The sequence below is a fragment of the Prionailurus viverrinus genome, chromosome F2, assembly GCF_022837055.1.
Source record: "Prionailurus viverrinus isolate Anna chromosome F2, UM_Priviv_1.0, whole genome shotgun sequence".
NCBI classification, from domain to species: Eukaryota; Metazoa; Chordata; class Mammalia; order Carnivora; family Felidae; genus Prionailurus; species Prionailurus viverrinus.
The window spans coordinates 37,352,231-37,468,780 of NC_062578.1; the positions used below are offsets into that span (position 1 = coordinate 37,352,231).

Genomic DNA, 116,550 nt, shown 5'->3' on the forward strand with positions numbered 1-116,550 from the left:
AATGATTTAACCTCCCCATGTTGTCCGCGGGGATTTTCACAGGGCTGTGTTCTGGAATAGCTGTCAGGCTCTGTAGGTGTTCACTCTTATTCACCTCCCATGTAATAGCATTTTCTAATCTCTTGGTACGTTTTTAAGTAAAAGGAAAAGTCACATTTTTGCTTCTGGTTGATATTGCTTATCTGAACTTTGAACCAATAGCCAGTGACATTCTAAACTAGGGGAATAACCTGGGAGAAACAGCTGTCCTAGAAAGGCATTACATGTAGAGGGTTAAAAAGTAATGACTCACCAGTGATAACCTGTCAGAAGCCCAAACCCACCTTCTCTCAGAATGTAGATGAGCAGCCTGGTAACTTGGAGCTGTTCAGGCCTTGCTTCCCTCTAAGCAGTTATCGACCTGCCCTTCTTTAACTACCTTTTACACTCTTCCCCATTGCCTAGATGTAACTCAAGAATTAGGTCTTCCTCTGCTTCATTTATGTGTAATGACTAACAGGCAAACATTACTCGTTATAATGTAACCAGAAATAAAATATATTTTATAGTGAAAAAATGTCCTTGGTATTTTTATGAGGTTTAAATGGATTGATATATAAAATGTTCTTAAAAGTGTCTGACAAATACTCTGTATTAGTTATGATGTTTCCCTCTTCCTTATTCTCGCCCTTGGGATCATGTCAGTCACACATTCTGCATTTGCTTTCACCAAATTAACACAATATCTAAAGGGCCACAGTCCAAAGATGTGGCTCCATTGGTCTCACTTCCACATTATCCCAAACCTCATTAAATTCATTTGAGGGGGGTGCCTGGGTGGCTCAGTTGGTTAAGTGACTGACTCCTCATTTCCACCCAGGTCACAATCTCTGAGTTCATAGGTTCGAGCCCCACGTGCTGCATTGGCAATGCGGAGCCTGCTTGGAATTCTCTTTCACTCCCTCTCTGTCTGCCCCTCCCCTGCTCTTTCATGCTCTCTCTCTCTCAATAAATACATAAATAAACAAACAAACGTTCTTAAAAAGTTCACCTGAGGAAGAAGTCTTGGAGAGAATCTTAGCTCTGCACTCTCTGGGCCTTGGGTGTGGGACATTTGAATTATTTGGAAGTGGCTATAGGTTCGTGGTATGAACCCAGAGTTTGTCCTAATGGTAGAGAGCTTGTCCAATTTCTGTGAGGAATGAAGGGGACAGCTGTGGGCTGTGGGAACGAGGGTTGTGAGCCTCTTCCTCACCCTCAGTTCCCAGCCCACCAAGCGCTCTGCGCCCCTATGACCAGCTACATCTCTAACTTTTCATTAAGATTGTAATGTTGCTGACCTAGCCTAGCTAGCCAGTAAGCTCTGTCTTATTTACATAGTTATGAGGTTGGTTTTTCCTAAAATATAAGGGACATATGATTCTTAAGTTATTTTCCTTTACAATTTTATCCAGCTGGTGTTTCTGAGTCTACATTTTCAGATCAAATTAGTTTTTCTTAAAATATCCTCTGTAGAAAGTACAACATTGCATCCTCAGCTTCTTTCATTCAAGATTGTTTGATTCCAGATAAAGACCTTGTTTTTCTGGTAAAGAATTACTTACCTTGAAAGAACTTCCCTCTTAAAGCAGTGACCAGTCTGATGCCTAATACAATCTGTGAGCATGTGGCATCCATTGGACTACAGCATGGTTTGCTTTCCACTCTTTCTTTGGAAGAACTCCCTGTCAGCCCATGGTCATATTTGGCAAGGAGGAAGAGAACTGTGATAGCTGGGGCCACAGTGACCTAGCTGTCTGCAGACAACTGGATTTGATATAAAAAGACATCAACAATCTGAGCCAACCCAAACTTACACTGCATTGGGGGATAAACACACACACGTACATACACACACAAGGGTTCAGAATGGAATTTGCCTGGTTTAGATGATTAAGTAAGTCCCATGTTTTATGCCCAAATGTTCAACAAGAGGGAATACTGTTAAATATGTTAGATATAAAATATAGGGTATACTATTAGGAAACTATTAAAATATTATTTTCAAAAACTATTTAATGAAAGCAGGATTTTAAAAGTATATATATAAGGGGCGCCTGGGTGGCGCAGTCGGTTAAGCGTCCGACTTCAGCCAGGTCACGATCTCGCGGTCCGTGAGTTCAAGCTCCGCGTCAGGCTCTGGGCTGATGGCTCAGAGCCTGGAGCCTGTTTCCGATTCTGTGTCTCCCTCTCTCTCTGCCCCTCCCCCGTTCATGCTCTGTCTCTCTCTGTCCCAAAAATAAATAAACGTTGAAAGAAAAATTAAAAAAATTAAAGTATATATATACATATATATATATATATCATGAATTTATATGAGTATATGTATGTATATTACAGAATGGAATGTGCAAATATATTAACAGTGGTTACATTTAGTGGTATGATTCTTATAATTCTCATTCTTCTCTTTATAGAAATGTATACACTTTTCTTAACTTTATGTAATAATCAGGTATTATTTCTAAAGTAGAAATTCAAATATATATTCTTAAAGGAAGGAGGTTTTTAATTTTAACATGCTTGAAAAGTATTTGGATATAAGTGCTTTTAAAGCATCCAGATATTTGATAAACCCCAAAACGCCTATTCCTAATAACATTAGTTTTTTAAAAATTACTAAATTGCATGTATCTGAAATATCCCATTTTCCCTTTAATATCTTTCCAGTCTTTGGGTATAATAAAAATTTATACTTTTATAAATTTATTCATTTTATAAATATATCATTCATTTAGCTTAAACATGTATTTGTTGCTTGATTACTGATTTACTCAGATATAGCTATCAGCCTAAGTAAGTACCTTAAGTAACATACCAGTGACCTTGGAAATCTTCGCTCCCAAGAATCTCAAAACGTGAGCTCTGTGTTTACAACTTAAAGCCATGCCTTATCTTTAACAAGGATCAACTTTAGCTCAGCATTCCTAAAAGTGACTAATGTTGAATCCTACTTGCTTTTCACTAATAATGTTTTGAAGGAGGTGGTAGAAATTAAATGAACAGCTTTCACAATTAGAGTACTTAAAATATCTCACTACCTCTTATTTTATACTGTGCCCCTGCTTCCCCGGGTACTGACTGTGGCACTTTGCCAAACGACCAGAAAAAGCATAGAGTGATTGACAGTAACGAAGATACAGAGGCTTAGAATTGGAAAGAACCTTAGAGACCAGATGGTTGAAGTTCTGTCCAACAGATTCCTTTGCACAACATGCTGAAGGCTGGTTGTCCAGCCTCTGCCTGAATAACACCTCAGGAAGCAGGAGGCTTCGTTCTTCCTGAGGCAGCACATTGAATGCTGACCAGCGCTAATTTCTACACCTATGTTTATTTTTATCACTACTGCTTCTGCTACTGCTCTTGCTACTGCTAATTCTATCGCATTTGCACGGACCTTTCACATGTATTATCTCATGTCACCTTTACAAAACTCCTTTGAAGTAGAGATATGAAAAATTATTATCCCCATGTTATACATTGGGAGAAAGAATTTTGAGAGTTTAGGTAACTTGTCTAGATCACATCGTTAGCAAATGCCAGCCCACAGCTGAATTAAAAACCCATCTTTTCCTTCTACATGAATCATTTTGCTCTTTGTTGGAAAGTTTTCCTGTTCTGAGCCAAAATTTTCTTCCTTGTAATTCTCCCCTACATTAATGCAAATCACCCTCCCCACCACTAAGAACTCCATTAATGTTTCAAATCCAACTCCTTCAACTTTGATATAGACTATTAGAAGGAAATTAATGAACCAAATTCCCCAGAGGTTAAGAAGAGACAGGCAACATACTACGATGTGTCTGTTTGGATTGGTATCTAGTTCAGCTACTAGAGAGAGAAATTCAAAATAACTGGCTTAACTTCTCTTCCATGAAATGTGGAGCAAAGTCATCAAGGGTTGATAGTATGACTTCACAAACTATTGCACATCCTTATTGCCCCAGGGAAAACTAAGAGGAATGAATTGAGTAGAACCTTATATAGAGAAACTCTATATAAAGAACCTGTACTCAGAATCTAAATAAGCAGATAAAAAGATGCTCAACAGTATTAATCATTCATGAAAAGCCGATTACAACCAAAATGAGATGCTACTTTCCATACTACCAGAATATCTAAAATTAAAATGACTGACAACACCAAGTGTTGTTGAGGGTATTAAGCAACTGAAACTGTCATGCATTGCTGATGAGGTTGGAAAGTAATACAGCCGCTTTGGAAAACAGTTCTGCATTTTTTTCTAAAGGTAAGGATATGCTACCATTTGACTCAGCTATCCCACTCCTGGGTATTCCCCAGAATGAAACGAAAACACATCTACAAGGATGTTTACAGCAGTTTTATTTTGAAAGTCTTGTCCATGATAACCCCAAGTGGGAAATAACTCCAATATCCATCAACTGATAAATAGTTGTGTAGTTTGTATAATGGAATACCATACATGGAATACCACTCAGTAATTTTTTTTTGAAAAAAGGACATTCCAGGGAAAGAATAAAGCTGACACAAAGGCTCAAGACAAGAACTATCTTGGAGTATTGCCATAACTGCTAGGATTTGGATGTCACTGGAAAGTTAAGTGGAAGGGGTTAACCAGCAGTTAAAATAGACCTCATACCCTGCATTCTCTGCAAAGGCTTAAGGTTGATATTTTTGGTGAAGGGATAATTTCTGCAATTTGTTTTGGTCAGGATATGGAAAACAGGCAGGTATTGAGATCAAATAAATAGAAACGAAAATGTTTATCCAACAGAACATGAACTGACTTATTGTCAAGGAATCCTAACCTGTGTAGGTAGGCTAGGGAGTCAAAGACAGGGAAGAGAGCAGTGGCACCCAGTGGAATTTTCTGGAGTGTGTGATTTAAATATGGAGGATAGGTGAGATCCACAAGTATATTTCTATGTCATTTCTGTGTGGTTGCATTAAATGTATAGTTTCTCTTTCAAAAAAAATTTTTTTTAATGTTTTATTTATTTTTAAGACAGAGAGAGACAGAGCATCAGTGGGGATGGGGCAGAGAGAGAGGGAGACACAGAATCGGAAGCAGGCTCCAGGCTCTGAGCCATCAGCCCAGAGCCCGACTCGGGGCTCGAACTCACGGACCGCGAGATCGTGACCTGGCTGAAGTCGGACCCTTAACCGACTGCGCCACCCAGGCACCCCTAGTTTCTCTTTCAATGTCCAGGTTAACATGGTTAACACATTATGAAAATCGGAGAAGTGGTAACTATATCAACACTATCAGAAATACGGTACTTTTTCAAGTAACCAGAAGTAGCCAAAAGTAACTTTTTCAAGTAACCTCTATCTATAGAGGAAAAAAAGAACATAATATATTCTTCTGTCAAGAGAGTAAATAAAGCTTTAACTCTATTTTATTTCAGGTTTTGGCTCTAAAATATATCTTTAGAAGATGAAGCCAAGAAGTGTAACACATCGGTGAATTACATAGGGTTTGGGGCATTCCTCAACATAAGAAAGTAAAAAGCTTTGTTGAACAAAACCCACCAGGATGGGTTGATGGTAGGAGAGCCCCAGATAGAAGTACAAAGCGGGAAGAAAACCTGGGTTATGGTCACTAGGGAAAAGTTGGAACTGAACTAGTGGAGGAGGTAGAAAAGGCAGTTGCCAGAGTTGCAATAAAGCCAAGTTGTCGTAATGGAGGCTTGTTGCCAACTGCTTTCTTTGCACCAGGTTTCTCCTTGCCTGAGTGCTCTGCCTGGGCAAGTCTTCAGAGGGTAACCAATGATCATGTTGGAAGGAAGGGATGGATGTCTGTTCATGTCTGAAGGCGTGAATAACAAAGAAGGGACTGAAGAAGAGTGTAATGAATCCGCTCCAGTAGCCTCTTCTCTGGGAGCTCGTGGCCCACTTGGCCTCATTTGATTTGTAGCTGTGCCATGAATATCGAAACTCAGTACATGCGTGGACTCTGCCTGATGGGTTCAGCTCATCTACCTTGTGACTCAGTTCTGGTAACTAGATTTTTGTTGTAGGCCAAAAACCTACTGCCCATTTTGACTTAATTCAGATTGAAAAACAGGCCTGCTTTGTTCACATGTGTCAGTGTTGTTTTCTGTTAGTTTTCTCGGTCTTCGGTCTATTCAGAACTTTCTTGGCTTTTGCTAGTCCCGCTCTCATAGAATGGTGTCCTGACTCTAAGCAATGAGCAATTAGGTGTGAATTCTACTGCCAAAGAAGTTTTTCTGGCTGTAATTACATGTCAAATAGCAATAAAGTATTATTAAGCATTGGGCACATCAGTAGTAAATTCAAGTTTAAAGTACTAGTTTGATCCTCTGAAAGAAATAAAAGAACTATTTTACGTTACCCTAGGAATGGTGAACATCCAGAAACCATATAGTACTAGACAAAATTCAGTCAACTATTTCAAGGGGAAAGTTATTTACTACCTTTGTACCTAGGATACAAGTAAATGTGAGTATAATAATAGGGAAATCATTAATAAACTCAATTGGAACTCACAAGGAGCAGGAAGACTTGCATATATTAAAGATATTCATAAATATAGGTCAGCAGATTCAGAACGAGTTGATATTGTAAGGACCTCTTCCTCCTAACACAAACACATGGATCACCCCAAACCATGGAAATTGTGTATGTACTATCAAGCTAGAAATTGACAGGAAATTCTCCAGATTGTAGAAATAAAGAAATGGAAAACATGGGGCAGTGATTAGAGAGTAGGAGCAGAAGCCAAAATAGCTTACACTGTAGAGTGACAATGTACTGGTTTGATAAGGATAGGCTTGCTTTGCACCTGCTGCTTCAGAGTAGTTAGAACAATGTCCCCTTCCAATTTTCTAAGTGCCCTGATCTGGATGCTAAGTTATAAGGTCCTCCCAGCTAATGGACATGTTGAAACCAGATATGATGCTTGAGAGCAGGGTGCTGGGATTCTGAGAAACATGAATGAAGTATGTCCTAGCCAAAAGACCTACCTATAAACTTCCTGCCTATGAGCAGGAGTCATAAGGAGCTGACCTTTTTATGAAATGGAAAAACTTCAGCCACTGATCCTGCTTAGGAAATTGCAAGGAAATGCGGCGCCTGGGCAGCTTGGTCATTTAAGTGTCTGACTTCGGCTCAGGTCATGATCTCGCACTTTGTGAGTTTGAGCCCTGCATCGGCTTCTGGGCTGACACGTCAGAGCCTGGAGCCTGCTTTAGATTCTGTGTCTCCCTCTCTGCTCCTCCCCCACTCGCACTCTATCTCCCTCTCTCAAAAATAAATAAACATTAAAAACATTTTTTTAAAAAAAGAAACTGCAAGGAAGCTGGGTGGAAAAGAAGTCACCCACAGGAACCTACTATCTCAGCCTGTGGGCAGCTCGAGTCAAACTTCATTCTCTCTGCTTGGCTCAAATGATCCTCAGCTGAGATAATGTCATTAAAACTGGTCTAGGTTTGGCCCAGTCTAAGCAGAAGCAAATGTGCGACTAGGCTGTGGTATCTACATCCTGAGACCCCAGCATAAACTCCCAAGTTGGCTCCTGCTGGAGATGAATTTATAGCTGGAGATCATATTCTTCTTGAGGAAATCAATCACTGGAGAAGGTGCTAACAGACACAACAAATAGAAGAATTTGCACACCAAGGACTAGAAAAAAGGTCACAATCTAGTCTGAAAGATACTTTGACATGTTTATAAAGAAGGAAAGAATATAAATCACAATGAAAGAACAAGACAGTACGTTAAATAAGAGCAGACAGATTTGTAAATAAGCGAAACAGAATCTTTCTGCAAATAAAATATATATTCATAAGAAAAACAGTACTGAGTAGATAGATTTCAAATTTCTTTATTTAATTAACTTCTGTAATGCTCCGGTATCTTTTGTTAACTCTGGAGATCAAACCTTGCAAATGCAGTATTTTTAAACAGGAAAGAAAATTGATCCTCCCACCCTCCCTGGAACTGCATGTGGAAGCTAGATTTGTTTTACATGCTTCTACAGAAATTGATTCCAAATTCTGATTCTGGGCTCCGGGTGCCGCATTAAATTTCTAGCATACTTTGCTTGAGTTTTTATTGACTTCTATTATTGTTCCTAAAAATAAAACACAAATAGGCACAGTCCTTGGCCACCTTCCAAAAGTACAACCCTATCAAACATTCTAGTTATAGAAATGGAACAGGCAATTAGACAGTCGATAAAAGATTAATTTAACTATGTTACGACTGGTACATATTCTAAAACACAACTTAAGAAGTAACTATTTGTTCCCATTTATGGGTAAAGCGATTATTTCTGGGATTTATAATAACCTGTTTTAAGATTGAGAGCAAGGACAAATACATAGTTATTTTAGTAATGCTATCTATCTGATGATATCCCTGTTACATAAATACAGGGTATTTGTCTTATTTTAAAATAATTTTTAAATCGTAAGTGCTTTAAAATGCCAGGCTTGCAATTCCTCCTCTTTTATCACTGAAACATATCAAGAAGAGATTATATAATGTTGGCTATTCAACTTTTCTTTCCAAGTGATCTGATCTTGATGTATTTCACTTTACAGCTCCTTCTTTCTTTTTTTTTTTTTAATTTTTTTTTCAACGTTTATTTATTTTTGGGACAGAGAGAGACAGAGCATGAATGGGGGAGGGGCAGAGAGAGAGGGAGACACAGAACCGGAAACAGGCTCCAGGCTCTGAGCCATCAGCCCAGAGCCCGACGCGCGGCTCGAACTCATGGACCGCGAGATCGTGACCTGGCTGAAGTCGGACGCTTAACCGACTGCGCCACCCAGGCGCCCCTACAGCTCCTTCTTTCAAATCTATAGGGCATAAATGCAAAATAGCGGTGGATGTTCAAAAGGAGTGAGAATCTTCAACCAAGTCACTGTTAATTGTTAAGTAACTCGAAAGAGTCTCAGATCCACACATGCAAAAGAACTGCTATATCATATAACTACACATACAAGAGTCATACATACATAAGACTCTTTTATTAACCGAGAAGGCCAAATAGTCTCAGAAAATGAGAGAATAAAGTTAGGAGCAAAATAACAAAAATCCATTTTAAAGTAAGAAAGCAATGTCAGTGCCCTTATGAAATTATCCTATTGGGGGCATAAATTGAAATGCTAAAGCCTCTGGAGAGAAATGTCAGAAATGGGTCCCTTTCCAAAAATAACTTTGCCAAGCTCTTAGAATTTCCTCTAACTTAATGAGCAAACAATCATTGAAGAGGATGAGTAGGTAGAGAGGATATCTATAATTATATTTGTTCTAATCCTTTTTTATGGATAAAACTGATTAAGGGGAGGTAAATATACTTTGCAAGATGTTGATTGGATAAGTTTATATCAACAAAATATCAATATTTAAATCAAGTAAATAACTGATCTATTAAAAAAACTAAAACAATCTATTTTCCTGCAGTCAATATTCTTCATAACCTTACTAATAAGTCTCAGCTACTGTCATCATCCAGATCGAATCTCCTTCTGGCACTAAAATGACTCTTAGTGGAAACAAAGTCTGAAACTACTATATCGATGTAAATTAATGAATTGAGTTAATTAAATTGCCCAGATTTAATATTATTCTGAGATATTAAAAAGCCTCATTCAATGAAGGAAATTAAGTTTTTACTGTATTCTTATAAATCTGAGAGACTGAATATGCAAACAAACGATGATCAAACCATATATAAAAATAGAACTTTGGGGGTGCCTGGGTGGCTCAGTCAAGTAAGCTTCTGACTTCGCTCAGGTCATGATCTCACAGTTTGTGAGTTTGAGTCTGGAGCCTGCTTCAGATTCTGTGTCTCCCTCTCTCTCTGCCCCTTTCCCGCTTGTTCTCTCTCGCTCTCACTCTCTCTCTCCCTCTCCCAAAAATAAACATTTCAAAAAAATAGAACTTTGACCCACAACCTGCAGCAACTTGCTCCGGGAATCCAGCCCCCTATCGATAATTAATAGCCCAGGAAGCCAGCCTGTTTGGTCATACTTACAGGGAGCTAGATTGCTATCTTTCGTGACAATCCAGGAAGTTATGGAAAGTTACAAAATAACTTCTGTAATAATTGGCTCCAAATGTCCGGGACTTGCTAAATAACTGCGAGCTCCCCTATTTTTTGTTCCTGCTTCTGACTTAGTAGCAAGCATAGAAAGCCAAATATGTACCCCTAACCAGTCACATGGATGTCTGGCTTCTAGGTAGCCTGCCTAGAAGTTCCCCTCGCCATCGGTCTCCGACCAGAGGGGACTACCTGAAAACTCCCCTCTTTTCCACTGAAAGCCTTCCCACTCATCCGCCTGCCTTTGAGTTTCTTCCAAAATACAAATGACGGTGGCCAACTCTGCTCTACAGAAAGCTCAGAATAAATAGCCTTCGCTTTTCTCATCTGATTAGTCTTCATTTATTTCCACAAACCCATGCAACAGAAAGTATTGCTAAGATTAATATTTCATAAAAAGTTAATAACTAACAATTATTGAGGACTTCTCAAGAACCATGCACCATATTAAATGTTTTGCATGGGTTATCTATTTTCACAGTAAATATAATGACTTCTGAAATTGGCACCATTACTATATTCATTTTACAGAAGAAGGGACCTGAGGCTGAAAGGTGTTTAATAACTTGTTTGATACATAGCTAATGAGTAGCTAAGCAAGGATTAAAATAAGGACAATCCAATTCCACGGAAGATAACTGTTAACCACTCTACAGTTATATATAAATTTTATATAAATTCATCTTGCAATATGGCAATAGGTGCATATTTTAACTGCTTTTATAAGAAAATGGAAGACAACACAAACTTTACATTGTGTTTCAGTCTCACAAGTGGTAATAAAATATTTTATGATGGAAGAGGAAGAAAACTTGGAATTTCATTTATACCAATCTCCTTTTATAGATTATGTAAGTGAAGCTAAGAGAGGTGAAGGTAACTTGCCCAATAGAATATCCCTAGTTAACGGCCAAGACTAAAGCCCAGGTTTTCTGACTCCCAGCCCAGATATCCAGCATGCTCCGCTGGGAGACAGAACATTTGTGGATAGATTTACAACTCCACAAAGACTTTATGTAACAGCGTAGGGCTAGCACGTTCCAAACACATCTTATTATAACATGGCTGAACACATATCTTTTATAGAGATAATGAGCTAAATGATATTTAAGAGCCCACTGAAGCCCAGCAAATATTTATTGAGTGCTAACTATGCGATAGGTACTATTCTAGACACTCAAGTTTCATTCGTGAAAATGGAAAAGACCCTATCTTATTGGTTCACATTTGAAGGGGAGGGAACAAACATCACACAGTCGATCCATTTAGCAGAAGTATTATATATTAGAAGGTAATAAGTGCTATGATAAAAAGAAAAGTAGAGTAAGGTGAGATTGAGAGTACTGACTTGGGACAAGAAGAGCAGGTTATAATTTTAAACCAGGTGTTCAGAGTCAGCCTTATTGAGAAGGCGATATTTGACTAGACTTCGAGGAGGTAAGGGAGTTACATGTGTGATATGGTAGGAAGAGTGTTCTAGAAAGAGGGAAGGAACAGTCAATGCAAAATCCTAAGGAGAGATTGCTTTGGTATGTTTGGAAAGAACAGTATGGCGGCGGGGGGGGCGGGCAGCGAGGGGGGGGCGGGGAGACACTGAGAATAAAAGGACAGATTAGAACTGTAAGCTGCTATGTGTGTGTAGGGGGCTTTTGACCAATCAGTTAACTTTATTAATGAAATATAAGCTATTCATTTTCTATTTACACTATAACTATGTATTATGGGATCAAAGAAGTGAGTGTAGTTCTCCCTCAGACTCACTATGGTATGAATATCAGGATGAAAAGTGGTTTAAGCTCTAATTTGTTTTGTCAGTTCAACCAGTTATGCAAACACTGTTGTGAATTGCATGTTAATGACTTGAATCAGGTGCCTGGAGTCCCTTCGCCAAGGACTTTTCATTTCATCAGTAGTACTTCATACTACCTGGGCATTGTTTTTTAAACACTTCCAGGTGATTCTTTTTATTTTTTATTTTTCTGCTTCCAGGTGATTCTAACATGCAGCCATGCTTGAGAAGTGCTACTCTGGTATATGTGAAAAAGAGAAGGCTTTTCTTACTCTTGCTCCCAGGTAGTCTGCCCAATACTCATCATGTTTGTTCCGTGCTCATGTCAGTTTGGGACTCCAAAACCACAGATCGCCTCCACAGAAATCGTGGGACCTCCCCCAGTCCCCAAACTGGTAGAGAAAGGTAAGACAGGCTTATTTGTCCTCTGCTTTCCCATCCCCAGGTTCCCCACAGCACCAACAAATAAGACTGGATGTGGGGGTCAGATGACTGAAAAGTTTATGGTAGAACATGACAAGGTAAGAGGAAGGGTTTTAAAGAGAGGGGAGGAACAACATGGTTGGAATCAATTGCCTAATAATTTTTTTAAGAACAAGGCTAGTGTTCTATTTTAAACTTTGGCCTTGTTGTGATAGAAAATATTCGGTGTCTCCAAATCTTCTGTTTCATTTGTGTGCCTGGCACATTTTTGGTACACAATACATATTTGTTATATGAATGAATGGATCAGGTCAGGTGGGTTGAACACAAAGCAATGAGCCCAAAACCCATCCTTGCCCAATTCCCCCAATCTTGTTCCCCAGAGGCAATCACATTTACCTCATTGGTACCCTCTTCTCTCTAAATATTATTACCTATAATAATTATTTATTAAAATAATATTTATTAATAATATTATTATTATTAATTAGCAGCTTATGCTGCTCATTCTGAATTTACCAGTTTAGATCTTGCATGCTCACTTCCTGCCCAGAGAGGTAAGAATTTAGTAAATTAACCACCTCAGATTTTCCCTACCTGCAACTCCTAATGAATTATATGGCTACCATTAGCTTTCCCATTAATTACATTTATGATGTTAAATAATTATTGTATTTTATTTTCAAGTTTATTCATTTATTTTGAGACAGAGAGAAAGAGCGAGTCAGGGAGGGGGAGAGAGGGAGAGAAGAGAATCCCAGGCAGGCTCTGTGCTGTCAGCACAGAGCCCATGAACCATGGGATCATGACCTGAGTCGAAGTCTGACGCTTAACTGACTGAGCCGCCCAGGTGCCCCAATAATAATTTTAAAAAGATATTTCTTGTTTCAATTATAAGCAGTATCTCTTTACTTTGTCAAATAAGAATATTGTATTCCATACTTTTCTTTTCACCTCTCTTGGTCTCTTTACATTGTCATGATTAACATTTAAAATACATTTTATAACCATTGTTATGAGATTCTTGCTTCGTCTACAGGTGAAGTGTAAATCTGAATATCCGTAAACAATGTTTACATCTACATTAGCATTGTCCACTTATCCACTGCCCTCGTGAGTTGCATTCCATGACTAGACTGTACTTGTTTTTTGTATACTTTTGGTCATACACCCGCTTGACTTCTAATTGCCTTTTTACTTTTATCTCAAATTGTCTGCTTTCATGGCATCATTAGAACAGGTTCTTCCAGGGGCGCCTGGGTGGCACAGTCGGTTAAGCGTCCGACTTCAGCCAGGTCACGATCTCGAGGTCCGTGAGTTCGAGCCCCGCGTCGGGCTCTGGGCTGATGGCTCAGAGCCTGGAGCCTGTTTCCGATTCTGTGACTCCCTCTCTCTCTGCCCCTCCCCCGTTCATGCTCTGTCTCTCTCTGTCCCAAAAATAAATAAACGTTGAAAAAAAAAATAAAAAAAAAAAAAGAACAGGTTCTTCCAACATTTCCAGGATACTGTCACATTTAAGGACTCTTTTCTTTCTGTAGGCAGTTCTCTTGCAGCCCTGAGGTCTTCCTTCAATTTAGATGGGGGGCTCTCAGGCCTGCTGCACAATTGTCATCGTGGGACTTGCCTTCATTGCTTTTGTGAATTAGTTCTATTGTTCATACATCCAACCTGCTCCAATTTCTTGGATAATTCCCTTGTTTTGCCAGCCCACATTCTCAAGAAGCATCCTAAAAAAAAGAGTATTTGGGAGAGAAAGCTTTCTTGGTTTATGTTTACCGTTCTTTTTCATTCTGCCCCCATATTGTATTGATAGTTTGGCTTGGTTTGGAATTCCAAATTCAAAATCATTTTCCTATGGAACTTTCAGGCTTGTTCATCCCAACATCCAGTTCTGTTGATGGAAAGCTAGCCTATTGCTAGCCTGATTCTCATTCCTTTATGGAGGATCTGTATTTGCGCTCTGGAAGCTTTTAAGATCTTTTTATTCTTGCTATCCTTAAATTTTAAGATATGCCTCCATACAGACTTTTTTCCTTTTCAGGACTTAATAGGTCTTACACATTGCAGATTCATGTCTCCCTTTTGTTCTGAACATTTTTTTGTTGTAAGTTTCATCTAACCATCCTCTCTGCTCTCACTCTCTGGATCTTCTGATGTGAAACCTTGATTAATTCTGTATGACTTACCTTTTAGGACATGCTTTCTGTCTCTGGCTACCGCTCTCTGTTCTCTACTTTTCTCCTTTTCTTTAATCTTGGAGAAATGCAAATAGAGTCTATTCAGTTGATCTAACAGGCAATGACCAACAAATGAGTTGTAACGCATGTTAACGCCTTCCATTTAAAGGCTTATCCAACATCAGCCCTGCTGGTTTACTGGGTGAGTGTTACTTATGATGCTGTGTGTTTATCCCTACTACAAACCAATATCTGTCCTCAGTGCTGTGGTACATAACCGCGAACAGAAAAACTAAGTTCCTTTGTGGTAGAGGGAGACAGACAACAGGTAAAGTGTTGCAATGTCAGGTATAGTTCTGGAATCAGCAGCTGTAGGCAAAGCAGTCAATTTGGCAGACAGCATCTTGGTCACAGACAGGAGGCAGCTCCCTTGATGGCTTACCTTTCATTGTGACTTCAGGTATTTTTCTCAGAGTTGTACCTATGTTTCTTTAGTCTACTTATGATTCTGTAACATGTTAATATCCTGTAAGAAATTTTTTTTTCTTAGAGTGAATTCTAGGAGTTCTGTTCCCTGCAACAGAACCTGACTGCTACAATATTTACAAAAATAAATTGCATTTTTAGCAAGCTGCCTTTTTGGTATTTTTCCCTCTGTCCTAAGTTCAAACAGCAGGAACAAACTTCAACTTAAGAATCCAGCACCAGCTTCTGTCTCCAGTTTTCTGTGTAGTCAGGAAAACCCTCTTACGATTTGCCATCAAAATAGAGAAGTGAATTAATAAGAATTGCAAACTAACAGCTAAGCAGAGGTGTTCACTGTACCAAAAAGTACTGAAGGCTTGAGGATAAGAAATCTGAAAAGCGTCTGAGCTTCCCAGAGCTTCAATAAATGAAGAAGTGTTTTTTTTCTAGAATGTTTTCTAAAATGCATTAAAACTGAGTATCGGGGCACCAGGGTGGCTCAGTCAGTTGAGTGGCCGATTGTGGCTCAGGTCATGATGTCATAGTCCCTGAGTTGGAGCCCTGCATCGGGCTCTCTGTCAGCGTAGAGCCCACTTTGGATTCTCTGTCTCCCTCTCTCTCTGCCCCTCCCCTGCTCACGCTTTCTCTCTTAAAAATAAATAAAATGTTAAAAAAAAAAAAAACCCGAGTATTACACTGCCAAACTACTGCATGAGATGGTCCATTGACAGATATACCTAATTTATGAAATGCAATGGTTTATTTTGAATAGTTTACATTAATTTTGTTTGTTTGCTTCTAGAAAATGCAAAAGCATACTGTCTTAGTGAGCCTGGGCTACCTTAACAAAATGCCAGAGACTGAGTGACTTAAACAACAGACATTTATTTTCTCACAGTTCTGGAAACTGGGGAGTCTGGAATCAAGGTGCCTGCCAGTGTGGTTCCTAATGAGAACTCTTCCCGGCTTACCACCCTCTGCTGTCAGAAAAAGGGAGCTCCTCTTTTTATAAGGTACCAGCCTTTCTGGATTAGAGTCCCACACTTATGACTTCATATGGCCTTAATCAACTCTTCACAGGCCCTAATATCACAAATAGTCACACTGGGGGGTTAGGGCTTCAACATATGAGTTTGGCAAGGGGCACAATTCAATCCATACTTTCTGGATTTCTGCTTTAGAAAATGTAAAAATAATTTACATTATTATTATGGGTAACAAGGAAAACTAACATTTATTCAGCGACTAACATGAGCCAGGCACTGTGGTGAGTGCTTTATAAGTATTTTCTTATTTCATCCTTATAACCAATGAAGTTAAGTTCATAACAGATTAAGAATCAAAGCCCAGAGATGCTAAGTAACTTGTCTACGATCAACAACAGAAGACTCCAACAGACAGTCCTTTTAGCCACTATTTTATAATTAAATGTATGAAATACTGGTACACTATATACCAGTTAAGAAGAGTCGCTCAGGAAGGATTCTACAACCACATAACACTAGGAACCCACTGGGTACCATGGAGTGACAAGGTTACTGGTGTGGTCTGGACCCCACCCTCAACCTGCTAGTGTGGACACTGAAAGGTTGGCTGAGGTGCGGCTCTGCAGGTGAGGGAGCGTTGGATTACATACTAATTTACATTCTCCCCAGCTGTATCTGAGTCTGTTGCCCCACAACGTCACCTGCAATTTATATCTATTTTTTAATACAAAACCTGGGCTTTCCATTTAAATAAGACCTCACCTACAGTTCAGAATAAAAATACAAACACTCTGACATGCCCCATTTCCTGTAAGAAAAATCCTCTATGTAGTCATTGTGACAGGATTTCATCACAAGCCGTTATCAAATGTAAACCACGATAGCAAGTTCACAAGGTTTAAATACAAACCAGAGTCAGCCTAAAATCTGAGATGCCCGCTCGGCTCTTTGATCTGAAATACTACAAGAAAACTCCTAAAAACAAAGCCATAAGGGAAAAATTACGGAAAATAATTACAAACATTCTTGTAGTTTTAAATATCTCAATTCTCTGGGTTGGCATAAATTTTAGGCATCTAGGCCCTTTAAAAGGATAATGTTATGAATATTAACAGAAAAGTAACTTCATGCTTCACTCTTCGAAACATTAAAATGAACTGAACGTGTCAAATTCCCAGTAATTGAAAAAAAAAACAAAATTTTTATAGTTCTGGAGGCAGGCTGAGTCCTACAACTTTCTTTTAAGCTTCACAAAATCTAAAATACCTAAGTGTAAGTTCGTTCAATGACAACATTCAGCAACATTTGTGAACTTAAAAAAAACACAACTATTTAAAAACAGAAATGATGTATCCCACATTTTAATTGCAGAAATACTTGGGCTTTTTTTTTTTTTTTTTTGAAGTAGAGCTAGAGACACGTGTGTATAACAGTACATGCAATTAACCACTTCTAGGAGTTTTTCCCGCCTATATTTTTTGACAACATCGAATAGGGACAGGCGGTACTTTTCTAACTCTTCTTGCATCACCTTCACCTGGAGGGACTCACGATACACCTTCCTGCCATTTCCCCCTCCCGGAAACGGGCTCAGTGAGTCTTGGGCGGGGCTAAGCACTGGTATTTTTAACCAGCGATGCAGGTGATTCTCACACTCTTGCAGACGGGTGAGCCGGTCGAGGCTCTCCCGTTCCAGAAGCTAGACTTGCACAGTCAGAACAGTGGGGGTTGGAACCCGGGCACCTGTGGTTCGGGGTATTTTCAGCCCCACTCTCCACCCCCGGCGATGGTGATGGAGGAACGGGAGCCAGAAGCGCGCAGAAGCTCCCAGCCTTAGTGAGGAAAGGCGCTAAGGTGGGTGTCCTGGGTGGGAAGGTCGGCCTTTCCGGGCCTCCTGGGTGGGAGTCCCGCGCGGACCTCCTGGGGGCGAGCCCGCGTGGCTCGGGCCGCGGAAGCCGCGCTGTACGGCGGCTGTCTGTCCCCCGAGCCATTCCGCTGCCCGGGTTAGCAGCTCTGTCGTCCCCTCACCACCAGCCCCCCTCCCCGCCTCCCCGCCTCCCACCCCCCGCCTCCCCACGCGCATCCGCCCAGCCCTGCCAATCCCTCCCGGCGCGGAGAGGGCGCACGCGGAGGGCCGCGAGGCGCAGGCCGAGGCCCGGCCCCCGCCCGCCGCCGCAGCCGTCCCGCTTGGCGCGCGGCCCTCGGTCCCCGGCCCGCGCAGCCGCCGCTCGCTCAGGCCCGGCCCCTCGCCCCGGCCGCGGCTCCGCCAATCGCCGGCCTCGCCCGCCTCCGCCGCACCTGCGAGGAGGAGCCCGCGCGCCTCCGCCGCAGCCGTCGCTGCGTCCCCGCCCCGCCCCCACCGCGGCGCCCCCAGATCATCCGCCGCCGGCGTCTGGCTCCCCCCGGGCGAGGAGCGGAAGCCGCTATCCCGAGGCGGAGTTCGGGGCGCCGGAGCCCGGCCGGCTGCTCAGCCGCAGCTTCCGGGCAGCGCCGGCGACGCGCGGGGCGCTGGCGCCCCGCGGACCCCGCGACCCCGGGCGAGTGGGCGGGCGCCCCGGACGGGCAGCCCGGCCGGCGCAGGCGGCGGTGGCGGCGGCCGCGGTGGTCGCGCTCAGACGCCCCTTGCGCCGCGCTCCATGCCGGTGTGGTGCTGCCGCTGCTCCCTGGCCGGTCATTTCAGGTGACTTCTCTGCCGGGGAGGGGAGGGGACGGGAGCGGGCGGAGCGCTTCCCGGCCTGGATGCTGCGACCGAGATGGGCTGAGGCCGGGCGGGGTCGGGACGGGTCCGGGATGGGGGGCGAGCGCCTGGTCTGCAGCGGCCTCCAGCCTCGGCCGCAGCTGCCTCCTGGTTCCTGCCTGGTCGGGGTTCCCGCCTCGGCCGCCTGTGCTTGGGGGCTCCTCGCTCCGGGGGACTGCCCTCTGTTGTCCCCTTTTCCTTTCCCTGGACTGTGCCAGTCATGGGACTTCGAAACCGGCTAGGCCCGGAGTGAGTCGGTTACGGCGTCCTGAGACTTCTAAGTGGTGCGAAGTTTTAGGGAAGTATTGGCGAAGCTTCCTCCCTACCCCACCTTTACTATATATGTATACGTATGTACCTATACCTATATCTATGTGTTTATTTTAAACGCGATAAGTTACTGTGTTGAAGGGAGGTAGGGAACTCTTTCAATTGGAATGATCTAGTAGATGCTAACTTTGTTCTAAGATGTTTGTCATTGTGAGCCATATATTGTGGAAATTTGAAATAGGTGGCCATTCCGGACTCACATTATGGCAAAGTTTGTAGGGATGATCAGGTTAATGCATTTTAAAATAAAAGTGAGTATATAATGTGTTCTAGATCTAGCACACTTGGCCAATGCTTAAGTCAGGTGTGGAAAGACCAAAGACACTTGGAACTGGTTTTAACCCTGTGAAGAAATGTTAGACTTAGCAAAGAATAGTAAAGCACCTTACTTTGGCGTCTATGAATGTGCTAGGATAATGCTGTATAAATTTTTTCTAATAAAATATGAAACTCAGATCAAGGGTTTTTTTGGGTTTTTTTTTACGTTTATTTTGGGGGGAGGGGGAGAACAGAGAGCAGGGGAGGGGCAGAAAGGGAGAGGGAGACACAGAATCTGAAGCAGGCTCCCAGCTCAGCCCTGTTGGCACAGGGCCTGATGTGGGGCTGGAACTCACAAGCTGTGACATCATGACCTGAGCCGAAGTTGGACATTTAACTGACTGAGCCACCCAGGCATCTCTCAGATCAAGAGTTTTAAAATTGGAGTTCATGGGTAGAACTCACATGGTCATGAACTTGTATGTAAAGAAAGGTACAACTGATACATTGGCTAAAAACTTCAATCAAAATTTCATGTCCTTCAACTATGAATATAAGCAACAAGCAGCATAGTATTTGTGACCTTGTCACCAATAGAATGCACATTTTCACTTCATAGTGGTAGATTTCTAGGAACACTGTATACTTATTTCCTCAAAATTACAGTGCTTACACATCACTAAATTTGTTTTTTAATACAATAGAGAAGTGCAAATAAATGTCACAAACTTTTTGTAACTGTATTTTAATGTAATTGGTTTCCTTGTAAATTCTATGTATCTTTTATGTGTTTAATATATTATTCAAAGAAGAGGTTCAGAGGCTTCACCAAATTGCAAATGAGTGTAAGGCACAGGGAAGGTTCAGGACTCCTTTAATAGAGAGCAACAGTCCAGGCTTGCCCAGCCTCTCAGTCAATGAGTTCTGTAGGGATTTCTAAGTTCTGGCTATTTAAAAAACATTGTTTTATTTAATAAACTGCTGAATTTTGGGTTCTAGGCAAATTAGTTTGTTGACTGCTTGACAGACGTTGTTTTGAGAGTATCAGATCCACTTTGGAGAGTTTCGAAAACACATTCCTCTAGTGAAAACTTGTTAAACTGAAGCCCCTGAGAAATTAAACATGCCTTTCAGAAAAGTGCTGTCCAAAAGTCTTTTGACCGCTTTTGGTACAGTTGAACTCTAAAGACACAGGTTGGGATTTGTATCCATTTAACTAACCCTAGGTTGTGGATACCATACGCTTACCTCTTTGTATAGAAATTTGGAGGATTTGTCTTTCCCAAAAACAAAGTACTTTATGTTTTGATCTTGAGGGTTAAAGGAAAGCAAGACTTGCTAGCCAAAAGGTAAAAATTATGATTAATAAATAATATACCCATTGTAAAAAAAAAAAACTGTATTGTATCTCATTTAAAAAAATAAAACATCTAAGATGGCTTCTTTAGGAAGGTGTTTATAATTTACTCATGTTATTTTTTTTGAGCGATTTTATTAGGAATAATACGTTTTAAACAGGTTGTGATAACCTCTGTATTTTGGATCTTACACAATATCTGAAAGGAACAGGTATTCTGAGAACTGTCCACTGACTTCTCAACCATCTAACTGTTCCATGCTTACTATTTTGGAAGATGAACAGTGTGGTGAACATTTGTAACTTTAGAGCCTTTTTTTTTCCCATATAGTAGTATAAATTTGGTAACAGTTTAGGACAATGTTTCCAAAGACTGTAAAAACTCTGGTAATATTGCTAGATGTGACAAAAGTCTTTTTGCTACCCAAATTTTATGCCTGTGCCATCCTCTTAAATTTGTTTTGAGACTGGACTATAATATTTCAAAAATAAAAGATGGAAGGTCTCCAAGATCATATTTATCAAATAGTCTTTTTTTATTTGTATTGAGGAGTAAGAGCATGGAGGTGGGGGACAGAGAGAAAGCAGGGGAGGGGCAGAGAGAGAAGGAAAGAGAGAATTCCAAGCAGGCTTTGTACTGCCAGCACAGAGCCAGATGCGGGGCTTAAACTTAATCGTGAGATCATGACCTGATTCTTAACCAACTGAGCCACCCTGGGGCCCCTCAAATAATTTTTTAACTTGATACCTAATAGTAGGACAACTATTTTTGCATGTGTGTAAAATGTTTTTACACTATATTCTATATTGTCGTTTTGTATTTTCTAATTTAGTGTTCCAAATGAAGGAAAAGGAGATTTTTTTTATTAGAATAAATACTTGTTTTAAATACAACATTCATCAAATTGGATATCTCAAGTAGAAACTGAAAATGTTGATAGACCTGTGATACAGTATGCATATATTATAAAACTAAATTGTAGCTGAATTTTTTAGCAAGAATACTTGCCAGTAGGCCTTTGTTTTATCATTGCTTTATCTAAAACCAGTGAACCATACTTTTGGTTTTCTCTTGATTCAGTTTTTTTCTCTGTTAATCTGTATTAATCAAATACCATGCAAGTTTATTGCAAATAGTTTATGCCAGTATTATAGATAATACACATATTACATACATACAGTTTATACTAATGACCAGTAGGAAATCAGAACAAATTACTTACACTGTACACAGGATTTAGATAAGCTAGAATGCTGGCTTTAGATAAGCTAGTTCATGTACTAGAGTATTGGAACAGACCAGTTAAATTGTTTGAGGTCCACACACAAAACCTATTAGATCTAATAAATGAATTAAGCAACATTGGAGAATACAAGATCAACATACAAAAATCAGCCATTTTTCTATACTCCCTAGTGATGAACAGTCTGACAATGAAATTAAGAAAAAATTCCATTTACACTAGCATCAAAAAGAATGAATAGGAATAAGTTGTAAGACTTGAATAGTGAAAACTACATAACATTATTGAGAAGAACTATAAAGGAATCCCATATTCATGGATTGAAAAGCTTAGTATTTTTTAATTAAGATGGCAGTATTCCTCAAACTGGTCTATAAATTTAGTGCAACCCTATCAAAATCCTGGCTGCCTTTTTTTTTTTCCAGAAAGATAAGCAGATACTAAAATTCATAGGGAATTACAAGAAACTCAGAAGAGCCAAGACAACTTGAAGAAAGTTGGAGAATTACTGCTTCCTAATTTCAGAACTTAATATAGAGAAACAGTAAGCAAGACAGTATGGTGTTTGCATAAAGATATAGATCAGTGGAATAGAATTAAGAGTTCAGAAATCCATACATTTGTGGTTGGTTGGTTTTCCATGGGATCACAAGATGAAGGGGAAATTCCAGTCTCCTCAACAGATGGTTTCAGGACAAATGGATATCCACAAGCAAAAGATGTCTTACCTGACACCTCATGTGTATAAAAATTTAATTCAGAATGGATGAAAGACCTAAACATAACTAGAAATCTAAAACTTACAGAAAATGGTAGTCCGTCTTGGTGATCTTGAATTAGGCACACAGTGGTTCCTTGGACACCAAAAGCACAGCAACAAAAGAAGAAGTAAATTGGACTTGATCAGAAATTGAAACTTCTGTGATTCATAAGAAAACAAAGAAAGTGAAAGACAATCCACAGAATGGGAGAATATACTTGCAAATCATCTATTTGAAAAGAGACATGTGCTCTACACGTGTAAAGGATTTTTAAAGTTGAACTATAGGGGTGCCTGGGTGCTCAGTCGGTTAAGCGTCTGCCTTCGGCTCAGGTCTTGATCTTCTGGTCCATGAGTTCAAGCCCTGCATCGGGCTCTGTGCTGACAGCGTGGAGCCTACTTGGGATTGTCTCTCTCCTTTCTCTGCCCCTACCCTGCTTGTGCTGTCTCTCAAATAAGCTTTAAAGCAATTAAAAAAAAGAAAAACCTCAATAATAAAAAGCCCAGTTTGAAAGTGGGCAAAAAATGGAAGATTTCTACAAAGAAGGTGATACAAATGGCCAATAAGTAAATTGAAAAGATGCTTAACATTATTAGTCACTAGGGAATGTGTTAAGGAAATGCAAGTCAAACTGCAACGAGATGTCTCTTCACACCAATGAGGATAGCTAAAAAAAAAAAAAAAAAAAAAAAAAAGTGTCGGTGAGTGTGTGGAAAAGCTGGAACCCTCTTACATTGCTGGAGTGTCGGTGAGTGTGTGGAAAAGCTGGAACCCTCTTACATTGCTGGTGTGGTTGTAAAATGATACAGCCACTTTAGGAAACAGTTTGGCAATTCCTTAAAATGTTAAACAGAGTTTATGATCTAGCCATTGCATGTACTCCTAAGAGAAATGAAAACATTTGTCCACACAAAAATTTATATGTGAATGTTCACAGCATTATTTGTATAGCCAAAAAGTGGAAACAACTCAAATGTTTATTGACTAGTGAATGGACAAAATGTATTCTATCCATACAGTGGAATGTTACTTAGATGTGAAAAGGGGTGGAGTACCAACACATCCTGCACCGTGGGTGAACCTTGAAAACATGCTAAGTGGAAGAAGCCAGACACAAAAGGCTACATAATGTATGAGAGGTTCCATTTGTATGAAATTTCCACAATAGGCAAATCCAACAAGACAGAAAGTAGATTAATGGTTGCCAGTAGCTAGGGGGAGGGAAGAATGGGGACTGAGTTTTAATGGGTGCAGCAGTACTAACTAGTTTACTATTATTAACTCGGTTTATCACTTTTACGGTGATAAAATTCTAGAATTAGTGGTGGTGATTACAAAAATTTGTGATTATACTAATAACCCTGAATTGTACACTTTAAAGTTTATTTAGAGAGAGAGCAATAGAGGGGCAGAGGGAGAGAGAATTCCAAGGAGGCTCTTTGCTATCAGCACAGAGCCCAACATGGGGCTTGATCTCCTGAACTGGGAGATCATGACCTGAGCAGAAATCAAGAGTTGGACGCTGACATGACTGGGCCACCAGGCGCCCTTGAATTGTACTCTTTAAAAGGAGGAAATGTTTAAGGTTTGAAGGACACCTCTCCTTAACAAAAAGAGTGATTATCATTTTTTTTAATTTCCCAGATTATATATATGGGAACAACGTTTGAGATAGGGAAATCTGGAAGAGACTGAAGGTGAGGTGTTCATCTTCAGACAAAGAATTGTGGCCTTTACAGCCTCCACAATGATATTAATCAGGCCCGGGTATCCAAAAGGACTTTGGTCAGAAGCATCCGAAGTGAGCTAGGGAACCTGCCCTTGGCACGCTTTTTGGAGAAATATCATAAACAGGCATGAATATAATGCACTGATGTTGAGTTCTGTTAACAAGAAGTGGAAGCAGGCCAGACAGCTAGTATACCTGGATCTGATCAGAGAAGTAGTTGGAATGATCTGAAAGGGATAATTTGAGTATAAGACACTTCTTCCAGGAGCAGTCTTCACTTTGAGGAGGGGCTATCCCTAGTAACCATGTCCAGAGGGTATCTATTTTGGCCCAAAGAGCCATGTATCCTTAGGGGAGTCCAGATATTTGGGGTGGAGGTTATACCTTCAGGAAGGCTGTCGGTGTATTCTGGAGAAGCCCACTCTATCCTGGTGCAGACTGGGACCTTGGGAGGCTATAGGGAAGCAGGAATTTGGGTTTTTGCCTCATCCTCTCCATTTATCATTGTCCTCCAGGATCTGTGAGGCCTATGAAATAACTGACCCATCTCATGTTTATCATTTTGGAAATGGTAATAAGCATACTCACCCATAGTTGGTGCTCAGTTTAACATTTCCAGATAGTGGCCTTTTACTGACTATATGAAGATGAAAAATAATTTGGGGATTCTATTCTGAAATAATCACTAGTATAATGCAAAACATTTACTGTGTTTGGAGGATATTCCATTTATTGCAAGAGTGTGTCAGAATGTTAAAATTAGTTTTGGGATGCCTGGGTGGCTCCATCAGTTGAGTGTCCAACTTCAGCTCAGGTCATCATCTCATGATTCAGAAGTTCAAGCCCCACGTCGGGCTCTGTGCTGACAGCTCAGAGCCTGGAGCCTGCTTCGGATTCTGTCTCCCTCTCTCTCTGCCCCTCCTCCCACTCATGCTCTGTCTCTCTCTCTCAAAAATAAATATTAAAAAAAATTTTTTTAAATTAGTTTCTAGGGAGGTAACTGGGGAAGAAGGTAGATTAGAAATGAGCATTAATACTTTTCCGTATTTCAGAGTGCCTGGGTGGCTCAGTTGGTTGAATGTCCAACCTCGGCTCAGGTCATGATCTCACGGTTCCATGTTAAGTTCTGAGAGCTCAGAGCCAGGACCCTGCTTCAGATTGTCTCCCTCTCTCTGCCCCTCCTCTACTTGCACACATGTTCTCTCTTTCTCTCTCTCTCTGCTTTCTTTCTCTGTCTCTCAGAAATAAACATTAAAAAAAAATGTGAGATCTTTCTATATTTTTAAAAAAAATTTTTTTAACGTTTTATTTATTTTTGAGACAGGGAGAGACAGAGCATGAACAGGGGAGGGTCAGAGAGAGGGAGACACAGAATCCTTAACAGGCTCCAGGCTCTGAGCTGTCAGCACAGAGCCCGATGCGGGGCTCGAACTCACAGACCGTGAGATCATGACCTGAGCCGAAGTCGGCCGCTTAACCGACTGAGTCACCCAGGCGCCCCTCTATATTTCAATATTTAAGAATTAATAAGATGTATAAACCTTTCTTTTATCAAAATGCATAGTTTATAATGTATAAAAACAGTAACTTTTCCTTAAAATACTTTATGTGACTTCCAAATATACCACCTCTAGTGCACTTGTCTTTTTATTAACTAGAAAAAAGTAAAAGAGAAGCTGGCCATTCCTAGGAAATCCCAGAGAATTATAAAAATCCCCAATACAGTGCTGTCTCTTCTGTCTTTGAAGATGGCGTCTTATTTAGAACTTGTCTAGGACTTGGCCTGCTGGTAACGAAGACCTTAGTGGCCATTTAAGATTTCTGACTTTAACAATGGTACAGGTTGACATGCAAGCTAATCTAATTTGAAAGCATTCCCTTCAGAAAGGACTTCCTTTTCTCCTTTTATGGGACTTGAATATTTTATGGCTAAATCTGAAGAAAGACTTTTATAAAGGCTATATTGACTATATCTCTTGTTTTGTTTTTGTTCCGTGTTTGTGTTTGTTTTTAAAGAAACTATAGTGACACTGAAACCGAAGGAGAGATTTTTAATTCCTTAGTGCAATATTTTGGTGATAATTTGGGGCAAAAAGTTAAAGCTATGCCATTAGTTGAAGAAACTTCTTTACTGGAAGATTCATCAGTGACTTTGCCTGTGGTAGTAATAGGTAAGTTACTAAATTTTGTCTCTTAAAATTATGGTCCTTACTGCTACTGTCTACTCATAGTTACATGGCACAAGTTCTTTGGATTGTCCTGAAAAATACTCTTAGGTTTTTTGATATGTTTAACCAATAACCAAATCTTTGGAGAGAGTAATGGGTTTATCTGATACTAGATTCTGTGTTAGAATGTAACACTCTTTTGTTGAAAGCCTGATATTACTCTATTATGTTATACTATCAATTGAGTTAATTATGATAGCATCATGGCAATGATGATAACCAGTATTATTAGAGCTCTATACAGAGCATTCTGTGTGCATTGTTGAATTATGCCTTACAACCTTAGAGCCCTCTTTTGTAGGGTAGATACAGTCAGGGCAACTCAGAAGTTGAGTAACTTATGCAAGTAGTAACCAGTTCTCAGTAATGAACGTTACGGTATTCTGCAGTAATGTTTATAATGACCTTAACCAATAGCTAGTGTTCTATATCCTTTGTACCACCTCAACAGATAGTCCTATAAGATACTAAAAATTAAGCAATTAATAAGATGTAATTACTTCAAAACTACAGAAGTTTTTATGATAAAGTTTAACTGCATGTGTTTAACTACCTGTCACGTATATCTTGCATCTAATATTCAGACTTACCTGGTCAGACAAGTACTACAGGTACTGCTGCAGGAAAGCATTATGGGGCATAATGTACCTTGATGTCCTATAGTTTCCTTAGTTTCTTTGATAGCCCCTTTCCAAAGTTAACAGGAAGGGGAGAAAAGTCCTGTCCTCTGACTGGCATATGGGGGATGCGGGGAAGGAAGGAAGGAAGGAAAGGAAAGGAAAGGAAAGGAGGAAAGCAAGATTGTTCTATCCTAGATTTCTCTCTCAGGGAGATGGGAGAGATGACGGTGTCTTTAGTGGCTTGCATCCAGGGTATCTTAGAGACCATACCTCATGTTCCATTTTCTCACTTTCATCCAATCCTGAGCCCAGGATTTTCCTTCCCAAATGTATCGGCATGAGTAAAGAAACCCTATTTTTGTTTCAGCTGGGCTGTGGGAGCATCAGAAAAGGAAAAAGTACCGTGATTTGTACCTGTCCACCTCACTCCCCCCAATACCATCTACTCATGTTTTGCCTCAGCTAGCCAATGGGTAGATTAACCTAACACTCTAGGACTGTTCCTGCTGGCAATAGCCCTCCGCAGGAGCACAGAGCAAGAGCTCGTTTCCTTAACATATGGGTTTTCTGTTGCTGTCCAATTCCCACAAACGCTAGTGTCTTTAAATGATGTAAATTTATTATCTTACCATTCTGTAGGTCAGAAGTCCAACACTGGTTTCACTGGGCTAAAATCAGGATATCTGCAGAACCGCATTCCTTTCTGGAGTCTCTAGGGTAGAATGTTTCTTTGCCTTTTGCAGTCTCTAGAGGTTACTCTAATTTCTTGGCTCCTGGACCTCTTCTCCATCATCTAAGCCAGCAGTGTTGGTTCTCTCTCCATCTTCCATCATCACCTTTCCCCCCCTCACCAGAGCTGGGAGAGAGTCTCTGTTTTTAAGGACCTGTATAATTAGATGGGGTCCACCTTTGTGAACCAGGATATTCTCCCCATCTCAAGATCCTTCATTTAGTCACATCTGCAGAGTTACCTTTTGCTGTATAAGGTAACAATCTCAGGTTCTTGGGGTTAGGATGGAGACATCTTTGGGAGTGAGGGAAGCATTCTGCCTACATTTTTATTTCTCTCTGAACTACCTGTGTGCATTTATTGCCAATGTCTGTTGAGTGTTTTTTCTTTTTGATAAGACTTCGCTCTTTGCCTCAGATCCTAATTCCCGCTATTTTGCGTTTATTTAATATTTATTTTAATTAATAGATTTTATTTTTTAGAGCAGTTTAGGTCTACACGAAAATTGAGTACAAAGTACAGAGAGTTCTTATATATTCCCCTTCTGCTACCTCCAGTTTCTCCTATTATCAGTATCTTTTTATTGGTGTGGTGTATTTGTTATCACTGGTGAAACTCTGTTTATAGGTTACTATTAACTAAAATCTGTAGTTTACATTAGGGCTCCCTCTTTATGTTGTACAGTTCTGTAGATTTGCTGAATGTATAATGTCACGTATCCTCATGTATCCACAGTTACAGTATCTTACAGAATAGTTTCACTGCCCTAAAAGTCTTCTGTGGTCCACCTGTTTGTCCTTTTCCTCAACCCCCGACCCCTGGCAACCACTGATCTTTTACTCTGTGTGTTGTTTTGATTTATCTAGAATATCATATCCATGGAATTACACAGTATGGAGCCTTTTCAGACTGGCATCTCTCACTTAACAGTATACATGAAAGTTTCCTCCAGGTCTTTTTTGTGGCCGGATAGCTCATTTCTTTTTTGTCACTGAATACAATTCCATTGTATGGATGCTTCAGTTTATGCACTTATTGAAGGACATCTTGGTTGCTGCCCGTTTTTTACAATTATGAGTAAAGCTGCTATAAACATGGATATGCAGGTTTTTGCATAGCCATTAGGTTTTCAGCTCGCTTGGGTAAATACCTAAGTGCTCATTGGATCATATCATAAGACTATGTTTAGCTTTTTAAGAAACTGTCAAACTGTCTTCCCAAGTGGCTGTATCATTTCGCATTCCTAACAACTGTGAATGAGAGTTCCCATTTCTTTAAGTCCTTGTCAGCATTTGGTATGGTCTATGTTTGGGATTTTAGCCATTCTGATAGGTGGGTAGTGGTACCTCATTGTTTTAATTTGCAGGGCTGTGATCATACATGATGAGTGTTTTTTCATATGCTTATTTGTCATCTGTTTATCTTTGATGTCAAAGATAATTTGTTCAGATCTTTTGTGTACTTTTTAATGGATTGGGTTATTTACTTTCTTATGGTTGAGACTCAGTAGTTCTTGGTACAAGTTAGAAACAAGTACATTATCAAACAAGTTTTGCAAATATATGCTCCCAGTCTGTGACTTATCTTTTCATTCCCTTAAGAATGTCTTTTCCAGAGTTGAAATTTTAAATTTTAGTGAAGTCCTGTTTATCAGTTTTTTCTTTCATGGATCCTGCTTTTGATGTTATATTTTAAAACTTACTACCAAACCCAGGGTCACCTAGATTTTTCCTGTTTTGTCTTCTAATTTTATGCTTTATTTATATTTAGGCCTCTCATCTATTTTGAGTTAATTTTGGTAAATGATGATATAAGGTTACTATCTAGATTCAGATTTTTGCATGTGGATGCCCAGTTGTTATGGTACCATTTGTTGAAAAGACTATCCTTTCTCCATTGGGTTGCCTTTGTTCCTTTGTCAAAAATTAGTTGACTATATTTGCGAGGATCTAACTCTGCTCTGTCCTTTTCCATTGATTTGCTCCTCTTTCATAATTTCCACACTGTTTTGTTGACCATAGTTTTATGATAAGACTTGAGTTTGGATGGTGTTGGTCTTGACTTTCTTCTTCAATATTGTGTTTGCTATTCTGGGTCTTTGACCTTTCCATTTAAACTTTAAAGTTTTTTATTATTATTTTTAATGTCTAATTTTGAAAGAGACACAGAGTGCGAGCAGGGGAGGGGCAGAGAGAGGGAGACACAGAATCCAAAGGAGGCTCTAGGCTTTGAGCTGTCAGCACAGATCCTGAAGTGGGGCTTGAACTCATGAACTGTGAAATCATGAGCTGAGCCGAAGTCAGATGCTCAACCGACTGAGCCACCCAGGCGCTCCTCCATGTAAACTTTAGAATTAGTTTGTCAATATTCACAAAGTAACTTTCTGGGATTTTTATTTGGATTGCATTGAATCTGTAGATCAAGCTGAGAAGAGCTAACATCTTAACTATTGAATCTTCTTATTCGTGAACATCTATTTAGATCATCTTCAGGCTCTTTCATCAGAGTTCTGTGGTTTTCCTTGTACGCATCTTCTATATATATACTTACGTTAAATATATAGAGATTTATACCCAAGTATTTGTGTGTGTGCGTGCATGCACACACACGCGCACAAATTAAACGCTGTTGTGTACTTATTCTAAAATGCCACTTGTTTATTGCTGGTATATAAGAAAGAAATGACTTTTGTGTATTAACCTTGTATCTTGCAATCTCGATGTTCTAGGAGTTTTTTGGTCAGGTCTTTGGGATTTTCTACATAGATAATCAAGGCATTTGTGAACAAAGACAATTTTATGTCTTTCCAGTCTGTCTTTCCTTTTCTTATTACATTAACTAAGACCTCTGTCATGGTGTGTGTTGAGTAGGAATGATGAGAAGAAATATCCTTGTCTTGTTGTTGATCTTAGAGGGAAAGCATCTAGTTTTTCACCATTGAGTATGCTGTTAGCTGTAGATTTACTGTACTCCTTATGAAGTTGGAGAAGTATCCTCCTTGTGAGTTTGCTCAGTTTTTTTTATTTTTATTATGAATAGGTGTTGGATATTATTAAATGCTTTTTCTGTATCTTTTATTTGTATTGATATTATATGATACTGCTTCCTTAGTTTTGTCTCTTTGGTTTGATTAAAGGAAATTAACTCTGCCTCAGGTCTTAACTTCTAGTATTTCTTGTTTGATTTTCATTTTTAGAAGTCACATGGTTTCATTTCCTTTCTGTCTTTTGAGTTTTGTGTCATACTTAAAGGCTTCAGCATTATAAGTAGAAGAATTAGCCTATATTGTCTAATATTCTTATGAGTTTACTTTTCATATTTACATCTTGGAGTTTATTTTATTTGGGGCAAAACATTAGAGATGGAAGAGGATTTCCTTCCTGATAGCTGGCAGTTAGCATAGCTGGATTAAATTTTTGGTAGTTGGAGATAATAGAGAAGTGGAAACCCGGACTAAAGGAACTACAGAAATGGATGCAGTTCACCAGGGTTCAGCAAAAAATTCAGTTTAGTTTTAGTTTAAGCAAATAAAAATATAGGAAGATGGTATCAGGAGATCAGTCTGGTCTGATTGAGACCAGAATATGGTGAGCACTGGATAGCTAAAAGCAAGCAGTTAAGGCCTTCCAAATGGAGGGGGGTAGCATGATGAGGATTGTGTGTTATCAGAATTCATCTGAATGTAGAATGTGAAAGGATTTTGGAATAGAAGTGTGTTCAAGTCTCTTAAGGAGAATCAAGAGACTTTTATCTTCTGAGATCATAAGAATTGACACAAAGACAGCTGAATGGATATAGTGACTGAATAGATTTAGAATCAGAACCTGATTAATTTAGGAGTTTGTTAGCACCAGACTTTGAGAGGGGTTGATATTTAAAGGAAAGGGCACCTGAATGAAGGAACTCATGAATATGCTTTTGAACACATGATGCACCTGTCTCCACCTTTTTTGTTTGTTTTTTGGTAATAGGAAATGGACCCTCAGGAATCTGCCTTTCTTACATGTTATCGGGCTACAGACCATATTTATCATCAGAAGCAATACATCCAAATGCAATCTTACATAGTAAATTAGAAGAAGGAAGACATCTTTCCATTGTTGATCAGGTATTTATTTCTTACATGTTAGTGCTTTTGCCTTTTTTTTTAATACTCAAGGTTAGTTTTGTACTTTTATAAGCATTGTATTTTTTTTTTATTAAAAAAGTTCTTTTTTAATGTTTATCTTTGAGAGAGACAGAGACAGAGTATGAGGAGGGAAGGGGCAGAGAGAGAGGGAGACATAGAATCTGAAGCAGGCTCCAGGCTCTGAGCCCGACACAGGGCTCAAACTCCCAAACTGTGAGATCATGACCTGAGCCAAAATCGGATGCTTAGCCAACTGAGCCACCCGGGTGCCCATAAGTATTGTATTAACTTAATTGAAAATTCTTTCTTCTAGACAACATTTTCTAACATTTTTATTTTTGATTTGTAAATATAGTCTGCCAAGTTACTTCTGTTTATTTTCCTTTGATTAAAGCAGAATTTCCCAAATTATTTCCTGGTGGGAGTTTTAGTAGGTGCTGTATGTTCAAATAAGTTTGGGAAGTGCTGCTTTTTGTTACTGGAATGTCATAGTAAATATTAAGGCATATTAATGTATTCAGTGGATCTTCAAGATTTGCAGTAAAAGGATCTGATTAGCTTTGTTTGAAATCCTGTCTTATATTCATTTGACCAAAGGATCTATGAAGATCTCAAGGTGTGTTTTGTAGCAACACTCTCTAGGAAGTGCTGGATTTGAGTAATGGCTTTCATTCACTATTAAAATAGCTGGGGTGTTTTAGTTTTAGTTTTGTTTGTTTTTTCCTTCAAACTCTACCTGCCTTTTTTCTTTTTTAAAAAATTCATTCAGGACTTAGAATACCTGTCTGAGGGCCTTGAGGGCCGATCATCCAATCCAGTGGCAGTACTTTTTGACACACTTCTTCATCCAGATGCTGACTTTGGGTACGATTATCCATCCGTTTTGCATTGGAAATTAGAACAACATCATTACATCCCTCACCTAGTTCTCGGTAAAGGTCCACCTGGTGGAGCTTGGCATGTGAGTATATTTTTCTTAGCATTTTAGTCCATGTGAGTTATTATATGTCGTCTTGAGAAGGCTGTTTGAATTCTGAAACATTACAACATGAAGTACAGTGTTTACCACATTTGTATCTGAGAATTTTAATGCTGTTCAATACAATATGGGTTACAAGAAGGTAAGCCACATTTGATTACTGATAGTCTTAGCATAAGCTTCTCTATACTGTTTTACAAGAATTAAGTAGAAAATACTACAAGAGTGGTTTGCACAGTAAAAAGTTTTAAATTCATTTTAGACTTTACAAAATCTCACACAGCGTCTCATCCCAATGAAGTTGTATTATTGGGCTGCTATAATGATATAACATAGACTGAGCGGCTTAAGCAACAGATAGGGTTTTCCATTACCTCTCAAGTTTTACTGTCACCTTCAGTAACTACATATGTGACACAGAAGCAACACCTTAACCTCTTAGTCTCTTACCTCTTTATTTTTTTTTTTTCAACGTTTTTTATTTATTTTTGGGACAGAGAGAGACAGAGCATGAACGGGGGAGGGGCAGAGAGAGAGGGAGACACAGAATCGGAAACAGGCTCCAGGCTCCAAGCCATCAGCCCAGAGCCTGACGCGGGGCTCGAACTCACGGACCGCGAGATCGTGACCTGGCTGAAGTCGGACGCTTAACCGACTGCGCCACCCAGGCGCCCCAACTTATCTCTTCATTCTTAACGATCTCTTCCATTCCTCCTTAGACGCAAACTCCTGGGGTTCCACTGTAACTACTCAGTGAAAATCTAAATTCTCAAATATCTTCGTGACCACACCTCTTGATGCTTCCAGCTCCATTACCCAGTTCATACTGTACCCAGTTTTCAAACAGAGCATTTGAAACTCTGGTCTTAACCTCCTTACCTACCCCAGCTTAGGTTCTATAGTCCCTTGATTTTAGCCATTCTCCTTAATTCCCTTGCCTCATTGTCCTTCTGCTACACAGGCTTGGCAGTAAAAGCAATTCACGTAACTGTCAATTTTGTCTTTTCCTATACTTGTGCTATTAAATATTGCCAGAAAAAAAGTTGTACAACTGTGAAAAGTATTCTCCAACCTCATTTGGGTCCTGAACACTGTTTGGTAATCCTTTGATATTTACTTATTAAATGTTCTTGTCAAACTTCTATTGCTTTTTTAACTTTCCTATTTAGAAATATTCTTAATTCCTATGTGATGGATTCTGTTTTCTAATTTTGTACTCAAACCTACAAACTTATCTTCATTCATACTGCTTCCTTGTTTCTTATCCCCTGTTAGAGTGGAAATGGTATCATTTCTATCTGAGGCTTACCTTCCGACTGTATCCTGTATCCCTGTCTTCTCCAGAGACATTGTATCTTGAGTTTCTCTGCTGGCTTCTGTTCATCAGTATATGAATATACTAAAATTATTATCCTTTATTGAAAAGTTTTTAGGGGCGTCTGAGTGGCTTAGTTAAGGATCCGACTTTGGCTCAGGTCATGATCTCACAGTTCATGAGTTCAAGTCCTGCTTCAGGCTCTGTGCTGACAGCTCAGAGCCTGGAGCCTGCTTTGGATTCTGTGTCTCCCCCTGCCTGCCTGCCTGTCTCTCTCTCTCTCTCTCTCTCTCTCTCTCTCTCTCTCTCTGCCCTCCCCCCACTCATGTGCTGATTCTCTCTCTCAAAAATAAACAAACATAAAAAAAAAAATAAAGTTTTTATGTGGAGCGCCTGGGTGGCTCAGTTGGTTGAGTGTCTGATTCTTGATTTCTGCTCAGGTCATGATCCCAGGGTCATGGGATTGAGCCCCACGTCAGACTCTGTGCTGAGTGTGTAGCCTGCTTGAGATTCTCTCTCTGCCCCCCTCTGCTTCTCTTGCCTGCTTATGGCCCCCACCTCTCTCTCTCTCTCTCTGTCTCAAAAATAATAATAACGATAATAAAGTTTTTATGTGCCAGCTTATCTGTATCCTTTGCTTTAGAGCCAACTTCTTGAAATAGTTACCTATCCTTTATTTCTCTGCCTTTGCCTCCTATTCCTTAGCTCACTTGACTGTAGCTTCTGTCAGTGCCTTTTCTCCTGGAGCTTCTTTTTGAAGGTCAGTAACTTCTTTTTGCTCAGTCTGAGTCTCAATGTATCCCTCCTGACCTCTGCAACATTTGGTAGTGTTGATATCCCTCTTAGATTCTCTGAACCTTTCATCTCCTCATTTTTCTTCCTGTTTCGTCACTCTTTTTTTCAGTTACCTTATGTACTCTTCTGTAAACTCTGTCCCAGGCCAAGGTCATCTCTTTATATTCTTCATTCTCCCTGGCTTTCCTCATATAACTCCACTGTCTTGCACTGAGTGATTCCTGAATCAAGAACCGTAGCCCAGATTGTTTTCTTGTGTATATTCACCTCGTTACCTTCCCCTGATTATTCCTTGGTGTTCTCAAACTCAACATGCCTAAATAGTCATTTTTATTATCAGATTTCTTAAATTCCTTATGGAATAGCACTGTAATGTAGTTACTCAAGCAAGAAACCTTTCTTGATTATTCTTTCCTCAACTCCCACTCCAAACCAATTATCCTATCTTTTCCATATTTTTCATAAACATATGGTAAGTCCGTCTACCCTACTTTTCCCCATTGTAATTGTAATTTTGCTATATTGGCCATCGTCATCCTTGACCCATATTATTGGAAAGGCTTCCTACTTTTGCTGGGGGGTCCAGGTTCACCATCAGACTCTAGATTCACTAGGATTGACAGGATTCCTTAAAGGTCTTGTGCTCATGGTTATAGTTTATTATAGTGAAAGGATACAGATTAGAATCCTTAAAGGGGAAAAGTTCATAGGATGAAGTCCAGGAGAAAACAAGCTCCAGTTTCTAAATGTTCATTTTTACTGGAGTTTTACTGGGGATGCACTTAATTCTCCCAACAATGATTTGTGACAACGTGTGCAAAGAGTTGCCAATCAGGGATGCAGGGATGTTCACCCACACCTTGGTGTCCACGATTTTCTGGGAGCCAGTCATGTAGAACAGCAGTGGCCACATGACTGATCTCAGTAACTGATTGCCTTGCCTCTCAGAGCAAACATTGGTGTTTACCATAAATCTTGTTGTTAGGATAAACTACAGTTATACTGGTACAGCGTGGCCCAAGGCCTCTGGCCTACAAAAAAAAATCACTCATTACATAGAATATTCAAAGCACTCAGTGTTGCTCTCATAGGAGGCAGCCAAAAGCCAGTCCTTAAAGACAGACCTTTCTGAGTAACGTGTACAATTCAAGCAGCCCAAACCTGTTAATACTTTCCTGCATAAGGCTGACCTTCTTTTAATTCCTTGAAGGCACTCCTGTTCTTTCTCTTTATAAACTGTCACATGATGTCTTTATCCAATCTAGAATATTCTCCCTTCCTTTTTAAAAGATATTTTTTTAATTTTTTTTTTTTTTTTTAATGTTTATTATTTGAGAAAGAGACCGAGTGTGAGCAGGGGAGGGGCAGAGAGAGAGAGACACAGAACCTGAAGCAGGCTCCAGGCTCTGAGCTGCCAGCACAGAGCTTATCCGGGGCTCAAACCCACAGACCGCAAGATCATGACTTGAGCTGAAGTTGGCTGCCTAACTGACTGAGCCACCCAGGCGTGCCCCTAAAAGATATTTATTTTTGAGAGAGAGAGAGAGAGAGTGGGCAAGAGTGGGGGAGGGGCAGAGAGAGAGGGACAGGAAGAATTCCAAGCAGGCTCCGTGTACTCTCAGTGTAGAGCCTAATGTGGGGCTCAGTCCAGGAACTGTGAGATCATGACTGAGCCGAAATCAAATGGGATGCTCAGCGGACTGAGCCACCCAGGAACATCCTCCTCCCTTTTTAATATTACACTCCTTACAGCCCATTTGTGTCCTTTAAGAAACATGCTTCTGTTTCTTCTCTTTCTATATGCTCCTGTCAGGTTTGCATCTCTTAATATACCAAGTGTCCCTGACAGCAGGCATTCATGGCATTTAGATCACATAAGGGAAAACAAGGCAGATAATGAGAAAAGAGATCAGGGACTAGGGCTCTCAACTAACCGGAAGAACTGGTGCAGGGGGAATAAAGTTGAGATTATTGACAGAAAGTGGACTCTTAGTGCCCTAAGGGTTTTGAGTTCCAGATAAGACAATTATGGCTCCAGATAATTTCTGTATACAATAAATTCTTAAGTTTCCCTTCTGATGTTTTCCGTCTTCTTGGTTGTGATCATAGTATCAGGCCCAGCCTGCCTCAGAGCAGTGACTGCTTGCTGCCTTCTCTCCCAGTGGTGACCTACACACTGTCATAGATAATGGGCTTCACATGGCCCAGCATATAGTAAGTGCCTGGAAATGTTAGTAATAATAAGTACCATTCCCAGTACCGGATTGTTCAGAAAACAGGACAAGAAAAGTTAAGAAAAAGCCATAGCCTAAAAGAAATGGTTGAGAGAGATCATTGGGGTCATTGGGACAGGTGCTGTTGGCCCTTGGGCTTGTTGCTTTGAAGTGAGCAAAGCAGAAGTAAGTGGGACAAGGGAGCTTGAAGGGCTCACTTCCTTAAAGGCAGCATTAGCCTCAGCTGTGAGTCTGTTCTTAATCAGGTAACCACTACTTATTTCCTTAGTTTTAGAAAGAGATGCTGCTGTATCCAAGCCACCTTGGACTTCACAATTATAATTGATGGAGGGGGAAAGGCTGTTTCACTGCCCAGTTTTTAGAAATCTGTTAGGGGTGCCTGGGTGCTAGGTCAGATAGGCATCTGACTCTTGGTTTTGGCTGAGGTCATAATCTCGTGGTTTGTGGGTGTGAGCCCCACATCGGGCTTTGTGCTGACAGAATGGAGCCTGCTTGGGATTCTGCCTCTCTTCCACTCGTTCTCTGCCTGTCTCTCAATACATAAATAATTAAATAAATAAAATGAAGAAAAATCTGTTAAAATGGGTAGACATCTAAAGTGTTAGAAATTAACTTTTTTCCTCTTGTTTAAAAAGTGAAATTACAGATTTCCTATAACATATTCTGTATCTGAATTACTTTATAGGCCAAAGCTATCAACATTGTATAGGCATCTGGCAATATGATAAACTTGTTTTATAAATGTATACTTTATGAAAGGAATATAAATACTACAGAATGATAAAAGTATTTTTAATTTACACAACTTCTTCTTTCAGCTCTCCTTATCCACATTCTTAATGATAGTGAATGAAGATGGGTTTGGTTTTTTTTACAAATCCATGTTACTGCTTAAATGTGTTTGTGCATTTTTTATTCAAATAGAATATGGAAGGTTCCATGTTGACAATCAGCTTTGGAAATTGGATGGAGCTACCTGGACTTAAATTTAAAGACTGGGTATCCAGCAAACGAAGGTAAATATCAAACTGTTAGAATCCTTTGATGTACAGTGGGAAAGTCCATTGGCAGTTTCCAAAATATTTGTGATACTGTCTTGGAATAGTATAAATTCATGTGTCTTTCAAATAAAACCTCTTTATAGCCAGTCATCATGAGCTAGTTTCCATTTAGAGACTAAGCACACACAGGTAAAGGTTTGTCTACAGATTGGGTTTCTTTGACTTTTGTTAGTTATGGATTTATCCCACTCTCCTGTTAAACCACTCTGTTTAGTTTCTCATCCACCCACAAATCCTTTCTACGCTTATTGTTATCAGTGGATATACACGTTTGTGTATGGATATCTCACGTATACGTACTTACAGTGTTTGGCTTTCAGAGTAGATGAGTGTATGTGCTTAATAATTTAGAATGATGGAATAAGCCAGAATCTGTGATGTGATTGGCTACGCTGTTGGCTACTATAGAGGTAAATATTTAATAAGAAATACGAAAATAGAAGGAACTGAGAAGAAATCTCTCCTTGGAATAATATAATTTTATTTGGGAGGAAAAAACCCAAAATTTAAGAAGAGAAATAATATGAAAAACCTTATATTCAAGGATAGTAGTATTAAATTAGATAATATAGAGAAACCTAATTTGCTCACAGAAACAAAGTAAAGCAGGAAGTTACTTAATCTTTGCAGGGTTGTAAACATTGAGTGCTTGACTTTCTGCTAGATAGAAACCATATTAATCCATGGAAATTATCCTTGAGAAGATTTAAGGAGAACAAATTCAGACCAGCATGGGCCATAGAGATTAAACCTTTCAAATATTCCTGTTGGGATTTTTTTTTAAGTTTTATTTGTTTAATCTCAGCATTCAACATGGGGCTCAAACTCACGACCCCAAGATCGAGAGTCACACGTTCTGACTGAACCAGCCCTGCTTTTGGGTTTTGTTTTTTTTTTTAAAGGAGTTTTATATTGGTTTGAAACAAAAAGTAGCAAAATCAAGCAAGTTGTACAATTTGATTTTCATAAGCAAGCAAGTGAAATTGCTCAACATTCTTCCTTTTGTGATAGGGGTAAAAAAGGGAAGCCTTGGGGCACCTGGGTGACTCAGTTAAGCGTCCAACTTCTGCTCAGGTCAAGATCTCAAGGTTTGTGAGTTTGTCCACCGTCAGCGCAGAGCCTGCTTTGGATGCTCTGCCTCCCTCTCTCTGCCCCTCCCCCACTTGCACACACTTTCTCTCTTCATCTCTCAGCAATAAATAAAAACATTAAAACACCGGGGGGGGGGGGGAAGCTTTATGATTATGTGCCAAAAGTATTCATTCTTTTTCATTGGGCACATTGTATTTCGAAGCAATATGTGAAGAATCTTGTAATTAAATACTGGCTTTGAGTCTGCTGTCCCGCACCTTTTCCTGCCCCTCCCCCACGCACGTGCCTGCACACCCACTTACATGTGCTAGCTCTCAAAAAAAAAAAAAAAAAAACCTTTTATGAACTTCTAGTTACAATTTGTAATGAATTATGTGAAATGATTTGGTATGTTTTTACTGCTACTTATTCTCTGGGGCCCAGTGAGGGTTACTAATGCCTATTGCTTTAAAGTTCAAGTGGAAAATGAATATGCTGTTTTTGAATAAAAGTACATAAGTGTATTTATAGACCTCTGTTAATAGGAAAACACAGAATTGTTTTATCTACTTAGATATAAGATGATTTTATTCAGAAGACCGATATGAATTATTTTCAGTCATTAGGAGAAAATAGCAACTTAGAAAAAATCATGTCAGAATCCTATTATCTTTAAGAATCATGTATTGTAGTTAGACCTGCAGTGTAATATCAGTGTTATAATCTGTCATTCTATTATAGTGTGTAGACTGAATAGTATATAGACTGGATTATTTATAGTTGTGAGATAGAGTGTAGTCTGAATTTCCACATTTTAATTCATTTAAAAAATTCATTGGTAAAGGTAGCTAATCTGAACAGATTCTATGCAAAGCCCTGGGGAAACAGATGCATTAAAATACAGTCTCTACCCTCGGGGGACTGACTGATAAAACTAATTCTTTACTTAAAAATGTTGAACTTTGTTAAAGAAGGCTTTCTCTGTTAAAGGATAATTTATAGTTAAGACAGGCAAAATTAAAAAGATCTATATCATAGCTTACTAGATGGAAAAGGAATAATCATGGAAACTATCAAAGTACTATCTTCATAGCATATTTTTCCTTTTTTAGGAACCTAAAAGGGGATCGTGTTATGCCAGAGGAAATAGCTCGTTACTATAAACATTATGTAAAAGTCATGGGTCTGCAGAAGAATTTCAGAGAGAATACTTATATCACCTCTGTATCAAGACTCTACAGAGATCAAGGTGATGGTGATGGACAAGACAGAAATATTTCAACGCAGCATTTACAGATAGAGAAGTCAAAACTTATCAAGAGAAATTGGGAGATCAGAGGTTATCAGCGAGTAGCGGATGGTTCCCACGTTCCCTTCTGTCTCTTTGCTGAGAACGTAGCTCTGGCAACTGGAACGCTGGATTCTCCTGCCCATCTGGAAATTGAAGGGGAAGATCTTCCTTTTGTGTTCCATTCAATGCCTGAATTTGGAGCTGCTATAGGCAAAGGAAAGTTGCGTGGCAAAGCGGACCCAGTGTTAATTGTGGGTTCCGGGCTTACTGCAGCTGACGCAGTACTGTGTGCGTACAACAATAATATTCCTGTGATTCATGTATTTCGCAGACGAGTAACTGATCCAAGCTTAATTTTCAAACAGCTTCCCAAAAAGCTTTATCCAGAATACCATAAAGTCTATCATATGATGTGTACTCAGTCATATTCTGTAGACTCCACTCTTCTTTCTGATTATACCAGTTTTCCTGAGCACCATGTGCTTTCCTTTAAGTCGGACATGAAATGCATTCTTCAAAGCATCTCTGGATTGAAGAAAATATTTAAGCTCTCTGCAGCAGTAGTACTGATAGGTTCTCATCCCAATCTGTCTTTTCTGAAGGAGCAAGGGTGTTACCTGGGCCACAACTCAAGCCAGCCCATCACATGTAAGACTAATCCTGTGGAAATAGATGCATATACCTACGAATGTGTTAAAGAAGCCAACCTTTTTGCATTGGGTCCTTTGGTTGGAGACAATTTTGTTCGATTTTTAAAGGGAGGGGCATTGGGTGTTACACGCTGTTTAGCTACAAGGCAGAAGAAAAAACATTTGTGGAAAGAGGAGGAGGAGACGGGATAGCTTAAAGTGAGTTTACAAGTAATTTATATGGACAGTTTACAATTAAAGATTTTTTAATAGTGGTTTTGCAGTGTACTGGCTTGAAGTTTCTGGACTTGAATGAACTGAAGAGAGCCTCAAGCTATCTATAGTAACTATTTTTTACAGTTACAAGAACTTGGCATCCTGATCTATATAGTATCAAAGGCATCACTGTCAGACCAATAGAAACACTGCCAATTTGGTATACTTTAAGCGCTTAACAAAAACGTTCTTTTCTTCCAAGACTTATTTTTGGTGATTGTTTGTGGTTATGTTTGATTCCAAAATCTGACAGCCTTGAATAATGGATAAAACCATACAGTCCCATTAAACCAGAAATTGTCTTCACTGTATATTCGAGCAGCAAGGTGACCTAAGGGTGGTCTAAAGACCAACATTAGCTTCACTTGTAGCTTGGTAGAAGTGTGGACTTTCAGGCCCCACAACAGATTACTGAAATCAGAAACTGCATCTAATGAGATCCTCAAGGAATCTGTATGCTCATTTAAGTTTGAGGCATACTGGTGTAAAAGAACTATAACTTAGGTATCTGGGGGTGGGCAGAGTAGGAAGCATTTATAACTCAGGTTTAATTTATTTTGAATGATCAATTCTATAAATCTAATTTATTACCAAATATGGTATTTTAAAAAAATATTTTTATTGTAAACTTGGTAAGTACTTCATATTCTTAGCTTCTAATAATTTAAAGAGTCCAATAATGTTGGCATACACTTAAACATTCAGAAACCTGCCAAAATATTTTTGGAGATTTATTCTCTCTTTAACATAACAATCTAACTTGCAATTCAATAAATTGTGAAAACTATCCCTGTGTCAATTTTGAGTTACTTTGTCATTAAAACTAACATATTTGGGCAAAAATACTTATAATATTGTAATATTATTTGGGTATTCCTAGAATTATTTAAGGTTAAAACCTTTCTTTTCCATTCTCATGATTACTTTGAAATCTGTTGGACATGACCTAGCAGCTTATCCTGTGGCTGTTTATTGAATTATATACCCTATCTTGATTTACATTTATTTAGATGTGCTTAATGTCTGTGTTTTCACACAAGTCCCCAGAATTTGTGTTAGGCATAAACAGTCTGTCTTCTGAATTTCTTAACCTTTTTGTAATGGGTTTATTGAATACCTATTCCTTTTTCCTTAGTATATTTTTCTGTTCAGTTGCAATGTTATGTGCTTACAGGATCATAATTCACCTTAAAATATAATTCAAAATCTACTTCTCCAAGGAGCTGTTTCAGATGAATTCTTACACGTCCCATAATTCTAAATCTTTTCCTTATCACTGTCAACCAGCTATTTGGGATAGAGGAAAACACTCAATTTTAATTGATAGTTATAATGATATCTTCTTCACCCCTTAAAACTCTAGCTCTGGAAAGAATGTTTAAAAGGCAGAATCACTTGGGCACCTGGGTGGCTTGGTTAAGTGTCTGACTTCAGCTCAGGTCACAATCTCATGGTTTGTGAGTTTGAGCCCGTGTTGGGCTCTGTGTTGACGGCTCAGAGCCTGCTTTGGATTCTGTGTTATCCTTTCTGCACCTCCCCTGCTTGTGTGCTCTCTCAAAAACATTAAAAAAAAAATCACTTCGGGGTTTGAAAACAAGATTTAGGCATGGCTCTTAGTGGTTTTAGGCAGTCTTAAGTATGTGAACTTAGTTCAGAACCTTTTAATTTTGAAAATCCAAGTATTTAAAAACAAGTGGTCAACAGAAGTAGTAAAAACTCTTCCAAATTAAACCTATTAAATGAGAGCAAGTCCCAGCCTGACAATCACTGAGGCACCCAGAATGAAAATTAGACTGAAAGGTCATTTAAAAATTTAACTTGGTTACAAGCTTTATTGCATAAAGCCATTTTGATCAGATCATACAGACTTTTAAACTACATTGTATATATTCCTGGGAGAAAAAAGGGGCCGTGATCCCTAAGCCTAACCTGAAAAGAGTACATGGAATAAGGACTGACCAGACATTCTGTTGCTTGTGAATGTCCCTGCCTTCACCCCAGGGCACTCAAGAAAAATGGTGTATGTGGGGAAGTAGCAGGGCAAATTAAAAATAGCCATCAAATTTAAATTTAAAAATAAAAGGACAGCTTCCTGTTTCAACAATGATGGAGTAATGGAGTATGGAGGAATGATTACCCTTCACTGTAATCAACTATTATACCAAAAACACAAACTGATGTTTTCACACAATGGACAACAGCCCAGGACTGATTTTTAGGAGAACAGAAGAGGTGAGTTATACAATTACCCAGACTGCCCGAGGGCATTTTCCAAATGGACGCTGGAAGTGGTGTCTCTAGATGGAAGAAAACATCACAGTTTAGGGTTCCTTGCTGCAATCTGATGAGGTTACTGGAGAGGAGGGAGGTACACTGAGAAGCAACTCCAGAAATCGGATTATTCTCTTAAATGTGTCTCAATGATAAACAGTTCAAGGTGATGGCCCAAAAGGCCTGGCAGAGAAGAGCAACATCAGCTGAAACTGAAAAGACCTTCTGGATGCATGCAGTTCTGTGAGACACTGGAGTTTGGTACAAACAGAGTAACAAGACCTTGCTGATCACCCAGGCATTCAACAGAGGCCTCAAAAAAAGGCCAGGCTTTGGGAATAATTACTCAAGTCCAAGTCAGCCTAAAACTAAAGACAACAGGATCAACTCGACCTGCCAATAAGTTAACTGCCTGCCAGCACAAAACTGACACTCTTTAAAGGAAGACAACAAAATGCAGATTCTCAGCAACATCAAACACACAACAAAAAAATATTGGTTATGAGGACAAACAAGAAAATATGACTAAGGAGAAAAATACAAAAACACCGAGACTTGATACTGATGTTAGAAATAGCAGACAAGCACTTTGATTTACTCTATGATTATATTCAGAATTGTAAAGGAAAAGGTTAACAATGAACAGGCAGTGAATCTCAGAAAAAAAAATGTACACTGTACAGCTGAAAGATACATTCTAAAATGAAAAACTGATTAGATGACCATAAAAATATACAAGAAGAAAAGATGAACTTGAGGGCAGATTAGAAACTCCAAACTGAAAGCACAGAAGTAAAAGGATTTAAGAAACCAACAGACCTAATAACATATAGGATAAATAACAAGGGGCCTAACATGTACAGCTGGAATCCAGAAGGAGAAGAGAGACTAGGGCAGAAAAATACATGTGGAGTAATGAAAAATGCCCAAATTTGACTTCAAAAAAAAAAAACAAAAAAAACCCCACAGATCCAAGAAACGCAAACTGCAAACAAGATAAAGGAAATCTCACCTACGCATATCACTATCAAACTGCTGGAAAATAGAGGGGAAATTTTAAAAGCAGACAGGAAAAAAGACTCATTAACAAAACAACAAACAACTGACCAGAAAAAAACATACTGAAGACAGTGGAGCAGTGTCTTTATAGTGCTTAAGTAAAAACCTGTCGAGCTTTATCTACATAAAATTCTATATCCTTTAAATTTTATGAAAGCTAAGAAAATTTGACTTCAGAAGACCGGCACTACACAAAATATTAAGTGAAGTTCTTCACATTGGAGGCACATGAGATCTGATGAAACATGTATCTTCATGAAGGATAAAAGAGTGCCAGAAATAATTTAGGCCCCAGAAAAATAATTTTTATTTATTTAAAATCCAATTAACTGTTTGTTGAATGTCATAGTGTATAACCAGAAACAATATAAAGCAAATTTAAGATTTAGGACATGGAGAAGTAAAATATAATTATACCATAAATAATGGGATAGGTGGAAGTACACATTTACAACATACACATTATACAGGCATAAATGGTATGTTAAATTAAAAAAAATTTTTTTAAGGTTTATTTTTCAGAGACAGAGCGTGAGTGGGGGACGGTCAGAGAGACAGGGAGACAGAATCTGAAATAGGCTCCAGGCTCTGAGCGGTCAGCACAGAGACCAACGTGGGGCGTGAACTCAGGGACCGTGAGATCATGACCTGAGCTGATGTCAGACGCTTAACCGACTGAGCCACCCAGGCACCCCATAAATGGTATGTTATTTAAGGTAGGCAGAAATAAGTGTATAACCTTACAACTACTAAATAAATGTAAAAGGTGTAGTTATAAAGCCAATAGAAGCAATAAATGGAATACTAAAAAATATTTAATCCAAAGGTGGAAATAAGTAGGCCAAGGAGAAAAATATGATGACAGACTTCAACCCAACCACAAATTATGTAAGATTAAGCACCACCACTTTAAATACAATTATCATCATCATGGATGAAAAGCAAGCTTCAATGGTGTTTATAAGAGACTTATGGAAATAAAAAAGACACGGATAGGTTATAAAAGGATTAAAAAAGAAAGACATAGGATAAGAGGCAACTTCAAGACAAGTATTACTAGAGATGGATATTTCATAGCAAAAGATAATAATAAGTCCAGAAGACATATCAATCTTAAATGCATATACACCTAATTACTGAGTTTTAAGAAAAATAAAGTTCTGGTTCAAGACAGTGACACAGGAGGCTCCTGAATAACTTCCTCCCATGCACACACCAAATCTATAGCTACCCATGGAACAATCCCTTTTGCAAGAAATCTGGAAACTAGCTGAGAAACTCCTACATGGGCAAATGAGGAGAGGAAGAGGAAAAAACAAACAAAAAAAACCCCAAAAAAAACCCTCCACCTTAGTAAAAGGGGTAAGGAGGAGCTTAGACACACCCTTGCCATAAACCCCACTTATGGCACAGCAGCAAATAATCAGGAAGAAACTTATATATCCCACCCCCCTGCCAGATTGAAGGGTGTGGATTCAACATCTAATGTCCCCAATTTTAAGACTTCCTCTGAGGGATGAGCCTCCAAAACACCTAGCTTTGAAAGTCAAAGGGGCTTGTGTGTACAAGACCCACAAGACTATAGCAAACAAAGAAATGTTTCCTAACTGGCTTGGACTTATTCTGGATATTTCACCAGAGGCAGCAGAGAAAAATGCTCATTTCCCTCCCAGTCTTTCTCTAGAAGAGGCTTATTTGCCGGTCTTAAAAGCTGCAGCCTTCAAGTCTGGTTGCTAATTTAGCACACATCTAGGACCAGACTGCTATCCTCTCCAGAGACCAGTAGATGTCTTCTTTGCATTCTCCCTTTGCCCTGCTCTAGGTCACTAGTGTTTTCCTAAAAGGGGCTGGTGCACATGTTTGGTGCACTAGCTTTTGTGGCTGCCCCCTAGAGGGCACATTCCTCGATAGCCTGGCACTGGTGGCCAGCAGTATTGTTTGTGGGTTCAATAGAACTATGACTAACCAAGAAAACAGTTCTTAACCAGCTATATGTCCAGGGGTCAGTGCAGAATCAGTACAGAATTAGACACACCCTAATGCTCTTGTCACAAGTCTCTCCCTGAAAGAAGCCTATTTGCATATTATAAAAAGCTGTAGCCTAAGGGTCAGGCTTCTAATTTACCTTGCACCTAGGGAGAGACTGCCATCCTGCTCAGAGACTAGAGAAGCCAGCAGACACCATGCCTGCATTCTCCCTGTAGCCCAACCCAAATCACTAACCTCACTAGAAGGAGCTTGTGTTCAGGGGTCACACAGGATTGTAGCTAAGAAGAAACAATTCTTTTTTTTTTTTTTTTTTTTTTTTAAATTTTTTTTTTTTTTCAACATTTTTAATTTATTTTTGGGACAGAGAGAGACAGAGCATGAACGGGGGAGGGGCAGAGAGAGAGGGAGACACAGAATCGGAAACAGGCTCCAGGCTCTGAGCCATCAGCCCAGAGCCCGACGCGGGGCTCGAACTCACGGACCGTGAGATCGTGACCTGGCTGAAGTCGGACGCTCAACCGACTACGCCACCCAGGCGCCCCGAAACAATTCTTAACTAGCTACTCCTCTCTACGTTCAGCACAAAAAAAGACAAACATCCAGCTCACAGGTCCATGGAAGCCAGCCACTTGAATACTTTAAAATACTTCTGAGGGTCCAGCTTCTAAACAGCCTGCATCCAGATACTAAGATTCTCCTCTTTAGGACACTTACAGAACTTGGCACACCCCCAACCATGTTATCTAATACACAGAGATCAACACAGAGAGTCAAGGAAAATGAAATATAGAAATATGTTCCACATAGAATAACAAAATAAAAATTCAGAAGCAGACCTTGGAGATTAGTAATTTATCTGATAAAAAGTTAAGATAACGGTCACAGAGATGCTGACCAAGTCAGAACAATTATGTGCAAAAAATGATTATTTCAACAAAGAAAAAAACATCACAGGGCTGAAGAATACAAAACTGAACTGAAAAATTCAACAGAGGGGTTCAAAAGAGACTAGCATAAACAGAAGAAAAAGTGAACTTAAAGACAGGACAGGGAATTAATCTAGAGGGGGAAAAAAAAAGAACGAAAAAGAATGTAGACAGTTTATGGGACTCATGGGACCAAGATCTGCATTAAAGAGATCTCACAAGAAGAGCTAAGGAGACAGAAAGCTTATTCAAAGAAAAAAATATCTGAAAATATCCCTAACCTGAGGAAAGAAATTGGCATCCATATCTAGAAAACCGAAAAGTTCTTTAAAAAAAAAAAAAAAGCTATTTAGAGAAAGAGACAGCATGAGCAGGGGAGGGACAGAGAGTGGGGGAGACAGAAAATCCCAAGCAGGTTCTGTGCTGTCAATGCAGAGCCTGTTATGGGGTTCGATCTCACAATTGTGAGATCATGACCTGAGCTGAAACCAAGACTTGGATGCTTAACTGACTGAGCCACCCAGGCACCCCAAAAAGTTCTAATTAGAAGAAGCTCAAAACACCCACAAGAACACATTAAATAATTGAATAGTCAAAAGTTGAAGACAAAGTAAGAATCATAGGGTGCCAGGATGGCTCAGTTGGTTGAGTGTCTGACTTTTGACTTCAGCTCAGATCATGATCCCAGGGTTGTGGGACTGAGCCCCTGTGTCGGGCTCTGCACTGAACATGGGGCCTAAGACTCTCTCTCAAAAAAAAAAAAAAAAAAAAAAAGACAATCTTAAAAGCAGAATGACAAAAGTCATTTGTTACTTACAAGGCAACCCCCTACAAGATTATGAGAATTATTCATCAGAAATATGACAGGCCAGGATGGAGTAGAAAGACAGATTTAAACTGCTAAAAGGAAAAAAAAAAGTGCCAATCACAAATAGCCTACCCAGCAAAGTTGTCCTTCATAATTGATGGAGAGATGGAGTTTTCCAGATACAAAAACTGAAGTTTATGGTCACTCAACTAGCTTTACAAGAAATGTTATAGGGACTTCTTCAATCTGAAAAGAAAGAATGGTAATTAGTAACAGGAAAATAAAAATCTCACTGGTAAAGGTAAATACATAAATTGAAAATAATGTTGTAATGGTGATAGGTAAATCACTTATAAATCTAGTACGAATGTTTAAAGACAAAAGCAGGGATGCCTGGGTGGCTCAGTTGGTTAAACATCTGAAACTTGATTTCAGCTCAGGTCAGGATCTCACCGTTCTTGAGTTCAAGCCCCATGTTGGGCTCTGCCCTGAAATCATGGAGCCTGCTTGGAATTCTCTCTCTCCCCTCCCTCTCTCTCTGCCCCTCCCCTGCTCTCTAAATAAACATTTAAAAAAAGATGAAGGATTTTGTAAAAAAAAAAAAAAAAAAAGTAAAAAAAAGTACATACAATTTGTTAATAGTTACACAAGGTAAAAATATGTAAATTGTGACATCAAAAACAGCATAGAGGAAGAGTAAAAATGCAGAGTTTTAGTATGCATTCAACTTTAAGTTTTTTATCAGATTTAAATATACTGTGTGTCTATAAGGTATTTTAAGCCTCATGGTTAACACAAAGCCAAGAATCTACATTAGATGTGAAAAAGATAAAAGGAATCTAAATATACCACTACAGAAAATTATCAAATCACAAAGGAAGAGAGCAAGAAGAAAGGAATAAAGGAAAATATAAAACAATTTAAAGAAATTAGCCAGGTAACAATTAGACAAATGACAATAAGTTCACACATATCCATAATTACTTTAAATGTACATGGTATAAATCCTTCAATGAAAAGACATAGAGTGGCTCAATGGATTAAAACAAAAAAAAACAAACAAGACCCAACTACATGCTGCTTATAAGAGACTCATGTCAACTTTAGGGACATACACAGACTGAACATGAAGGGATAGGAAAAGCTATTCCATGCAGATGGAAACAAACAAAAAAAGCAGTAGCTATACTTAGATAAAATAGACTTATATCCCGAGTGTAAAAAAGCAAAAGATCATTATATAGTATTAACGATCAATCCAATAACAACACATAACAGATGTAAATACTTATGCACCCAACACAGAAGTAGGATATATATAGGCTATAAATATATCCTATAATATATGGGATAAATTTAATAGACTTGAAGGAAGAAATGGAAAGCAATACAGTAACACTAGGGGACTTCAATGTCCCCATTTTATGTAATGGATAGATTTGACAGAAAATCAATCACAGAATATGGAGCTGAGGTGATGCATGAGACTAGATGAATTTAAACAGACATTTACAGAACATTCCATCCAACAGCAGCAGAATATATATTCTTCTCAAGCACACATGAATATTCTACAGGGTAGGTCATATATGTTAGACCAAAAAGTCTTAAAATTTTTAAGATTGAAATTCTTGTATCAAGCATCTTTTCTTATCACAATGTGAAACTAACATTCAATTACAAGAAGAAAATTGGATGGAACTGGAGAGTGTGATGCTAAGTGAAATAAGCCATACAGAGAAAGACAGATACCATGTTTTCACTCTTATGTGGATCCTGAGAAACTTAACAGAAACCCATGGGGGAGGGGAAGGAAAAAAAAAAAAAAGAGGTTAGAGTGGGAGAGAGCCAAAGCATAAGAGACTGTTAAAAACTGAGAACAAACTGAGGGTTGATGGGGGGTGGGAGGGAGGGGGGGGGTGATGGGTATTGAGGAGGGCACTGGGATGAGCACTGGGTGTTATATGGAAACCAATTTGATAATAAATTTCATATATTTAAAAAAAAAAGAAAATTGGAAAACAAATAGATGGAAATAAGGCAGCACACTACTGAACAACCAATGGATCAAAGAAGATATCAAGAGAAATGAAAGTACCTTGAGACAAATTAAAGCATAAAGAAAGCATACCAAAACTTATGGGATGCATTCTAAGAAGAAAGTTCATTATCAGTAACTGCCTGCACCAAGAAACAATAAAGATCTCAAACAACCTAAATTTATACCTCAAGGAACCAAAAAAAATAAGCCTAAAGTTAGTAGAAGGAAGGAAACAAAGATCGGAGCAGAAATAAATGAGACAAAAATACAAAAGATCAATGAAACTAAGGTTTTTTTTTTTTTTTTAAGGATTAACAAAACTTTAGCTAGACTTAAAAAAGACACAAAAAAGTTACATTAGAAATCAAAGAGAAGACATTCCAACTGATACCATGTAAATATAAAGGATCATAACAGAATATAATAATGATAGGCCAAAAAAACTGTAGAATTTAGCAAGAGTGGGTAAATTGCCAGGACTATACAATCTAAATATGCAATCATAAAGATACAAAATATCTGAATAGATTAAGCATTACTAAGGAGATTGAATCAGTAATCAAACATCTTCCCAAAAAGAAAAGCCCAGGACTAGGTGGTTTTACTGGTGAATTCTACAGAACATTTAAAGAGGAATTAAAACTAATCCTTCTCAAACTCTTCCAAAACACAGTAGCGGAAAAAACACTCATTTTGTGAGGCTAGCATTATTCTGATGGCAAAAGCAGAAAATTACACTACAGGAAAATACAATTACAGGCCAGTATCTCTGATGAACATAGATGCAAAAGTCTTCGATAAAATATTAGCAAACCAAATTCAACAATACATTAAAAAGATCATATACCATGACCAGGGATACAAGGATGGTTCAACATTGGCAAATAATTCAATGTGATACTTACCTTTAAGAAAATGAAGAATACGAAAAAAATTAAATAAGAAAATGAAGAATACAAACCAGTCATCTGAATAGATGCAGAAAAACTATTTGACAAAATTCAATATTCATTCATAATAAAAACTCAACAAAGTAGGTATAGAGGGAACATACCTCCACATAATAAAGCCATTCATGACAAGCCCACAGCTAACATCACACTCACTGGTGAAAAGCTGAAAGTTTTCCCTCTAAGATCAGGAGCAAGACAAGGGTGTTCACTCTCACTATCCTATTCAACATACTATTATTAGAAGTGCTAGCTAGAGCAATCAGGCAAGAAAAAGAAATGAAAGGTTTCAGAATTGGGAAGAAGTAAAATGGTCTCTATTTACAGAAACATGATTTTATTTAAAAATACTAAAGACTCAACAAAAAAATTGTTGTATCAGTGAATTCAGTAAAATTACAGGATACAAAACAAAATTAACTTACAAAATCAGTAGCATTTCTATACAGTTAACACCAAATTTTCTGAAAAAATAAGTAGATCCCATTTGAAATGGCACCAAAAACAAAACACTTAGGAACATTAACTAAGGAACATTAACTAACTTAGGAACAGTAACTAACATTATCTACTCTTAAAACTACAAAATACTGATGACAGAAACTGAAGATACAAATAGAAAGGTATCCTTTGTGGACTGAAGAATTAGTATTGTTAAAAGTGTCAATACTACTAAAAGGCATCTAAAGATTCAGTGCAATTCCTATTAAAATTCCAATGGTATCTTTAGGATACCATTGTAGGAGTATTGTAGTAGAAAAAGCACTCCTACAATTTATATGGAACCACAAAAGACCCCAAATAGCCTCCCCCCCAAAAAATCCTAAGAACAAAACATTAGGCAACACATTGCCTTATTTCAAGCTAGATTATAAAACTATAATCAGCACAACAGTATGGTACTGATATAAAAACAAATACATCAAGACAAATATAGAATCAAGATCCCCAAAATAAACCTAAGTATATATGGCCCACTAGTATTTGCCAAGGGAGCCAAAAACACTCAATGGAGAGGGGTCTCTTCAATAAAGAGACTGTTAGAATTGTTATATCATGACAAGTGCAATTACATCAACCTAAAAAGCTTCATCAAAAGCAGCCATCAACCAAACAAAAAGGCAACTTATGGAATGGGAGAAAATATATGCAAATCATATATCTGATAAGGGGGTAATATCCAAATATATATATATACTCAACAGCAAAAAACAATCCAATCTAAAAAACAAGCAGAGGAGCTGAATAGACCTTTTTTCAAAGAATATATACAAATGGCCAACAAGTACATGAAAAGGTGGTCAACATCAATAATCTTCCATGAGGATCTAGCAATAGTACATTTATTCCTTTTATTTTGATGGGGGAGGGGGGCAGCAGGAAACAGGCAGAGAGGGAGAAAGAATTCTAAGCAGGCTCTGCACCAGCAGTACTGAGCCCAATACAGAGCTTGAACCCACGAACCATGAGATGATGACCTGAACCAAAACCAAGAGTTGGACACTTAACCGACTGAGCCACCCAGGCACCCCAAGACTATTACAATTCTAATGTACAAGGTTGTCTTCATACAAAATTTGAAAAAAAGACTTTTTTCTTACCATCTCCCTTTAACATGGAAGACAATCTTATCACTTACACTTCGCAGGTAGGAAAACTAGGACTCTAAGAAGCTCAAAACAGAGGTACACCCAGCTCAGTAAGATCACCAAGTAAGTCTTCCCATTATACGAGCTTGAAGAAGTCTTTCATATTGTCTTTTCTAGTACTAGAATGATATGTGGTGACATCTTCATCACGGAAATCCATTTCATTTGGGTCAGTTCAGCTCAAGGAAGGCTATGGTATAGTGGGGGGGGGGGGGGGGAGTATGCTCTGATACGTGTATGATCTTCCAATCTATTCAGCAAGGTGCAGAACAGTGTATATATTATGCTATCATTTTTGTAGGAAATTACTGAAAATATGCATAAGAATTTTAATAGGAAATCTCCAGAAAGACTCATAAGAAAGAAGGATCATAGTTGTTTTTTTTTTTTTTTTTTTTTTGAGGGGAACCAAGTAGCTAGACCAGTCGTAGAAGGGAGACTTTAATTTCTTATTCTTTTATTGTTTTAGCATTTTGAATTGTGACTATGTTAAGTATTCAACAACCACATTTAAAAATGAAAAAATTACCATAAGACATGAGATGACAAAGACTGGAAACTGAATAATACTGTCACACACAAAAGAAATGGGAATTCTGTGCATTTTATTCAACAAATCTAGGGCCTAAAACATTTGTAATTTAAATCTCTTCTATGTACTTTATGTATATATTCTAGAGGAAAAGGACATAAATGCTTGATGGAAATGTTTTCTGTGACTTCTTCATAAAATCCTCAGTTATCTTCTCCTCCTTACATTAGGATTGTATCTGCAAAGAAAAAAATAAAGTTAAAGCATTAGATAAATGATGGCATTTCTTTCACTTTTAAAGTTAAAGAGCTTTCAAAATATAGTTACACTCTGGCAAACAATGAGCATGCCAATTTTATCCTTAGGATCATACATTGAGCACTGATATTTTTACTTTCTTTTGTCCTTTTGATGTTGGTTAGATGAATATTTGGTAAAAATAAAACAACATCAACAATAACAAAAAGTCCTGTAAAAGCATTAAAATAATTAATGAAAACAGTTCAAAACTAAATCTGTTTCCACCTTTCCCAGTATGGCTTCAGACTCCTCCAACTCCCAACTAAAGTATAACATCTGCCTAAGAGAGTATAATGAGCCAAAAGTAAGACTTATTTATAAAATTTTCTCCTACAGTATTTCAACAAATTTAGCTGGCAACCATATATTCTCCTTTAACTACTTAAAAATCAGCACCATATGTCACCATTTTCACCAATGATATATACTGTTAATAATAAAATTAAAGAATCAAATTGGCTGCAAAACAAACTCTGAGACACAGTACTTCTCGGTTCTGTCTTTAAGTAAATTTGGGAAAATGTTATTCTCCCCTAGCCAGTATCTACCTACCAGTAGGAAAAGTAATTTTATTTTATACTATTTGTGAGTATTTGAGAGCTAATTATTATAAGGTTTCTGGCCTGCAGGAATGCTGAAAATGTGTTAGGTCAGAATTAAATTATAATCACCCATTATAAAGCCTCTCAACCTCCCACAAAAACCTGATTTGAAACTCTAATCCAGCCTCTTGTTTTTATGCTTGTGCCAACTAAAACTAAACAAATGCTCTGGTATTTTGTCTTAACTCGAAACCCATTCATTCATAATTCTACTCAGAGCTGAAAATCTCACAAATGTATCCAGCCAAATTCACCCAGTGCGGGACCCTTCTTTTGCATGAATGCCCCCATACAAATTTTAAATATCATGTGATACAGGTTCAACTGAATCAACCCCAAACCTCAAAGACATATCTAGCAAACCTAATTAAGAGGTGCTCAAAGTAAAAATACATACATTAAAAACAAAACATTATTTAGGTGAAGGGACTAAACGTCTATTTCTAAAGTCAGAAGAAATGAATATTTAATCTCTATGAGTAAAATGGCATTTTATATACATCTCAAAGATTCAAGAGAAAACAAATTAAACTTTACCTAAAGAGATCATCAGCAAGTGACTCTTCTTTTGCATGTTGATTTTGAACCTGTCAAAATTGACACAATATCAAACATTTGTTTAACAACGAATGTATGGTTCATCAACTGCTATATACTGGGTAGTCACAGTTATCTTTGAGATTTCAACATCCATAAGGTCACCAGGTTTACGAGTTCTTGCCTCTATCAGTATCTCCCCCATTCACCAGATCCTCTCCATTTTCACTTTCTGCCAAAAATTCTGCAAATGTTCTCTAATTAAACAGCATTCTCCAGTTAATCCCTTCCCAAAGGCAACCGATATAAGTATATATTGCTAGCTTATTGAGTTTTTAAATATTTTTTTCCAACAAAACGCTTTAAAAAAATTAAGTGTTTTGAGGTCACAGGACTACTGAAGGGGCTGAGATGGCAAAATCTACCCCCATCTTCAACCAGAGCAGCCTCCAGCTGCAATGGTTTTCTTCCCCAAGGTCCCAAGTCAGGCTCTGAGGCTGATGCTTAGTTACTTCACTGACAAAAGTATTTTCAACATAAACTTGCCAAACTCCTAATGCACTGCTGAGAGGTAGGAACAGAAAAACTCTGTGCTGGGTCCCTCTTTCTAAAGTGTAGCTATGATCCTACCATGTGCCATTCAAAACCCTTCAGTGACTTCTTCCACCTACCAAAGGAAACACAAATTCTTGAGTTTGACCCTTAAAATGGGAAAAGACCTTCATAATCTGGCTCCATTCTACATTCTCAGTCATTTCTCACCTCCCTCTTCACAAACCCTGTATGTCTGTTAAAACTCAATCACAAAACAACCAACCAACCAGACTCACCTCCCAACAAATATCTCATCCCTCTCTGCTTTTGTTCATATTTTTCTCTCTGCCCAGAAGATTACCTCTTTTCTTTCCTCTTCCCATATCTGACGATATTTCAGTGTGCATTCATTCAATAATAATTTAGGGCCTACTATGTGCCCAGGAACATGTTCACCTCTTTACCAATGATTATCCAATCCTCTTCATTTAAAAATAACATCTGCTATGAAGAACCCCCATAAAACTTCAGCTCTACAACTCAGATTTGTCGTATCAATTTCCACCCTGTATCATATCTTCCCTAAAAGACCAGAAGTTCCTTGAATGTACATACTGTTTATTTTTATGTTAATAACTTACATTTGTGTATTTCCAGACACTATCTTAAAAGTCTTTATTAAAAAAATCTCATTTAATCTTCATATAACTTCATTACTACTATTAGACTATTATCCTAGTTTTAACCAATAAGGGAACAAAGAGTTAGGTTAAGTAACTTAAGGTTGTCGTATGAAGAACAGGATTTGACCAGGTCTTCGTAAGTAAGAAGAGCACCACCAGGTCTTAACAGGCTATTACAGAGCTTCTGAATCTGTGGAAAGGGCCTAGATGAAGGACTTGCAGGGATTCTTCCAGAATGGTTTTCTATTCATACAGGGAAATATCAAAATGAAATTACATCTTTCCACATTTTCTAATAGGTATAGCAGCACATAAATGGGAAGATAATGATTTTTATCAAGGAGCTGTCAAAAAAAGTGGCTGGTATCATTATCATAATTATCCTTAAAGGCTTCCCGGCAGGGGATGCTAATTTTAAACTTATAATAAAGAACAACTGTAAAGAAAAATCAGCTTTATTTTATGTGCCTTAGTAGAAACATTAAGTAAAATAGTATTAAGAAATAGAAATCCTCATATTACTGACATCTTTTTAAAGGTTTGGGAGAATTACATCTCCAGTCTTTCAAAATTCCAATCAGGTTGGATAATGTCTCAAAGAATTATTATGTTTAATGCACAGAATGAAAATATCCTAAACTGAAGGAAACTCCAGGAACAGATTCAGTGATTATGAAAACAAAGACTGGTCTACAGCAGAAGCACCAAAGGAAGAACTGACAAAGAATGAAAGAAAGGCAAAAGATACTTAAGAACAGCGGCTGGGACCAGCCTGGGGAAGTATGATGTCAAAGCAGTAACATACTTCTATACAGACAGCGTAGTTGCACAACAAAGTCAACTCTTATTATCTTAAAGAGTGAAAACAACCTAGTTCACCTAAAATTGTTCTAGCAAAGAGAGATTTGGTGGAATAAATCTGGAACACAGACTCTACTAATTCTAATCAAATAAACAAAAGACCGAAAAAAGTCAGCAGCTACACTGTCATTCTCTCAACCCTCCCTGTCCAAGAACAAGTAAAACCTTACAGCCATAATAATCAAGGAGCCACAGCCTTGAAAAAAGTGGCCTGCAAAGAACCAAAAGATTGATGCAGATGTTTCTAACACTGCCCCAGCACATGAAACAATGCCACAGAACTAAAACCAACCTGAGAATGCTTACCAATACTCCAATTTTGGGAAAAAGCAGCCTGAGCAGGCAAAAGAAAACACCGCTGGTGGGCTGCTGGGAAGGGACAAATGGCACAGGGAAGTGAGTGGGACTAACACTGACCAGGCACAGGCGCCACACATCCCTGACAAATTAGGTAAACAACCTAAAATGGCAGGTGATTGTCTTCTGGGAGAAGATACGCTCCCTGGTACACATTTAATTCCAACCCCAGGAAAGCGATGCACAGGTCCAGCTGAGCCTTTCCTTTCCTGGATTCAAAGTCTCCAGGCAACAGAAACCAGATGCGACATGCACTGCAGCCCCGAGCACACTGCCACACTGACGGTACAGAGGCACAAGGGTCATTCCGTTCTCCACCAGAAAGCTAAGAGCTCGGGTAGGAGTAATTTCAACTACATTCACTTTTTGCCTCACAAACTGTCTTTAGATAGTAATCCCTGCATAACGTAGCACAGGATGCTTCGCAAAGCAAACAGTATCTGGACAGGGTATTGTACTCCAAACAGCTGCCAAGATCATAGAAAACCAAAAACTACTCCACATACTAAAGGGGAAACAAAGGACAGCAACTGGAACAGAACGTGCAAAATAAATGAAGAACTTAGTCTGCAAGAAATAACAATCCAAGGATCAAAAAAAAAAGTTACTAAGAACATGAAAGCAATAAAAGGAGAACCAAAAAGTTAGATGACAAAACACAATGACAATGAGAAGGGAACAAATGTTAAAACACTGAGACCTATTAATAACACCATTTCAGAATCAAATAAATTAGAAATAGCTAACACTGACTCTTTCCATGGTTATAAATGCTTTATAAATAGCATCTTACTTAATTCTCACAAAAATTCTGTGAAACGGAGGTACTATTATTATTCCCATTCTACACAGGAAGAAACACAAGCATAAAGTAATCAAGTAATCCACCCAGGGTCATATAGCTGACGAAGAATAACACAGACACAACTGAAATGTGAATTTTTGACACAGTGAAAGAGCTTAAGAAAACCACAGGGAGTGCAGAAGAAATTGGTATAGAGAGTAAAGGTGATGTAATAAAAGCATGGTTACATCTTAAATATACAGAACCCAGCAAATAGAAAAATGCTTTCAAAGATGTAACAGAAGAGTTCCTTGAAATAAAAAGAAATGCATCTGCAGATCAAAATAACATACTGTATTTCAGGGAAAACAAATGGAGAACTGGGAAACACTGAGACACATTCTCACTGCTTCTGACTTGCAAGTGCAAATCACCTTTAAAAGGGAGGTAAGAAAGGACTGTCAGAAGATGGGCGGGGGCAGGGAGAATGGAGGAAGTACAATCTCCTCACTGTTGACAGCAGGGAGCCAAAAACCATCGAAAATCAAATAGGCAGTTTGAAACAAATACTGATTCTAATCTGATAGTGGTTTTTTTTTTTTTTGTATCTATCACCCCTTGGTCTTAGATGCATCTCAGAAAACAAAATATCTTGAGAAGAAACATTTGCACAAATTCAGCAATGCTTTCAGCTTTACTTTCTTCTATCGATCCTCCCCTTCTCTTGCACTCTGTCCTAGCTATTACTCCTCCTCAATAAAGAGACGTCTGGAATAGTTTACTGAATTTACATGGGTTATTTCTGGACTTCAGGATTGTAACCTCATCATTATTTTGGGCAGTACCATAATTCTTTGAAATGCACATTTTAAATAGTAAGGCCATTTATTCTTTCAAAAAAGAAAGGAGGAAAGATGTCATTTTCATTCTTCCATTTTTTGACACTACATATCCTAAGTGACCTTGAACAACCTCCATTTTTTAGTGACCTTTGTAACAACTTTTTAATTAAAAAGCATTTTTAAAAACAAATTGCTAGAGACTACATTAAACCCACGATGAAGAAGAATAAAAACCCTGAGAAGTTAACAACACAACCAGCTTTTGCCCTCCTCTGTGGGTATCCACAAACCATAAAAAAACTGGGCTCTGCCTTTGATGTCTGCAATGGGTGATGAGTGATATGAGAGAAAATCAAAGATGAGGGATCTAAGAAAAGACTCCAGCATTTAAGGGAGAAAAAGGAATAAAGTCTACAACACAAAAGAAGATAAGAAAGAAACTTGTCTGCCTTGACCCTAGCACAGGGTGAAGGAAAGAAAAAAACTATCAAGTTTATAATGACAAGCTGGCCTTCACTCAGGTTTCTGAGTACTTTAGGTGATCCTAGGAATTAACTACCTAGGTAATCCAAGAAAATCGCCAGCTGAGGCTAAAGTGGTTTCCTAGTAGTAGAACAAGACTGGCAGACACAACATATCTTTTCTGGAGGATCAGAACTCAAGGAATTCCCACAGATCAAACTACAAGGAAAATGAGTGGTTCACATAAAAAGATCACAAAATATGTACTTGGAAACAAGGCTCCATAGGAGATGATTAGCACAAACATAAATAGCAACAAGCATTTTAGGCACAGAAAACAAAAGAAGAGCTTACAAATATCAGCAGGGAACAAGATTTAGAAATGAATGAAACAGACATCCAAAATTGAAAAAATACAATAGGCTAAGTGAAAACTTAATGAATGGGTGGGAATACCAACTAGACAGAGTGGAAGGGAAAAGTACCAAACTGGAAGACAATGTGGAGAAGTTACCAAGAAATAAATTTCAGAGGAAAAAAAAAAAAAGATAAAATATATATAAAATAAGATAAAGAAAGGGATATAAAATTGTAGAGTTCAGGGAAGAGTTATTATCCTCACCCCTCAATTGCCAAGTGGCCCTACTTCAAATAGCCTGCTGAGACAACCTATCTGGAGCCCACCTTTGGGTTCCAGGAGGACTGGACAATCAGGCAATACAAAGACTAAGAAGAAAACATTCTAACCCTAGAGGAGGCCTTTGATTATCTCTCAATTCAATAGTCCTATGTTTCTGAAATCTTAACTTCCATGCAGTAACTTCCTCTATGGCAGAAGTTGTCCACTTTACTTAATTTTATTAAATTCTCCAGTTAAAAAAAAAGTCAGGGGTTGAAAGAATTATGAATCAGGTAGATGGTCTTTTTACATAATATCCATTAGGACTCAAAACACCTAGGAAGAAAGTAAAAAAAAGAGAAGCATAGGGGACCCTGGGGGGGCTCAGTTGGTTGAGCGTCTGTCTGACTCTTTATTTCAGCTCAGGTCATGATCTCACAGTTCGTGAGATCGAGCCCCATGGGACTCTGCAATGACAGCATAGAGCCTGCTTGGCATTCTTTCTCTCCCTCTCTCTCTGCCCCTCTCCCACCCCCATGCACATGTGCTCTCTTAAAAAATTTGAAAGAAAAGAGAAGCTTATTTTTATAATCTTTCCTGTGAGTTCTCATTATAGCAGTATATAAATATATACAGCTGTTATGTGTAAACAGTGAGTTCTTGAAAATCACATTCTAACATGGAGAGCTGTAAAGCAGTTTATAGTTTCCCAAAAGAGCAATGTCATAACTGAGATTTGGTTTCCTGAGACTTAGGCAACATATTAGTTGTAGATATGATCGAAGACATGCCATAAGGCAAGTATGCGAAATTATAAAACTTTAAAGCAATTTCAAGTATCAAAATTATGCTGCTGATCCTAGTTTAGGGTTTTGAACATGAATTGATTGTATTAAGTACCCTACTGTAAAGTGATAGGAAGACACACTCTGACATAATATGTACTTGATCAGAAATCTGTATGTTTGAACATATAAATAAAAATGAAATGAAAAATGATTGGGATTTGCTTTAAAATATTCCAGAAAGAAAAATATTCCAGAAAGAAAAAAAAGTTGAGAAAGGCAACAGATGAAGCAAGATGTGCAAATCCTGATATTTGTTGAATCTGTGTTTGAGGTTTGTTTCATTCCTCTCTTTGTGTATGTTTGAAAACTTTTCATAATTAAAAGTTTAAGAATATGAACTAAATGTAAATAATTACTACTTAATAATCAACCAACATTATTTAATGATTTCTCTTACCTTCTTAAAACTTAGACTCTGGGGAAAAATGAGATGGATCAGTAACAACTGCCCATGGGGAGGAGGCATTAAGGCAAGGTTCTCACAGCAAACAGTTGTCAATAGTATAACTGGCTTGTCACCATCGAGATGGTATGTTCATGTATCATTGAACCAAAGTGTGAAAGTGTAACTAGAGAGAATGAAGTTGGACTCTAACCTTACACCCTTTATGAAAATTAACTCAAAATCAAAGATCTAAATATAAGGGCTAAACTATAATACTCTTGGAAGAAAAAAGGGAAAAAATCCTGACATTTGATTTGGGAACGATTTCTTGGATATAATACCAAAAGCACAGGTAAGCAACAACAAAACGGATAAACTGAACTACATCAAAATTTAAAATTTCTGTGCATCAAAATACAAAATCAACAGAGTGAAAAGGCAACCTAGAGAAAGGGAAAATACCTGCAAATCATATATGTGATAATAGGGACTAATATCCAAAATATACAAAGAACACCCATAATTCAAAAACAACAAAAGATAAACAATCTGATAATCAGAAGAGATTTTTGAATACATATTTCTCCAAACAAGATACACAAATGGCCAATAAGCATATGAGAAGACGCTCAACATCATTAATCATTAGGAAAGTGCAAATCAAAACCACATTGAGATTCACACCAGTTAAATGTACATCAAAAAAAAAAAAAAAAAAAAAACTAAATGAAGTGCTAGAGAGGATGTGGAGAAACTGGACCCTTGCACATATCAGTGGGAATGCAAAATGGTGAAGTTGCTATGGAAAAATTATGGCAATTCCTTAAAAAATTAATATACAAGAAAAAAGAGATACAATAGAAAAACAGGAACAAGGTAATACTAAAATAAGGACTGAGAAATTCTCAGAACTGCTGAAAGATAATTCCAGATTTGGAAAGCCCAGTTCATTCACATACTATATATAACTGATATTACTTGTAATATCCCCCGTATGACTGTACAACCATCTTTTAACAGTTATCTTTTAGTATTCTTTTATTTTTTGCTGGTTAAGTCTCTGTTCTCTCCTTTACATTAGGATGTAAACTTAACTCATTTGTCTGGGTCCCATCTTTTTTAACTAATAAATCTAAAAGTCTCTAAAGAAGCATTATGCAAAGATACAAATTAACCTTAATGCTCTGTAACTCAGGAATTTTCCTTAATGAATGACCTTAGGCCAATTATCTTAAGTTTGGTTTTACGAAGGATGTGCTCTAAAGAAACCACAAGGGACCAGAATGTAAACCAAGCAAGTTACTAGGCCTCACTTCCTACTAACCTCCATTTCCTGCTTTAACCACTCGTCTAATTCTGTATTCTTCCGAGCATGATGAGCTATTAGATCTGATCCTCCAATGATGTGTGGAAGTTTTCCTGCTCCAGGAAATATGACCTGTTAAAAAAAGTAAAAGTAGTAAGATTAGGGGCAACTGGGTGGCTCAGTCAGTTAAGCGTCCAACTCTTGATTTTGGCTTGGATCATGATCTCACAGCTATGAGACTGAGCTCTGTGTCGAGCTCAGTGTGAAGCTTCGAGCCTCTTGGGATTCTCTATCTCTCCCTTGCTCTTTGCCTCTCCCCCATTGACCCCCCTTCAAAATAAACTTCAAAAAAAATTTTTAAAAAAATAAAATTTTTCCAAACTGCTTTCCAGAAGTTTGTACTACTTTATAGCTCTTGGCCATCCCTGGGCCAACACGGATTGCTTTATCTTTGGTAACTTCATTAATAAAAAATATGTATCAGGGGTGCCTGGGTGGCTCAGTCGGTTAAGTGTTTGACTCTGTCATTTCAGCTCAGGTCATGATCTCACAGTTTGTGGCTCTGCATTAATGGCTCTGCATTAATGGCACAGAGCCTGCTTGGGATTCTTTCTCTCTCTCTCTACCTCTTCCACGTTTGCATGTTCTCTCTTAAAATAAATAAATAAACTTAAAAAAAAAAGTATGTCTTTTGAATTTTGATTCAACAATGAGACTTGGTAACATGACACTGAACATGAAATAACCATTCGGTTAAGAATAACCCTGTGACGGGGTGCCTGGGTGGCTCAGTCGGTTAAGTGTCCGACTTCGGCTCAGGTCATGATCTCACGGTCCGTGAGTTCAAGCCCTGTGTCAGGCTCTGTGCTGACCGCTCAGAGCCTGGAGCCTGTTTCAGATTCTGTGTCTCCCTCTCTCTCTGATCCTCCCCTGTTCATGCTCTGTCTCTCTCTGTCTCAAAAATAAATAAACGTTAAAAAAAAAAAAAATTTTTTTTAAAAAAAGAATAACCCTGTGGTATTCATGCGCTACACCTGAGGGATGGAAAAGAATTAAGTGGGTGCCATCTAATGGGAAGTATTTCCATCTTCCACTCTAAGTAGAAGAAAGGGGAGTTCAGAACCTTTTACACATTGTCATAGTAAGCAAAAAATTAACAAATGTTAATAGTAGCTCACATTAGAGAGGAAAAGCTACAATACCTCATAGTCACAGCAAGAATCAAACAGATCATATTCTAGTGAAAGGCAGTCTTCCACAGAAACCACTTTTGAAAAAATTAACTGTATTCTAATTAACTGCTTAAGCAAAAGGTAGTAGTAAGTAGTAGGTATGGAACAAGAAGCAAATATCCCAGCAATAGACAACAAAATACAGACTGGATCGGAAATATCCTTTTAGTCATATTGACAAACTAAATACCTTATCAGTTCCTAAAAAAGAAGAAACTCTGGCTGATGGTAACACTCAGGTACATATTTATATTTTTTATATATACACATAACAGTAAAATGCCTACTTTTCATTATTTAATGTGCTCAGTTATTTTAAACAGATCTATTATCTTCATAAAGTCCTGAGTTAAGGACTTTCAGGTCCTTTCAGGTAGCCAGAGATCCTTATTATAAGTAGAAGAACCCTTTCAATATAGCCTAAAGCCTGCCCCTTAAGGTGGAGAAGACCAGGTAAACAGCACCCTTTAAAGAATTCAGTCTCAATGAAATTTGTTTCCATGTATTCTTTATATACTCAACATATATTTATTCACATATTCATTAACTGTCAGTTTATGTTCTTACTAGAATAATTTTAACTGTTTTAAGCAGAAGAAATAGTATCAGTTTTCAACATGAACCGCTTTTACTATTTAGCATCAACAGTATTTCTAAAAACATTTCAAACGCTGCCCTCTGGTGATACTGTAGTTAAAGGAATACCATACCTTTTTGAATTTCTTGAAATTCTTTAATTGACCATAATCACTATTTACACAGGATGTATTTCTGGAGGTAAAGTTACTAACCACCAGTGATCTAAATTCAGTCAGTAACACCTTCCTTGGAAACATATCACCATCACCCTGAAGCTCATCTTTGATCTTAAACGGGGTTACGACGGATACATAAGCAGAAAAGATAAGGAAAAGAAAATTACTTATTTGGGCATCTACAGAAAAAGTTCAAATACCTGAGGAAAAAAAAAACAGTAAAAAAAGGTTTATTTCTGGCACCCAAACTCTGTATTTGGAAATCAAATCATAACTACTTCAAAACCAGAATATTACTTACTCAAATACTCTATACACTCATCTATGACAGAAGACTAAAACTATTTAGCATTTTTAATTTAGTAGCTTATTCCAATGAATATCATCTCAATACTTCATCTTCTATATATTTTCTCAGCAAGGAATCTGTTTTGTCTACTTATCATAAAAACCATGAACTAACATTAGTGTAACAATCTGTTCTACAAGTTCTCATCTACTATATTTAAGCTTCCTTGGATTTTCAGTAACATTATTTTTCACATCTCCAAAAATTATTAGTTCTGGACACACTCATTACTCATTAACTGAAAGCCATTTTTTAATTGCAGATTGACAGTATTAAATCAGCCTGAAGATTCCTTCCTGTTACTGGATGAGATTCTTTAGGTAATTTTCTATTAACCAACTAGTTACATATCAACATTGTCAGAGCAACTCAAGGCTGACCATCTAAGTTTTTTACTCTTTTACTGCCTATTCAAATGGAAGTTGCTAACAGGGAGAGAAAGAAAAAAAGTGGAAAGTCAAAAGACAAGGTTCATCTATTAGTGACAGAATGTAATTAGGAACTCTAATAAATTAACAATGACTTAATACTTTTGTAAATGTGTTTTAGCATTTAGAAATAATTCACATCCATTCCTCTATCTGATATAAATGATCACCCTGTTGGAAAAGTGCTGACCTGATTTTATAAAGACCTGAGGTCCATAAATGTGGAAGTGACTTGTTCAGGATCAAACATTTATGCAGAAGGCAGGGAATTATACTCAGGCTTTTCTCTATCCTCTTTTTGGTATATCATGATTATAATATGATCAAATTATTCCCAGAGTAAGCGTAACTATGAAATAGACCAAAATTACACAAAGGGAAATAATGAATCCTAAGAACGTAAACTAATAGTAATTGATCAGATGTTGCTCATTAAGTCAAATCTTTATAAAAATTAAAGAAAAATTTCCTTACAGATAGTTCTTCTTTAGTTGACCACAGTGTATCTTTCTTGAACTCACATTTCTTCCCAATTTCATTTTCTTGCTAAAGAAATAAAAATACTGTTCATAGAAATTATAAAATGGCAACTTTAAAAATATTCATGTTCTTGACCCAGTTATTTGATTTTCAAGTATCTTTCCTAGAAAAGCTGAGAACAGAAATCTACGTAAAAAAAGACACTGCAGTATGAATTACAAGAGCAAAGAGGACACAATCTAAGTTCATACCAGTTATTTTACAATATGAGACGTGACCATAGTATAAATGAGTAAAAATGGCTATGAAATTACATTAACAGTTGATTCTAAGTTTGCAGAATAAAAATTAATAAATAAAATACAATATTATCTATGGTTATCTACAGATGGTAGGTAGGATTATCAACAAATCGTTATGTTTTGATTTTCTATATTTCTACATAGCTATGTACTACTTTTATACTCTAAAATAGAAACATTTTTAAAGGATTCTATCTAAATTTACACTTAGTATTTAATTTTAAATTGCCCTTAATCCAGGAAAAAGGAAATAGGGTTACTTTAATTACTCAAGATATATGTCTGCAATAAAATGCAAACTGCCTTGTAGTTTCCTTCACATCCAATATCCAGACCAGGTTCCAGACAAGAGGATATTACATAGATGGCTTTCTGACAATTTCAGTAAAAACTATAATCCCTTGAGTACACTAGGGGAGCATACGATTTTACATCAAATTTTCAATGATTCAATATTAAATTCAGAAAAACTGTAATAAAAAGTTGGAAAGGACAGAAAAACAAATGTACATACTTTGTTTTTGCTTAGGGACTAAACAGAGTTAATACTTTTATCAATAGTAAGGTTAAAAATTTATACTAAGCCTTTTATTAGTATATTATATATTAGTATATTAGTATATTAGTATACTAAGCCTTATACTAAGGGCACTATACATGTGCCCTTTCACTACTTTCATATACATCACCCACTGCAAGTTAATCACAATCAGAACATTTTACACCCCTGCCCTTTCTCCCTTATACTGCCCCACTCCTTCAAACTTGCTCATCCTCTTGAGCAGTTATTTCCCATCCCAGAGAATCATGTTACAACCCACCCAAGCACTCAAACTCTAAACTTGGGAATTATCCTATACTCTTTTCTTCTCTCTCCATTTCTCATGCTGAGTCAATCACCAAGTCTTGGAGATTCTTTTTTTTTTTTTTTTAATTTATTTATTTTGAAAAGGAAACAGAGTACAAGTTGGGGAGGGGCAGACAGAGAGAGAGAGGAGAGAGAGAATCCCAAGTAGGCACTGCACCATCAGTGCAGAGCCCAACACGGGTCTCACACCCACAAACATGAGATCATGACCTGAGCCAAAATCAAGAGTTAGATGCGTAACCGACTGAGCCACCCAGGCGTCCCTGGAGATTCTACCTTTTAAAGGCCTAGCAAACTTATCCTCTCAGACAGCCTTTCATGTTAGCATGCCCGATGCCTGGAGTAACTGGATAAATGAATGTCATTCTAAGAAAGCTGATAAAAGGAATTGCCAAAAGAGCAGAGTAGCCCTACATTTTCGTCCCAGTTCAAAACCTAGCTAAGCAACCTTGCCAAGTTACTTAATACCTTACTGTCAATTTCCTAATCAGTTCAATGTGTATAGTACTGCTTCACTGCAGAATTGCTATAAACAGAATGATGATATCCAGTAAGTGGTAGGTATTACTACTAGGTTTTGGAAGATACTGTAGTTAAAAGAAGTGGAAACCTTAATTTAGAACAGGAGGGTAGAATGAGGTGAAGAAAAGATGCTCTGCACTCAGTGGGTGCTATTAAGAAGAGGAAATGTTAAGGATGAGTCATGTTTGTATTTTGTGAGACTACGAAACTGTAAGGCCGCGACACAGGCACAGCTGTCATATATATAAGGATAAACTTCTAGCAGGAATATCTAGTCACAAGCTTTCTATTTCAGCTTATAAAAAGTATTATAAATGTGCTAGAACCTATATTTAAATCCCAAAATAGAAAAAGAGTGGTTCTATCATCAACAGATTTTAGAAATCTATCTAAGGAATCCAATGTCAAAGAGAAGTTTCACATTTTTGCCTTAAAATTGCATTAATTTTTTTTTTTTAATTTTTTTTTTAACATTTATTTATTTTTGAGACAGAGAGAGACAGAGCATGAACGGGGGAGGGGCAGAGAGAGAGGGAGACACAGAACCGGAAGCAGGCTCCAGGCTCCGAGCCATCAGCCCAGAGCCCGACGCGGGGCTCGAACTCACAGACCGTGAGATTGTGACCTGAGCTGAAGTTGGACGCTCAACTGACTGAGCCACCCAGGCGCCCCACATTAAGTTTTTTAAATGAAAGGATTAAGAATTTTTTTCCTGATAATCACTTCCACAGCTAAAAAAAGTAAGTGCAATTCCTTTATTCCATGAACATCTCATCTACAAGGACTTTCCAACAACAAATTCTTAAAACGATAAAAGTGAAAAAATTAAAAATAATCTCCCATTGTTTAAGGTTGATGAACTGCATCAATGTCAACTTCCTGGTTGTGATACTGTACTGTAATTATACAAGATGTTACAATTAGGGGAAACAGGATGAAAGGTATACTGGATCTCTCTATATAATTTCTTACAACTGCATGTGAATCAACAATTATCTCAAAATAAAAAGTTGTCAAAAATTATCTTACACTGAAAGCAAAATAACAGGCTCTTACTAAATATGTAGAGTGTTAGAATACAGTGACTGAACTTTTAATATACCCAAAAGTATATCACAATCAAATCACTATTCACCCTCCAGAAGATTTCTGTAATTTTATTTAGGATGTTATAAATTCTAAAGTAGTAAAGTAAGGACAGAGGAAATTATGCTACAGAACCACAGAACAAAATAAAGTAACTGTATGCCCTAGTATCAATATACAGCACGTAAAGCTCAGCTATTAAATGAAAGGTCTTTTCAGATACACAAAAGACTGTTTACTAAATCCCGTATCACTGGTGTATAATGATCACTTCCTGTCTCTCCCACTCTAGGATCAAATGCCCAACCCTGAGTGACCATGAACCCTGGGAGAATGTGCAGTCAATGCAGAGTATTTCAGAATATTAACAGCCATACAGGAGGGGCCAAAGAGTTCTGCTATTAAAACCATAACCATTTTCAGACAGAGCTGTAGCCACTGTGAACAGTGGACCAATCTGGGATAGAAGAAAAAAAAAAGGCTATTAAAAAAATGAAAGCATGTAATAGCACAAGACTAGAGAAAGAAAATAAGAACATACCAGAGAAAACTAAAAATGAGTACAGAAGGAAAGATACACTGCAAGGGAAATGCATTTCCATGGTGTAATGAAAATAATATAGAGTCTAACTTTCCAAAGATTAAATGCTTATAGTATTAAGTAGTCTGAACACAAATTTTGGAATAGTCTGGAGCTAAAATAACATTGTAAATTCATAATACAAATAAACATACCTTTATAAAGAGATACAAATTTATTAAATGTAGTTAGGAAATCATCCCTTGGACTTCACCAATACCACATGAAACCAACGTGAAGTTCCACTCTAGTGGAAATTGCTAAGCAAGTAACTTACAGGATATATAAACCACTTGGTTCAAGTAACCTCTTCTGTAAAGTGACAGCTAATCTTTGATAATAAAGAACCTCCCTTTCTCTGAAGTTCTCAATTTGGCTAAACAGGATCTCACTGTCTATTCTTTCTTCCTTATCTAATGCTAAATTTGTTAGGGACAGCAATGTGTCAAGCTTAAAACATTTCCCATACTCTCTTGTAGACTAAAGGTGAGGGATAGGGAGTCATGCAGACCATTACTAAATTCTGGCTAATAACCAAAGTTATAAAGTGAGGTTTCTGAAAGAGCTCCTTAGAATGTGAGGGGGAACTTAAGTGGAGAGGCCTTTTTACCCTGTCCCCTTCTCCACCTTGTTCTTCCTCCCTGGAAAGTTGACATGATGGCTAGAGGTGCCACCTAGTAGAGAGAAAAAGAGACACCTAAGAAATTAATACCATGGAACTTCCAAGCAGCTTTGGTTACCTACTTCTGGGCTTATTTTATTATTTTTAAAAATTTACATCAAAGTTAGTTAGCATATAGTGCAACAATGATTTCAGGAGTAGATTCCTTAATGTCCCTTACCCATTTAGCCCATCCCCCTTGCCACAACCTCTCCAGTAACCCTCGGTTTGTTCTTCATATTTAAGAATCTCTTATGTATTGGGGCGCCTGGGTGGCTCAGTCGGTTGAGCATCCGACTTCAGCTCAGGTCACGATCTCACAGTCCGGGAGTTCGAGCCCCGCGTCGGGCTCTGGGCTGATGGCTCGGAGCCTGGAGCCTGCTTCCGTTTCTGTGTCTCCCTCTCTCTCTGACCCTCCCCCGTTCATGCTCTGTCTCTGTCTCAAAAATAAATAAACGTTAAAAAAACAAAAAAAGAATCTCTTATGTTTTGTCCCCCTGGGCTTCTTTTATAGGAACAAAAGAACCCTACTTTATTTAAGCCACTGATTTTAGAATTTTTAAAGACAGCAAAAGGAATTCTGAACTAAAAATGAGGGAGCATTTTCTGGGAAGAAAACTGGATGTATCAGAATCTTTGGGGATTTTGGTCTGGGTATCCATATTTTTAAAAAAGCTTACCAACTGGGGTGCCTAAGTGGCTCAGTTGGTTAAGCGTCCGACTCTTGATTTTGGCTCACGTCATGATCTCGTGGTTTGTGAGTTCCAGCCCTGGGTTGGGCTCTACTCTGCACTGATGGCATGGAGCCTGCTTGGGATTCTCTCTCTTTCTCTCTCTCTCTCCCCCTGCCCCTCACCACTCTCTCTGCCCCTCCCCTGCTCACATGCACCCTATTTCTCTAAAAATAAAGTTCAAAAAAAAAAAAAAAAGCTCACCAGCTGATTCTGATGCATCTGATCCACAGAAAGGCATTTAAGATTCACTCAAAATAAACTAACAAATAATAAGGATTTTCTCTCATAGGAAGATGCCAATATATAGGCTAAACAGGACACCTACTTTGTTTTCTCAACAGTAGTTACAGATTTACAGTGCTTGATACACACTAGGTTAACAAATACTTATTAAATCATTATACCTTCCAACCACTTAATCTTTATCCTTTTACTCAGTCCTGTTCTTATGCAGTAGCCATTTATAGGAGGGGAGTGACCACAACCATGAACAAGAGTAGAGCTAATCAACCTAAATGAAAGATCAGAATATTATATTTTTACTTCATCAGGTCCATGCTCTCACCTAATGACCTAACTATTCTACAGAAGCGGGCAACTTAGGCATAAAATACAAAATAATCTGAAGACTTTTCTTAGATCAAAGTGGTAAGACAAGTTATTGACATTCATGAAAATAGGATATTAAAGACCAAAATGAAAATAAAAATTCCTACTGATGTTATACCTGATTTATCTAACAATTTATTTCATAGTTTGTTTTACTAACTTTCTTCATTTTTGTATGTCTGCTTGCTCTATTAAGGCATCTCCTATACTTACCATCAGTGCCAAAGGTCTCATATAATAGTATAGTAATAATACAGCCTGGAACTATATTAATCATGAACAACAGTTTGTTGTCATTTATTATATACTGTCAAAGAAACACTATTTTTAATATTTACCTTATCCACCAACAAATCCTTACACTTAATACTGGGTGCTGAACACATGAACTTTTTCAAGGAAACAGTGGATGCTTCTACTGTCTTAAATTTCTTTTTAATCTTCTAAGTTTCTGTCTGTGATACTTCTCATTAAAAAAGGTTACTTACAGATATTCTGTTACTTTCTGGTATTGCTTCATCATAATTAAAAGTGCCATTTGTTTCTATATCCAATCTTGGCCTTTTCCTAATATTGACATCTTCCTCTTGTTTTTGAACTTTCACTCCAATTTCTAACTCTGGTTTTGTGTTGAGTAACTCTTCCAATATTTCATCTTCAATGGCTAAATCATCAATTTCTTTTCTTTTTTCTGATCTTAGTTTGTCTGTAGAAAGAGATTCATTGGCAGAACTTTTCACAGTGGATTTTAAATCTGTATCTGTAAGTAAGTTATCTGGTTTCTTTTCCAGAACCTCACTCTGAAGTAGAGACTGTTCCTTATTTTTCCATACTGAGGGTGGAGCAGGTTGTGTCTGTTCTAACAGAGAACAAGACATTTCTATTCTTGCTGATTTGGGTGAAAAAATTTCTTGATTTTCTTCATCTCTTTCCCTTAGATTTAAAAAAGGAGAGAAGAAAACAAAACAGAAAATGAACGCAGCGGATATCTGGCAATATTCACTTCCTCCCATTTAATGCACAATATTCTTGTTTTTATTAATATTACTGGGAATAAAAAAAAGGACATCTGAAAAAAGTACATAATTCATATAGACTACTGCTTTCATAGGACTGCCAACCCAACGGCTAAAACAATAAGGAGAAGTCTATCTTCTCTGCTAAGGCAGCAGTAGCTAATAAATCAATGGAGAGGAAAAGGTAGGAAGACATAAAAATACAGAGGATTTGTTGCTGGGAAACAACAGCTTACTTTATAATGTAGGGAACTTGCAGGCAGGGAAAAATTACCTTGGAAATAAAACCTGATGGGTTAATGAGAGCTAATTGAAGGTAATAAGTCAGAGTAGCTCTATCCACAATACAGCACAGACTATACACTGCAAGTAATACGTGAATACATGGGGCGCCTGGGTGGCTCAGTTGGTCAAGCGTCCGACTTCAGCTCAGGTCATGATCTCACAGTTCATGGGTCGAGCCCTGCATTGAACTCTGTGCTGACAGCTTGGATCCTGAAGCCTGCTTTGAATTCTGTGTCTCCCTCTCTCTGCCCCTCCCCAACTTAGTGCTCTCTGTCTCTTTCTCTCTCTCTCAAACATTAAAATTTTTTTTAAAAAGTGACTATAAGAGTTTTCTATACAATACTGTTTAAGTACTGAATAGTTTATTCATTTATATACTGTACTTCTAACATCCACAGGGAACATAAAAATGTGGATCTCTGCTTCCCAAAAGTTTACTGAATTCATGCTAATTTGGAATAATCAAGGTGATATTTTAATAACACAAATATAGTATCAGGGTACTGGACAGATTTATCAAGAGGTTTCTGCAATAATTTAGGTAGAGTTTAAATCAGAGAGCTGGCAATACAAACAGATGAAAAGGGAGGAATTTAGGAAACAATGAAAATAAGAATTACAATACTGTTTTGGGGGGGTAGAATAGAGAGTCAAAGATTTTGACAAAGTGAACTACTAATAGAAAAAATACATAATCGATGACAGAGGAGAAAAGATTTAGGTGAATTATTTGGGAAAACAGCAGAAAATTCCTGTGGGAAAGCAGAAGTGAGGTTTAAAGGTTAAGTTAAGGCCAAATATATTGATCATCTGTAATAAAGTCATGAAACTCTAAAGGTACCACATACAACACATAAAAAGCAGTAGTACGAAAAAAGAAAGAAGTCCTCAAAGGGGGCAGAGAAGCAAAACAACCAGAAGCTACTACTACTTCCGAGAAGACACTGTAAGGAGAATAAAGATTCAAGAGTTGAGTATACCAAAGGCCACTAGAGCTAGCAACTGTGTCAATGGTTACTTTTCAAGGACATCATGTCAAGATGAAATATTGCTGGTTAAGAATTATTTCATACAGCAATGGGAGCAGTAACAGTAATATCTTTTTTTGAGAAGTTTAATAGTGATCGTGAAAGACAAAAGGCATTTGCTAGAGGAAAGAAACAAGTCAAGAGAAGGTTTCAAAAAATAAAAGGGACAGACAGCTTTTGAAAAGAGAAGGACCTAGAATAATTAAAGGCACTGGAAACTGAGAAACTAACTGAGAGCATGGTCTTAGAGGAGGTAAGAGAAGTTGAAAGAATGAGGTGTGGGAAAGCTCTTCTTCAAAAGAAGCATGGTAAAATGAAATAACAGGTAAGCTAAGCTATCTAGGAAAAAATAATCTATCTACAACGACCTTAGTGAAGGAGGAGATTTGGACATTTCTGAAAGGGCGTGAGGTCAAAGAGTCAGTTTTCCACAGAAGCATTTTCAAGCAGAACACAGACTAAATGCATTCTATAATCATATAACAGATATTAATATTTTTCAGAGACACAGAGGCATTATTTTAAAATATACCGTTTTTTGGTAGACGGCTGAAAGTAGTTTTTGATGGAGTTGGTCTGCTGCTGAGAAGCCCGATCTCTACTTTTATTTACACCTGAGAATTTATTTGGTGAAAGCTGATAGGTTGGGATTTTCCTCCTAACCAGAGTATTTGATACTGTATTATTATCATTAGAGCTTATTTTGTGGGGTTCCTTCGCAGCGGATATTTCTTGTGAAGACGTTCTGAATTTCTGTTCCACTCTGGAGATTTTGATTTCTTTAGGTCTTTCACTCAAATCCATGCTGTAGCAAAAGAAAAGAATGCAAGGTAAACAAGTGGATTTACAGCAATTTTTATCTAGAAACAAAGTCTTCTAAATAGTACTAATGTGATACAGCTTTAGAACATAATTATCTTTAGACAATAACTAAATGAATATATTTCACTACCTCAAGAAAGTCACTCCTTTTTCATCAAAGCTCCCTAAAGACAAATGATAACTTTCTCTTCTTCATTCCTTACAGCACACAATGACCGGCATACTCTATTATAAAAAACTACCATACACACATGAGTATCACCCTAGTATTCTATTAAAAATTAAACTAGGTGATAACCTAGGTAAATATTACTTTAAAATTTCAGAATTATTTTCATGCAAAAAAATTAATTAAAAAAAGGAAAATCAGAAAAAGAACAATCTTCTACAATTCCAGCATCATCTATAAGGAGATATTTAGATCCCCTTTAGAACTAAATTAGATAAATTTAGATTCACATGGACTGATATGGCTATTTTCTACCCAGATGGCAAGAATACAGATGAACTAATAATGGTTATATTCCAGCCAGATGGTAGTCCCTAGAATAGAACTCTATTCTCTACCAGAAAAATATTGAAAACACACACATGGTTCTACAATGTATGGTTAAACATATACTGCCTTTAATACTCTTATTTCACACACACACACAAATATTCTTATTTCACAAAAAAACTAAAGTGGTCATACAGATGACTTTCAAAACATTAATAGTTTCTCTTTAAAAAGTTACATCTAGGCTGGGGCACCTGGGTGGCTCAGTCGGTTAAGTGTCCGACTTCGGCTCAGGTCATGATCTCACGGTTCATGGGTTCAAGCCCTGCGTTGGGCTCTGTCCTGACAGCCTGGAGTCTACTTCGGATTCTGTCCCTCTCTCTCTCTGCTCCTCCCCTGCTCATGCTCTGTCTCTGTCTCTCAAGAATGAATAAACGTTTAAAAAAAAAAAAGCAAGTTACATATGGGGCGCCTGGGTGGCTCAGTCAGTTAAGCATCCAACTTCGGCCCAGGTCATGACCTCATGGTTCGTGGGTTCGAGCCCCATGTGGGGCTCTGTGCTGACAGCTCAGAGCCTGGAGCCAATTTCAGATTCTGTGTCTCCATCTCTGCCCCTCCCAGGCTTGCGCTCTCTCTCTCAAAACTAAACAAACATTAAAAAAAATTTCTAAAGTTATATCTGACCTCAATATAACAAAAGGATATATTAAAATTTTAAATATGATCCAATATAGTGATATCACAAATATCTTTCAATATGAATAGTTTATTATGGATTATTTAAAATATACTATCTTAAATGAAAAATACCAAAGAATATATATAAGTTGCCCTTGCTCAAAAAAACCCCCAAAGAACAAAAAAGGCCTCTTCAAATAGAGAACTACTAGAAAACTATCTTCACAAACAAATATTAATTGTTTAGATAGCCAGGTAGAAACACAGAAAGGATCTCCAAGGGGCGGCTGGGTGGCTCAGTCGGTTAAGTGTTCGACTTCAGCCTAGGTCATGATTTTGCTGTTCCCGAGTTCGAGCCCCACATCGGGCTCTGTGCTGACAGCTCAGAACCTGGAGCCTGTTTCAGATTCTGCATCTCCTTCTCTTTCTCTGCCCCTTCCCCACTCACACTCTCTCTCAAAAACAAACATAAAAAAAAAAACCAAGTATCTCCAAAGTTGTAATATTCAGATAAAGGCAACATTATACAGCACACATTTATTTCAAAGTTATTTCACCAGTCACAAAAAAAGTACATAATTCTTTTTGGTCTTCCATGTGCATTTCTAAGAAACAACAACAAAAAAACTTTGTAAGACAGTGGTTAGCAATCTATGGCTTACGGACCAAATCTGGCCTCCCACTTATTTTTGTAAATTAAATTTTATTGGAACACAACCACACACATTCATTTACATGTTGTCCAAGGCTGTTTTCATGCTACAATGGCAAAGCTAAAAAGATGTGACAGATATCAATGACCCACAAAGCCAAAAATATTTACTCTCTGGTCCTTTAGAGAAAGTTCACCAATCTTGCCCTAAAACATGACATCCCATTCTCCCATACTTTATCTCCTAAGAACTAATCTGAAAATGGCACTGACTTTACTTCTTAAATATACTATTAACTCACTGATAGAATTAAGTGTCTGTTAACAATGAAACTTTACCATGTATCTGCTTGCTCTGATTCCGTATCAGCTACATATGTTGTAGTGTTCACTGGGGCACTTAGCATTAGTTTTTCATTGACAGACAAGCCTTGGGAAAAGCTTGGCCCTGGAGTCATCTTCAATGCTGTAAATCACACAAGCAAAAGGAAGAATCATAACTGCTAGACACAAGATGAACATTGTGTCACTTAAAATGGTTAGACTGTTCCATGCCAAGGGAAGTAAGTTGGTAACATAGAACACAGTTATCTTCAGTCAGTGGAGCCAACAAATACTTAACGAAATAGCCTAAGAGCAGCCTGTTGGCATTTGTAATGGGCTTATCTGCATCAAATCATTTTAAAGCTACATCAAATCTTTCATGAAGTATTATAATCTTAAATAAAAATAAAACCAACAAATTATAATTCAAATTACGCTTTAAGTCAGTAGGCCAAAAAATTGCATTTCTTCCCCACAGAAAGAATATCGACCCTACTTGGTCTACACAAATCAAAATTAAAGTGAGTTTCACTTTCTGAAGGAATACTGTCTGAAAAAAAAGACATAAATAGTTTTAGGCACAAATTTTGTGGTCACTCCAGAAAACCATAATGATTACTTCATCTTTTCATTAATTAGAACAACAACTTAATTCAAGTGCCACTCTTCCAGCATACTTTTCTGAACCTCCCACACTGAACTAGGTATCCTTCATTTCAGCTCCCATACCACCCTTTACATCACACTGTTAACTTTTTGCACACTTACCATCAGCTACACGACCTGCATTAAATTATTTAACCTCTCTATGCCTCAGTTTCCTCATTCATTAAATCTGGATCATTTTGTTTTGAGGCACAATGAATTGATACATGGAGAGCACTTTAAAAAATGCGTGGAAACAGTAAGTACTATGCAAGTACTGTATTAGCTGTTATCATCACTTTATATTACGCTTGTTTACTTGTTACTTTCCTTTATTAGACTTGGAATCTCGAGAGTAGGAACTGGCTGTTGTTCGTATCTAAATCTTTGGTACCTGAGCAACGTTTCAGACAGTACATATAAATAAGTTAATGGAATTAAATTATTAAAAGAAAATTTTAAAAAGTTGACATCTACTAAGTTAAATTATCACTTGTTAGGTCCTCATGACATAGGATGTGCTAAATAAATGTTTATTGCTGATTCCAAATTCAGGTATATAAATGACTTGTCACTTTCCTTATATGACCTCCTTAGAAGCTCATTCGCATCTCCTTAAACACACATATCCTTAGAATTCATGTCAGCGTGCACTTAAGTTTGTAAAAAATAATAATTACAAATACTTACATTATTACTAAAAGAAACTGTAAGTAGAATGTAAAGATCCCAAATAAGTGATGTTTGTCAACAAAAGATTTATAATGTTCTCCTTGCTAAAAATACTATATAGGAAGGAATCTGATTGGCTCACCTCTTTATTCCAAGTGATTAGATTATAGGTATATTACAAATATTCAATAAATATCTGAATTAATAAATGAAAAAATATGGAAGGAAGAAAGTAAGGAGGGGAGAAAGGGAAAGATACATGATTTTGTCTATTCCCCCACAACGGGTTATGGTGTAAAATTGTTTATAAGTCAGATGTCTAGGACTTGGAAACTATATAGACCCACCTATGTGTATTTGCAACAAGTTAATACTACTGATTGTAATGTTGATTTTTACTCCTTATGACCCTGTTTCTATATGAAATGATACAATAGAAAAGGTACTAGTCTAAGTGTTCAAAACACCCAAACTTTAGGATTGGGCTGAACATGAAGTATTTACGGAACCTTATCTTTTCTCAGCCTTGAGAGCTCTCTTACCTTTTGAAAGAAAGACAGATTAGATGATCTCTAAGGCCCTTTTGGCCATAACACATTTCCAACAGTGGATGATAAAACTTTGTTGCTCCACACTGGCAAAGATAATCCTGTGTACCAACAATTTAGTTCAATTAAGGAAACATTCATACCTAGTACAAACAAGTACTATGCGCGGTGCTGTCAGGGAATCCAAAATTAGTAACATAATTAATCTAGTGGCTGAAAGAGGCATGGAAACTGGTTACATTTCAAAGTAAGAAGAAACGCTAACTGGAATAAAAAAGTTACTGGGGTACAGAAGACACAATAATTCTGATTTGGAGAGTTATGGGAGACAAAACAACTTAGAAAAACTTCATGAAGTAGGTAAGCATTTGCAGAATGAATCAAATTTTGAAGAGCAGTATTGACATTCTAGAACAGGGACCATGATGAGCAAGATCAAGGAGTGTGGAAACTATAAATAATATGACACATATATACTGTAGGCAGATGTATTTTTAAAAAGATGAAGATGGGAGAAAGGCTGTTTATCAGCTAAACTGCTGAGGGCTCAGAACTCTTGATGAAGGGCTCAGGGTTTTACTTCATAAATAATGAGCTAGTAAAAGGTTTTAAGAAAAGGTAAGCTGATTCTATTGGCAAAGTGAAATGTTAACTGTAGAGGGGACTATGGAGACAGGACCATCATTGGTGCAATTACAACAGCCCTCAGGACAATCAGACAACAGAAGGTTCAAATGGGGCACTGGCTGTTGAGAAGGAATGGCAGCAGACCTCGTGAGTAGAAGTTGCAGAGAGAAAATTTCAGGTCTTGTTTTAGCTTTCTCTTTATGCTTGGCCTTACATGAACTTGTCCAATGTGTTTGTTTATTAACTGAATCTTGACCTTTAGAATATAAAGTTCACAAGAACAGGTATCTTGTTTTACTTTATTCACCACTGTATCCTCAGCACTTAGCAACAGTGCCCAGTACACGGCAGCTACAAATATTTATCAAATAAATAAACGGATAGAGGAGTGTTAAAAGATGGTGAAAATGGTCATCCCTGACAAGTACAGAGTAATATGCATACAGTCTATCATCAAGTTATGAATAAAGATGTTATAGAATCAAGAAAATAATGCTTTAATTACCTGTACTTGACTGGCCGTGAGGATCACAGTAATTCTCTGTAGTCATGAAAATGACTGCCAATCCAATTTCTGCTTCAGGAATAGGTCTAAGACCCTGCCTGTGAAAATAAAACAGATTAAGTATGATAGTATACTGAAACTAACAACTCTTATTAAAGTGGTATCAAGTTGAATCTTTTTATTCCTTCCTTAAAGAGGTATCACAATTTTACGGTATGGAGAGAATTTCAAATACACTGAGTACTGGCCTACTAAATTGGGGCAATGTTACACTGGGCAAGCCCATCACCTTTTAGTAACTTGGTTATTTCATCTGGAAATAAAGACCTGGAATAAAGGATATAGAGACTTCCAGTTCTGAAATTCTGTAATTTTTAGAAATAAAAACAAAACAAAAACAAATAAAAAACAGTAATGCCCCGATGAAGCAATAAATTATTCTTTAACTTTTAACATTTATTTATTTTTGAGACAGAGAGACAGAGAGAGAGACAGAGCACAAAGAGGAGAGGGAGACAAGAATCCGAAGCAGGCTCCAGGCTCTGTCAGCATAGAGCCCGACGCGGGGCTTGAACTCACAAACTGCAAGATCATGACCTGAGCCGAAGTTGGTCACTCAACTGACTGAGTCACCCGGGAGCCCCTAAAAGAAATTTTTATAAGCAAACCTAATACTAGGATCCAAAGATAAAACTTGAGAGACAGAAGACGGTAGACAGGGAAGGAGAGAGAAAACTACAAAGAACTATCATAAGCTGTATCTATACATGTTTTATAATTTAAAGTTTAGTAAATAAAATCATTTTACCAAATTTACATGTATTAAGCAAACTTATTAAAGAATCATACAGTGAACGGTACGTACCTTCTGTTTTCTGTGAATGAAACAATAACTACCATATAGAAACTCTACCTCAGACTTTAAGAACTATAAAACTCCTTTAAATGCTTATTGTAAAGATGTTTTAAGTGGTTGTAGTTTAAAAAGTCTTTTTCAAATGCTAAACATTTTGTTTACATCCTAGGTTTATGTAAATAAAATTCAACCGTATGTGCAATTATGACAATACCATATTAAAATATATTTTTAAAGCAGAATAGGGGCGTCTGGGTGGCTCAGTCAGTTAAGCATTTGACTCTTGATTTCGGCTCAGGTCATGATGCCATGGTTCGTGAGACTGTTTGAAAACAAAAAAATTTTATGGGACTCCTGGGTGGCTCAGTTAGTTGAGTGCCCAACTTCGGCTCAGGTCTGATCTCACCGTTTGTGAGTTCGAGCCCCGCATCGGGCTCTGTGCTGACCGCTCAGAGCCTGGAGCCTGCTTCGGATTCTGTGTCTCCCGCTCTCTCTGACCCTTCCCAGCTCATACTCTGAGTCTCTCACCCTCAAAAATAAAAAAAAATTCAAAAAATATTTTTAAAATATTAAAAAAATAAAGTATTATAATCAAGTGATCACATATCTATTTATAATTCAGGTAAATCAAAATTGATATTTTATTACCCTTTTTTGAAACTGTAAATTATGTAAATTAGTTATAAAATTCAGCTCCATAAAATAAAAACATTTTTAACATATAATTAAAAATGCTACACAGATACTATGTCATCCTAAATGGGGAAACACAATCCTTTTAAAGTCAATAGTGATATAAATGTGGCTACTAACCCTAATTCAACACTACTCTAGAGGTTCCAGTAGGTATGAACAGAGAAAGATAGAAAAGGAGAGAAGTATCAGAGGTATAAGGATCTAAAAAAAAAGGACAAAAACTTTACTTACAGATGAGGATTTTTACAAAAAAAAAAAAAAAAAAAGACCACAGATACATTAGAAATAAAGGGGAGGCTAACAAAAGTAACAGGATATAAGAGTAATATCTAAATGACTACTGAATTTATATTAGAAAATGTAATTAGAAATAACATATTTATGTTCTACTTACCAGACATATAATATCTACCAAAAAATATGTAGTACCGAGGAATAAATCTAATAAAAGGTACTCATGATGTCTATAGGGAAATTATAAAAATTGTTAATTCTCCCCAAATTGATTTGTAAATTCAATGGCATTCCTAATCAAAATCCCAGCAAGGTTTCTGAAGATGACTCAAAATGTATATGGAAAAATACAGAGCAAAGAATGGACAGGACGATTCTAAAGAAGAGCAGAAAGATTTACCATAGTAGATTATGAGGATTTGATGTTATAGTAATTAAAACAATGTAGTAAATGTGGTGTTGGTACAAGAACAGACATAGTGACCAATGGAATAAAGCCAAAAACATCCCTATGCATGTATGGAACTTTGGTATAAAACAGAATCAATTCCAGATAGATTAAAAATAAATTTGAAAAACAAAATATCAAAACACTAGCAACAAATTAGTAAAAAGCATAGGTGAATATCTTTTTAATCTAAGAACAGAAAGATTTCTTAAATTTTTTTTTTTACATTTATTTATTTTTGAGAGACAGAGCGAGACAGAGCACAAGTGGGGAAGGGACAGAGAGAGAGGAAGACACAGAATCCGAAGCAGGCTCCAGGCTGTCAGCACAGAACCCTATGCGGGGCTTGAACTCACAAACTGTGAGATCATGACCTGAGGTGAAGTCAGACGTTTAACTGACTGAGCCACCCAGGCACCCCTAGAAAGATTTCTTAAAATACAAAAAGCACTAAGAAAGAAAAGGTTATTTAATGTTAATTTTTAGTATATTAAAATTAAGGGCTTTCATGTATCACCAGTAAAACACTAATGACAAAGTGGTAAAAGATTTTGCAATACATACAAGTGAAAAAAGGAATAATATTGAGAAATATATAGAACTTATACAAATAAAAAAGAAGAGCATACAAATATGCAATTACCACCTGATCCAGGAATTGTACTCTTGGGCATTTATCCCAAAGAAATAAAAACTTATATTCAAAAGAAACTTACTTGTACATGTATGGTTATACAGGTTTCATTTTTGACAAAGACTGGAAAAATGCAGATGTCCTTCAATAGAATGACTCAACAAACCGTAGTATATACATATATTTATACATAACACTAATGAGCAATAAGAAAGGATGAATGACTGATACGCACAACTTAGGTGAATCTCCAAGGAATTATGCTAAATAAGCAGCCCAGTCCTAAGGATTATATGCTATATGATTTCATTTATACAACATTCTTTTAAAAGACAAAATTTTAGAAGTGGAGAATAAGTTAGTGGTTTGCCAGGATTTGGGAACATGGAGTGGGAAGTGAGGACGGAGAGAGGAAAGGAGGGAGGGAAGTGGGTGTGGCTATAAAAGAACAACAGGAGGGATCCCTGTGGTGATGGAACTGTTCTGTGTCTTGACTAAGGTGGTGAATATATGAACCTACAAATGTGATAAAATTGTATAGAACTAAAACACATTCATACACACACACAACTGAAAAATCCATATTAAAAAAAATAAAACAATTACACCAATAGAAAATGAGGTCAAACACATGAACAGCTATTTCAGAACAGGAAAGACAGATGTCCAATAAACATTAGAAAGAAATGTTTCTCGGGGCGCCTGGGTGGCGCAGTCGGTTAAGCGTCCGACTTCAGCCAGGTCACGATCTCGCGGTCCGGGAGTTCGAGCCCCGCGTCAGGCTCTGGGCTGATGGCTCGGAGCCTGGAGCCTGTTTCCGATTCTGTGTCTCCCTCTCTCTGCCCCTCCCCCGTTCATGCTCTGTCTCTCTCTGTCCCAAAAATAAATAAACGTTGAAAAAAAAAAATTAAAAAAAAAAAAATGTTTCTCACTGGTGATGAGAAAAATAGAAATCAAAATCTTAAGACATGAATATACATCCATTCAATTAACAAAAATGGTAAGTCTAAAAATATCAAGTGTTGAAAACAATGTGCATCTACTTGATCTTTTATATACCGTGGGTGGAAGTATAAAGTGGAAAAGAATTTGATACCACCTCCAGAGGTTGAGTGTTCACATAACCCATAACCCAGCAGTCCTAACCCTAAGAATATTCTCCAAAGAAAATCTTGCATTAAGTACAACCAGGAAATATAAAAAATGATCTTAATAGCAATGTTTACAATAATAAAAACCAGAAATAAGGTATTTTTCAATGTGGAAAAAATGAATGAACTCTGGTCTATTCGCACAATGAAACATATTTTACCATCAAAACAAATTACAGCAACATGCAACAAAATGGATGAATTCTTATTAGCAATGTATCAAGTGAAAAAAATCCCCAAAGATTACATGCAGTATGAGGACCAGGTTATCAAGTTAAATCAACTAAAACATACATACACATATTTTAGGAATATATTAAAAAACAATAAAACTGTATATAAAATGATAAGCAAAGGATTCAGGAAGATAGTTATCCCACGTAGGGGGGACAGTGGGCTAGGAGTATCCTATTTTAGAGGTAGGTTATTTTCAAGTACCTAGCTTGTATTCTGCAGAGCAGATTCTCAGATATTTATTATGTAATTTAAAATACTACTGGGGTGCCTGGGTGGTTCAGTCGGTTAAATTTCTTGACTTCAGCTCAGGTCATAATCTCGCGGTTTGTGAGTTTGAGCCCTGTGTCGGGCTCTGTACTGACCACTCAGAGCCTGGAGCCTGCTTTGGATTCTGTGTCTTCTACTCTCTCTCAAAAATAAACATTAAAAAATAAAAAAATAAATAACTACTTAACTAGTGAACAAAATTAAGTTGTATTAGTTATGATTCCATGATGACAGTGTATCATGAACCAAGGATTAAGACTCATCCAATTTTGTGCAAAACTGTGCAACAGGTGAAGAGAGGAAAAGTCAAAGAGGAGGAAAGGATAAAGAGAAGATAACTAAATTAGTAACAGGAAGAGTTCTCAAATTTGAGCTAAGATACTGGGAATATACCTTAGCAAGGACAAAAATCATTTCCCTTAGACTTTGAAATTTTCTTCACAAGGTATTTCATTTTAACCACTCATGTCCAATACCCACTTTTTACCACTAATCAATATAACTATGGCAGTAGCCAATCCCAGTATTGCCTTGTCTGAAATTCAGTTAATAGCTGGCTTTACTGGCCACCTGCCTGATCTAACTGCATGTTCAATGACTATCAGTGGCTTGGACTAAGTGGACACATGTTACCCTAAGTGTCGGTCTTTCTCAAATTATAAAACTGCCTTCCCTCCAAAACCAAATTGTAATGGGGCCAAATGTCACCATATGATGAAGGCACCAACCTCTGATCAACTTTGTACTCTAGCTACTTTCTTACCTCGGGGTCACAGTACATGCTGAGAAGCAGTGAGATGTAATGGTGAAGAGCATGCACTCTGTATCCAGGCTGCCTGGGTTCACATCCTGGCTCTTGCTCACTCCCTGTGTTCTACCCCTTTTGTCTTATCTATACAATGGGTACCATAACAGTAGATAATACACAGAGTTGTGTGAGGATTAAATGTCTTTATATACGTTAAAACTCTTAGGACAGGATCTGCTATACAGTATTCTGTAAGCATAGCTTTCACTACTGCTGTTTTGCCTGGCTTTCAAAGACTGGTCATAGGTAAAGTATTGTCTAAAAGAGGCCTTCTCTTCTTTATGCTATTTAAAATAAACTTCTTGGGGCGCCTGGGTGGCGCAGTCGGTTAAGCGTCCGACTTCAGCCAGGTCACGATCTCTCGGTCCGGGAGTTCGAGCCCCGCGTCGGGCTCTGGGCTGATGGCTCGGAGCCTGGAGCCTGTTTCCGGTTCTGTGTCTCCCTCTCTCTCTGCCCCTCCCCCGTTCATGCTCTGTCTCTCTCTGTCCCCAAAATAAATAAACGTTGAAAAAAAAAATTAAAAAAAAAAAAATAATAAATAAATAAAATAAACTTCTTCCCCTTGCCTTATTATTCCACTTCCTTTATACACATTTGTAATTATCTGGTTACTTGTCTTAATCTGTCTTTCCCTCTAGACAGTAAGCTCCAATGGTGGCAGGGACCACAGCCACCTTGTTTACCACTATATTCCCAGTGCCTAAAACATATGAAAACAATAGTAAATTCTGGATGTAGTAGCAAGATATCACCGTTTTTATACAAGTATTTTCTTTTTGTAGCAGTTACTACATCTCCATTAAATAAAATATTTATAGGGGCGCCTGGGTGGCGCAGTCAGTTAAGCGTCCGACTTCAGCCAGGTCACAATCTCGCGGTCCGTGGGTTCGAGCCCCGCGTCGGGCTCTGGGCTGATGGCTCAGAGCCTGGAGCCTGTTTCCGATTCTGTGTCTCCCTCTCTCTCTGCCCCTCCCCCATTCATGCTCTGTCTCTCTCTGTCCCAAAAATAAATAAAAAATGTTGAAAAAAAAATAAAAAATAAATAAAATATTTATGGGACAGATGACTGAAATATTAACTTTTGTTTCAGCAAACATATAAATAAAATCAATCTCCATGGGTAGAAGGACTATTGGGACAGGAAAAATGAGTATTGTAGGGAATAGCTATGGACTTTTTAGATATATTAAATACCCTACGCCATAACTACTTTTTGGTAGGTGAATAGAAATTTGGTCAGCAGATTGCCAAGCCTGACATTTTTACAATACTTTTAAGCTTCAACAATGCTAAGATCATTAATATCAATAAAAAGTTTAAGAAAAAAACCCTTTGTTTATCTCTTTCGCACCCTCTCTCCCCACTACAAATCCTATTATTGAATATATAGCATTTTTTCTTGCTTTTGCATGGTAGCCTATATGACAGGACTTAAGATTTTTATATGCACTGACCAAAGAACAAATACATTTCAGTTCTAGGCAATTTCAGAAAAAAAACTTACATTTGTGTTTGTTATAAAGATACTCTATTTCTAGCATACTAAGTTACAATAAATTTGCAGTTATAGATAAAATTGCTTTTTTTTTTTAAATAAAGAATCATTCTGTACCTTTGGAGCATATCCATAATTGAGTGAATCCATGTTTTCTGAGAGGCAGGAATTAGAGTTTGTGAATTTGTTACTCCTACATCAACAACACAAATTCCAGGAGCTGAAAAGAAACTATCTTCTTCTTCATTTTCTTCTGATATCAACCTAGCATCTCCTCCTCCAAAAATAACTGCTGAACTTAACTTTTTATGCTAAAAATGGAAACAAAAAGTAATGAAATAGCCCCAATTTTTGAGTACATTCTTTTTTTAAATTTATTTTAATTCTAGTATAGTGAACAGTGTTATATCAGTTTCAGGTGTACAACACAGCGATCCACAATCGCCCAGTGCTCATCATGACAAGTGTACTGCTTAGTCCTCTATCACCTATTTCACCCCCATCTCCTTCCCTCTAGTGACCATCAGTTTGTGCTCTACAGTTAAGAATCTGTTCCTTGGTTTGTCTTTTTCATTTGCTCATCTGTTTTGTTTCTTAAACTTCACATATGAATGAAATGATATTGTATTTGTCTTTCTCTGACTTATTTTGCTTAGCATTATACTCTAGACCCATCCATGTTGTTGCAAATGGCAAGATTTCATTCTTTGTTTTACGGCTCAGTAATGTGTATACACACACACACACACACACACGTAGGTATGTGTACATGTATGTACACACATCTTCTTTATCCATTCATCTCTATTAGGAAAGTAACATAAAAGTACAATTGATTCTATTTTTTGAGAAGACAATCTGAGCTTCCTCTCAGAAAATCCCTGGTTCACCAGGTATCTCTTCAGCTGTGGAATTGTTACGCTGTTTGCACTTCTTTATCATAATTCACAGTGCTCTGTGGGTTTGCCTGCATTTTTGCACCTACAACTTAAACTCCTTGAATGCCCATTTTGGCACATATAAGACATTCAACACCCGTTTACTAACTGACCAAGTAAGGACTTAAATCAGTTTTCTGTCCCCACTCCCCCACTTATATATTAACATAGCCTTAATTATCCAATTAATATATGTCAAGAAATACCATAATCATATACATCAACAATGGGAAAGTTCTGGTGCCTGGGCAGTTTATTTCACTTCGCGCTTCTATACAAAATCTCAAAAAAAAGCATTTACTACTGTTAACGTTATTAATTTATCCTAGTTTATAACATCTTCTTTAGGAAAATTTAGCCCATTACCTGTTTGGCATTTAGAAATACAAATGTTTTCCCTTTGAAGATTTGCTTTCTCTCCTGTCGTCCTGACAGATCAATGTTTTTATTTCCAATAACTGGTTCATCAATAGGTGGGTAAAAGCTGTAAAAAAAAAAAATTTTAAAGAATATTCTAATTATATACTATTCTGTATGTGTACTGTTAAATTTGTAAGCAGAGTAGCTATCTAGACACTAGAAAGGTTTAATTTCCATAACACCATGAAAAAACATTTTTTTTTAAAGTTTTATCTGGGACAAAAAGGCAAAAAGCATCTAGAAAAATTGTGACACATGCCACATAAAATAGCAGAACTGTTCTCTATTTTCTGAAAAAATATAATCCAAGGGTAGACAATCATAAAATACAATTTAATAAACATGAATCAAATAAGTTATGTGAATTACAAAAGGCTGAAAAAGACAATGTCCATAAAGATCAAATTCTATTGGCATCTCGGGTTTCCTGGGAACCAATGTGTGTTAATGTTCACATCTAATTCTGTGAACTACTATTGTGTTTTATTATAAGTCCATTGGAGAAGCTCAGGAAATTTTAAAACTTATTTTTGTCAGTTTAAATAAAACTTCCAAAGTGAGATTAAAAAACACAATCTTTTAGCTCTTTAACATAATGCTGTAAGAACACCTTAATCATCCATGAAAATGAGGGAAAAGAAGAAAATACAGAAGCAAAATCAACAGATAATTCTTAAGCCTTCCACAGTTCCAACTTTCTACATAATCAAATCTTTTGCTACAATAATTCATAATGGACCAGCCTTTCAGCTTATCCACTTTCAAGTAAAAATTACTAATTACTAATATTCATGAATAAGAAGACTCAATATTGTCAAGATATTAGTTCTTCCCGACTTGATCTATAGATTAAACATAATCCCAATAAAATTTCCAGCAAGTTACTTTGTGGATACTGACAAACTGATTCTAAAATTTACATGGAGAGGCAAAAGATCCAGAAGGCCCAACACAATATTAAGGAAGAACAAAGTACTAATACTACCCAAATTCATGATTTATTATAAAATTACAGTAATCAAGACAGTCTGGTATAATGAAAAAATAGACAAGAGACTAGAGAGCCCAGAAACAAACTCACATAAATATACTCAACCGATCTTTGACAAAGGAACAAAGACAATACAGGAGTTCAGTCTTTCCTTTTTTTTTTAAAGGGTTTGTTTTGTTTTGTTTTGTTTTGTTTTTTGAGAGAGAGAGGGAGAGAGAATGAGCATGGGAGGGGCAGAGAGAAAGGGAGACACGGAATCTGAAGCTGGCTCCAGGCTCTGAGCTGTCAGCACAGAGCCCAATGCAGGGCTTGAACTCATGAACCCCCAAGATCATGACCTGAGCTGAAGTTGGATGCTTAACTGACCGAGCCACTTAGGAGTCCCGAGATCAGTGTTTTCAACAATGATGATACTGGACATTCACCTGCAAAAAAAAAAAAAAAAAAAAAAAAAACCCAAAAAAACAGAAAAACAAAAAAACAAATCTAGACTCAGGCCCTACAGTCTTCACATTAACTCAAAATGAATCATAGACCTAAATATAAAAATAAAACTCCTAGAAGATAACATAGGAGAAAATACAGATGGCCTTGGTTATGGCAATGACTTTTTAGATACAACATCAAACATGATCTATGAATGAAATATCTGGTAAGCTAGACTTCATTAAAATTTAAATTTTCTGCTCTGTGAAAGGCGATGTCAAGAAAATGGATGACAAACCAGCGACTGGGAGAAAATACTTGCATAAGACACATTTGATAAAGGAATGTTATACAAAATATACAAAGAACTCTCAAAGCTCAACAGTAAGAAAACAACCTGATTAACAAATGGGCCAAAATCTTAACAGCTACCTTACCAAAGAAATACAGAGATAGCAAATAATGAGATACTCAACATCATGTTATCAGGGAAATGCAAATCAGAACGAGATACTGCTACACACATAAGAGAATGGCCAAAATCCAGAACACAGACACCACCAGAAGCTCATGAGAACATGGCATGACAGGAACTTTAATTCATTGCTGGTGGGAATGTAAAATGGCAAAGTCACTTTGAAAGACAGTTTGGTACTTTCTGACAAAAACTAAACCCATCCTTACTGTACAATGCAGCAATCACACTCCCTGATATTTATCCAAAAGAGCTGAAAACTTATGCCCATACAAAAACCCACACATGCATGTCAACAGCAGCTTTATTCCTTTTTTTCAAGTTTACTTATTTTGAGAGAGAGTGTGAGAGCGCACAAGTTGGGTAGGGGCAGAGAACAGAGAGAGAATCCCAAGCAGGCTCTGCACTGTCAGCACAGATCCCAATGTGGAGCTTAAACTTACAAACCATGAGATTGTGACCTGAGCCAAAACCAGGAGTTGGACGCTTAACCAACTGAGCCACCCAGGTGCCCTGACAGCAGCTGTATCTTAATTGCCATAACTTGGAAGCAACCAAGATGTGCTTCAGTAGGTGAATGGATGAATAACTGTAGTACATTCAAACAATGGAGTATTATTCAGCTCTAAACAGAAATGAGCAATCTAGCTATGAAAAGACATGGTCAAACTTTCAATGCATATTACTAAGTGAAAAAAGCCATTCTAAAAAGGCTACCTACTGTATCATTCCAACTATATATGACATTCTGTAAAAGGCAGAGACAGTAAAAGATCAGTGGTGGCTGGAAGCTGGGGGAGTGGGAACAATGAGGGTTTTCAGGGCAATGTAAATACTACAATAATATAATGATGAATACGTGTCATTACACATTTATCAAAACCCACCACATGTACAACACCAAGAGTAAACCCTAATGTAAACTATGAACTTTGGGTGATTATGATGTGTCAATGTAGGCTTGTCAACTTTAACACATGTGCCACTTTGATGGAGAATACCCTAAATGGGGCAGGCAATTCATGTGTAGAAATGAGAGGTACGTGGGAAACCTCTGTACCTTCCTCTCAATTTTGCTATGAACCTAAAACTGTTCTAAATAAAAATAAAACCTTAAATAAAAATAATTTACTAACACAGCATGGTGATGAGGAGGAGACAATGCAGGACAGGGGAAATTCACAACCTGGACAATTAGTCACTAAAAAATCAAGAATTAACCATCTGCAGAGAGCAAACAGTCAATGTAGTAAAAATATTTTGGTCATGAGGATCACCATCCCACATTTAAAAAAAATTTTTTTGAATGTTTATTTTTGAGAGAGTATGAGCAGAGGAAGGGCAGATAGAGGGAGAGACAGAATCACGAGCAGGCTCCAGGGTCTAAGCTGACAGCACAGAGCCCAATACAGGGCTCATACTCATGAACTGTGAGATTATGACTTGGGCTGAGCTGGATGCTTAACTGCTGAACCACCCAGGTGCCCCTCACCATCCCCCATTTTAGAACTAATTTCTTTACATATTTTTTCTTCCCTTAGAGTCTTCCTTGGCCACATACATATTTCACAAAGTCAGCTAAGTCATGATTAAACAATTTTTTAAAAATTCTGATAACTGATTGAAACCACAAATGTACATGTTTCAACCTGCTACAACAGATGTTCTAAAATTATGATTCCTAGAACTTGCAATCTCAAATGAGCTATCTGCGGGCAAAAGCTGACTTAGCCAACAGGATGAAATGCAACCCACTGCATTACTCTGATTTTTCTAGATAAGTGACTTTAAAATTCTATTTACTTTTTTTTTTTAACGTTTATTTTTGAGACAGAGAGAGACAGAGCATGAATGGGGGAGGGTCAGAGAGAGGGAGACACAGAATCTGAAACAGGCTCCAGGCTCTGAGCTGTCAGCACAGAGCCCGACGCAGGGCTTGAACTCACGGACCGCGAGATCATGACCTGAGCCGAAGTTGGCTGCTTAACCGACTGAGCCACCCAGGTGCCCCTTTATTTACTTTTAAAGTTACACAGAGAATAATGAAAACAATTTTAAGTGTTAAATTTTTTTTCTTTTTTTAAAAAAAAGGGCATGAAGCTCAACACGACGCTTGAAATCAGACCCTGAGATTAAGACCTGAGCTGAGACCAAGAGTCAGAAGCTTAACCGACTGAGCCCCAGGCGCCCCTAAGAAAAATTTTTAATATGCCTTTTATCCTCTCCCTTTTAACAAGAATTCTCCCATATTTCACTCTTCTTTCAGCGTGAAAGGCAATTAACACTTCACTTACACACAAGGGCTCGTTTACGAAATTAGTATACACAGTAATGTTAACACTGGAAGATGGGAGCCATACCCAGGCAAAAATGGTACATACGTTCAACACATACATATGACTAAAGAGATGTGAGAGTCTTACTGCTTTCCAATGACATAAAATGATTTTTAAATTATCTACATACACCATTGTGTTATTCATACTTTCTTAATTCTGCCACAAATAGTGGTTTATTGTACCCAAAGATCAGTTAACTGTAGTTTAGTTCAATAAAGAGTGAACATTTGTTGGAGCACCTGGGTGGCTCAGTCTGTTAAGTATCCAACTCTTGGTTTTGGCTCAGGTCGTGATCTCACAGTTATGAGTTCGAGCCTCCTGTGGGGTTCTGCACTGACAGGGTGGAGCCTGCTTGGGATTCTTTCTCTCCCTCTCTCACTGCCCCTCCTCTGCTCATGCTCTATCTCTCAAAAATAAACATTAAACGAACAAAAAAGAAGCGAACATTTGTTAAACCTTGAGCCAGGCTCCTAAAGACAGGAGCGTGATACGCCCTTTGTTTTCCCTGATGGCACTACCAGAGTCCTAACTTTAATGTGTCATTTTTCAGTATCTGGCTCTTCTACCAAGTGCCATAAAGACAAACTGTAATGCTTTTTGGCTCATCATTATATCCTCAGGTCTATCTTGCTTAATTCATGGTAGGCATTCAGAAATATTTGTTAATAAATAAACTGATAGTACAAAATATAAATTAAAAACTCATCTAATAAATTAAAAGTATAAACATCCCTCAATTTCCTCAATATATAAATGTGACCATTAAAATTCTGGGACTGGACAAAAACATAAAAGACTCAAATATGGAGAACAAACTCTTAAATATGGGTTGCTGGAGGGGTTGTGGGAGGGGGGATGGGCTAAATGGTAAGGGGCACTAAGGAATCTTCTGAAATCATTGTTGCACTATATGCTAACTTGGATGTCAATTTAAAAATAAAATTTAAAAAAATAATAAAATAAAATAAAATAAAATAAAATAAAATAAAATAAAATAAAATAAAATAAATTAAATCAAACTTCTGGAACTGAAGGGGTACCTGGGTGACTTGGTCAGTTGGGTACCTGACTATGGCCCAGTTCATGGTCTCATGGTTTGTAGGTTCAAACCCTGTGTCGGGTTCTGTGCTGATGGCAGAGACTGCTTTGGATTCTGTGTCCCTCCCATCTCTGCCCCTCCCTCACCTGTACTCTCTCTCTCAAAAATAAACGTTAATAAAAAACTAAAAAATTCTGGTACCGAAAAAATGTATTTTAGTTTTCTTTTAAAAACACTGGGAAATTTGAGCCACTCAGTAAGACTGATCTTAAAAAAAAATACATCACTGTATTGTGAAGAATCTAACCAAATGCTGGAGTCATGTACAATACATATATATGTATGCATATGATGTATAGAAACAATTGATAATATAGTGATAAATAATACACTATGTTCTGAACTTTACATACCCAGAGAAGTCTTTTTCTCTTTAATAGTGTATGGATGAGAACAAGAAAGGAAACTAATAATAAACGTGAGAAAACTTGGGGCGGCTGTGTGGCTCAGTCTGTTAAGCATCGGCTTCAGTTCAAGTCATGATCTCAGTTCGTGAATTCAAGCCCTGCAACGGGCTCTGTGCTGACTGCTCAGAGGTTGGAGCCTGCTTCGGTTCTGTGTCTCCCTCTCGCTCTCTGCCCCTCTCCCACTCGCACTGTCTCTGTCTCTCAAAAATAAATAAACACTAAAAATATTAAAACAAACATAAAGTGAGAAATCACTACTAAAAATCAGTATTTCTGAAGCAATACATTCTAGAAGTTTTAAAGCATTTCTGAGACTACAGTGATTTGACAGCTAGTAAAAACTTTGGAAAAGAGTAAATTAACTTGGGAGAGATCAAGGTCTCTCAATACTAGGCTACCACAAATATAATCTAATCTCCATTTTCTATAATGAAAAAATTAAAACAATTTGGCCCACTTCTATGGAAGCTTCAAGAGCTACAGTTATGTTTTATTATATAGTAACTACTACATATAATTCACAAATTCTATAAAGTATTAATCTAGAAATCCTGACTTTCCCTATGTACATTCTATGACTTTTTAAATTCTTTACATCATCTTCAATCAATTTCATCTAACTCAAAGCACATCATCTTCATTTTTGTCTCAAGATTATCCAAATACAGAATTTTTCTCAATTCACATACAATTCTGGCCAAAAATACTGTATCTCAAGCCACAATGTTCATTTGCCCAACATCTGGATGGCTCTTTATTTCATTAGTCCCATAGGCATATGTTCATGATTTGTATAAGAACTTACTATACAGCTTTCTTTTGGTGATCTTTAAAAGGCTTGAATTACACTGACATACACAACTTGTAAATGTGAGGTTTTATCGCCAGTAAAAAAATTTCTGCTGTATGTTAAATTTCCTTGCCTTGAATTTTGATTGATTACATATAGTCAACTCCATAAACTTCCTAAACTAAGACTGTTTCAGACTAACATGTTTCTTGGGTCTGATATTTGATTACAAGCCAACAGCCTGTTCCTGTTTCTTGGATGTGGGCAGAAGACACAAGACTCCTGGGTCAGAGACAAAGTGAGCAGCAAGCCTCAGCGTATTTGTAGCATATCTCCTCTCAGACCAGTCCTGTGGGTACAGTATAAAAGGCACAAACAGTAAGTTGTGTTACAGGAGAGAGGAACACTGAACTTAAGAATCCACTCAGTTTCACAGCAAGCTATAAGGAGACCTGTTCTTTGTGCCTGGAGGGACATTACTTCTTCCCTCAAGGCTTCTCACTGCAAACCATGAGAAATGGTCTGGGTATAGAGGGTGGTCAGGGCCTTGTATTCTTGGCACATTCAGCAAGTTGCATATGAATGCATATACTAATTTTCTCCCAACAGTGTTTTCCCAAACACAATGCTTGTTATTTGAAATATAGTAACTGAGAGGGCACTCCACAATATGAGAGACTAAAAATTAAAACAAAAGGTAACTCCTTCTCTTTTCTAAGGGGTCATTTCTTAACATTCACAAAATATACAATATTTTAATGAGCTTCCTTTAATAAAGTATAAATAATCAAAATTCAGTACTTTTAAATGGAGTCTTCTAAAAATGACTTCATCAGCATTGGTATTTTGATGACAATACAGGCAAGTAAGATCTCACAAATCATGTCAGGTACATGAAGCTTAAACTCTGTCTTACTCTGAATAAGTAACAGTGCCAAGATGAAGACATAACCGCACTAAATACAATTGTACTTTTTGTTAGGTTAAAAATATACTTCTCATTCAATTTTTTTTCAAAGTTTATTTATTTAGAAAGAGAGAGAGAGGGAAGAAGGGAGGGAGGAAGTAGGGCAGGGGCAAAGAGAGGGAGAGAAAGAGAATCCCAAAGCAAGCTCTGTGCTGTCAGTGCAGAGCCCAATGTAGGTCTCAAACTCACAAACCATGAGATCATGACCTGAGCCAAAACGGAAAGTCAAATGCTTAACCAAATGAGCCACTCAGATACCCCAAAACTATACCTCTTATTTTAAATCCAGTGATAATGCTGTTTCAGAACTAAGAGGTAGTTACATTTTATTAAAGAGCCACAATTTCATAAACCTTTTGTAACCCATCCTATTTAATATTAAATTTAATCCTTTTTCTATTTGATAGTTGAGTATATAGTCAAATAAGACTTCAACAAGGATATCAGAATGGATCCCAATAGGTACACAAATCTAGTAAGGCAAAAAACTACGTATTTTAAAATAATATTAAAATTTGATCAGTTGCCATTATCAAACATGGCTAATGTAAATGCTTTTCATGGTTAACAATGAATTAGAAATTACTGAATAACCTTATAGCTGAGAAGTTTTATTATAGTCATCTAAGTTAATAGAGTCACAAATTAAAGCCAGAAAAAATTATGACGAACCTAAATTCAAAAACAGATCCAGGTTAAACACACCTAAGTGAGTCTGAACAATAAGGAGAAATCAATGACTAAACCTGAAAACTTCAAGACCATAAAACATGGATTATCAGTAGTAGAAACCTATCAGACCCCTCCACTCCCAAGTAATACAGAATTAATAACTGTTTATTATCTGTAGCAAAGATCATTACTTATAGGATTTATTGGGTTCCCTAGGAAGAATCACAAATAGGCTTCAGGGAAAAAATGTGATTCTGTTGAAATACTTTGCAGGTTGGTAGTACGTAAGTGAAGTTTCTAGAGGAAAGACTAGTGTTTTGTTGCTCTCAGAGGGGTCTAGGATTCAAAAAAGGTTTTAGAATCATCTATTTTAATACCTAAGGACCTCTTTCTAGAGTCCAAAAACAATACATTATCAGTTAACCTCAATATAAAAGAAACCTCCCAAGGGAAAAATAAAAACAAGGAGAAATGTCTTTCAGTTACTTTTAAAAGCAGATACATAAAAAAAATAAAGCAGACACATATTATCAGATATAAATAGTCCCTAAAACACACACACACACACACACACACACACACACACACACACACACACACAAACCTGTGTTGGGCAAAATAGTTTATGTAACGATATTTTACAAATACTAATACAATTCTTAACTTGCCTAACATTTCAGATTTTTAAAGCCTCAAATACTCAAAGTTATCCTACAGAGATTCAGATGAGCTTATAAAGTATACCTATTATGTCATAAAGGCTATAATCTAGAGACATATATTTTAACCAAGCATGTTCATGTGCTAGGTTGACTAAAAACACCTACTCATTTTTACAGTCACCAGCAATTCAACCATGCAATCTGAAAATAAAAATCCAAACATCTTCCTCCTCAACTGTAGCTTTATATTACTTCAAAGCATCAGAAATACAATATATATGGTAGGTAGATCCTTTAGTCTGGTGGTTCACAAATTTAGCAGTTATCTAAAATCATCATCACCAGCATCATCATCATCATAAAAGTTACTACGGATCCTACCAGATATTATTGCAATTAGGAACATTTCTTTTAACAAGCACCTATCATGGTGCCAGGCAATATCCTCAGACTCTGTATACTCTATTACTTAAAATAATGCTACTCCTAAATACTTAAATACAGGACAAATATTAATCTCATTTTTCAAAGGAGGTAACTGATGCTCAGAAGAAATAAGCTCATTCGCAAGGCCACAGTGCTATTAATAGTCTAGCCCAGGACTATGTGACTCCACAGAATGACATTGCTGCACCACACAGTTCCAGGAGTCCTGCATACATGATGCCAGGCACTGGAACATGTGGCCTCTGGACTGTACCTCTGTGCCATTTGCTGTCCTTCAACTATTTTGTTTAAATACTGGCATATATGGGAATGCACGCTGGTGCAGCCACTCTGGAAAACAGCATGGAGGTTCCTCAAAAAACTAAAAATAGAACTATCCTACGACCCAGCAACTGCACTACTAGGTATTTATCCAAGGGATACAGGTGTACTGTTTCAAAGGGACACATGCACCCCCATGTTTATAGCAGCGCTATCAACAACACCCAAAGTATGGAAAGAGCCCAAATGTCCATTGATGGATGAATGCATAAAGAAGACGTGGTATATATATACAATGGACTATTACTCGGCAATCAAAAAGAATGACATCTTACCATTTGCAACTACGTGGATGGAACTGAAGAGTATTAGGCTAAGTGAAATTAGTCAGAAAAAGACAAAACTCATATGAATTCACTCATAAGAGGACTTTAAGGGACAAAACAGATTAACATAAGGGAAACAAAAATAATATAAAAACAGGGAGGGGGGCAAAGCATAAGAGACTCATAAATATGGAGAACAGAGGGTTACTGGAGGGGGTGTGGGAGGAGGAGATGGGCTAAATGGGTAAGGGGCATTAAGGAATCTACTCCTGAAATCATTGTTGCACTACAGGCTAACTAATTTGGATGTAAATTTAAAAAAATAAAATTAAAAAATAAATAAAATACTGGCATATATGTCACATTTGTTTCACTCACTGAGATTGAAGACAACAAACCGTTCTTTACATACTAACAAAAAAAACTTTGTAAAATTGAACACTATATCCTGAAACAGTCTTTAAGAGTTTTTATGTTTTACATTTATATGTTTTGTAATTTATGTTAAGACTACATAAAATCAGTGCTATCACATTCTGTACATATTACATTTAAAATGCACAATACAGGAATTTCCAGGTTGGTGAACACATGAAGGTACAGGGAGGGTGGTGCACCTGGAGAGGGCGTGCAAGCTCCTTGCCCTTTCCCCATACCTTGCCCTGTGCATGTCTTCATCTGGCTGTTGGTTAGCATCCTTTATCATATCCTTTAATAAACTAGTATAAGTTAAAAATATATACATAGGATATACCTTTCAATTTGTGGAGGCTGTTTATTGGTCTTAACTGCTTTAAGAAATTCAGTAAAATATTCTGGCTTTACAATCGGACGTCCACAAATGAGTGCACATATTGTCTGAAAAGAAGAAAACATATGTGAATACATACACTCATGTTCTAGCTTTTCTTTTTTTTTTTTTTAAGAAACTACAAAGGGGCTGTTCTATTATGTTTTCCCTTTCATCTCTCTAAATTTATAAAGGAGCCACAATCTATAAAATTCAAGTCAATATTTGGCCACTAACTTAGTTTTAGTAATACAAATCTCTATAGAATGACTTAAGAAGCCACCAATTACAATATTAATTTAAAAACTGCTTTGGGGAGGGGGGTGCCTGGGTGGCTCAGTTGGTTAAGCATCCAACTTCGGCTCAGGTCATGATCTCATGATTTTTGAGTTTGGGCCCTGCATCAGGCTCTGTGCTGACAGCTCAGAGCCAGGAGCCTGCTTCGGATTCTGTGTCTCCCTTCTCTCTGCCCCTCCCCTGCTTGCACTCTTTCTCCCTCTCAAAAAATAAACATTAAAAAAAAATTAAAAAAAAAAAACAAACCTGCTTTAGGGAAGGCAGAACATAAGATATAAATCAATTTTAAAATGTATTCCAATTTAAAAGACATTAAATATTAAAAAGTAGATCGTAGGACTAAGTCTATCAAGTACCCTAGAGATAAATATGAGTTTTAAGACCTTTTCTGCCTAAAAAAATGCCTTTTGAACAGATTGTAACTATGGATTCAAGTATTTTTGAGAAAGTAAATAAAAGTAACAGTTTGGGGAGGGATAAAAGCTCAAAATATATGGAGATCAGGGAGGGCGAGGGTGGAGAAACCGCAAATAGCAAGTGAACTAAACTATCAACATCAAATATATCAAAACCTGAAAAAGATTAGAAAATACCACTGAATATAAAAATCAAGATTCATCATAACTTTAGGAAATAATCCAACTGAAAAATTTCTAAATATGTTTCTAATAACAAGAGGTAGTACTTAAATATGAGCAAGCAACTTAGGGTGTCTCTCAAGAATGAAATCTGAATACACCAACCTCAAATGTGAGTGAAATAACTGACTTCTGGCAGGAAGCAGTGATGTGCAACTCACACTGGACTGAGTAAGCTCCAATACATGTGATCCTGGGCAAAGGATTTCATTGGTCACGCCTTAGTTTCTTCTTCATAAAATAAAAATTGAACTGAATGTTCCTTAAGTTTCCTTTGGGTTCTGACATTTAATGATTTTAAAAATATAAGGTAACTTGTACTTTTGGATAATTTACTCCCAAAAGAATACAATAACTAGGTTTTCTCTTTTGGCACATGACTGATCAAAAGTATTTGAAAAAGAACTGCTCTACAAGTCAATGATGGTGTATATCCAGTGACTCTCTAATAACCGCTGCCATTAGTATCCCACTCACTGGAATAGTGTGTACTCTGGTGAATGAATGCTAGTTCCAGGTATGTCACAGACTCAGTAAATCTCTCTCAAGACCTTCCGCTGCCTTTGCTCTTATTTCATAACCACCAAGTGAGTGCATGACTACCTAAGTTTCACTTCTCAGGTACCTTAATACCTCCAAGAGGCTTGTGTCCCCTTAATACCTTCAAGGAAGTCCACACATAAATATGTGGTCACTATAAAGGTGCATCCTTACGGTAAGCTAATAAATGGACATTTTGATTTACTAGCATAAATCGGTACTCAGGAGGTTAATCACTCTGAATTTATAAATCGATTTCATAAACTTGCAAAGATGGAATGATCCTTGATCAGAGATAACCCCACCAACATAAAAGTTTAACCTGAGGTTCAATCTAAGCAGCAAGTCTTTCTCTATGATACCTGTTTAGCTAAAATACATATATTCTAATTACATTAAATATTAATGGATTTTTGCATCTAATAAAGGAATCTAAATATTTTTTGCTTTTCACTATAGATACTAACCTAAAACAATCCCACATTATCTATAGTCAACCTGTTTAAAAGGAGACAAATCACCTCCCAATGTCATTCTTCAATTAGCTTTGGATACGACCAAATCTGATGAAGATGCAAAATCTGAAAACACACCAAAATATATCACTGCTTTAATGAAGAGTTGGCACCTTCTAATGGTGCGTACCTACATACATGTCTCTAGATTGTGAAGATAATATTAACTGATAAGAACTTAGAAAGTCTGTGATTAGGGCATTATACAAAACAGAAACTAAGTAAGAGAGCATGAGACCATGAGATGAGCTGGAGGAAGACAATCTGATAGAAGAGACTAGAGATGCTAACTTCAGAGACTGGCAGTTGACTTCCATCACTTTGCTTTTAGACTGAAGATATCAACTATAAACTTATTGGTGAAAAGTATACCATGAGTCATTTTTAAAATGCTAAATCAAAACCTGAAATATAATTTTATGTGCTTTTGCTTGTCTCAAATAATAAACAAGTTACCTGGAAAGTTATTCTAGCCTATATGGTATACAAACGCATGGATTAACATATATAAATCCACAACTAACAGCCCTGATAATTGTAAAGTAAACGGCTTGTGTATAGTGGGAGAGTAAGCTTAAATTCAAGAACTTATTTTAACATAATAACAAGGCATTCAACCTACTTTAATGGTAACTTTGACTGATATCATGACAAGATGAGTACATTCTTCTGTCCAATTGTTTACAGTAAGTCCTCCAAGTTGCAATATAGCTTGATTTAAAGCAGTTTTCCCAGAAGCATCTAAACAAGAAGAGCATGCAACCAAAGCCTCATATTCTACTCTGTAAATGAGAATAAGTTACATAAAGTTGTATTATCATAACTCCAGAAAGGGCAACTTATAGTACTGTAAACTTTAAGCTCATGTCACATTGTGTTAACTTTTACATGTTATTAAACTTCCTAATTTATTAAATTATCACTTCCTAAGTCTTAAGTTGCACTTAGGAAAAACAACAATCAAAGTTAACATTATACTTTCATTGATGTGGAATCAAACAAACGTAGCTCCCATTAAGGTCCTTGGAGACCAATCACACTCTTATTCACCCTTGGCACTACCTATGATTGGCAAAGAGCACTAACCACACATGATGCAAAGTTCACTAACATGCTAAGAAGGAACTAAATTGGACCGTTTTCAATTTATTATCTATAAATAACGTGTCCTTTAAAATTTGAGTAGTGCAAAGCAAAGCCATCCATTTTTAGTATCAATTAAAAAAATCCTTACCTGAATTTACTTTCAAACACTCCAAAAGTAACTCTGTCCCCGGTCTTCAAAGCTTGGGAAAAGCCATTCTGCATTTTTTCCTCATTAACAAAGGTACCATACTTAGAATTATCTTTTATTGTCAATATAGGAATTTCATCTGTTTCACTCTGGGGGAAAAAAAAAAATCAATACTTAATTTAAAGTCTTTTACCACTCAGTAAATACAATCCTCAGGGGGGAAAGGTTTCAAAGTAAAAAGCTGGTAACTTTTGAATAGGTAATTGATAGATGGCTAACTTCCTAACACATTAGGCAATAGTTATCGTTTTGGTTACCTTCATAGAATCATCACTCAGCTAGAAATTAATGGCAAATGTCTTAATTCCAGGATCACCCCTCTTAGAACATGCATTTTTGTAAGTCAGTGGAGATTTTTCTGACCCCTGAATTTCACACATTTGACAATTCCTTGTTTTTGTATAGTCTGTTTCACACATGACAGCTTCGTTCCTAAGGGTTTTTTGGGTTTTTTTTGTTTTTGTTTTTTTTTTACATTATCAAAGTAACATAGTAAAAAATGGTCCAATGAGAAAAGGGTAGAGTCTCTAACCTGCAGTAATAATTTTATTTTCCCTTTAGGAATTTTAACAATAATCTTCTTCTATACCTAAAAGAATACAGACACAAAACCTAAATATTACTGAACAGATACAGCATTTGATATATAGTCTTTGCTCAAGATAATGGCTTTTCTTCTTATTATCACCAGCATTATCATGAGCGCATATATATATACATGTATGTATTTATATATGTTACTTTCAACACCCAGAGTAGTAATTAAAACAACTAACCAAATAAAACAAACTGAAAGCCATTCAGAGGAGCTATGGGACATAAGCAACAGCTGTTTTTCCTAATAAAACAAACTAATTCCCACTGTGAAAACCTACATTATATGGGAAATGCCTATCTTCACATGGCTTACAAACTCTTTAAATAAAACAGGAGTTCTGACTTCAGCTCAGATCTCGTGGTTTGTGAGTTTGAGCCCCGTGGACCCTGGAGCCTGCTTCGGATTCTGGGTCTCCTTTCTCTGTCCCTCCCCAACTAGTTCTCATTCTGTCTCTTTCAAAAATAAACATTTTAAAAAAAAAAATTTTTTTTTTAAAATGTTTATTTATTTTTGAGAGAGAGAGAGAGACAGAGCATGAACGGGGGAGGAGCAGAGAGACAGACAGAGAGGGAGACACAGAATTCGAAGCAGGCTCCAGGCTCTGAGCTGTCAGCACAGAGCCCGATGCGGGGCTCGAACTCACGGACCGTGAGATCATGACCTGAGCCGAAGTCGGGTGCTTAACCGACTGAGCCACCCAGGCGCCCCCCCACCAAAAAATTTTAAATAAAGCAGGAGTGTGACAGTCTGTCACTGCTTCACTGCCAGGCTTGGCACATTGATGGACACACAGTAAACATGTAATGTTCATCAAGTAAGTATAAATTTGTTCTACTTCCTTTGACTTTCTAAATTACTACAACAGAGTAAAACATGGGAACAGAAACTTCAAACATCAAACTAAATGAGTATCATTTTTACGACTACCAAAATGTTAAGTATTTAACATTTAAAGAACACCTTTATGAAATTAAAAATCCTACAAACTCTCTCACATACCCACCAAAGTAATCCTGTAATTTCAACTCCCTTACTATATAAACTAGTGAAATAAAATTAGTAACATACCGGCATGGTTACTGAAAAGTTAGCAGTTAACACAGCATGATTTCGACTGATTGACTGATCCCCTTCAATTAGAATGCCACAGTTTTTCCTTCCAACAACGTATTCAACACCAGTCAACAGTCTGAATGGTTCTATTAAAAAAAAAAAAAAAAAGTAAATGTATAGACACACATCCAGATACACATATATATGCAGGCAAATACTTCAATATTCTTACATGATTATTTACATGTTAATAATCAACTTTATATAAATCAAACTTGGGTTTTCTGGTAAAGTCTCACTGAAGAATGCAAAAGATTAGATAAATGGAAAACTCTAGAATTTTCTAAAGAGAAAACAATATTGAGCAGTGTCAATGCTTGCCCAAATTAACTTACACATTTCATTCATTACCCAACAAAAATCCCAATACTACGTCTGGAACCTGATAAATAGATTCAAAAATCCACTGGGAAATAAACGTAAAAAACTGTCAAGAAAAATATGAATATTACAGAACCTCCCCTACCAGAAGGTAAGCTATGTCATAAAGCTATAGTAATTAAAATGTACGGTATCAGGAAGAAACAACATAGATCAATGCAAAATTCAGCCCTGATTTAAGTGTGTATTTGGGGGGAATTTTGTTTTTACGTTAAAGATAGCATTTCAAACAAGCGGGAAAATGTTATTTGTTTTGTTTTGTTTTGTTAATGTTGCAATCACAAACTATGGGTTGCAACAGCATTTTGTTGGAAGCTAGTAGAGTTTTTGTATGGGAACCCAGGAGTCCATCACCGGAGTGGTAGGGTAATTAGGGCGGATAAACTCGCCTAAAAGTCAAGAATGCTGGCCAATGATGATAGAGGCATTTTTGTACTGCTACCTACCTTGGCTACAGGAACTCTGAGAGCCAGCCACAGGGCACGGCTGTTCTTGGAAAGCAACTGAATCGTACTCGCCCACCAACAGCTTACGTTCTACCTCAGCACGGCTCCAAGTCCACGGTGATGCCTTCATCTTTAGTCTTTATAGTACTTACTTTCCTAACCATTCGTTTTGGCCTTCTTCACACACTGTCAGTAAACTGAGGTAGGTCTTTGGCCCATCATAATGTTGCCTAAGGGCGACACCTCATCATAGGCTACAGCCGCTTAACAAGGACTCGGACACACCAGGCAACCAATTAACGGGACATAACCACCTGCCATGGCTGAAAATACACGGCAGAAAAAAAAATCTACTTTGTCAGTTCTGATGACAAAAAGGGCTCTAAAACAAAACTGAAATTACGCTTTCCTGTGGTTGCCACTTATCCGAGTCATGGCCGGTTTTTCGCAAGATTGAACAATGCGCTCGAGACAAAGTCATCTGTTGCCATCACGCGGTCTAGCCTGCGTTAACTTCATTCTCGTGTTTCGCCAAAAGCTCGAAACATTAGAGGACGCAACAAGTGGCCGGCCAAGGCTCAATTCGGCAGGGCCTGCAAGGCGGGTCAGAGCCGGTCCCAACCCCCGACCACTAGACGGTAGGCCGGGTGAGGGACGCCAACGCCACTGACAGCCCCTGAGCCCCACGCCCCCTCCACCGCGCACGCAAAAGCCGCGTTCAAAAGCACCGCGCTGCCCGGGAAGACACCGTGGTCCCCACACCCCGCTTCCGCAGCCTCCCGGGGCGGGAACGAAGGCGGCGCCGCAAGGCGGGGAGAAGGCCAAGAAGAACCGGAAGCATCGCTCCTCGGGGCCCCTCTCCCCACGGCAACTGCTCCCGGGAAAACAGTCCCGGGGGAATCTCCCTTCCGCCCTTACCTCGGGCCGGGCCCGCCACGGGGACCAGCTTCCACATGGGTCCGGGTCTTCTGGGGGGGATGGACGACGTGCGGAAGCGTAACAGCAGCTGACCGACGTGCGCGGCCACAGCTCCCGCAATCGGCGTGGACTCCTGGACGTGCGCGCTCCCGGGAGCCGGTCCGCCTAGGAAGAGGAGGGATAACCAGGAGTGCGACGTGGGCTGCTAGTCGCCACCTGGTGGTGAAGGGATTGAACAGCGCAATCTGTATTGAAATGTGCTGTATTAGGTTACGAAGTATGGATCCCATTGTAAATAAGATTATCTAACCTTTTGTGATTGTGAATGGAAATAATTTTAAAAACTAGATACAAAGCAACCTTGACATAGTAACCAATCATGTAATTTCATGCATTTGCGATTTCTTAGATTGCAGTCATTCCTTTGTATGGATCCAAACGATGATGATAATTATAATGAAGATAAAGATTTTACCCCCCGTCAACTCATTATTTTTGCCCTTATCCAAGACTTAATCAACTTCTTCTAACTTCTCTACTTCACAACATTACCCTTCCATCTAATCAGGAGCTAAACATTGGGGAGTCTATGCTTCCTTTTCATTTCTACTTGAACCAAACTGGTCCAAGCTCTTCTCTAAATACTCCAGTAGCCCCCTAATTCTTCACCACCCATCTCCTGCATAAATCCATTCTATATCTTGTACACTACAAAATAAACATCCTAAAGCACGCTTGGGATCATATAATTTCTGGTTTTCTAAAGCATTTGTAATGAGAAGGAAAAAAATGTTACTTTAAGAGGCCGGTTTATCAATCTCCATTATAAACATAGATGCAAAAATCATAAACACAAAATTAGCAAATTTAATCAGGTGGTATATAAAAAGGATAATCATGACCTAGTGGGGCTTATTCCAGAAATGGAAGGATGGGTATTTGGGGGAAAGTCCAATATAACTCATCAGAATAACTGGGGGAAAAAAAAAAAGAAAATTCATATGATCATCTTGGTAGTTGTGGAGAAAAGAATTTGATAAAATTAAACATTTGCTCATGATAAAGACTCTCAGAAGAATAGGAATAGAGGGAACATCCTTGATCTGATAAAGGGCATCTATGAAAAACTACAGCTTATGTTATACTTAAATCATTGAATGTTTCCCCCTGATGTAAGCAATGAAACAAGTACATATTTGCTATTACCACTTGTTTTTTACTTGTTATTGGATGCTCCAGCCAATGCAATAAAGGAGAAAAATAAAAGGCATATAGATCAGAAAGGAAGAAATTACACCGTCATTCATAAGACATATGACTATATACAGTTAAAATCTAAAAGAATCTATCAGCAACTTAATAAGTGAATTTAATAGGGTCACTGGATACAATGACTATATACAAAATTTAATTGTATTCCAGAGAATAAATAGAAAATGACACATAAAATATACAATCATAATAGTACCCAAAGTCATCAAATACCTAGTTATAAATCTATAAAAAGATGTGATACAAAACATTACTGGCTGCAAAACATTGACAGAAATTAAATACTAAATAAATTCAGCTATATCCATATTTATGGATTAAAATGTCATTTCTCCTAAAACTTATCTATAGATTCAAAGCAATTTCAGTAATGTTCCATAAGATTGTTTGAAAGGAAATTGATAAGCAGATTCTAAAATACATATGGAAATTCAGAGGCAGAGAATATCCAAGGTAATTTCAAAAAAAAAAAAACAAACAAAAACGGGAGTACTTTCACTGCCAGATATTAAGACCTATTAAAAGGTTATAGTTATTAAATCAGTGTTCTATTGGCACAAAGATAGAAAATAGGCAAATGGTCGAGAGAGAGAGAGACCTAAAAAAGATGCACACATGAAAGGTAATTTGACTTTTCAAAGGTGATACTGCAGAGCAACATAGGAAGTTGTTTTTTCAGAAGGAGGGGTTCAATAAAAGAACTTGGGGATATTTATTAACACTACAGAAGAAATGAAGGCTGACCACCTTCCTTACCAACAAAATACAAAAAAATCAATTCCAGATGGATCATAAGTCTAAATACGAAAGTAAAATAGTAAATATTTTTATAAGAAAACATGACTGAGAAATAGACAAATACTTCTTCTTTTAATTTTTTAAATGTTTTTATTTATTTTTGAGAGGGGGGGGAGGGGCAGAGAGAGAGAGGGAGACACAGAATCTAAAGCAGGCTCCAGGCTCTGAGCTGTCAGCACTGAGCCTGATGCGGGCCCTGAACTCACGAGCTGTGACCTGAGCCAAAGTCGGACACTTAACTGACTGAGCCACCCAGGCATCCCATGGCAGATATTTCTTAAACAGGACACAAAAAAGTATTCTCTGGAACCCATAATTCTTAAATTTTACTGATTTGGGGGATCCCCAACAATTCGTAGGGTTTTTCTTCTTATTCTTCTGGAGTAAACATGTTTCACCAAGGCCTCCAATTTTTATCAATCTAACTCGATTAGCATAATACCATCAATGCGGTAGACCAGTGTTGTGTTTTGTGAGATATCCAAACATTTCAAGTCTCTTAGGACTATATTATGACAGACGGTAGAAAAGACAACATAGCCCTGGGGGAAGACTATAAATATTTTCTATTATTTTTTCTAAGTGAATGCAAACACCTTCTAATCTTACTTTCTGATAAGGTTGGAAAAGAACACATTCATCATATCAACCACTTCAAGCCAGTTCCCTGAGGTCATGTTGCTCTGTTCTTGTAAAGATACCACATGTGGTAGAGCAGCTCTAATTGTAGTTATGACTTGCAGTTCAATTGCAGTAGTCTATTATTTATTCTCCAGGAGCTGTTGGGTCTCTGGAGGCACATGAATGGTGAATTAAATGGATATGATGGGAACCAAAAGTGGCATTAATATCTACCATTCTCCTGTATTGTTTTTATTTAATATATTGGCTGTGCAATTTCAAAGGCTCCTTGTGGCCTTTCGCACTTTCATAACCCTTATCCCATAGGCCAAGAACCAATGTGGGTGTTATACTAACTACCAAATATGTCCTTTCCAACTATACGTTTAGGAGTGGGGAAACAACCACCACATTGGTCCGTGTGCTCAGTGGACCTGCTGTATGCCAGATCTGGGCAAAAACTCCATTCGTTACCTGGCTCCTGTATACCTCTACTCTAATTGAAGGTCATAATAATATTCAGGGTTCCTAGGTATCAATAATTGTGCCCAACAGTCTTCAAAATATTTAGGCATTGTCTTTTCTTCAGTGTATGGTTTCCCAAGGGAATGGCTGTAGGTCTCTTTGGAGAAGAATTGCTGGGGGCATGGGTGCATCACTGTATATTCTCACTGTGGTGTTACAGGGTCCTCCCTCTTGGTGTTCCTAGCTCTCCTTCATAAACGGGTTCAAGTCAAGAAACAGGGGAAGAGACTGAACCTTTTTATAGAGGCTGCCGCTCTCAGCCTTGTGTTCATCCATCCCTGACTTTTCGTTTTCATTGAGTATGCTTTCATTGGCTAGCTTCTGTCTTTCCCCTGAAGGGTGCCATGTTCTATTAATCATCTTCAGAGCTCTCTGTAGGTCAAGACCTCTGGCTGTCACTCCATTCTTGCCACGCAGGAAGACAGTTGCACCCTTCTGATGCTGCTACCTGGCCTCTATTGTTTCAAGATTCAGGTATCTTTGTTGCTATCTTTGAACCTATTTTGGTAACAGCATCTTTTATCATCAGCCATGAGGTATGGAGGAGAGCCCACCAGTGAGGCTGGTACCCCTCTCACCAGATAATTCCTAGTCACTTTCATAAATGGAGAATTTGAATCAGAACTTTGTCATCTGGTGGAGTTTCCAGCTTTACGTGCATAACCGCTCTAGCATACCACTTTTCTGAGCATTTTGCTCCCTGCTTCCACCATCTGCCATGACAATTCTATTTCTACTTCTCTCAGCATGGGCCACCACTTTCTTCAAGCCTCTAAGAGCCATCATGTAACTATGACAGTCGTATTTTCCAGGGTCCTTTCCAGGGCATTCATTTGTCTCTTCCTGGTGAGTGCTCCCAAATCTATAAACTCTCCCTTATCCAAATTTATTTTCCATTTGCCCCTTTTTCACGATCCTCAGAATATAGTCCCAAAGGTACTCTCCTTGCTCCCACTGACACATTGATGGCCTTGCAGCTCCTTTTACTGTAAAGTCACATCTTCTCTTATCAGGCCATGTCCTTCCCCAGCTGGGTTACACTATAACTTAGCTCTATTTATTTTCTGATTGCCAGGAGGGGTCATGGGGCAATGTTAAAGTGATAAAGGAAAATTTATCTGTCGCTTGGCAACTGCACAAGACTGATGATCAGAGCTTAGAAATTTTTTTTATTTTTTTTAAATCTTTTTTGTGTCTAAAAAAATTTTTTTTTAACATTTATGCATTTTTGAGAGAAGGAAAGAGACAGGGCATGAGTGGGGGAGGGTCAGAGAGAGAGGGAGACACAGAATCTGAAGCAGGCTCCAGGCTCTGTGCTGTCCGCACAGAGCCCAATGCAGGGCTCGAACCCACAGATGGTGAGATCACGACCTGAGCTGAAGTTGGACACTCAACCAACTAAGCAACCCAGGCGCCCCTCTTTTTTGTTTTTAAAAAATTTTTAATTCATTCATTTATTTTTTTATTTTGGTGGGGGCAGGGAGAGAATCTGAGGCAGGCTCCAGCCCCAGCATCAAGACCTACTTGGGGCTCCATCCCATGACCGTGAGCTCATGACCTGAGCTGAAATCAAGAGTCCGATGCTCAACCTACTGAGCAACCCAGGTGCCCCTAGAGCTTAAGAAAAATTTTAAAGGGGGAGACAATGCAAATAGAGTTTAAATTGGTAGCAGATTGGTCTGCTTACTATTCCAGGCCCCCTGCTTTGTGTAGCTTGCTGGCATCTGCTGTCACCTCCTGTTCTGCTGTAAGCGAAGACTGCTAGACCTTTTAAGTCTTCATGAAAACTTTCCTCTATGTCCTGCCTTAAGTGAAACAGAGCTCTCACCCTAGATCAGTTTTTCTCAACCGGTTCTGGGATAATTTCTCCAAAGCCTCTTCCATATTTACTGACCAGTAGGCTATCCACCATATTTATTGGCCAGGAGGATTACTATTTCCACCTAAACCTACACCTTCACTTTCAATTTTAGTGTATTACTCCTCCCTGCCCTGCAAAATCTCTCCTAGGTCCGAATCATTTTGTGTGAATACACACTCTTTATAAATTCTGTTACTGTTACCTATTGGAGGTATACCCATGTCACTTGTCCATATTCGTTGAGGACATCGCCACCTACAGGAGAGTTTTCTGCTCCATCCCAACTCTTGCCAGTATTTTCAAGTAACTGTAAGACACAAATGGAAAACTCATTCTACCCATTTCTCCGACTTTCTCAAATCCTAGGACTTTCACCTCTACTCCCCACACAGAACTTCTTCAGGGGCCACCCCTTAGGTCATTTCATCACCAGGACCTTCCCCATCTTTAACATGCTACTTTCTGACAAGCTGCCTGGCCTTCTAGGTTTCTTATATGCTCACTCCATTACACCTGCTTTCAGCTTCATCCAGGTCTCTCGGCACTTGATCCCTCCACTTTACCCAGGTGATCAGACTCCTTTTATCCTCCATCGTATCCTGGTATGGCTGGTTACCAGGATCGTAGCTTGAACTACTTTTACTCACAGCTCTGCTTTCAGTACTGGGAGCAGCTCTCAGCACTACTTTCATTCTCAGAGTCTCTGTAGCTCACTTGTCTAGGAGCCTTAACAAACCCCAATCATGAGCCAATTATACAACCACCTTCTATACTGAAGCTTCTGGATTAAATCTGCCTATCTTTGAAAACGTGAAACCAATGAAAATTCACAAGCTCTAATATCAGTTGAATTATAGAACAAGACTCATTAGTTCCACCTCTTGCTTTAAAAAAAAAAAAACATCCATTCTTGAGGCACCTGGGTGGCTCAGTCGGTTTAGCATCTGACTCTTGATTTCGGCTCAGGTTGTGATCTCATGGTAGTGAGATTGAACCCCAAGTCTGGTGCTGCACTGACAGCATGGAGCCTGCTTGGGATTCTCTCTCTCTCTCTCTCTCTCTCTCTCTCTCTCTCTCTCTCAAAATAAACATTAAAAAAACCCTCCATTCTCTGAAACCCTGAACAACTGTTCTATACCTTTGCCAGTCTCCTCACATATGACCATCTCCTGTCCTCCTTCCAAAAATAGTGTTTCACATCTTACAGAGAAAATTTTTATAAGGATTTATTTACCATTTCTGCTGAACTCTGCTTTTATCCCTATCATAAGATAAACTTCTTTTCTTTTCTTTTTTTAAATGTTTATTTATTTTTGAGACAGAGAGAGATGGAGCATGAGTGGGGGAGGGGTAGAGAAAGAGGGAGACACAAAATCCAAAGCAGGCTCCAGGCTCTGAGCTGTCAGCACAGGATGTGGGGCTTGAACTCGTCAACTCCAAGATGATGACCTGAGTGGAAGTTGGACGCTCAACTGACTGAGCCACCCAGGCACCCTGAGAAACTTCTTTTCTTTTTTTATTTTTAAAAAATTTTTATTTATTTTTGAGAGAAAGAGAGAGAGAGAGAGAGAGAGGATGAGTAGGGGAGGGGCAGACAGAGGGAGATGCAGAATCTGAAACATGCTCCAGGCTCTTAGTTGTCAGAGCCTGATGCGGGGCTTGAACTGTGAACTGTGAGATCATGACCTGAGCTGAAGTTGGACGCTTAACTGACTCAGCCATCCAGATGCTCCTACACTTCTTTTCTTTTAAAATCTATACTTACACTTCATCCTTACCTTCTTATCTCTGGTTTCCAGGTATGATTTGACCCTTCAGTTTGAGATCACTTCTTCCATTTGTGCTCAATTTAAACCTGTCTCCTCTCATTTCTCCCAAGGCTTTGCATTATCAGTTACCTCCTTCTCCTTCGTATTTTCAATTTCTCTGTTTCCTTCACCTTATCTTAAAAACATTTAAAAGATCATCTTGCGCATAGATCAATGTAACAGAACAGAAAACCTAGAAATGAACCCACAACTATATGGACAGTTAATCTTCAAAAGAGCAGAAGAGAATACCCGATGAAAAAAGTCTATTCAACAAATGGTGCTGGGAGAACTGGACAGCAACGTGCAAAAGAATGAAGCTGGACTACATTCTTACACCATACTCAAAAATAAATTCAAAACAGATGAAAGACCGAAGTGTGACACAGGAAACCATTAAAATCCTAGAGGAGAACACAGGCAGCAACCTCTTTGACCTCAGCCATAGCAACCTCTTACCAGATATGTCTCCTGAGGCAGGAGAAACAAAATCAAAAATAAACTTCTAGGGCTTGATCAAAATAAAACCTTCTGCACAGCAAAAGAAACAATCAACAAAACTAAAAAGCAACCTATGGAATGGGAGATGATATTTGCAAATGACATATCTGAGAAAGGGTTAGTATCCAAAATATATAAAGAGCTTATAAAACTCAACACCCAAAAATCAAATAATCCCGTTAAAAAAAATGGCAGAAGAATGAATAGACATTTTTCCAAAGAAGACATACAGATGGCAACAGACACATGAAAAGATGCTCAACATCACTCAGCATCAGGGAAATGCAAATCAAAACTATGATAAGTTATCACTTCACACCTGTCAGAATGGCTAAAATGGACAACAGAGAAAACAATAGGTGTTGGCGAGGATGTGGAGAAAGGGGACCCTCTTACTTTTGGTGAGAATGCAAACTGGTGCAGCCACCTGGGAAAACAGTATGAAGGGTCCTCAGAAAGTTAAAAATAAAACTACACTAAAACCCAGCAATTGCACTACTAGGTATTCATCCACAGAACACAAAAAAACTGATTCGAAGGGGCACATGTACCTTGATGTTTATAGCAGCATATCAACAATAGCCAAATTATGGAAAGAGCCCAAATATCCCTTGACTGATGAATGATAAGCAACATGTGGTATGTATATATGTGAAATATATATATACCACATATATATATATATACACACAATGGAATATATATATATATGCATATATATATATATATATATATATACAATGGAATTACTCATCCATAACAAAGAATGAAATCTTGCCATTTGCAATGATATGGATGGAGCTAGAGTGTATTATGCTAAGCTGAATAAATCCAAGAAGGCAAATACCATATAATTTCACTCATATGTGCACTTTAAGGAACAAAATAAATGAATACAGGAGGAAAAAGAGAGGTAAATCAAGAAACAGACTCAACTCTAGAGAGCAAACTGATGGTTACCAGAGAGGAGATGGGTAGGGGGATGGGCTAAGTAGGTGATGGGGATTAAGGAAGGCACTTGCTGTGATGAGCACTGGGTGATGTATGGAAGTGATGAATCACTAAATTCTACACATGAAACTAATAACATAGCTGTATGTTAGCTAACTGGAATTTAAATAAAAACTTGGGGAAAAAAAGATAAATAAAAAGACAATCTGGGGCACCCGGGTGGCTCTGTCAGTAAAGTGTCCAGCTTCAGCTCAGGTCATGATCTCACAGTTCGTGAGTTCCAACCCTGCGTCGGGCTCTGTGCTGACAGCTCAGAGCCTGGAGCCTCCTTCAGGTCCTGTGTCTCCCTCTCACTCTGTTCCTCCCCTGCTTGTGCTGTCTCTCAAAAATAAATAAATGTTAAAAAATTTTTTTTAAAAAGACAATCTTGTCATCCTCTAAAATTTCATTAACTTGGTCATCAACTTCTAATTTAAGCGAAAGCATAGGTTTAACAGGGCTAGGATTTCATTGTCTCAGGATAACACACAAGTACCAATAAAGGTAGCTTAGTCTCCCTTTACATATAGGTGGGCTTAAATTATATCTACTTTGCAATATTGTTGTTAGTATTAAATGAGATACTACACTATACATCATGGGTATCAAACAAATATTGAGTTCCTTTCCCTCCTTTCTAGTTCCTTAAGGGTAGGGGCTGCATCTAAATCATATTTGGGTCCCTACTATCTAAATCATTTTGTATATCTAATATTTACTATAGTGATGGATACCTGATGTAACTGTTTATTAAATTGAACTACTCATGGAAACTTTTTTACACTTGTTTCCAATATTTATGTTGAACTGTGAAAGCAGGTGCAGTTTGGGGAAATGAGAAGCATGTGGAGAACCAGTGTTGACCCAAAGTGTATCTTTTTTATTATGAAGATTATCTGAGGGTAAGGAACAAGTGAGTTCTATTTTTATAGCTCAACCCTAATTTCATTTTGCTAGAATTATTTTACTGCAATAATTCTATTGTATATTTTACTAGAATAAAAAATTTAACTTCTGTGTCTTAATTGTTTTATCTTTATATGGGAGTATACAGTATATATCAAGTTAGTCTGTGAATTATTAGTAGAGTTACCCAAACATCAGTGGATTAGTTGAATTAAATTGGCTGTTTAACTAGTATTTATTTATTTATTTATTTATTTAGTAATGTTTATTTTTGAGAGAGAGAGAGACACCGAGTGTGAATGGGGGAGGGGCAGAGAGAGAGGGAGACACAGAATCCAAAGCAGGCTCCAGGCTCTGAGCTGTCAGCACAGAGCCCAACATGGGGCTCGAACTCACAGACTGTGAGATAATGACCTGAGACAAAGTCGGACACTTTACCGACTGAGCCACGCAGTCACCCTGTATAATTTATTTTTTTTAACTGGAAGATAAAAGGACATCAGACTCCCAAATTGCAAAGTGTAAGACTTGCCTCTATGGCACAAGAACAAATAAGCCTTTGTTTGGGATCATGGGCAAACCTCCCTTCCAGAGGTCATTCAAGAAGCTAATTGAGATTGCTAAGCACTTTGAAAATATGAAGTTTAATATTCACCTAAAATGTGTAAAATTAGATGAGGTACTCAAGCACCAGAGAAGCATAAGAGCTAATATTCTGAAGGAAGAATATTATCTACCAGCTTTTTAAAAGTCTTAATAGCATTTCACAATGACCTTCTTAGTACCTCACCAGGTGGCCTATAATAACGTTGCCAAATCTAATTTATTTGTAAAATCACAGATTTTTAGAACTACTAAAACTAGAACAGAAGTGATTTTAGAGATAATTTACACCAACACCCCAGTTTTATGATGAGGAAAATCAAGCTGGTAAAAGTTCACTTGCCCGGTAGCTGAAAGCCAATCTGTAGTGGAGTCAGGACACAAACAAGATAAGCAGATCTTGTGCTTCTCAGTGCAATCTCTTTGAAGATTTTTTCTTAATGTTTTTATTTATTTTTGAAGGAGAGAGAGAGAGCATGAGAAGGGGAGGAACAGAGAGAGAGGGAGACACAGAATTAAAAGCAGGCTCCAGGCTCTAAGCTGTCAGCACAGAGCCCAATGCAGATCTCGAACCCACAAAGTGTGAGATCATGACCTGAGCTGAAGTCGGACGCTTAACCGACTGAGCCACCCAGGCGCCCCTCTGTGCAATCTCTTTAGATCCCTGCAACAGCAGCCTGGACCAAGTCCTCTGAGCACTCCTGTGCACTAACACTGCAGTAGGTGAATGATGTCAGCCTCCTGTGACCCTTTCAAGTGACCTCAAGAAGAAACGAAAAACAAGAAGAACCAGTAAACCAGGTAAGTGGAGGCATGCACGCAATATTTTTTATCAGACATGATAGAAACATAATGAATGTATTAAGATGAGCTGAGGGTCTTCAACATGTCTATGTGGAAATTAATAAACATTGGTTTTCACAACTGATCGAATTATATCTTGTGACGGGCAGACCTTGGGGAACTGCTTACAGATACCACTACCCTTTAACCTTTTAATATATAATGCCCTGGAAACTGACATGTTTTGGAGCAGTTCTTTCAGAGCAATGTGAAATACTGTCCCCTGGACTATCGTCCTCAGTAAGATGATGAATCAAGCATTTACTAACCTATTTTGAGGTCGGCTTTTCTTTTCAGTTCACGCTACC

At 37.8% G+C, this 116,550-nt stretch overlaps 2 protein-coding genes across 5 annotated transcripts; one reads left to right on the forward strand and one right to left on the reverse strand.

The window, feature by feature from the left end:
- The first annotated feature begins 17,627 nt into the window (after nucleotides 1-17,627).
- On the forward strand, nucleotides 17,628-42,905 carry OSGIN2 (oxidative stress induced growth inhibitor family member 2). Of its 2 annotated transcripts, none has more exons than XM_047841832.1 (6): nucleotides 17,628-17,766; nucleotides 26,345-26,499; nucleotides 31,878-32,014; nucleotides 32,805-32,996; nucleotides 38,283-38,374; nucleotides 40,603-42,905. In XM_047841832.1, the coding sequence occupies exons 2-6, from the start codon at nucleotides 26,433-26,435 to the stop codon at nucleotides 41,621-41,623; spliced, it is 1,509 nt and encodes a 502-aa protein (XP_047697788.1). In that variant the 5' UTR covers nucleotides 17,628-17,766; nucleotides 26,345-26,432; the 3' UTR covers nucleotides 41,624-42,905. The 2 variants fall into 2 exon arrangements, with proteins under 2 accessions (XP_047697788.1, XP_047697787.1); XM_047841831.1 differs by lacking the exon at nucleotides 17,628-17,766 and adding an exon at nucleotides 18,296-18,592.
- An 11,062-nt stretch (nucleotides 42,906-53,967) lies between these two features.
- NBN (nibrin) lies at nucleotides 53,968-105,639 on the reverse strand. Of its 3 annotated transcripts, none has more exons than XM_047841829.1 (16): nucleotides 105,515-105,639; nucleotides 103,725-103,855; nucleotides 101,999-102,147; nucleotides 101,387-101,546; nucleotides 98,739-98,842; nucleotides 88,069-88,186; nucleotides 86,882-87,075; nucleotides 79,939-80,036; nucleotides 76,957-77,083; nucleotides 74,499-74,771; nucleotides 72,126-72,570; nucleotides 66,270-66,341; nucleotides 64,974-65,129; nucleotides 63,050-63,163; nucleotides 55,351-55,400; nucleotides 53,968-54,149 (listed from the first exon to the last, which is right to left on the reverse strand). In XM_047841829.1, exons 1-16 carry the CDS (start codon nucleotides 105,549-105,551, stop codon nucleotides 54,119-54,121), a joined length of 2,259 nt encoding a protein of 752 aa, XP_047697785.1. In that variant the 5' UTR covers nucleotides 105,552-105,639; the 3' UTR covers nucleotides 53,968-54,118. The 3 variants fall into 3 exon arrangements, with proteins under 3 accessions (XP_047697785.1, XP_047697784.1, XP_047697786.1); XM_047841828.1 differs by lacking the exon at nucleotides 105,515-105,639 and adding an exon at nucleotides 104,597-105,165; XM_047841830.1 differs by lacking the exons at nucleotides 53,968-54,149; nucleotides 55,351-55,400; nucleotides 63,050-63,163; nucleotides 64,974-65,129; nucleotides 105,515-105,639 and adding exons at nucleotides 65,154-66,144; nucleotides 104,597-105,177.
- Nucleotides 105,640-116,550: the final 10,911 nt, after the last annotated feature.

Coding starts and splice junctions, on each gene's coding strand:
- OSGIN2 (XM_047841831.1), top strand. CDS start 18,549: ATGCCGGTGTGGTGCTGCCGCTGCTCCCTGGCCGGTCATTTCAG. Junction 18,593..26,344: donor TCCCTGGCCGGTCATTTCAG/GTGACTTCTCTG, acceptor TTGTTTTTAAAG/AAACTATAGTGACACTGAAA. Junction 32,997..38,282: donor CACCTGGTGGAGCTTGGCAT/GTGAGTATATTT, acceptor TTATTCAAATAG/AATATGGAAGGTTCCATGTT.
- NBN (XM_047841828.1), bottom strand. CDS start 104,726: ATGAAGGCATCACCGTGGACTTGGAGCCGTGCTGAGGTAGAACGTAAG. Junction 65,130..66,269: donor CAACTAAAGAAGAACTATCT/GTAAGGAAATTT, acceptor ACCCCGTTTAAG/ATCAAAGATGAGCTTCAGGG. Junction 63,164..64,973: donor ATTTCAAGAAATTCAAAAAG/GTATGGTATTCC, acceptor TTTTTTTAACAG/GTCATATTTCCTGGAGCAGG.